This window comes from Staurois parvus, unplaced genomic scaffold, assembly GCF_062004578.1.
Source record: "Staurois parvus isolate SC_StPar_1 unplaced genomic scaffold, SC_StPar_1.0 ptg000090l, whole genome shotgun sequence".
NCBI classification, from domain to species: domain Eukaryota; kingdom Metazoa; phylum Chordata; class Amphibia; order Anura; family Ranidae; genus Staurois; species Staurois parvus.
In genome coordinates, this window is record NW_028317886.1 from 22,435,112 (window position 1) to 22,579,290 (window position 144,179).

A 144,179-nucleotide genomic window follows, 5' to 3' on the forward strand; every position below is an offset into this window, starting at 1 on the left:
TTGATCGCCCCTCATGTTAACCCCTTCCTGCCCAGTGCCATTATTACAGTGTCAGTGCTTTTTATTAGCACTGATCACTGTATTGGTGTCACTGGGGATATCAATGACACCAGGTCAGTTCCCCCCAGTGTCAGAATGCCCGCTGCAGTCCCGCTATAAGTAACTGATTGCCACCATTACTAGTAAAAATGAAAACATTTTAAAAGCCCAGTATATATACCGCCATTTTGAAATGCTATAACTTTCACATAAACCAATTAATTTACACGTATTGGGATTTTTTTTCAGCAAACATATGTAGCAGAAGACGTTTTGGCCTAAATTTATGACGGAATTAGATTTTTAAATTTTTTTTACTGGACATGTTTAATAGCAAAAAGTCAAAAATATAGCTTTTTCTTGCAGACGATCAAACACCACCGAAAGAAAGCACTATTTGTGGGAAAAAAGGATGTAAATTTAATTTGGGTGCATCAATGCATGACTGCGCAATTGTAAGTTAAAGTAACGCAGCGCCATAATGCAAAGAACGTCCTGGTCAGGAAGGGGGGGGGGGTAAATTCTCTGGAAGGCAAGTAGTTAAGGTGGTAATTAAACTCAGTGCCTTATCTGCATTAAATCAGCCACAAAACCTGTGTAATTAATGTGTTCAGATGAGGTGGCAACCCTACCTTTAAAAGGTTTGTGACCGGTGTGATTGGCTGTCATATTGGGCAGCACAGTGGCTAAATGGTTAGCACTTCTGCCTGGCAGTACTAGAGTTGTTGGTTCAAATCCCAACCACGGCACCACCTGCCTGGAGTTTGCATGTTCTCCCTGTGTGGGTTTCCTCCCACATCCCAAAGACATGCTGGTAGGTTAATTGGCTCCTGTCTAAATTGGCCCTAGTATGTGTATGTATGAATGTAAGTCAGGGACCTTAGATTGTACACCCCTTGAGGGTTAGGGACTGATGTAGATGTACAATATATATGTAAAGCGCTGCGTAAATTGACATCGCTATGTAAGTACCTGACATAAATAAATGGCAGTCACATGGTGGGAAAGGTCTTGATTGTAAGTAGGGATTGTGATCTTAACGTGAGGTGTTGGTAAATTTGTCTGGAGCGCACATGGCTTGTTTGTGTGTGGTTGTTAGATGTGCAAATGTGTGGCCTATAAGCATCAAGGCCCAGCCACCAAGAGGCCACGTATTTGCGTACAGGCAGTGCCAACAGGTTAATACAGGCTTGGTTTTGAGGGGATGAAATGTCAATTCTAATTCACGTCTCTTTATATTTTGTATTCTATGCAGTGGGCATGGCCACACGCTCTGGCATTACATTCTACTTTCCACAATAACGTGACCTCTGTCACTTTGCCATTCAGCCTCCTCATCGCCTTCAGACTTCGCTTATGTAAATGAAGGATCCAATCAGCGTTCAACACATCATATTCCGGCGCCGCCGTGCTCATTGCGTTCCACAGATGAAACGCAGCCTGGAGAGAACGGCTTGGCACTGGGCTGGTGGTCGGTGCTGTCAGCATGGCAGAGTCTGGCAGAAGGAGCAGGTCAGGGCCTAGTGCGGGACAGGCCGCCAGCAGGAGGGAGCTGATCTCCCGGTCTATACAGAGTGCGGAGCAGTGTCTGCGAGATCATGACTATGGCACAGCCTATGCTCACTTCTTACTGGTCCTCAGCCTGGCCCCGGACATGAAATCACACTTCAAGGTATCCGCAGTATTCATAGGATTTCTAGCATGATTGGATTGTGTGCCTGCGGTCCATGTGTCTGTATGTTAGTCCTCATTCACACTGACACTGTTCTGTATTGGTGTCCATGCGTCTGTATGTTAGTCCTCATTCACACTGACACTGTTCTGTATTTGTGTCCACGTGTCTGTATGTAAGTCCTCATTCACACTGACACTGTTCTGTATTGGTGTCCACGCGTCTGTATGTTAGTCCTCATTCACACTGACACTGTTCTGTATTGGTGTCCACGCGTCTGTATGTTAGTCCTCATTCACACTGACACTGTTCTGTATTGGTGTCCACGCGTCTGTATGTTAGTCCTCATTCACACTGAGACTGTTCTGTATTTGTGTCCACGCGTCTGTATGTTAGTCCTCATTCACACTGACACTGTTCTGTATTTTATCCATGTGTCTGTATGTAAGTCCTCATTCACACTGACACTGTTCTGTATTTTATCCATGTGTCTGTATGTAAGTCCTCATTCACACTGACACTGTTCTGTATTGGTGTCCATGTGTCTGTATGTTAGTCCTCATTCACACTGACACTGTTCTGTATTTGTGTCCACGTGTCTGTATGTAAGTCCTCATTCACACTGACACTGTTCTGTATTGGTGTCCACGCGTCTGTATGTTAGTCCTCATTCACACTGACACTGTTCTGTATTGGTGTCCACGCGTCTGTATGTTAGTCCTCATTCACACTGACACTGTGTTCTGTATTGGTGTCCACGCGTCTGTATGTTAGTCCTCATTCACACTGACACTGTTCTGTATTGGTGTACACGCGTCTGTATGCTAGTTCTCATTCACACTGACACTGTTCTGTATTGGTGTCCACGCGTCTGTATGTTAGTCCTCATTCACACTGACACTGTGTTCTGTATTGGTGTCCACGCGTCTGTATGTTAGTCCTCATTCACACTGACACTGTTCTGTATTGGTGTCCATGTGTCTGTATGTTAGTCCTCATTCACACTGACACTGTTCTGTATTGGTGTCCACGCGTCTGTATGTTAGTCCTCATTCACACTGACACTGTGTTCTGTATTTGTGTCCACGTGTCTGTATGTTAGTCCTCATTCACACTGACACTGTTCTGTATTGGTGTCCATGCGTCTGTATGTTAGTCCTCATTCACACTGACACTGTTCTGTATTTTATCCATGTGTCTGTATGTAAGTCCTCATTCACACTGACACTGTTCTGTATTGGTGTCCATGCGTCTGTATGTTAGTCCTCATTCACACTGACACTGTTCTGTATTTTATCCATGTGTCTGTATGTAAGTCCTCATTCACACTGACACTGTTCTGTATTGGTGTCCACGCGTCTGTATGTTAGTCCTCATTCACACTGACACTGTTCTGTATTGGTGTCCACGCGTCTGTATGTTAGTCCTCATTCACACTGACACTGTGTTCTGTATTGGTGTCCACGCGTCTGTATGTTAGTCCTCATTCACACTGACACTGTTCTGTATTGGTGTACACGCGTCTGTATGTTAGTCCTCATTCACACTGACACTGTTCTGTATTGGTGTCCATGCGTCTGTATGTTAGTCCTCATTCACACTGACACTGTTCTGTATTGGTGTCCACGCGTCTGTATGTTAGTCCTCATTCACACTGACACTGTTCTGTATTGGTGTCCACGCGTCTGTATGTTAGTCCTCATTCACACTGACACTGTTCTGTATTGGTGTCCACGCGTCTGTATGTTAGTCCTCATTCACACTGACACTGTGTTCTGTATTGGTGTCCACGCGTCTGTATGTTAGTCCTCATTCACACTGACACTGTTCTGTATTGGTGTCCATGCGTCTGTATGTTAGTCCTCATTCACACTGACACTGTTCTGTATTGGTGTCCATGTGTGTGTATGTTAGTCCTCATTCACACTGACACTGTTCTGTATTGGTGTCCACGTGTCTGTATGTTAGTCCTCATTCACACTGACACTGTTCTGTATTGGTGTCCACGCGTCTGTATGTTAGTCCTCATTCACACTGACACTGTTCTGTATTGGTGTACACGTGTCTGTATGTTAGTCCTCATTCACACTGACACTGTGTTCTGTATTGGTGTCCACGCGTCTGTATGTTAGTCCTCATTCACACTGACACTGTTCTGTATTGGTGTCCACGCGTCTGTATGTTAGTCCTCATTCACACTGACACTGTGTTCTGTATTGGTGTCCACGTGTCTGTATGTTAGTCCTCATTCACACTGACACTGTTCTGTATTGGTGTCCATGCGTCTGTATGTTAGTCCTCATTCACACTGACACTGTTCTGTATTTTATCCATGTGTCTGTATGTAAGTCCTCATTCACACTGACACTGTTCTGTATTGGTGTCCATGCGTCTGTATGTTAGTCCTCATTCACACTGACACTGTTCTGTATTGGTGTCCACGCGTCTGTATGTTAGTCCTCATTCACACTGACACTGTTCTGTATTGGTGTCCACGCGTCTGTATGTTAGTCCTCATTCACACTGACACTGTTCTGTATTGGTGTCCATGCGTCTGTATGTTAGTCCTCATTCACACTGACACTGTTCTGTATTGGTGTCCATGTGTGTGTATGTTAGTCCTCATTCACACTGACACTGTTCTGTATTGGTGTCCACGTGTCTGTATGTTAGTCCTCATTCACACTGACACTGTTCTGTATTGGTGTCCATGCGTCTGTATGTTAGTCCTCATTCACACTGACACTGTTCTGTATTGGTGTCCATGTGTGTGTATGTTAGTCCTCATTCACACTGACACTGTTCTGTATTGGTGTCCACGCGTCTGTATGTTAGTCCTCATTCACACTGACACTGTGTTCTGTATTGGTGTCCACGCGTCTGTATGTTAGTCCTCATTCACACTGACACTGTTCTGTATTGGTGTCCACGCGTCTGTATGTTAGTCCTCATTCACACTGACACTGTGTTCTGTATTGGTGTCCATGCGTCTGTATGTTAGTCCTCATTCACACTGACACTGTTCTGTATTGGTGTCCACGCGTCTGTATGTTAGTCCTCATTCACACTGACACTGTTCTGTATTGGTGTCCACGTGTCTGTATGTTAGTCCTCATTCACACTGACACTGTTCTGTATTGGTGTCCATGCGTCTGTATGTTAGTCCTCATTCACACTGACACTGTTCTGTATTTTATCCATGTGTCTGTATGTAAGTCCTCATTCACACTGACACTGTTCTGTATTGGTGTCCACGCGTCTGTATGTTAGTCCTCATTCACACTGACACTGTGTTCTGTATTGGTGTCCACGCGTCTGTATGTTAGTCCTCATTCACACTGACACTGTGTTCTGTATTGGTGTCCACGTGTCTGTATGTTAGTCCTCATTCACACTGACACTGTTCTGTATTGGTGTACACGTGTCTGTATGTTAGTCCTCATTCACACTGACCCTGTTCTGTATTGGTGTCCATGTGTCTGTATGTTAGTCCTCATTCACACTGACACTGTTCTGTATTGGTGTCCACGCGTCTGTATGTTAGTCCTCATTCACACTGACACTGTGTTCTGTATTGGTGTCCACGCGTCTGTATGTTAGTCCTCATTCACACTGACACTGTTCTGTATTGGTGTCCATGCGTCTGTATGTTAGTCCTCATTCACACTGACACTGTTCTGTATTGGTGTCCATGTGTGTGTATGTTAGTCCTCATTCACACTGACACTGTTCTGTATTGGTGTCCACGTGTCTGTATGTTAGTCCTCATTCACACTGACGCTGTGTTCTGTATTGGTGTCCACATGTTAGTCCTCATTCACACTGACACTGTTCTGTATTGGTGTCCATGCGTCTGTATGTTAGTCCTCATTCACACTGACACTGTTCTGTATTGGTGTCCATGCGTCTGTATGTTAGTCCTCATTCACACTGACACTGTTCTGTATTGGTGTCCATGTGTGTGTATGTTAGTCCTCATTCACACTGACACTGTTCTGTATTGGTGTCCATGTGTCTGTATGTAAGTCCTCATTCACACTGACACTGTTCTGTATTGGTGTCCATGCGTCTGTATGTTAGTCCTCATTCACACTGACACTGTGTTCTGTATTGGTGTCCACGCGTCTGTATGTTAGTCCTCATTCACACTGACACTGTGTTCTGTATTGGTGTCCACGTGTCTGTATGTTAGTCCTCATTCACACTGACACTGTTCTGTATTGGTGTCCACGTGTCTGTATGTTAGTCCTCATTCACACTGACACTGTTCTGTATTGGTGTCCACGTGTCTGTATGTTAGTCCTCATTCACACTGACTCTGTTCTGTATTGGTGTCCACGTGTCTGTATGTTAGTCCTCATTCACACTGACACTGTTCTGTATTGGTGTCCACGTGTCTGTATGTTAGTCCTCATTCACACTGACGCTGTGTTCTGTATTGGTGTCCACATGTTAGTCCTCATTCACACTGACACTGTTCTGTATTGGTGTCCATGCGTCTGTATGTTAGTCCTCATTCACACTGACACTGTTCTGTATTGGTGTCCACGCGTCTGTATGTTAGTCCTCATTCACACTGACACTGTTCTGTATTGGTGTCCATGTGTGTGTATGTTAGTCCTCATTCACACTGACACTGTTCTGTATTGGTGTCCATGTGTCTGTATGTAAGTCCTCATTCACACTGACACTGTTCTGTATTGGTGTCCATGCGTCTGTATGTTAGTCCTCATTCACACTGACACTGTGTTCTGTATTGGTGTCCACGTGTCTGTATGTTAGTCCTCATTCACACTGACACTGTGTTCTGTATTGGTGTCCACGTGTCTGTATGTTAGTCCTCATTCACACTGACACTGTTCTGTATTGGTGTCCACGTGTCTGTATGTTAGTCCTCATTCACACTGACACTGTTCTGTATTGGTGTCCACGTGTCTGTATGTTAGTCCTCATTCACACTGACTCTGTTCTGTATTGGTGTCCATGTGTCTGTATGTTAGTCCTCATTCACACTGACACTGTTCTGTATTGGTGTCCACGTGTCTGTATGTTAGTCCTCATTCACACTGACTCTGTTCTGTATTGGTGTCCACGTGTCTGTATGTTAGTCCTCATTCACACTGACACTCCTATGTCTTTATGTATTTGGAGGACAGGTCTAAACACAGATAAATACATGGCTGCATATAGAGAACATAGAATCCTCTGCCCCCGGAACTGAATAGAAATGGGAGTGATTGCGGCTAAGGCTGGCCATACTTTATCCAATTTTCTTACGTCATTTCCTTTAGATTTCCCTTCAACTATATAGTGCAAGGGGTCTGCCCTGTTGGCTAGGTTTGACCTCCTATTATATGATTTTGATAATTCTAAAGGAAAATTGTACAAGGAAATTGTATAATTAATGGCCAGGCTAAGGCTCCATACCTCCTGGGCGTTTACCTGCATGCATAAGGTTGCGGCATTTTAGCTGCAGGAGGACACAGGTGCACCATCGAGCCCTGCTGCCAGCAGCCTGGTAAACTCCAAGGCACGGTTCAGATCTCATAGTGGGAACAAGTGTTCCCACTCACAATTTTTTAAGCATGATTTATTTATTTATTACTTGTACTTACATTGAAGGAAATAAGTATTTGATCCCCTGCTGATTTTGAATGTTTGCCCACTCACAAAGAAATGATCAGTCTGAAAATCGAATGGTAGGTGTATTGTAACACTGAGAGACAGAATAGTAACAAAACATTCAAAAGAAATGAATGTCTAACAAATTATCCACTGATTTGCATGTTCATGAGGGAAATAAGTATTTGATCCCCTATCATTCAGCAGGATTTCTGGCTACCAGGTGTGTTTCATACAGGTAACAAGCTGAGATTAGAAGCAGTCTCTTAAAGGGAGTGCTGCTAATCTCATTTTGTTACCTGTATAAAAGACACCTGTCCACAGGAGCAATCAAACAATCAGATTCCAAACTCTCCACCATGGCAAAGACCAAAGAGCTGTCCAAGGATGTCAGGGACAAGATTGTAGACCAACACAAGGCTGAACTGGGCTACAAAACTATCACCAAGCAGCTTGGTGAGAAGGTGACAATTGGTTGGTGCAATCATTTGCAAATGGAAGAAACACAAAACAACTGTCAGTCTCCCTAGGTCTGGTGCACCATGTAAGATCTCACCTTGTGGAGTGTCAATGATCATGAGAACAGAACTACATGTGAGGATCTTGTCAATGATCTCCTGGCAGCTGGGACCACAGTCACCAAGAAAACAATTGGTAACACTACGCCGACAAGGATTGAAATCCTGCAGTGCCCGCAAGGTCCCTCTGCTCAAGAAAGCACATGTCCAGGCCTTTTGAAGTTTGCCACTGAACATGTGAATGATGCAGAGGAGGACTGGGTGAAAGTGTTGTGGTCAGATGGGACCAAAATCGAGCTCTTTGGCATCAACTCAACTTGCCGTGTTTGGAGGAGGAGGAATGCTGCCTATGACCCCAAGAACACCATCCCAACTGTCAAACATGGTGGTGGAAACATTCTGCTTTGGGGATGTTTTTTCCTAAGGGGACAAGACAACTGCACCGCATCAAAGGGACGATGGACGGGGCAATGTACCGTCAAATCTTAGGTGAGATACTTCTTTCCTCAGCCAGGGCATTGAAAATGGGTTGTGGATGGGTGTTCCAGCATGACAATGACCCAAAACACACGGCCAAGGCAACAAAGGAGTGGCTCAAGAAGAAGCACTTTAAGGTCCTGGAGTGGCCTAGCCAGTCTCCAGACCTTAATCCGATTGAAAATATGTGGAGGGAGCTGAAAGTTCGAGTTGCCAAACGTCAGCCACCAACCCTTAATGACTTGGAGAGGATCTGCCAAGAGGAGTGGGCCAAAATCCCTCCTGAGATGTGTGCAAACCTGGTGGCCAACTACAGGAAACGTCTGACCTCTGTGATTGCCAACAAGGGATTTGTCACCAAGTACCAAGTCATGTTTTGTGAAGGGGATCAACTACTTATTTCCCTCATGAACATGCAAATCAGTGCATAATTTGTTAGACATGCATTTCTTTTGAATTGTTTGTTGCTATTCTGTCTCTCAGTGTTACAACACACCTACCATTCGATTTTTAGACTGATCATTTCTTTGTGAGTGGGCAAACATTCAAAATCAGCAGGAGATCAACTACTTATTTCCTTCACTGTATATAGCGCTGTCAATTTACGCAGTGCTTTACATATATATTGTACATTCATATCAGTCCCTAACCCTCAAGGGGTGTACAATCTAAGGTCCCTAACTTACATTCATACATACACATACTAGGGCCAATTTAGACATAAGCTAATTAACCTACCACGTGTTTTTGCATGTAGCATGTAGAGCAGCCCATTAACCACTTGAGCTCTGGAAGGTTTTACCCTTTTTATGGCCAGGCCATCTTTTGTTATATAGCACCACTCTACTTTAACTGTTAATTGCTTGGTCATGCAACCCTGTACCTAAACAACATTTTATATAATTTTTTTTTTCCAAACAAATAGAGCTTTCTGTTTGTGGTATTTGGTCACCACTGGGTTTTTTTTAATTATATAAACAAAAAAAATTTCTAAAATTTAAAAAAAAAATGTTTTTACTTTCTGCTATAGAACCTACCCAATTAAAAAAAAAATCATAAATTTAGGCAAAAATATATTCTTCTACATTTCTTTGGTAAAAGACAATCTCAATAAGTGTATATTAATTTGTTCATGTGAAAGTTGTACAAACTATGTGATATATACTGGAACTTTTTTATTTATTTCTTTTTATACTGGTAATGGCAGTGATCAGCAGCTTATAGTTGGACTGTGATAGTGCGACGGGCAATCTGACACTAACTGACACTTTGGGAACTGAGACTGACATCACCAGTGACACTAATTCAGTGATAATACTATACACTGTCACTGTACGAATGACACTGGCTGGGAAGGAGTTAACATCTCTGGTTGATCACGCTATTAAGGCTGGCAATATATTATACAATTTTCTTGAGATTTTTGCTTTAGATTTACCAAAAACCATATAATAGGAGGTCAAACCCAAACAACACTTTCAATTGTATCCAATTAGGTAGGCCCTTGCACTACACAGTTGAAGGTAAATCTAAAGGAAATTGGACAGAAAATTGTATAGTGTATGGCCAGCCTAAGTGTCTGCCTAATAAGTGGTAATGTATTATGTGCTGCTTTTTACTAAATATCTCTTTGTTCCTTCTCCTTGCTTTGCAGGGGGAAGAAAAAAAGAGATAATTTCCTCTGTACAGAGCCCTGTGTTGGTTGTTAATACAGGGCTCTGGACTGTGATTGGATTTGCTGACAAAATGATTACACGCAGCAGGAGCCGGCAGGTGGGGACACGCATGTGTGGTGGTTTAAGTGAATGCTTCCCTATGCGCTACGTGCAAAAATGTGTGTAAATCACACTTAAAAATTGTGACCGTGCATTACGTTTATCACCCAAAAGAACCTCTTGTTCCTTTTTGGGCAATGAATTTTGTGATTTTTAAAGGCATGTTTTGCTGTGATTTTCATTAATGACTTTTTTTTTTTGTACATGTTATAATGTGATCACTATGATTGGTCATCACATGATCACATGATGCCCCAGGTTCAGGATAGCAGTCACAGGATCGCACCGTTGCGCGCCCTAGGGAGCGTACCAGTGCGCATGAGCAGGGCGCAATACAACTATGTCTCTTTTCCTGCACATGCTGCAAATGTACTGCTGCTAGTTGGCAAGTGGTTAATGTGCTGCAAATTATGAGTTCCTATGCCTTTATGTCCTCTACTTCTTCCTTTTTTTTTTTTTCTTCATTTTTTACAGGAAACCTTTCAGTATGCACTTTTCAAATGGGCTGAAGAGCTTTATACTTTAAATAGAAATCAAGATTTATTTAACTGTTATGAGCAAGCATTTGAGCTTTATCCAAATGATGATGTGATTTGTAACAGCATGGGCGAGCAACTCTTCAGGTGAGTATTCTACTTGGCTTTACAGAAACCTTTGGAAATGACCCGTTACACATTCCAATAATAACCAATGTTCCTGCTTAATGCTAACAATATTAGAATTGTGTTTTCAGTGTAGATTTTATGTTCTTCGTAAAGTTTATTTCACCAAATTCATCAAAATGTTTAAATCTTAAATGTTGTGTTGGGGAGGTGTAATGCATTGTGCATTTTGCACGTTGCATTTTTATGCAACTTACACCAAAGCACATGTATGGTTTGAACAGGGCACATAGACAATTGTTTTCTGTGGGCCCTTGCATTGAGCCTTTGTTGATCTATGTAAATCAAGGCAGCTCACTGAGCCTAAAATACTATGCATGGACACATAGGATAACACTATTTAGCTTCTGGGAGCTTAAAAAAATGCTAGTGTGCATGGAGCCTTAAATACAAAGAAAACTCCAATGCATTAACTTTCAGTTCTGATAGTTTTCAGAGCAGAGCTTTCAGGGCACAGATCAGTGACTTTGTATTAAAGAAGTAGTAGGGCCAAATAAGTTCTTTGTACTGCATTCCTGTGACCCGTATTCAGCCTACAGCGGGCTGCTGTTGGCTGATATCACTCTGGTCTAGATTCTGTAGGGATCCCAACTTTAATGTCGGGAGCCACCCAAAAGCCTGAGTGGCAGCTGGCTCAGCTTCTCAGCATGCCTCTGAGAGCCTGAGCCAGCCGTTCCTGCCCCCTCCACAGTCCAGTGCTCCAGTGATCACTTGAGGGGCAAAGCAGAGAGCCAGTGACTGACAGTCACTCTCTGCTCACTGAAGTCTGAGAACTGAGCAATCAGCGGTTTTTGATCGCTCAGTTCTCAGTGTAGAGGCGGTGGGGGAGAGATGCAGCATTGTATCGATGCTGCAGCCGCCTAGCTGAGTTTGTATGTATGTGTGTTTTTTTTTTTTTTCCCCCCCATATACTGCACTTCTCCTTTAAGGCCCCCACTCACACTAACCACCTCTGTAACCCTAGTCCTAACCCCAACACACTATCTCTGTAACCCTAGTCCTAACCCCAACACACTAACCATCTCTGTAACCCTAGTCCTAACCCCAACACACTAACCATCTCTGTAACCCTAGTCCTAACCCCAACACACTAACCATCTCTGTAACCCTAGTCCTAACCCCAACACACTAACCATCTCTGTAACCCTAGTCCTAACCCTAACACACTAACCATCTCTGTAACCCTAGTCTTAATCCCAACACACTAACCATCTCTGTAACCCTAACACACTAACCATCTCTGTAACCCTAGTCCTAATCCCAACACACTAACCATCTCTGTAACCCTAGTCCTAACCCCAACACACTAACCATCTCTGTAACCCTAGTCCTAATCCCAACACACTAACAATCTCTGTAACCCTAGTCCTAATCCCAACACACTAACCATCTCTGTAACCCTAGTCCTAATCCCAACACACTAACCATCTCTGTAACCCTAGTCCTAATCCCAACACACTAACCATCTCTGTAACCCTAGTCCTAATCCCAACACACTAACCATCTCTGTAACCCTAGTCCTAATCCCAACACACTAACCATCTCTGTAACCCTAGTCCTAACCCCAACACACTAACCATCTCTGTAACCCCAACACACTAACCACCTCTGTAACCCTAACACACTAACCATCACTGTAACCCTAGTCCTAACCCCAACACACTAACCACCTCTGTAACCCCAACACACTAACCACCTCTGTAACCCCAACACACTAACCACCTCTGTAACCCCAACACACTAACCACCTCTGTAACCCCAACACACTAACCATCACTGTAACCCCAACACACTAACCATCTCTGTAACCCTAGTCCTAACCCCAACACACTAACCATCTCTGTAACCCCAACACACTAACCACCTCTGTAACCCTAGTCCTAATCCCAACACACTAACCATCTCTGTAACCATAGTCCTAATCCCAACACACTAACCATCTCTGTAACCCTAGTCCTAACCCCAACACACTAACCATCTCTGTAACCCTAGTCCTAACCCCAACACACTAACCATCTCTGTAACCCTAGTCCTAACCCCAACACACTAACCATCTCTGTAACCATAGTCCTAATCCCAACACACTAACCATCTCTGTAACCCTAGTCCTAACCCCAACACACTAACCATCTCTGTAACCCCAACACACTAACCACCTCTGTAACCCTAGTCCTAACCCCAACACACTAACCATCTCTGTAACCCCAACACACTAACCACCTCTGTAACCCTAACACACTAACCATCACTGTAACCCTAGTCCTAACCCCAACACACTAACCATCTCTGTAACCCCAACACACTAACCATCTCTGTAACCCCAACACACTAACCACCTCTGTAACCCTAACACACTAACCACCTCTGTAACCCCAACACACTAACCACCTCTGTAACCCCAACACACTAACCATCACTGTAACCCCAACACACTAACCATCTCTGTAACCCTAGTCCTAACCCCAACACACTAACCATCTCTGTAACCCCAACACACTAACCACCTCTGTAACCCCAACACACTAACCACCTCTGTAACCCCAACACACTAACCATCACTGTAACCCTAGTCCTAACCCCAACACACTAACCATCTCTGTAACCCTAGTCCTAACCCCAACACACTAACCATCTCTGTAACCCTAGTCCTAACCCCAACACACTAACCATCTCTGTAACCCTAGTCCTAACCCCAACACACTAACCATCTCTGTAACCCTAGTCCTAACCCCAACACACTAACCATCTCTGTAACCCTAGTCCTAATCCCAACACACTAACCATCTCTGTAACCCTAGTCCTAATCCCAACACACTAACCATCTCTGTAACCATAGTCCTAATCCCAACACACTAACCATCTCTGTAACCTCAACACACTAACCATCTCTGTAACCCTAGTCCTAACCCCAACACACTAACCATCTCTGTAACCCCAACACACTAACCACCTCTGTAACCCTAGTCCTAACCCCAACACACTAACCATCTCTGTAACCCCAACACACTAACCACCTCTGTAACCCTAACACACTAACCATCACTGTAACCCTAGTCCTAACCCCAACACACTAACCATCTCTGTAACCCCAACACACTAACCACCTCTGTAACCCCAACACACTAACCACCTCTGTAACCCCAACACACTAACCACCTCTGTAACCCCAACACACTAACCATCACTGTAACCCCAACACACTAACCATCTCTGTAACTCTAGTCCTAACCCCAACACACTAACCATCTCTGTAACCCTAGTCCTAACACACTAACATAGTCTTTTTTCAGCCAGAGGCCCAGGCACCCTGGGGTGCCTTCTGTGTTCTTCAGGGGTGCTTTGGGAAAATGCTTATAAATTGCCCCAAATTTCCCAAAAGTTATAAACAAGACAGCAAGTGGATTAACCCTGCTTTTTGTTACACTAACCACGAGTTTTTATTGTGCAGAATTACAACCTTGGGCACTGTGAAGGTCAGCTGCTGGCATCCTAACAACCGATGATATAATTGGTTGATAAGGAGGATGTCAGTTGCCTGAATCCTTGGTTTTCCTCTCTCCCTCAGCACTGGGGTCACTTTAGCTGAGTGAGGGAGAAGAGGAACGTTGGAATACTAATCAGTACCAGTGTGCAAAGGTGCAATAGCTGTGAAAGAATAAACCACCTTTGGATGTGTGGATGTTGCTGCATTATGTAAAACCATGTGTTTAGTTCTTTACATTTTAGAATGGGGTGCCTCAAGATTGTGTGGCATTTTAAAGGGTACCTTGACTGGAAAAAGAAGGTTGAGAAACACTGCTCTAACACACTAAATGTCCCTGCAGCTCCAAGCTTAACACTCACACTAACCATCTCTGTAACTTTAGTCCCAACACTCAATCTAAACCTGCCTGTAACTGTAGTCCTAATCATAACACTCACTTGTCATTGCTGTGATCTGTTTGGTTTGCAAAGGTGCATGCAATTCGTGTTTCTTTGTTCTCTGTACAATATCAATAAGCATTATTAATGTTGTACATTTCGGATGCAGACTTGGTTTTCGAGATGAAGCAGCTGATTATTTCTACAAAGCCTTGAAGCTTAACCCAGACAGTGCTGATGCCAAAGAAAATTTCAATCGCGTAGCAAACTGGTTGGTGGAACGCTGGCATTTCATCATGCTTAATGACAAGAAGAGGAACCAGATGTATCAGAAAGCTATTGAGAAGGCCGTACAAGCCGGCTGCAGAACTGTGCTGGATATTGGCACTGGTACCGGAATTCTAAGGTTTCTCCAAAATATATTGGTATTTTATTGATTTGTGTCTAAAGAGGTTTGTAGGAAAATGTCTGTTTAAGTAGCCTTTTCATCCTTCGCACTGTCTCCATTTCATTGGGATAGGAAGCTTTAGATTCTTGGTCTTAGAAGAAAGTGCCTGTGACAGATTTTTACTTCTATGCAATAGATTTATGGTCATGCCCACAGAATAGGTTTTTTTGGCTCTGCTATTTAATAGTCAGCAGCAGAGGATAATGCTTTCTCCCCAAATTTCTGCCAAATCATAGAAATCCCCAGTGAGAAGCCTGTGCCTTTTAGGTCCCATCCTCTTCACTATGGCCACAGTTGTTAATATTGGCCTGGTCACAGTATTGAAACACAGCCTGCTTTGCAAACATGACAGCTGCTGTCAGCAAAAAGGGAACCTAACATGATACAACTATTAAAGTGTAACTCCACTTTTGTGAAGAAAAATATGTTCTCCTTGGGTGATCAATGTACATTGCAAGGATTTTAACAAACGTTGTTGCAGATTCCTACCTTTAGGGTCGGTTCACACCACATGCAGTCCAGTGCATTTTTGTTCTGCATCAAAAACACATTGATAGGTTATATGATTTCCAATGGTTTAGTTCACACTAGTGCGGTCAGTTTCAGTGCATTCCAGTTACAGAAAAAAAAAAAGCAGAAGATGCTGCATTTCTTCTGCACTAAACAGCACTGGAAAGTGGTAAAATGCATCAAAGCATACCGGAATGCACAAAAAGTACTGGAACACACATGTCCTTATTTAAGGTGAAGAAAAAGAGGGGGGAGGGGGAAATGCACCAGAATGCTTTAAAAAAACCACAAACAAAACATCCTGGAATGTGTCAAAATGCTCACGCAGAAATGAATCTGGAACGCATACAGACTGCATTTCTGTGGTGTCACTGTCACTAATGATGGTGCACTATTCCTCCCACTGTCACCAATCATGGGGCAATATTCCTCTCACTGTCACCAATCATGGGGCACTATTCCTCTCACTGTCACCAATGATGGGGCACTATTCCTCTCACTGTCACCAATGATGGGGCACTATTCCTCCCACTGTCACCAATGATGGGGCACTATTCCTCCCACTGACACCAATGATGGAGCACTATTCCACCCACTAACACCAATGATGGAACACTATTCCTCTCACTGTCACCAATGATGGGGCCCTATTCCTCCCACTGTCACCAATGATGGGGCCGTATTCCTCCCACTGTCACCAATGATGGGGCCGTATTCCTCCCACTGTCACCAATGATGGGGCCGTATTCCTCCCACTGTCACCAATGATGGGGCACTATTCCTCCCACTGTCACCAATGATGGGGCACTATTCCTCCCACTGTCACCAATCATGGGGCAATATTCCTCTCACTGTCACCAATCATGGGGCACTATTCCTCTCACTGACACCAATGATGGGGCACTATTCCTCCCACTGACACCAATGATGGAGCACTATTCCACCCACTAACACCAATGATGGAACACTATTCCTCTCACTGTCACCAATGATGGGGCCCTATTCCTCCCACTGTCACCAATGATGGGGCACTATTCCTCCCACTGTCACCAATGATGGGGCACTATTCCTCCCACTGTCACCAATGATGGGGCACTATTCCTCCCACTAATACCAATGATGGGGCACTATTCCTCCCACTGACACCGATGATGGGGCACTATTCCTCCCACTGACACCGATGATGGGGCACTATTCCTCCCACTAATACCAATGATGGGGCACTGTTCCTCCAACTAATACCAATGACTGGACACTATTCCTCCTTCCACTGACTACAAGCACTATGTCATTTTTTTTTTTTTTACTCCTACTGACATTGGGACATTTTCTACTTCCACTGACCAGTCCGGCCCTCCTAAAGTCTGGAGGACAGTAAACTGGCCCTTTGTTTAGAAAGTTTGGAGACTAATGCAGGCCATGGGTCTAATTCCGAACAAATTTTCTTTAAAAAAAATCACTTATTTTGTTTGTCTTGTAATCCGATGAGGCCACCATTGATTTTGAAATTTGACAAATGAAGACTTTAATTTTACCTCATGTTGCTGTAGAAAACAATTTTTGTAAGAATTTTCTTTTCTTTCCAGGTCACAGCTCATGCTCATTTCTTTTTCATTTGCATTTCTTGCATGATTCTCCCATCATTAATTAGATATTCATTTGTTTTTCAAAAAATTTCCAACATGCCTGATCACTCATATTCGATGGTCACTTGAAAATGATCTGTTAATGTGGCCCACTAATGATGCGAAAACCGAATTAAAATTCTTAGAAAAGATTTTCGAAAATTCTTTCAGAATTCCACCCATGTATGGCCGGCTTTATTTTCCCCTTTTGGGAGTATCTCACCAAAATGTTTGCTGCAGGGGATACCAAAAATCTGACGTGTGTCTTAGTGTAGACTTCTGGGGAAAATCGATAAGACAATCACTCAAGCAGGAAATTACATTTTCATAGGCGTGCACAGAACGGCTCTAGGTAGTCATATTGTATTGCATTTTACAGAAAATTACAGCACTGCAGATTGAAAAGGGAAGGTCGTTTTTAATAACATTCAATTACAATATGCCTTGAGTTACCCTTTAAAGTGGACATGTGATGACTTTTACAAGCTGTGCGTTCCTAGGGTAGCAGCTTTTTACTGTAACTTCCCTACACACAACCAATGTGCAGCCAAGTTCCTTTTCCTCCCCCCACTTGCTTTCTCCATTGCTTATTGCAGAATAGCAAGTAGGGTAAGATGATGCCATTTCAGTTTTAATTAATAAATTCTATTATATAGAATGTCTGACTAGACATTCTTGTCTTGCTACCATTGTGGACATAGACCATTCAACACAGGATCCAGGGTAAAGGGCTGTCATACTAATTGTATGTATTTTGTATGGTTTTCAGCTGGACTCCCAGCTGGAGTTTTGGTTTAAAAAAATTTCGGTCATCTGAATGTGATGTGTTTTCCTTGTATATCCCTGTCTTTTTTTTTTTTTTTCTGATTTAGCATGCTTGCAAAAAGAGCGGGTGCTCCTCATGTTTATGCCTGCGAGCTGTCTAGAACAATGTATAACCTGGCCCGTGAGGTGGTGGCAGCCAATCAAATGCAAGAGGAGATCAAGCTACTGCACATGAAGTCTCATGATATACAAGTCCCCGAACACATCCCTGAAAAGTATGTGATCGATACTGCTAGAGGAAGCAGCATGTTGTCTACAACAAGTACCCTCTGTGTTGCCACAAAGTAACCAATTAAATTTAGTCTTTTATTCATTAACTGTTGTTTTCAATGCAAGTTTGATCCCAATTGGTAATACAGGCAATTCCTAACTTCAGAACTTTGACAAATTAAAATGGAGCTCCAGGCTCTCCCAAAATAATTAAAAGTGAGCAGCTATAAATACTGTAGCTGGCTTAATATACTCACCTTGCACTTTATTAGGTACACCTTGCTAGTACCGGGTTGGACCCCATTTTGCCTTCAGAACTGCCTTAATTCTTTGTGGCATAGATTCAAAACCAGGTACCCCCTCCCCCAAAAAAAGTGCCAAATGTGGCAATGGAGGGGGTGAGGAGGCAAACCAGCAGAACTTCCCCTTTTTGGTGAAGGTTCGCTTTAAGATCCTCCTTCATAACTGGTGGACTTTTCATTTAAAATACTTGTTAAGCTTCCTGTTTCTTGTTCATAGAGGACGGCATGAATGTATATAGTAACTATAATATTTTTTCTGGTTTACAGAGGATGCAGGTGCGGAGAAGTCACATTATCAAAATATATTAGATTGTCTAATCCAGAGCTTAAAATTTCAAGTGCTGAGCTACTAGCCAGGCCTTAGAGTTACTCGCCACCAACAAACACACTCAGACACCTGTACACACACAGACATGTACATACACACACAGAAATATGCACACACACGCACAGAGACACATGTACATACAGACACATGTATACACACAGGCACGTATACACACAGATACATGTACAGACACATGTACATACACACACACATGTACGTACGTACGTACGTACGTACGTACGTACATACATGTACATGCACACAGACATGTACATGTACAATTGTACATGCATACACAAACACACACATGTACACGTACCCCCCCCCCCCCTAAAAAGTTGCAGTACTACGTTGTTCACCCACAGATCTGGGTACTGCACTCTAGGGGGAGGCAGAGAGCACAGCACACACTCCTGTCTTTGCTTTCACTGCGCTCAGCTATTGAGCAGTCTGACGGCGGCTCCCAGTGCCAATGACCAATCCGGCCTGAGCTCTGAGCCTGCTCAGCAAGATGGCCCTGGGGGACACACTCGCCCCCACCATAATTTCAAGCCCTGGTCTAATTGTTTAAAGCTTATCTTTAGACAAAACCTTTTGGAATTAATAGAGTATGGGTAAACCCTAAATCAGGTTATGAGTGCTGAGTCTTGTTAAGGAGATTTCCATTCACTCATTCTGGTTACCATACCCGGTTCCAGTTTGAGTGAAGTTGGGCTCTAATAAAGCTGTTAAAGGTGCATTGATGGTATGTGAAAACAACTAATCAAATGTGTGTGCTCTAAAGTCAGCTAAATGAATGGTTAATTCTAAATGCAATGATTCACCCATTAAAATGTTAGTAAAGTAAAAAATCAGCAAAACCGCTGACAGACAGGGTTTACTATAACAGAAGAGACCCTAGAGGTCTCTTTTGTCATATATATCCCCCCTGCCTGTCAGTGGGTAATGTGGTCTAAGCTGCACATGTGCAGGTAAGACCATATTTACAGCCCTCTGTGTGTGCTGTTGCATGCACATACGTGGGAGTGACGTCACCTTGGCCTGGTCATTCAAGATATGAAACCTAGAAGGAAGACCAGGTGAAGATGAGAGCACTGGGACCAAGGAGAGCCGTGACAGTATAGTGCTGGAGTGCTCCGTTTGCAGGGAAGTCTGCCATAATTTACTAGTATGTGGTGCATATTAGTACATTATGAGTTAAACCTCCAGGGAGGGGGGGGGATTTTTTAAAAATACCAGGAAGACTTTACTGCTGCTTTAAATGCTTTGTTTGAATAGCTATAAATGATTGCAAGGTAAACTATATCCTGTGTGGTACCTACTGCCATACGACATTAATTGCATAAACATTTTGGATTTGCCTAAAACTGAAATCTGTAAAAAATGCAGTAATGCCTCTAGCCAGTTAGCCATCATCTATTGGTCTAACTACCTTGAATTGTAGAAATATACAACTTGGTTCCTGAAAACTGTTTGTGATTAGTGCATCTTGACCCACTTTTAATGCAATTGTTAATGTCATTTAAACAATGTGAAGCTCAGTGCTTAGCAGAAACTGGTAATAAAACTTGCTGACCTTCTAAAGGAATTGCATAGCTTCCATTCTTTATGCTCTGACTTTAATTCTGGAACAAATTTGAAGCAAATAAAGTGAGAAATTCTGATTTGTTAATTTGCAATTGGATTAGAACATTTTGAATCCACATGACTGCTAGGCAGTTAGCATTTTCAGAAGGAGGTCAGCAATGGAAACCTTACTCTCATGTCAGATTCCATTTCTTATTGTTTTGTAGCCAAAATCCTTCTATTTTATGTAGTATCTCAGTTAAAAAAAAAAAAAAAAATTACTTCTGCTTTTCGACACGTCCAAGTCTTATAGTGATACTCTGAGCAGATGAAATCTGTTGGTTGTGGAGTTGCCCTCTTGTGTGTTTTGTTGTTTGTTTTTTTTTTTATTTTTTTTTTATGGATGCATAAGTTGTGCTTGTGCTGTTATTTACACTTTTGGTCTTCTTCAGGGTTTCACTTGTTGTCACAGAAACTGTGGATGCTGGTTTGTTTGGTGAAGGTATACTGGAAACTCTAATTCATGCCTGGAAAAACTTACTTTTAGAACCAAAGGTTAGCAAATTAAATATTACTTTCCCAAAGTGCTTCCAATAAAGGTGTTGGAGAGGTCTTATTATTACACTACTCCTTTCTTAGTATAATATCTTTTGTCTAAATTGATACGTTTTTTTTTTTGTTTTTTTTTTATTCCTCTCAGCACAAAACCTTGCACTGTAAGTCATATGGACAGGTCATACCTGCGGGTGCTGTTGTATTTGGAATGGCTGTGGAATGTCCAGAGATACGTAGACATCACAGGTGGGCATCACAGGTCACTTTTTTTATTATGTTTGAAAAACCATAAATACATCAGATGTATAGTGCACAAATGATATGAGTGACTGCACTCTTTTTACTTTTGCTGATAGTGGAAGTAAAACCAAATACCTATATATGTGTAGTTCTATTATTTATTCGGAAATGCCTCAGATGTGATGCAAACACTTTGAAAATCATTACTAGTTCTAGAACATATTTGTTGGTACATAAAGATGAACTCCAGCTAATCAGCTAAATAGGCAGATGAAATACATATATGAGAGCTGTTTTTACCTGCCAGCAAATTTGTGTTTCTGTTCATTCAGACCTGAGATTTACACAGTTCTGCCCAAACTCTTCACCTATCTGTACTGCAAATAATCCACCTAGATCTTTTCCTTCCACCCCCCCCCCCTCCCCCCCAGCCTGTGACTGGACAGTGAAAGGTAAAGCAGTTGAATGATGAGCTCGTCTCTCTGTCTCTTTTCTTCCTCATCCTATCAACATGTTCTCTGATAGTGCAACAAAGCACAACACAGTAGAGCTCAGTCTGCTGTACATGGTATTGCAAGAGGCTGATGCCAAATAAAATTCAGATACTTATACTGTCTGCTTTTAAGTATTTGAATCCAATGAGTGATTTGTTTTGTTACCTGCCTTGAGTTTAGCTGATGGAGAAAAATTTAGAAGTAATGAAGTAGCTTTCTAGAATTCACTGTATGATGCTTGCTTAAGCCTTGTGTGCTCCAGCCCAGAGAAAAAACTTCAGAAAACATGACCCTGACTTTATGCCTCCCGAAGGGCAGTGCTTTGCTAAGTAGTGAACATAGATAAGCCAAAAAGACCGGTTCCCTTTTATTGTTGAGAACAGAGGGGCAGTTATAACCTGCCACAAAAAAGCCTTCAGTGCAGCCATTATTATTGCACCTTGGTAATGGCCAGTGGTCTCAGGGTGGCATCAGGCAGGTGAAAAATGAGCTACACTCCCTACAGTGCTTGACCAGTGCAACAAGTGGGTGTTTGTAGTGACTGATAACGCCTTGCAATACCAAGATGAAGCAAGAATTGGCAGCATTCAAGCAATATTACTTTTCACTTTCCTATTTGTAAAATTAAATAAGTCAAGAATAGCCAGTGTTTTGATGCCTTATGTGGTACTTTCCCTAAGGCGACATATTGATGAAGGACTGTTGCAAGAGTGCTGCCAACCAAGGACAAGGGCCTCTGAGATGTCTATACTTCAGATTTTGGTGACTTGTAGCTTTTTTTTTTCAATTCAGTTATTGAAGTGAAATGCACAAAAAGTAAGATTTGTGTCTCTTCAATGGAGAAAATGAATTGGTCTTGTCAAGCACCTGCCATCGTTTGAGCAGTTATTGTTCATAATACGTCTCATGAAAAATGAGCAGGTATGCAAGGAAGTATTTAGAACTTTCTACTGAATAATAGGAATCCTCTTTTTATTATCTCCTAGGGTGTTTGTAAATGAGGTTGCTGGAGTGAAGCTCCAATTGCAGTTTTCCAGTCCTGTACATAGCAGTCATAAAAGTGATGATGTAGCAGAACCATATTCTACAGAAAAAATGAGCAGAGTGCCTGGAGGATATAAAGCACTGAGTCAATCCTTCCAGGCATTAACAGTGGACTTCAACAGCCTGCAGGTAATAGCCCCTAATAGCTGTTGGTTGCAAGATGATCAGGGTGTGCTGTCTATGTTTAGCTCTGTAGTAGCAAAAGTGGGTCAGTTTGTTGAATATGATCTGCTCATGGGTGCCTCAGCAGCAAATTGAGAAGTAAGTTTTGGTACAGTGGCATAGAGTGGGTAAGTGCACATGGGTGTAGTGGGCATCTGTTCAGTGGTAGCAAGTGGGCACAGGGCATATCAGTGCAGTGGTGATGAGTTGTAGTGTGCATCAGTGCAATGACAGCAAGGGGGAATAGTGCATGTTATTGGGAAGCGGGAATAGAAAGAGTGTTTGTTGCTGTGACAGTGAATTGTCAAAGTGCTTATTGGAGCTGTGGTGGAAAGTGGGCGTAGTGTACATCTTTTGTGGTGACAGTGAGTATGGAAATGCACATGGGTGAGGTTGCAAGGAGTAGACACAGTGCATGTCAATACAGTGGTGGGAAGTGGTTGAAATATGAGTGACTGGGAGGGTGGTTGGGTCAGGGAGCTTATTAAAGTCTGTTTACAACAGTTGATTGCATAGAAACTTAACCTCTAAAATTTAATAAAATGCAAAGTCCTTCCAAAGAGTTCTCTTCTGACATACTGTATGTGAGGCTGGAAAAAATTGAGTACTATTTTACTTCCTAGATTCTTCTTTTACAATAACTATAGGATAAAATATTATTAAATGCAAAGCAATGCAATTTAAAAATAAACAAAACAAAAAAAAAACCACGACTGAGGGGAAAATGTGGCATCGCTTGTAGAAATTGACCTATGTGTAAGTTAGTTTTCTTTCTTTCTTGTTCATTAAGGGACACAGGCATTCAGAGACGGTTGTGTTTACACCTGACTTCAAGATAATTAGGCAATTGCAAACAAAAAAATTGTGGCCAGCCAAGTAAAACCCCTCCTACTTGCAGCATATTTTACTTTTTTGTAGTATCCTATGAGAAAAATGGTCATCGTGTGTATTTTTTTTTTTTCTCTGCCCTGCCGAGAAAAGGCCACTTTTTTTTAAAATTCAAAACTCCTGATTCTCTGGAAGATTCTCATGATCAATGCCAGCCTGTGAGGCTGGGAAAGGTCCTTGACAGGAATCTCATCTTCTGATCACTGTTTTGGAACTTTGGCCAGTTTGGCTATGCTTGGAACACTGGATCTCTTGACCGGCAAGTCATCTGATCTGAATTCAGGTGGACAGTGCCACTGCCATCAGGGAGAAATCAGAAACCGCAGTGTGGCAAGAGTGGTAGAAAGGATCCTGTTGTGGGCAGAACTACACATTCTAGTCTTGTTTGCCTTTTTCATCTTCTGCATTGACAATTGGCAGGCAGACTTCCTTAGCTGGAAGCACCTGAATCTAGGGAAGTAGTCCCTACATCTGGAGGTGTTCCAGGACCTGTGTCACATGTGGGGAACATCAGATTTGGACCTTGTTACTTCCAGGTTAAAAAAAAAAAAAAAGTGGACAGGTTTGTTTCCAGGTACGAGGATCCTCTACTGGAAGCAGTGAATGCTCTGGAGGCTCGATGGGATCAATACACCCTGATCTTTGCCTTTTCTCCACTGAAACTCCTGCCTTGTCTGCTTCACAGGATTGAGTTGGAGGTCATTTTGATGACCCTCATAGCTCTAAACTGGCCTGAGTGGATACAGTAATCTGAATATACTCCTGGCAAATGCTGCTTAGGCTCTTCCAGCTCATCTGGATTTTTTTCTCTCAAGGACTAATTTACCATCATACTTCATAGCTGCTGGCTTTACCAGCATGACAGTTGAAGCCCAGATTCAGAGACTGGGTATCTCTGAATTGGCGATTCCCACAATGTTAAAAACTAGGACATCTACTTCCCGCAAGGTCTATCGGTGCACATGGAAGACGTACTTTTCTTTCTGTGAGACAAAGAACTTTCACCCCAGTAAATTCCTTGTTACAGATGGGCTTGGGCCAGCATTTAGCCATCAGAAGGTCAGGCCTCCTGTGCTTGCAAAGTTATTCAGAAACAGCTGGCTTCCCATTCCATGGTCAGGACAGAGTCTGTCCCTGTATGTTCTCCCAAGACTCTGGTATCTCAGTTTTCTCAGATCAATAACTGCCCTTTAAACCAGTCAGAGATATCCCCCTTTTCATTCTCTGCACAAGGTTGCATTTTTGCTGGCATTGCCTTGGCTATGCAAGTATCTGAACTGGCATCCTTTTTTTATGTAATAAAACCCTTTTAAGGTCTTAAATGAGAACAGAGGAAGTCCAATCTGCTGCACTCCAAACAATCCACTTTATTGAACCAAGATAAAACCAATACAGAGAGTGGAAAAACTGTGGGGGACTGGCAGGTAAACGTGTTTCACGCTAAAGACAGCGCTTATTCATTACCAAGACCTTTCAGGTCTTACACGGGCTCATGGTGTTATGGAGTCCAAATCCTTCTTTTCTTCCTTCCCAAGAGAGCTTCAACCTTTCACCTCAACCAGGGCATTTTTCTTCCATCTGTTTGTCCGGCTACAATTAATTTTCTTTATCGTACATCACGGGACACAGAACAGGCCATAAAGACTATGTGGGTAATATACCACCTGTAGGTGAATGGACACTGGCCAACCAATCATACAGGAAGTCCTCCCCCATATAACCCCTCCTACACAGGAAGTACTCAGTTTTCTCCCAGTGTTTGTTTCCCCTGGGAGGGTCGGCCAGTCAGGCAGGAGGGTTGTGTACGTGCTACATTCCCCTTGTTTTCAGTCGACTGCATTGGAGTGTTTTGCTTCACTTTTTAGGCAGGTCTATGGTGTATGCTGTGTTTTGATTGAATTCTTACACAGTTCTTGTAATGCTAGTGGAGATAATGCCATCCAGAAACCGGTGTGTGGGAGGCACAGCAGGAAAGGGTGCAAATGTACCTTCGCCGGGTCCTATGGAGCCTAGTCAAAGTTCTGCTGTGTTATCCTCTCCTGAAAGACCAGGGGCAACAGGTCAATCTGAGCCACTGTGTTTATCCGGCATTGTGGCTACTACCGGTGTGTCCGCTTTGGCGTATGTAACTAAGGAGGATCTTGCATCACCCTTAGCGGGGTTAGAAGACAAGATTGCTGGTATAATTGCATCGGTGGCTCGGGGGGGGGGGGGGGGTTTAAGAAGTTGAAAAGATCCCCATCTTTGGACCCACCAGACAGTGAACAAGAGTGGTTGGAACCTGAGGATTAAGATGAGGTAGAGGATCTTGAAGAGGGTCAGGCAATTGATTCTCTGACAGAGGAATCAGAGGTTATTAAGACCCTCACTTATATGGTCTGGTCAGGATTTAGGTTACCCCCAGTGGAGGCATCTGAGGTTTCTTTTTCCTCTTTGAGCTCATTAAAGCCGCCTCAAAGTATTCGGGCATTTTTGGTGCATTCTCTTTTGGAGTAAGTTATGTATGCTGTCTGGGACAGACAGGGTTTTTGTTCCACCTAAAAGATCCTCCCTTCTGTGTACTATGGAGGAGAAGTTTGTTAGAAAGTGGGGCATGCTGGAGGTAGACGCAGCTGTGTCTTCCCTGAATAAGCATTTAACTTGTCCTGTGGATAATGCCAAGGTGTTTAAGGATCCGGTGGATAAGAAATTAGAATCGCTCCTCAAGGCTTCTTTTTCATGGCAGAGGCTGCTGCTATCGGTATCTGTCAGAGTCTGACTGTGTTAAATGGGTGGTTAAAAGACCATCTATCTTGGAGGAGGATACAGCTGTGGATTTGGCAAATTTACCACAGACCTTGTGTTTTGCAGTTGATGCCCTTAAGGATTAAATTCAGCAGATTTCTTGAATGGCCCTTCTGTCGGTACACATGAGCTGTATCTTGTGGTTAAAGATTTGGGCGGTGGAACTACCATGCAAAAGATTGTTGGCGGTTTTCCCTTTCATGGAAAATGTTTGTTTGGGGAGGACCTATACAAGTATATCCAGAGGATGTCAGGGGAAAAAGTACGCTTTTTACCCTTTTAATAGAGAGTCCAAACGCCTGATCTTTAAGAGGTCAGGCACTTCAGTGTTTGGTGCTTCTTCTGGTAGGCAAACATTTCACCGCACACAGGGATCTGTGCCCAGTGAAAAATTCCAGGGCCAGAAGAAGCCCTGGGGGAAGAAGCCCACCAGGTAAGATTCTAAGTCCGCTTCATTATGGAGTGGTGCTTCCACTCGTGCAGGCGAGGGGGGAAGACTTTTGGTTTTTGCAGATATCTTGGAAGCGGTGATCCAGGACAAGTGGGTCATTGCTACAGTTGCTCAGGGGTACAAATTGGAATTTTGGGCAATTCTTCCTCCCCGTTTCTAAAGGTCCATTGTATCCACCAATCCATTGAGAAGGAATTTGTTTGTTGCAGGCACTCAACTACCTGTTGTCCCAGGGCATAATTGTGGAGGTTCCAGTGGACGAAAGGTTCCAGGGATTTTATTCAAACTTATTCACACTTGCTAGGCCGAATGGGGATGTAGGGCCTATTCTAGACCTAAAGGGGCTAAACTGTTTTCTAAAGATTCGATCATTTCGGATGCAGTCAGTCCGGTCAGTAGTCGCATCTTTACAAGAGGGAGACTTTCTAGCATCCATAGACATCAAGGACACATACCTACATGTGCCAATATTTCCAGCTCAGCAAAGGTTTCTGCGGTTTGCGATAGAAACTTGACATTTTCAGTTCGTGGCACTACCTTTTGGGCTAGCCACGGCTCCTTGAGTGTTTACAAAGATTCTGTCTCCAGTCTGGGACTGCTCAGAACTCAAGGAATATCGATTTTTGGGCTATCTGGACGATCTACTGCTCAGGGGTCAGTCTGGTCCAAGCCTGAGAAATATGGCTCTTATGATTCATACCCTGGAATGCTTGGGCTGGGTGCTCAAGTTCCAGAAGTCAACCCTGGAGTCAGTACAGAGTCTGGAGTCCAGGAAAGGGCCACGACCTGAGATATGAGGTTCAGAGTTTGAGGAGCAGGAAGTATCCTTCCATTCGTCTCTGCATGAGGTTAATGGGAAAGATGGTATCCTCATTCGAGGCAGTGCTCTATGTGCAGTTCCACTCAAAGCCTTTGCAGAGGAATATTCTGTCAGCATGGAACAAAAAGATTCCAGCACTGGATTGCTGCATTTCTTTGTCCCCACACGTGCTGAAGAGCTTGAATGGGTGGTTGGAAGCTCGGAATTTGGAAAAGGGAAGATCTTTCCCACTAGTGATTTGGAAGCTGGTAACAACTGATGCCAGCCTCTTGGGTTGGGGGACTGTTCTAGAAGAGATCCACAGTCCAGGGGACATTGTTGCTGCAGGAAAAGATCTTTTCCCATCAATATCCTGGAGCTTCGGGCAGTGCGGTTTGCCCTGAGATATTGGACAACCAGGCTTCAAGGTTGGCCAGTCAGGGTCCAGTCTGACAATGCTACAGCTTTAGCATACATCAACCACCAAGGCCGGTACCAAGAGCCGGAGGGCTCAGGAGGAGGTAAATCGCATTCTGGCTTGGGCTGAAGGGCATGTTCCAGTTCTGTTAGCAATATTCATTCCAGGGATAGAGAATTGGCAGGCGGACTATCTCAGTTGTCAGCGGTTGTTTCCGGGGGAATAGGCTCTGCATCCTGAGGTGTTTTCGGCAATCTGCCAGCGTTGGGGGTACCCGGACATAGATCTGTTGGCATCCAGGTCCAACAGCAAGGTGGACAGGTTTGTGTCCAGGATGTGGGACCCTCTTGAGATAGGGGTAGATGCTTTGATGATACCATGGGATCAGTTTTCCCGAATATATGTCTTTTCCCCCGCAGCTATTACGCAGGATTTAGGATAAGGTGACGCCGGTGATATTAGTAGCACCAGCCTGGCCCAGGAGGTGTTAGTACGGACATTGTCAGGCTAGCAGTGGGCAATCCATGGCCTCTGCCAGACCGGTAAGACCTGCTGTCTCAGGGACCTATATTGCACCCAGCTTTACAGTCGCTGAATTTGATGGCATGGCTGTTGACACCCAAATTTTGAAAGATAGGGGAGTGTCAGACTTGGTTATCCACACGATGTTGAATGCTAGGAAGCGGGTATCTACGAACATTTTATTATAGAACTTGAAAGGCATATATTTCTTGGTGTGAGGGTCGAAATTGGCACCCCTTGAAGTATTTGGGAGAATTTTGTCTTTTCTCCAATCAGGAGTAGAAAATAAATTGGTTGTTGATACTATTGGGGTCAGATTTCAGCCTTTAGCTGTTTTTTTCCAAAGGCCAATTGTTTCTTGCTCTGTGGTTTGTACTTTTTTACAGGGAGTGATGCGTACTATTCCTCCTGTTGAACAGCCCCTGTGTCCTTGGCACTTGAATTTGGTCTTTGGCAATTTTACAGAAACCACCATTTGAACCTATCGGGGGGATTCCATTAGTTCTGCTAACTTGAAAGGTTGTTTTTGGTGGCAATCACCTCTGCAAGAAGGGTATCAGAGTTGGCAGCTCTCTATCTTGTAGGGAACCATTTTTGGTTTTCCATCAGGATAAGGTGGTGTTATGGCCTCATCTGTCCTTTTTGTCATAGGTGGTTTCTAGTTTTCATCTCAATCAGCACATTATTCTGCCTTCATTCTTTCTTGGGCCTCAGTCGGCAAAAGAGAGATCTTTTCATGCCCTGGTTGTAGTTCAGGCAATAAGGGTCTTTTTGAGAATGACGGCGCTGATTAGAATGGCTGATTCTTTGTTTATTCGCAGGATAGGACAGGCGGCATCAAAATCAATTATTTCTAAGTGGATTCGACAGTTAATCATTCAAGCCTGTGGTTTGAAGAACAAGGTTCCGCTCTTTTTGGGTGAAAGCACACTTTACCAGGAGTGTGAGGGCATCTTGGGCTATCCACCACCAGGCATCAGTTGCTCAGGTTTTCAAGGCTGCTACATGGTCTTCGGTTCATACATTCACAAGGTTCTACCAGGTGGCTGTCAGGGCCACGGAGGAGTCAGTCTTTGGCCGCAGTGTTTTACATACAGCTAAATGGCTCCTTTTTGGGATGTTGGCAGTGGTTATTGTGATGTCACACACCCTTAAGGTTATTGCTTTGGGACATCCCACAAAATCAATATTATGGCCTGCTCTGTGTCCTGTGATGTACGATAAAGAAAATTTGTTTTTTTTTCTACATACTTACCTGTAAAATCCATTTCTTGGAGTACATCATGGGACACACAGGTCCCTCCCCTCATTCTGAATTTTTATTGCTTACTGCAAAAACTGAAGTACTTCCTATGTAGAAGGGGTTATATGGGGGGGGTCTTCCTGTTTTTTGATGGGTTATATGCCACCTATAGGTAAATGGACGCGGGCCGACCAAAGTAGTCATTATTATGGCCTGCTCTGTGTCCCGTGATGTACTCCAAGAAATGGATTTTACAGTAAGTATGTAGAAAAAAATCCAATTTTGTTCCGTTCATTGCTTGGATGTAGTTTGCACTGTGCTTGTCCATCTTACAGTCACTGCTGACTTTCCTGAGGGTAATCAAGGCTTCTGGTCTGAAGTATTGAATTCTAGGCACATGTTACTGGACCTGATGAGTGCTTCTTCTTTCTTTTTGGATCAAGCAACTCAGATATTCAAGGCTGCCAGTTAGCATGCAGGGACAGATGCCTGGATCTGGATGCACAGGGTCTTCAGCGGAGGTTGTGCACCCTACCCTGTGTACCTGTCAAACTCTGCTGTATGTGGCTGCCTACATGCATCCCACTATGAGAACAAAAACATAAATTTCTTATGCTATATGGGGCTGTGTGAATGAGCCCTAACAGTGTACACAAAAGTAAAAAGTAAATGCATAGTACCCAAAAAAAAAAAAATTTATATATCTATATACACTCTCATCAACCACTTTATTAGGTACATCTGTTCAATTGCTTGGTAACAAAAATTGCTAATCAGCCAATCACATGGCAGCAACTCCATGCATTTAGGCATCTAGATGTGAAGACGACTTGCTGAATTTTAAACGGAGCATCAGAATGGAGGAGAAAGGGAATTTAGGTGACTTTGAACGTAGCATGGTTGTTGGTGCCAGACAGGCTGTTCTGAGTATTTCAAAAACTGCTGATCTACTGGGATTTTCACACACAAACATCTCTAGGGTTTACAGAGAATGGTCTGAAAAAGAGAAAATATACAATGAGCAACAGTTGTGTGGACGAAAATGCTTTGATGTCAGAGGAGAAAGGGCAGAGTAGACTGGTTGCTGCAGTGTATATCACTGAGCACAATTATTTCATGTACTAAGTGATTTTTTGTGATTTGCTGCCAGGATTTGGAAAGCATTGCTTCTGGAAAGACCTGCCAAATCCCAGTTCAAATCCATGAACAAGGGCAGCTTGATTGTTTTATAACTTGGTTTTTCCTTCATTTGGATGAAGAGCACACTCTGTCAACTGAACCCAGTGAAGAAACTTGCTGGGAACAAGCAGTCTTCCCTATTCAGAACCTCTCTGGTAAGTGTGGTTGTGCTTGTTTTGCAGCCATATATTCAACAGTGACTTAGAGACTACTGAACCATTCAATACCTTCTCCTAAAGGAAACTGCAGTCTGCTGTTCCTACCATTCTCATACAGTGACACACTAGAGCTGATTTTGGATGGAAACTTATTAATCCAGTATATTTTAAATTGTAGGAGGTATAGAGGAAAGCATGACATTGATAAACATTCCTGGTGGGAATTAATATTTCTCATCCCACAAGACCATAGCACTAGCCATGAAACTACCAAATATTGTTTTCCAGTCTAAACTAATATTCCAAGAAAATGTTTTGGATGTAGTGGTGAATGATTAGAACTTAGATTGCAAGCTCTTATGAGCAGGGCCCTCCTAACCCTCTTGTATTTTATTGTATTGGAACTGTACTGCCTCCCTTTTTATATTGTAAAGTGTTGCACAAACTGTTGGTGCTATATAAATCCCGGACGTCGATGACAGGATTTCTGTTCGTTATTTTATCTTCACTGAAGGGAGTGGAAATCCCACTTTCTGCAATTATTAGTAGAATAGATAATGCTAGCGTGGGGAAACAAATGGGAATAAAAATGTGGACGTGGTCAGACTTTTCACTAATACAATTTAAAACTAGAACAGCCAAATTTTTTATATTGATTTTTTTTTTTTTAGTTTTAGATAGTGGGGAAGGATTAGAACTTCTGTCTGGTTTTATTGCAGTTGGAAAGTTCTTCAGTTCTTTCCTGCTTGGTAAAAAAAAAAGTCCCCAGGACAGGAAGTGAGGGGAAATCTCTCCTAACAGCAATACAGACAGAAATAAAAAAAGTTTTTTTTTTTATTTTGCTAAAATTATTTGTAAAATCAGTATTTAATATTCCTTTTGTTCTGTGTTTTTTTTTTTTTTTTTTTTTCCCATAGCTGATGGCTGCTTTGTGAACCCTGGGGATATAGTAATAGTTGATGTTTCCTGCCCTAACTGCTATTTAAGATTAGATCTAGTCTCTGTTTCTAGATGTGGCAAATTTGATCATAGCATGTCTTCTTGTAACATGCTATCTGGAAATGAGACTGAACTGTGTAATGCCTTGGCCAGCCTTCATACTAGCAACCAGGACATGCCGTGCATCCTGGATCCTATTGAGATTGCCATGCTAAACAACACTGCATATCATGAGAGCTTCAAGGTGGCTATCAATAAAGTTATATCTTCCCTGGCACCAGGAGACCATTGGGCTAGCATTGGTGCATCATCCCCTGAAGAACATTACTCTGATGCACTGTACGTCCTTGACGTATCTGAAGGATTTTCCATTTTACCCTTAATTGCTGCCCAACTAGGAAAAGTAAAATCGTACAGCTCAGTGGAAGAGGAACAGCACTGTGTTGCTCTGCAGAAACTGACAGAAAGGAATGGCATGGCTAAAGAAAGTCTAGAGTTCTGGTTGAACCAACTGGATACAGATGATGATGTCCTACGGAGGCCAAGGTCTGATAAGTTATGGAGCATCATTATTTTAGATGTGGTTGAGCCCTGTGGCCTGATCAGACAAGAGGTGATGGAAAAAGCAGCAATAGCAAGGTAACTGAACTTCTTTTTGTTTTTTGTTTTTTTTGTTTTTTTTAGTTCCCTAGTTAAATGGTGTAAGATAAAGATCCGTTGTGAGGTTTTGGATACTTTACAGGTCAATTTTGTTTAGATTTTTTTTTTTTTTTTTGACTTTTTTTTATAAAGTTAAACTACAGCAAGAAGACCCAAATGCTCCCTTTCTACAATAAAATGTGTAGTTCATATAGAAGTATTCCTTTCAATCATGACAGAAGCCCTTTTTATCAATGATGTTTTGGCTACAATATTTAGTGATCTCTCATTTTGGCAAGACTGACAGTTTTTTTTGCATGTGGCGAGCAGGATCAACCTCCAGTTTGTCCTTTGGGGACACTGGCAAATTTTTTTTTTTTTCCCAGCTTTGCTGAGTACATCTGCATGAAGTTCCAAGGAAGCATGAACATGTCTTGATGATTGAGCATTTTTATGGATTTAAGCCTGCCATAGATGGTTCGAACCTCAGCTGGTTCAGCAGGGATGGGCCAAGATTGGAACCATCTATGGGCATACTGATTGTTGTACAACCAGCCTGTCAAATTTTTCACGCGATTATTGCCAGTGGCTATAGCTGCTAGAGATAATCACTGTTTTATGCCAGTAGGTGTGGTTCCCCCCCCCCCCCATGCCAGGAGAACACAATGGCTCCACGTGAGGTATTCCCCCATCATACAGACTGTGTTGATGGGGAAATTGAGTGATTTTTCTGGGTTGCAGGAAAGAAAATGTAATTGTCTGTGGCCTGTCTAAAACTGCCTATCTAATCTCCAGTTTTTATCTAGTTGTGTGCAGATCTGATGACAAACCTCAGTTTAGAAAAGAGCTGACTAAATTTTAATGCTTTGATATAAGTCTACACTGCATTTGGCAATGAATTTAGTGAGAGCCATACTATATTCCAGTCGGCATGTGGACGATCAATCATAGATTGTAGTTACACCATATACAAATAAAAGCAGACCAGTGCCACTTTTCCTTGGACAACTGACTTGAGGCACAGTAAAAATGTTTGCAGCTGGAATCATCCAGGGAGCCTGGATCAACGAACACATTGTAATCAGAAAAACCCACACAAATACACCCTAGAAACACCAGAGTCCTTTGTGTGTAATAATGATCAATAGAAATAGATCATGATCATTATCAATAGTTCATGATGATTATAATGAACTATTTCTATTGACCATTATTACACACAAGGGTGTTTCTCTAGGGGGCTTTTGCGCTGTTTTTCTGATTACATTGTGTCAGCTTGTGGTTACTAACTGCTCTGCCGTGATCTGTGGCCCTTCTAGCATAACATGAGTAGTAGTAACTCTCATGATGGAAAAATTGTGTAGCATGGGACCAGCACTGAGGATATGGCTCTGGAATAGTGCAGCTGCACTGCTTTATTTGCTAGATATGTTTCTATTCCACGTTTTTTATATTTATTCTATTTTATTTTTTTTATTGTAGGTGCTTACTTCAGTCTGGAGGAAAGATATTCCCCCAAGCTGTGGCTATATATGGTATCTTGATAGAATCTCACACCTTACTACAGGAGTGTGCTGTCCAAGGTATAGAGCCTACACTCGGCTTCAGTATAGCACCGTCCATTAACCATTTTAAGGTTGGTCATTTTGTCTGTTTTTACATATTTTTCCTGGTTAATTGCAATGCTGGCTTTAGTGAAATAAGTCTGCATGCATACCATACTGTAACAGTTTCATTAGAATAAGCACATCTTCGCACTTGCAGACAAAGCTGCTTCTTGGTATTACAGCTTCTTTATAAATGCCTAAAACTTCACTTTACATTTATGAACTGAATATGCCTTAACATGAAAGCTCTTGGCTTTGGATTGGTGACCTTATTTTTAAAGGTTGGTTGCCTGAATATTTAGGGATTTAACACTGCTTTCCTTTTAGGCAATGTCTTACAGTTTGGTCACAGAACAAATTTGCTGTCAGTGAGGTTGGGTCTTTTGATCTACATACTTTTCCTGGGTTAGCGACTCTACTGAAGCCAATGCGCCTGAATGAGAGAGAGGTAGAGGGGGTTAGCAGTGGCTGTCCATGTTTTGTCTCTTCGCAAAGAAATTATACTAAATTTACCTGTAAATTGTCAGTCCATATAAAAGTGATATTTCAGTTATTTGACTAAACTGCACCTATCCACCGCAACCTAATCTCTTTTGTCTGTTCTCATCCAGAAGTGCAGTTTTTTGAGATGCTGGAACTAACCCTTTTAATCTGAGTTTGTTTTTTTTTTTTTTATTATTACAACAAAATCTAATGAGCCTTTTAGCTGTTTTTGTTTACAGTACTGCAGTCTGGTGTCTCATAATTCTGTACTTTGTAGCTTTTCGCCCACAGAGGATTCAGACTTGGAGAACTAGTGTTGCCAGCCATCCCAGTGAACACACACTTTTTTATTTCTTTAAGCTTCTATTCATGGACAATATGTAACTTAAGGATACTGGAAACAAAGTGAACTGGCTAGGAGAATGAAAATGAGAAGCATTGGGGGTAGGCTTTGTCCTGTAAGCTAAGTGATTTCTCAGTAAGGGAAAAGGTGTCCAGGGGTCCATCACCTTAGGATAGTAGCTAAAAACCGAGGATTAAAAGAGGCAGGTAAGGTTCTAGGACAGATGTGCCCTCAAAAGCTCACCAGTGTGCTATCACCTGAAGGTACCACCCTTTAAATGCTATGAGCTTTCTGCCTGTGGCCTGACCTGTATGATTAAGATAAGAAAACTTGCATCATTGTGACATATATATGGGTACATTTAAAGCTGAATTTTACATTGCCTGACGCCCAAGACATGTAGTTCCAGGTGCCGGGCAGGTGGCTTTTTTTTTAACCTTTAGCCCTGCTGCGGGCAAGCAGCAGGGCTCACCTGTCAAGTGGAAACATTCAGGCGACAGCGCTGCTGCCGATTGCTTCCACACAGTGCCAGCCTCTCCCCCCCCCACCCCCCCCCCCCCACGTGAGGTCTCCCGGGCTCTACTTGCCCATCTGCAGGACCGGTACCAGCTCACAGCCAGTGGCTGGGAGGAAAGGGAGCGGACATGTCACTTCCGGGTCCCCATTGAAAGATTTCCCGGCCATCGAATAATGTACACTGCATTACATTCAGGGGAGGCATCCAGGTTCTTTTAGACTCTGGATGTCTCAACAAAGAGAACCTGTTACCAAAAATCATAACATAGGGGACAAAGTCCCCTATGTTATGTATCAAATGTGATAATTTTTTTTTTTGTTTTACTTAATTTTTTTTCAATTTGTAAATAAATCAAAGTTACACCCAAGCACATAATATCCCCCCCCCCCCCAAAAAAAAAAATTGAGCCGCCCACATATACGCATGTACAAACATAAAAAGCATACACTGGGGCATCTCTGCATGAGAACGTCGATTGTGATATACATGCTGTATGTCACCGTGCACGCCAGAATGAGAGGAATAATTCTAGTATGAGACCTCCTTTGTACATTATACTGCTAACCTATAAAGGGGCTTTAAAAGTGTCTCCTATAGAAAATATAGGGTACTGAAGTTAGTCACCTTTTCACGAGTGCTTGCAAATTTAAGGTTTGACATGTTGGATATCTATTTACTCTGCGCAACCTCATCTTTTTATAGTTTACAAAAAAAAATAAGGTTATTTCTTGTTTTTTTTTTTTTGTGCGCTAAAATTAACTGATTTACTGAAATTTTGCAGTAATATCATGCAACATAAACTACCACTATTTTATTCTCTAGGGTCTCTGCTTTCAGAAAATATATCTGTTTGGGGTTTTATGTAATCTTCAGGTCTAAAATGATTTTTTAAACTTGCGTAAAAAAACACAAAAACGGCTCTGGCAGGAAAAAGGGATAAAGGATAAGCCCGACACTCCCCTTTCCTGAGTAGCACCCAATCAATGCTCGTTACACTGCAAGGTCTCTCTCCTCCCTGCCAGTCCCTGGGTGCAGGGCTGGAGACTGGCAGGGAGGGGAGGTGGAGATAAACAGCGCAGTGTTAAAATTATTACACATTGAAGTTGCCAAAAAGCCCCCTTTTTTTTTTTTTTTTTTTTTTTTTTTTTTTTTTAAAAGCCCCAGTCATTCCTAAAATCACCTCCGATTTTTAAATACGGTTTTGGTTAAAATGTATTCGTTTTTTTTTTATCTGGACAAGTAGATTGTCATGCAGGACAAGTAGATTGGGACCCCGATGTAGTCCCTGGACAAGTAGTTATTATTATAGATATTAACACACCATTTAATCAATCTAGGGACCTAGGGCTAGTTTAGAATAGAGTTGCTAGCTAAAGAGTGATACACATTTGAATTGCTCTTTAGAGAGCTTTTGACAAGTGCTGAGGAGGCTGTGGTTGGGCCGCGGTTTTACGACCCAGAATAGTTAGTGTAAATGAGGCCTAAAAATGTATTTTACAGAAAACACTTGAATCTGCTGTTGAGATTATTGTCCTGCAATCCTCTACGCAGCAACACTCATTGGCAGTGTTGGGGTTCTATTGCTTTGCCTAGTGCTGTCAGGCTTCACATTGAACATACAGAAGAACAATCTCTTCAGTGTGCTGCTGCGTCACAGCCCAATTATAGGCAGTTGGATCCTGGACTAGGCTACATTGCTTAAAAGGATAAGTTCACCTTTTGCTAAAATTAATAAATGCACATTTTTATTTATCTTTTTTTTTTTTTTTGCAGGTAAAAATGTTTAATTATTTTTTTGTTACAGAAGCCTGCATATCATTGCACCAGTAATCAGCAGAATGCTGGTGCCATGCAGGTCTCCTGTAGACCTGTCAGTATATCTGCTTGTCTGCACAGGATGTACGGGCAAGCATATATACTGACAGGAAGAATCAATGAACTACCACGGTGCTACACAGTGCTGTGGTAGTTTGAGAACTACAAGCCGACAGTCACTAAGGCTGTTGAGACTTGTAGTTTCTCATTCACAGTGGACTGCAAATGAGTGACATGGCTGGAGCTCTGCACAGCCGTATTTTAAAAAAAAATTTTGCGGAGGGAGGGGGGGGATCCCTCACCTGCTGTCAAAGCATGGGGGGGGGGGGGGGGTGTTGTAGAGGCTGGTCTTTTCATAACATGTTACACCCCCAATATCGGCGAAGTGAACTTATCTTTTAACTACCTGAACTGAATTACAAGTCCTTTGGCAGGTAAGGCCAGTCCAATATATGAATTTCTGCTATTTATTTTGCCCTTTGCCTTCATCGTTAAGATAGATCTGGTGCTGTATGTGCAGATTAGCACAATTGTATTTCAGTATACCACTGCAGCCTGAGTTTAGATATGTTATCTCTTGCAGGTACCTGTCCAGATGTTCCTGAATTTATCCACTCTGCCTTGTGTTTCTCTAAGTGATCCATTAGAACTGCTCAGGCTGGATCTTATGGACCCATGTTCAAACAGCTTCAGCTTCATTAATGAACTAAAGGTGTTGTATTATCTAAATGTTGCTGGCATTCCTTTATGACTTTTAGGAATGTTTACTAAAGTGCTGGCTGTATCCAAATTAACTGAAAACCATGAATTAGGTGTAGCTATTGCTCCTCAACATATAAGAGCTCCCTGTGATGAGGTGAGCACCATTCTCTTATGGCTTCCAGTGATCAGAAAGCAAGGCATTCCCAGGTAACACATTTTTCTGGTTTAAGGGATTTTGCATATTAGCAGCCTGCTTTGCTTCAGAAACTAACTTCTAAAAGTTAACATTCTTTTCATTTCTACTAGGTTTGAGTTCTGCCTGTGTTGTGAATTTTTGAAGGCTAAGTTCATCTTTTTAGTAAAAAATAATTTTGAAGGTAAAAAATAAATTTTGTACACTGGAGCCTGCAAAGCATTTGGTAGATAAAATACAACCTCCTTGCCCATACATGTCTCGAAATTCAGCCGAATTTCAATCCACATATTGCCGGCTTTAGCCTAGACAGCCCTCAGGCATACTTAGGACTTCTGAGCACTTGAGGTGTATCTGAACCCAAAACCAAAAATGGTTTTGCAGCTTATTAGTTCTTGGGGATGCAATAGTTTTTCTTTTTCAAGCTTCTTTTGCTTTGTTTCACCCGGTAATCAGACAAAAACCACACAATCCTGTTCCTGGGTGGCTAGATCATTTTCCTCCACTGTATCTATGGAGATAACCATGGTTGTCATAGACTGCACCCCAGGTATGGACTACAAACATGTCCATATCTCTTCATCTCCATTACATGGGGGCATGGCCATAGTAGTTTACAGAATACAACCCCTGGCAAAAAGTATGGAATCACCACTCTTGGAAACTGTTCATTCAATTGTTTAATTGCGTAGAAAAAAAAAACCAAACAATCTCAGACATCCCTCAAAACTATTTTCATTGCACATTCCAACCTTCTGGCTTTAAGAATCACTTAAAAAAAGAAAACTGTAGTCACTTGCAACTGTTTTTGCAGATCAAGCAGAGAAAAAAAATATGGAATCACTCAATTCTGAGGAAACTGTTTATGGAAACACCATGTACTTTGCAGTTCTAAAACAAACATCTGCATCAGCTTACATCTGCTAATTAGTCTGCAGTTAAGAGTGCTTGTACACCTTGGTGAGCTGTTGCTCAAAGCTGCTTGACATGAATCATGGCTCCAACATGAGAGATGTCAGTTGAAACAGAGGAGAGGATTATAAAACTTCTTCAAGAAGGTAAATCATCACAGAATGTTGGTTGTTCCCAGTCAGCTGTATCTAAAATTTGGACCAAGTACAAATTAAATGACCAAGGAAGACCTCAAAGCGTCAAGATAGAAAATTTAACTCAATATGCCTTGAAAACAGAAAATGCACAACAAAGCAAATGGGCAGAAACTGGAGTCAATGTCTGTGAACGAACTGTAAGACATTGCCTAAAGGAAATGGGATTTACATACAGAAAAGCCACACAAAAACCATCATTAACACCTAAACAGAAAAAAACAAGGTTACAGTGGGCTAAAAAAAAGCAATCATGGACTGTGGATGACTGGATGAAAGATATTCAGTGATGAATCAGGAATCTGCATTGGGCAGGGTGAAGATGCTGGAACTTTTGTTTGCTGTCATTCCAATGAAATGTATAAAGACAACTGCCTGAAGAAAACATGAAAACTTCCACAATCACTGATGATATGGGGTTGCATGTCAGGTAAAGGGTAGATGACAGTCATTAAATCTTCAATAAATGTACAAATTTATATTGAGATTTTGGACACTGTTCTGATTCCATCAATTGAAAGGATGTTTGGTGATGATGACATCATTTTTCAGAATGATAATGTATCTTTCCATTGGGCAAAAGCCATGAAAACTTTCCTTCAAGAAGGACATATAGGGGAGAGTGCAAAATCAGGCTCACTTCCACATAGAAACCAATCCGCTTCAAGGTTTGATTGCTCAAAGCTTAATTGAGCAACCTGAGGTTAGAAGCCGATTGGTTTCTATGCAGAAGTGCGCCTGATTTTGCACTCTACAGCTTTAGTAAATACCGTATTTTTCGCTCCATAAGACGCACCTAGGTTTTAGAGGCGGAAAACAAGAAAAAAAAATATTCTGAACCAATAGACTGCAGACACAGTACAGGAGATGACCAGAGACTGCGGACACAGTACAGGAGATGACCAGAGACTGCGGACACAGTACAGGAGATGACCAGAGACTGCGGACACAGTACAGGAGATGACCAGAGACTGCGGGCACAGTACAGGAGATGACCAGAGACTGCGGGCACAGTACAGGAGATGACCAGAGACTGCGGGCACAGTACAGGAGATGACCAGAGACTGCGGGCACAGTACAGGAGATGACCAGAGACTGCGGGCACAGTACAGGAGATGACCAGAGACTGCGGGCACAGTACAGGAGATGACCAGAGACTGCAGACGTACTATAGGAGATGACCAGAGACTGCGGGCACAGTACAGGAGATGACCAGAGACTGCGGACAGTATAGAGGATGAGCAAGAGACTGTGGACGTACTACAAGAAATGGCCAGAGACTGCAGACACAGTACAGGGGATGACCAAGAGACTGCGGACAGTACAGGGGATGGCCAGAGACTGCGGACGTACTACAAGAAATGACCAGAGACTGCGGACATAGTACAGGAGATGACCAGAGACTGCGGACATAGTACAGGAGATGACCAGAGACTGCGGACACAGTACAGGGGATGACCAGAGACTGCGGACACAGTACAGGGGATGACCAGAGACTGCGGGCACAGTACAGGCGATGACCAGAGACTGCGGGCACAGTACAGGCGATGACCAGAGACTGCGGGCACAGTACAGGCGATGACCAGAGACTGCGGGCACAGTACAGGAGATGACCAGAGACTGCGGACAGCACAGGGATGACCAGAGACTGCGGACACAGTACAGGAGATGACCAGAGACTGCGGACACAGTACAGGCGATGACCAGAGACTGCGGGCACAGTACAGGCGATGACCAGAGACTGCGGACATACTACATCATATAAAGTTCCCACCACCCAGAATATGAAATGATCTGACACCATACATCAAGGAAAAGGACTACAACTCCCAGCATGTAATTTTTAACTTACAGAAGGCAGGGGGCGCACTGAGCTCTGAGAACAGGCCACACCAGCAGACAGGACCAGACTGCAGAGCAGGGATCGCACTATGGACACATGCCAGGAAAGGGGAGGAGCTGTAAGGACAGGCCACACCTGCGGACCGGACTGCAGAGCACAGAGAGCAGTACACAGACATGCCAGGAGCAGGGAGGAGCTCCAAGGACAGCGCGGACCGGCAGAGCTGGGTTCGGCGGGGGACTGCCTACTATGAAGAGCTGCGGGGACAGCCCGCTGAGAGATGGGATAAGGTAGGGAGAACGTCAGTGACAGGCTGCAGTGGGAGGGGACAGCCGCTGGTACTAACAAGGCGGCGGTGACAGGTGGAGGACTGTTAGTATTCGCTCCATAAGACGCAGAGACATTTTCCCCCATATTTTCTGGGGAAAAAAGTGCGTCTTATGGAGCGAAAAATACGGTAAACCTCACAATATTAATGGCAGGCCTGCAAATAGTCCAGACCTCAATCCAATTGAAAATCTATGGTGGAAATGAAAGAAAATGGTCCATGACAAGGCTGCAACCTGCAAAGCTGATCTGGCAACTGCAATAAGAGAAAGTTGGAGCCGTATTGATGAAGAATACTGTTTGTCGATAGTTAAATTCATGCCTCAGAGATTTCAAGCTGTTATAAAAGCCAGAGGTGGTGCAACAAAGTACTAGTGGTGTACTGTAGTGTTTTTTTTTTTTCTCCTTTTTTCATGATTTCATAATATTTTCCTCCAAAATTTAGTGATTCCGTATTTTTTCCTCTGCTTGATCTGCAAAAACAGTTGCAACTGACTACAGTTTTTTCTTTTTTTTTTTAAATGTTTCTTAAAGTCAGATGGTTGGAATGTTAATTGAAAATGGTTTTGAGTCATGTCTGTGATTGTTTGTTTTTTTTTCTACACAATTGAACATTTTCCAAGAGTGGTGATTTCATACTTTTTTACCAGGGGTTGTATAACGAGGAAGAAAGGTATTCAGTGCAGCTCACACAGATTGACAAGGACACTGCATTGTTGATAAAAGCAAGAGTCATTTTCTCTACTTGCTGAAAATGTTCTTCGCTTAGAAAAAGAAAACGAATGCAGCCACCACATCTGGTAAGTGTAAGCCACAATAGATTGCATTTTTGTTTTTGGGTTTAATTATACTTTAAATTTTATAGCTAACAAAAAATGGTGCTTATGAGTTTACATTCCATGTAAATTAGATATGTTTGTCTCCCTACAGGTCAAAATCTGTAAATCAGGACAAGTTACAGCCATTCCCTTCTGGTATCATCTCCACCTTGATGAAGACATTAGCTTGGACACCTCCCATGTGACATCACATTGGAAACAAGCTGCATTTGTGCTGGACAGCCCTCTCCATGTGGGACAAGGAGAGGAGCTCCTGCTTGGAGTGCATTTCCAGAACAGTAACGTCAGCATGACTTTGAAACGGCTACAGCAATAACAATTTGCATATGACCCCCCCCCCCCCCCCATAACTGTGCTTGTATTATTATTGAAGATTTTATGGTAGAATGTATATACTTTCACTATCCAAATTTGTTCTGGCAAAAATGTGTTTTTCTTAGGATAATGCTAATTGTATATTTTAAATAATGGTTGCTAAAAAAAAAAAAAGTAAATATAATTAAGACCAGTTTGTGGTTTTTTTTTTATGTGTTAAAAAATGTTCTGGTTTGTTTGGATATTGGGACTTTGTACAGTAAAGTAGTGAATGAATGTCAATTTTTGATTTAGATGATATGAGTGACTAAATTTCAGTTCTTTTTGCACTGTTATTAAAGCCAAGGATGAATGTGCATAAGTGTGTGCTGTGCAGACCCTTGAGATCGGTACTTGGCCTGCCGTGCATTGCTCCAGGTACTGGCTTGGGATCCATTTTTGGGAATTCAGGAGAGTGGCCTCCCTTTTTAGCTAGCTTCATCAAGAGCAAGCTTTATTGCCTCATGTAAGTGTGATAAAGATGGTTTGTAAATCATTTCTAAATCCCAAAACAAACCTTTAACATATTGCAGCTTGCCAGTCTATGGATGTGTTGGTTTCTTTTTCTAAGGATTTTATTTATTATTTTTATTTAAACTGGTGATCTTGCCAGTAATACTCTCCCTTTCCCAGGCTGACAATGTTCCCTCACTCTACTGTATCTCTGTAGGAGAAGTGCTGTAATGCTGGGATGCTCTCCTGGTTTGAACTACAAACCGTTCTCCATTACATAGGGAGGAGAGGTTTTGGGGATCAGCTTGAAAAAGCTGACAACATTGTTTGAGATTTCAGTTTGGTAAATAGAAAGTTATAAGGAGCTGCAATAACTAAAGTAACAGTGAAGTGGCGAGCAAGTGACCAGATATGATTATTGCACCACATCCCTTAAAATTGCAAATAATCAATAGAGAAGATGGGACTTTCAGGGTGCATAGACATGAATACCACACATTAAAAGTTAGATAATTTTTATTTCATATTTTGGTAAAACACAAAGGAAAAAAAATATAAAAACAATTTAAATTCTAAGAATATCAACTGAGATTCAAACTTGGTTAGGCAAATGTAGTATACTCCCTACATGTTTTGCCCTCACGGGCTTCTTCAGGGGAGATTTTTTTGAGGAAATTTCTACCGCCAAGGCAGTCCTGGATGTGAATGCTCACAGAGCTAGAAGAAAATGACCTTAAAAATCTTAATTGGCCTACACAACCAAAACAGTTGTAGAGGACATAATGGGCATCAGATATCATCTGTTAAATATTGCAATTCAAGTAGCAAGGAAAATGTAGGGAAAAAGCATTTTAATTGAGGATCAATTTTCAATTCCACCACCAGATATCAGCAAAGGACAAAAGTCCAGATGATATTAGCTCCGTTCAGATCCAATACAGCCTCCAAGATACTCAGTGTGCACTGGTGATTAGCAGAATCTAATCACCAGTGCACACTGAGTATCTTGGACAATGCTATGTCCCGCAATTGAATATTATTAGTGGGTTTTTTTTCTCAATACAATTAAAATCGATGACATAAAACACTAATCAGGACCTCACAGCAAGAGAATAAATTAACACTCATAAGGGAATTGTATACTGAAGCCAGTGCTGGGACCTGATCATTTGACTGGATCTGAGTGGCTTCAGAATAGATGTAGTGGTGAAAATAATTATTTGATTCCCTGTAGATTTTGTAAGTTTACCCACTTACAAAGAAATGAAGGGTCTATCATTTTTATCCTAGCTGTATTTTAAATGATAGAGACAGAATATCAACCAAAAATACGATACAAATGTTATAAATTGAGTTGCAGTTCAGTGAGTAAAATAAGTATTTGATCACCAAGCAAAACATGACTTCGTACTTGGTGGAGAAACCCTCCTTGGCAAGCACAGAGGTTTCTTGTAGTTGGTTACCAGGTTTGCACACATTCTTTGTAAGTGGGGAAATGTACAAAATCTGCAGGGGATCAAATAGTTTTCCCTACTGTAAGTATAGACATCTTTTCTTTTACAGGGTCGATAGAATATTCTTAGGCTGGGGGTAGGAGTAGACTTAGGCTTTGTTAGAATTTGACTGGAATTACACTTTAAATACCCCTGGGGGAACACAAAGATATATTCACCAAATCCCAATACAGGACAGAGGTACACAGTTCACTCATAAAAATAGGTCATGTCCCACTCAAAATTTAAACCCTTTGGTATCCTAGTTTGTAGGTTAAATATCCAGTATACCGCTCTCCTGTAAAGAAGCCAGAACACATCTCACTCCGCTTCATGTACTTGCATAGCTGAAAAATCAACTCCATGACATTTATTGAAGCGTTTCGCTACATTAGTAGAAGGATGTTTCCCAATGTCATAGAGCTGATCTTCTGGTATTGTTGTGCCATCATAGGGGTTGATTTACTAAAACTGGAGAATACAAAACTGGGTGCAGCTATACATGGCAGCCAATCAGCTTCTAACTACAGCTTGTTCAATTAAGCTCTGACAAAAAAAACAAACTGGAAGTGGTTTGGTTCCTATGCAGAGCTGCACCATATTTTCCACTCTCCAGTTTTAGTAAATCAACCCCCATGAGCGAGGAGATGGCACATACAGTCCCTTTCATTCCCTCTTTTCTCTCCCACTTCAGCTCCAGGTTAACCTGCTTCATGATCAGGCCATTTTTTTTTATTCGGCACTGCGCAATTTTAACTGGTAATTGTATGGTCATGAAACACTGCACAACAAACAAAATGCATCTTTTTTCACACAAATAGAGCTTTCTTTTGGCGGTATTTGATCACCACTGGATTTTTTGGTTTTTGCAATCTAAACGAAAAAAGAATGAAAATTGAGAAACTAATATTTTTGAAAAAATCTAATTTCTCCATAATTATTGGCCAAAATGTACTCTGCTACATGTTTTTGATTAAAAAACCCAATAAGTGTATATTGATTGGTTTGTATGAAAGTTAAAGAGCCTACAAATTATGGTATATATACACTGGAATTTTATTTTTTTTTATACTAATAATGGTAGCGATCAGCGACTTATAATGGCACTGTAATAGTGCTATGCAGGGATGAAAAATTGACAAATCACTCCCTCTGTACAGAGCTCTGTGTTGCTTACCAACACAGAGCTCTGGGCTGTGATTGCACACAGCCGATCAGCAGTTCTCACCCATGAATCCGTGGCCGAGACTTGCTGACAGGCTTCGGCTTTGTACAATCACAGTGGGTGCAGGGTGGGGGCACATATGTGCACGTCCTAAACTCGGAAGTAGGCAGTGAGGTATGGGTATGCCGCTTCGCCTACAGCGGCCACCCTTCCGCAGTACATTGTGGGCAGTCGCCAAGTGGATATACAGCATATCTAGTCTTGCAGTTTATAAACGATTTAATATTAAATTCCTTTACACTGGAAGTGAAATTAAGGGTTTTACCTTTCACTGTATTACTATATGGCGGGCGGGAGGTGGTTAAACCCTAGAGATGGTTGTGCGTGAAAACCCCAGTAGATAAGCAGTTTTTTAAATACTCAGACCAGCCCGTCTGGAACCATGCCACATTCAAAGTAACATAAATCCCCTTTCTTCCCCATTTTGATGCTTGGTTTGAATTTCAGCAAGTCGTCTTCACCACGTCTAGATGCCTAAATGCATTGAGTTGCTGCCATGTGATTGACTAATTAGCAATTTGTGTAACCAAGCAATTGAACAGGTGTACCTAATAAAGTGGCTGGTGAGTGTATGATGCTAAATGATATTCAAAAATGTATTTGCTACTTGACATGGGATGTCGATAGCCATAAACCATCTTGCTCCCTGCACCCAACTGTTGGTCGGACCCTTCTTCAACAAGTGTGCTTTGTTTCTTCCTCTTTTCTTTCCCTTACTTCCCCTATATCTATTCTCACTCTTCCCTTTCTATTTTAACTCGCTTCCTCTTTCCCTTCCCTCGATTTGAACATCTTCCATCTATAGGTCCCTAAGGGACTCCATTGGTTACCATCAACAGAGATTTACTTTTCTTATTGAAACGTATTTTTCACATTGCCAGTTCCGGACTGAAAGGACTGCAGTTTGTATGGGATGGAGGGGGGATGAATGTATATCTTCTCTGTACTGACTTGTAATTTCTTATAAAAAAATTAAGAAACACTATTGGAAAACAAAACAAAAATGTATTTGCACTATATAAAGCAAACTCTGCTAATGCAGAAAATCTTCAAAGCAACAGATATGCAGATAGACAGATAGTGAGAATCTGCTAAGTAGCCAAATCATAGATCGCTGAATAACATGGCTTCTGAGCTGCAGATTGGAGATCTCATCTACACAGACTAGAGCAGAAGTTATGACAAGGACTTTATATTCTTTATATTTGTGCATGCTTCATGGGAATCCTAACAGGAGTACTGTACATGTAAATGTATCTACTGGGATGATCCAGTACTATAAACCTCCTGTGGTAAGAGTTATGTACAGTGATAAAGAAAAGAATTTTTGAAGAAAAATGTTTTTGCATAATGAATAAAGGAAAATATGAGGAAACCCTTCAAGATGACCTGTTGTAAGTGCAGGGATGTTGAAGGGTAATTCATGTAGCAGTTTAGGGTAGTTTTGTTAGGCGTTACTTATTCTAAAAGCTGGGTGGAATGAGCCGTGGTCTGTAGCACAAGTCCAGTCATGTCAATGTGATTAATGCTCCTGGCTTGCATAACGGCAGCTGCCACTGTAAGGAGAGCAGAACTTTTTTCACTTGGCACAGTGGTAACAGCCAGGCCACCAGGGAATGTTGGGAGGGGGGAAACTTTCATTCAGAAGATACTAGTCCATTCCTGAACAGTAATATTTTGAGTGCAATAACCATTCTCATAGTTGACCTAAGCTAGAACTTTGTGTTTTTACAGGAACGTGAGCGCTCCATACAGGGCTATTTACTCTTTAGCTTTTGCATTTGCATTTATTCTTCAATGCTGGTCATACACCAGCTCCAATTTTAAGAAATGGCAGTTTGAAAACCACCAAAGTATATGTGTTCCTTTTCTTTCACAGAAAACTGTAAAATGGGTAAACCTGCCACTTTCCTGCTGCCCAAGGAGCAATGCAGGAACACAGTCCTTTAGCCTGCAAGACTCAGGACAAAATGCCCCCCTCCCTCATCAGCTGCAAACTACCTCAGTAGCATAGGTTGTAGATCCTGCCATATTTGAACCCCCTATCCCCGGCTGAAGAACACAAGGTAGCCAACTTTTTGCCTTACCCTCTGCCTGGCCCTGCCAAGAAGTACAAGCAGAGTTGGAAATTGTGAAATGGGGATTGCACAGTATATTGTTTTTAAACCAGTAGACCATACTTATTGTAGCTATGTAGTTCTTGAGTGTGTCCATGTCAATATACACTCACCAGTCTCTTTATTAGGTACACCTGTTTAATTACTTGGTAACACAAATTGCTAATCAGCCAATCACATGGCAGCAACTCAATGCATTTAGACATGTAGACATGGTGAAGACGACTTGCTAAGTTCAAACCGAGCATCAGAATGGGGAAGAAAGGGGATTTAAGTGACTTTGAACATAGCATGGTTGTTGGTGCCAGATGGGCTGGTGTGATCTACTAGGATTTTCACACACAACCATTTCTAAGGTTTACAGAGTAGAGGTACGAAAAAGCGAAAATATCCAGTGAGTGGTAGTTGTGTGGATGAAAATGCCTTGTTGATGTCAGAGCAGAGCAGATTCTGAGCAGACTGGTTACTGCAACATTCAGATGGTAGGGTCAGAATTTGCTGTATAAAACATGAAAGCTAGGATCCATCCTGCCTTGTATCAATGGTTCAGGCTGGTAGTGGTGGTGTAATATTTTCGTGGCACTAGCAAGGTGTACCCAATAAAGTGAGTGTAACCCATGCAGGTCTATGCACACCAGCGCTTCTTTGTGTTCTGTGAACATTTTGTACTTTACAGTATGGAAGAAACACTTTTTCCTTCCATTTTGCACATTGTATATACAAGGAAAAAGATGAAACAAAAAAATTACTGAAAAAATCAACTAGTTGAGCAACATGTTACAACGTTAGACCAAAAAAAAAAATCCCCCAATTGTTATGGGGGGGGGGGGTTCATTGGCAAGGGCCCATCCTAACAAATAGGCTTTATTTGCATACAAATAAAGAAAATATAGATGGCGCGCTCTATCAAGACCTATTACCTGTATATAGTATAAAAACTGTATTTGCATTAAATCTCTAATAGCTGCATGATCTCTTATGTGTAACCATACATGATTGTAATGCCAATCAATACCCAAACATGTGTTAATAATAATGAATAAATTAATTAATTTATTCATTATTATCAACACGTTTGTGTATTGATTGGCATTACAATCATGTATGGTTACACATAAGAGATCATGCAGCTATTAGAGATTTAATGCAAATACAGTTTTTATACTATATACAGGTAATAGGTCTTGATAGAGCGCGCCATCTATATTTTCTTCATTTGTATGCACTGATAACTCACATTTATGAGGGTGAGCAAGATAGCCTGCAATCTTATTGATAGAAGCTGTTTATTATACACCTTATTGGCTCACAAGTAACTTTTTAATATTCAGGCTTTATTTGCACCTATGCACATGTATTATGATGCATGTAAAGGCAGCAAAGCCATAATGCATAGTATAGGTGAATTCAGGTGCATTCAAAAATTGGCATACCAATTCAATTTTAGTGCACTGAAGGACTATTGCGCAGAACACTAGAACACCGAAAGCACGGTTCATTGTGTTGAACGACAATAATATGCAATAGATTTAAATGGTGCTGGATTTCAGGATTGACCAACAATAATGCATGTACTTTGTGCATTGTAACTTGTTAAGAGCCCATTTAAAGTGACTGGACTGCCGTAAAGTGGAACTTCACCCAAAAGGGAAAGTTCCCACTTGTTTGTATCCTCCCCCCTCCACTGCCACATTTGGCACTTTTTGAGGGGGAGCAGGTACCTGGTTTTGACAGGTCCCGCTCCCACTTCTGGATCAGATCGTCACGGCATTTTGAGCTGGAAATTTGCCCACCCTCCTTCTTCCGAAGCCTTTTAGCATACTTCACAGGTCCCAGAAGACTGCGGGACCATTCACAAAGCGTAGTGCAGTAGAAAACCTGCTGTAAAGCCGCAAGGCTTCACTGCCAATTTCCCTTACTTAAGATGCTGGCACTTGCACCCGAAGCCAATTGCAGAATCAGCTTGGGTGAGGACATCGCTGGATCCCTGGACAGGTAAGTGTCCTTATATTAAAAGTTGGCAGCTACAGTATTTGTAGCTGCTGACTTGATTTTTTGTGGGGAGCTTGGAACTCCGCTTTAACACAACACGCATTAACACACCCATCTATGTGAATGGAGCCGGTAAATTAGACAACCATGCGACACCAAGCAAGCATCCAATAACTGGTCATGAAAGCAGCTATCAACGCTGTGTAACAGCATAGTTCTTGAACTGCCAGTGTAAATAGTGCCTGATGCTCCTTACATTTCTTTTTCTTAATAACCTTGTCTCAAAACATCCCCCAAACCGTCCTCTTCACTCCTCCCAAGACCTCCTGCTCACTAACTTCATCACCTCCTCCCATGCTGAATCTAGTGCTTCTCTAGAACTGCTCCCATCCTCAGGAAATCTCTACTCCAGTCTGGACAGCTTTCTCCCATTCTGTCCACCTGAAAACTCATCTCTTCAGGGAAGTCTATCTTGCCGTAACCTAAAAACTGAACTTTTACCTTCTCCATCAGCTCATCCTCACACAGGTGTTACCTTACTGAATTCACTTCTCCCTTTTAGATTGTAAGTTCACAAGCAAGGCCTCTTAATTTTCTTGTCTTGCATTATTATGTAGCCATACTGTGTCCCTTTCTATTGTATAGCATTGTGCAAACTGTTGGCAATATACAAATCCTGTATAAGAATAATAATAAGAATAATAATAATAATATGTACAGTTATTCTTTGTAGTATAGCTGTGTAACTAACAAAAGACGACCATTATTTGAAACAAAACAATAGATCTAAACAAAACATGTAGAACATTTCCATTTTTAATAAATGCTTTATTATTTTATATAGAAGACATTAAAGAAGGAGCACATTTTAGAAGACAGTAGTAACATTGTATAAATACAGCATAAAGCACAGCTGCAGAGTCCACTATAAAATGTGCTGTGTAAGGCATATAGTACATATAGAATGCAGGTGCAGCATAAATGGAGCAAAAATTGTTGACTTGTTACAGAAGGCAGCAACCACAATATTACATTTCACCAGCTGCTATAATTGGCAACAAAACACCGAAACATCTTTAAAGAGAAGATTAATGACTCAGACGTGACTCAACACAAACCAAAAAAAAAAAGACGCATTCAAGGTCAAATATATCTTTTCCAAGTCCTTAAAAAGTTACAGAAATCCATGGTTACGAGCATTTGTCAATCCCTATCTAAACCGTTCCCATGCAATAAATTCTGAAATCCATTTATTTCCATTTGTCAGGTGCGTGCTTTGAAATGTGTCACACAGCACTGATCAGCAGATGATGGAAAATCTGCCAGTCCGAATGGAAAAGCTACCAAAAAACCAAAAAGTAATTCCACACTAGAATCTAATACTTCAATATTAGATGGAATGTGATTTACATGTTATTATCCATTATATTGATTCACCCCTTCTTCAGCCTCCCATAATGGTGTCCCTCAGACTTCAATGTGAAATCCTCTCTCAAAAGACATTCACCAATTTGAGAAGATCTAAATAGGAACCTTATGTCAAAGCTCCATCAAAGTCCTCAATTTCCACCCAAAAAAATACTGTAATGTTTCTGCCAATATACAATAATACCTTCTCTGTACTATTTATGACTAAATTAGGGCATTATTTCTTAGGCTGAGTCACTAATGCTAACCATATACTAGTCAAAAAATCGCTCAAATGTGTTTTTGAAAAACTAACATATGGTCATGAAAGCAAGTGATATTGCCATCATGTAATGACTGATTTTTTAACGAGCCGATAGATCGTTCAATGTACATAAATTAATCAGTTTTTTGTTTGTTTTGTCACATTTGCGCAGTAGGAACAGTTTTATTTTTAACTGGCGAGAAACACAATAACCTTTAAAGTTATCATCTGTACGGTAGACATTTTCCAAACTTTTCCTTCAATTTTTTGGCTCAAAAATGTCAAAACAAATTTTCTATTTGTGCCCATTAACTGGATGAAAAATGAATGAACGTCCCAAAGGACAGGTTTTCGCACAATTTTTCGTCTCGTGTATGGGCATCATTAGGGCAAATAGTTGCAGCTACATTTTATACAACAGTAAAGCAAAGCGGGGACAATGCAACAATTCTATTTATGTGTAAAGACAGAGTAAGTGTCATAAGAAGGCATACGAGTACAGTGTTTCCCCAAACCGTGCCCACTTCCCACTTTCCCAGGTCCCATGGCCACATTTCCACCATTTTTTTCTTCATTTATCTCCTCTCTCCCTTCCCTTAAAGATCCCATAGTATATTCTTTTTGGAATTACTGACCAGAGGACAGAACTGGGAGACATGGGAATTAGGCATTAGGAATTGTGCTTGGATGTCTGCCAGGTTGGTAAGCAAGACATATTTTTCACATTAGAGGGAACTTCCAAAATAAATGGAAATCCTTATTTGTTGGGGACACCTCTATGTTGTTAAGCAGAAAACTTCATGATATGGGAAGTTACTGTTGTTTTTGGAAAAGCCATTCAAAAGTTGTGCAACCTTGCTAACAATGTCTATTTTATTTCATCACATATGCCATGTAGTAACGGGTAAGGAAAAGGGTGACTACCAGATTTACCTCCAGTGCATGCATCAAAAATACAATGCAAAAGACTGTGATGTAACCCAAAAGCAATTAATTATGGACCAACGTAGCTCAACGTAGTGAGGCATAAAAGGTCATTAGTTATTGTTTGCTTGTAGTTATACTTTATACCACTACTCTTAGCACCCCATTACATTTTTGCACTCTTGGTCTAAAGTACAGAAATAGGGAGTCTGATATTGGTCACCTTCTGAAAGTATTAGTTGCCTTGCTGCATCTGGTTACAGAGGTCAGAGAAAAGTCAGAGAAAAATCTAAACTCTTTATCCACATTCCAGATCAGTGATTCACACAGTATTAAAGCCAAACATCAGAATGACAGCTACATTATAGCTCTTTTAGTCAACAATGGCAGCCAATCACATATTTCCTTTGAAAATATTGGAACACTAGGTAGGTATTTTTATTAAATTGCTTCACCGGATTTATAGAAGGCGATTGGCCAATATTACAGCATCAATGCAAATTAAGGAATTGGGCGAATCTTCAGCTTTTTCTTGACAAATGTTTGGACTTAAAGCTATAGTTTAAATATGGCTTTTTGCATGGTTACATTGGTTAACCTTGAACCAGTGTAAGTATGCATATGCCATACCTCTGATGATTGTGGAGGCTGGAAACCACTGTAGTAGGCACCTCTACTACAGTGATTGCTGCTAGCTTTTGGGTCCTGTGCCGAGCGGTTGCAATGTTGCATAGTGAGCACAGGCGATTACTCGCTCAACATGGGAGCCATTCAGGGAATACTTTGCATTTTGTCAATGAATGGTGGAGTGACAGGCAGCCTCCTGTGTTTGCTATGTAGCAGGGTAGCTGCTCGGCACAGGATACAGAAGCTAGTGGAGATCACTGTAGTAGCAGTTCCTATATCAGAGATTTCTAGCTTTCACAGAGATCAGCCAGGTATGGCACATGATTACTTACTGGAACAATGTAACTATACAAAAAAAAATACCTAAAACTTCAGATTTCCTGTGACAAATATTATTTGTCCCTGCTGTATTTGACACACTAATGTGAATGTGACACTGAATCGTCTGCATTGGGTATATAGTAGACAGGTGATTACAGCTGATCTAATGTTTAGTTATGAGAGGCCTCCAACAATCTGGTCATCACATCTGAGAAAGGCAGTATAGCACATAGCTGGTAGAGCGCATACTGTACTCCTAAAATAGCTGCTAAGAAAATGCTAAGCCTCCATCCCCAGTACAGATTAGTGTCTTAAAGGCAACACCACACCAAGCATGGCACATTTTCTAATAAAAAACAGAAAATAGATTTTGGTTTCCTCTGTGGAGTTTACAGATCTTTGGAGAAACACTTTACTCTGTATCATAGATCACCATGTACAAATTCTTCCACCAAAAACTTGTATTCTATGCTGTATGAACAACGAACTGCCTCCCATATGTTTGGCCACTAGAAATGAAAAAATAGATTGAAAATGTGGTTTATATGGAAAATAGCAATAGTCTGTGCTCTTAGGTTAATGCTTCCGTCTGTATTATTTTCTTACAATTGTACAAGTTTTTAAATGACGGAAGCTGGTCCATATGATCTATACTGTCATCTAAACAGGTGTTCTTGAACAGACTCTGGATGGATAGATTTTAAAGCGGAACTAAAAACTCTCTCAATGAACATTAACTATTTTAATCCTTAAGCTGCTACCATTAGTAAATACTGTAGATAGGACGGTATATCATATTTACTTGTTTTACATTTTTTTTTTACATTTCTTCAGCCACTTACTGGTTTCTGGCCCAGGCCAAAATGACTCATAGATCCCAGGAGTCTGCATTGGCAATTTTGTTTTTTTTAACTAGAGGAGGAGGGGCTTTCTCAGTTAAGCACATCCATCCTGACTGTCCAAGCTAAGGGCAGATGGATTCCAGGAAGTAAATGCTACATGAATCATCTGCCCGTACTTAAGATGGCTGTGACTAGAAATGCTGTGGGGCGTTCAAAGTGATTTATCTACAAAATAAAGCATGGAAACATGAAAGGGTGAGTTTGTTTTAAACAATAACAATTAATAAAATAGTGTTTTCAGTTTGTGATGCTCTGATACTGTTTAGTTCTGCTTTAAAATGGTTCTTTTTTCTCTGTGTTGACTTTTGTTTCACCATTGTATGCATCCCTCAGGGGCTCTAATCAATGTTTATTGAAAACATGACTTCTGTAGAACAGTGCTGGAGACACAGAGGAACAGGTACATGAGTGCAGGAGGGTGTATCATACATCATAACACACAATGCAAATGTGACAAACTAACAAAGATCAACATTGCAGGCCTAGCCCAACCAAAACTTGCTCTTACATTTTGGCTATGGATGTTAAACTGAATGACCCACTGCTTCTTTTAATCTCTCAGGTACCATTAGACTAGCAAAATCTCTACAAGCAAGCTTCCAGGTCCTCCTAGCTGCTGAAGCAATTATAAGTACTTCTCAATCCTCTGTTGGATTTTTATTGTATTCTACGTTACAAATAATGCAGCAGTAGGAATGAGAATGGTTTTTGGAGGGGAGATGGCACACCGGGCTTAAAAATGATTGAGATTTGGCTGCTGTCATTTTTGAAACACAACAAAAGCCATTTTGTCCACAAGCATCCTCCTCCCATAACGGAGATGTGGGTGAAGTGGCCCATAATTTATCCAATGCAAATGGTCACATAGATTTCATGGACTAGAACAACTCCATAATGGTCCTTTTTCCCCCGAAGGATTAAATTATGGATAGAAATTTTAGTGCAATTAATCACTTAAAACATGGATTGCTTAATACACAAGTAACCAAACGTTTTTAACACAAAAGTAACAATATCTTTGATATAGTACACAACCAGGTTTCCTCTCAAGTAGTTGGAAGTGACCTATAAATAAAATATACTGGACAAGCTATGTCAGTAGTAATGTACAGAATTGTAAGCTTCATTTTCAAAATTCCTGCCTCTAACTACCTCTAGTATGTAGAACAGTGGAATATGGGCTGGAATTTGTTAAGAGCCCAATATGCTTTTCCCATATGACATTTCACAAACTCAAAGGTTTTGTTCAAACAGCCCTATCTCTACTGTAAGAGCTTTGTAAAAAGCAGAATATAGAAGAAAAAAAAAAAAAAGGAGAAAAGTATTTTCCTATACATGACCCTATCTGCTGTACACACAGCACCTGCATGAAAAGCTGCTTGCTTGTCTCTATTTTTTGGGCAGGATCAGTTTCACATATTTATCCTATGCAGGATATTTTAGTAAAGTACGGCAAAAACATGGCATTAAGCCCAATTTTGTTTGCATTGTTGGGTGGTTTACTCAAATTGATGAAACAGTGCCTTACTGTCCACAAACGGTTTCTGTTAATAGACTACCACTCAGGTAGATGGTATGGTAAAAACAGAAATATTCACAAATTCACCCACCGGAGATGACAAAGCTAGGCCTGGTGCCTGTTTCTGCCAGTAACATGTTCATATAAACAAAACTCCTGTTTCTTCCTGTACGTTATACAATGTTGTATCTTCCATTTTTTTAAAACCTAAAGTGTTACTAAACCCAGGACCCTGCATTCACTATATCTGGTCTCCCACAGTACACAGAACATGGAAATGCAATTATTTTAGTAAATATACACTGCTAAATACCTTTTTTTATCAGCACTATATAGCAGTCTTGTGTCTTCTATCAGAGTCCAGCTGAGAAGTGGTTAAAGCTTGTAGGAGGAGTTTTCATTCTGCTCTGACTGTCCTATGTGGCTGCATGACCCCTGACCCTCTGTCTGAACAGTGCTGATTGGCCCTAAGCCGATCACATGCACTCTCCCCCCCCAAAAAAAAACAAAACTCTAGCAATGCATACTAAACTGAACATGTGCAGAGTGACTCCTAGAGCTCTGTACTTCCAGCAAATGGATTGGGGACAATAGAAGCAGAGGATCATAGAAGTCAGGATCAAACAGCCTTTTTACACAATGCAGAGGATTATCACCTTAGGTTCCACAGTGAGTATAACAAGCATGCTTTACTGCATATACAGACTGATTTTACTGTTGTGGGTTTAGTAACATTTTAATATAAAACAGGATCACTATTAAAGAAGGCCAACCCTGTAAAAGAAGCCTATCTGTAATTTTTCAATGACCTTTCCAGGATCTAGGTCTTAAAAAGCCACCACTTTAATGCTCCTTTGGTGCTGCAGGTATTGGTCCTTTGTGGATGGCTCAAACACCTTTTTAAGCACTGCATGCAGGGGTTTCTTGTGCTTGTCTGCACATGTAATGATGTACAAGGTGGCAGAAAAAGCAGGTATTCACACAGCTGGGATTGTGGAGTACTTGCAGAAGCGAAGGAACAGTAAAGGGACGGTATTTCAAGACATAAGATGCCATAATAGTAAGCTTCTTTTACAAATGACTTCAGGAATGATCCATATAACAAAACTTTAAAGTGGAAGGTTACCCCCAGTGTTATTTAGTAAGCCAGACATTCAGAATATTTGTATGCTCTGGTGTAACAAAGGATAGCATTTAACCTGACAAATGTAGTTCAAAAAGGTATATTCTGGAAAAGTGTGCCATATTGTACATCGAGCTTCAAAACTCAACACTTAACCATGACTTAAAATTCAGACATTTATAGTGCATAACAATGGAGAACTAAAAGTTATATATAGTTGTGGCAGCAGAAACAAATGAGCTTTTCTGCTGCCATAAATAGCTTACTTCAAACAATATGTAACTATTGCTACATACAATAAAAAGCCACCAGAGGTTGCAGGGTCTTCATGTGGCTTATCGCTTCTATAGTAGCACAGTCACAAACACAGTGCCCAAAGACTTTATAATATTTTACTTGTAGTGGACGGATTTTTGCATTCCCCATAAAATACCTTTCTTGAAGTCTATTGACATATTATTTCACATTCAGGAACTCTGGGTTATACTGCCACCCATAGCAGGATCAGACATAGTCCCACCTCTAGTTATCCTGCCCACACAATAACAACAACCAGCACAAGCGGGGAGAGAGAGAGATCCTCAATAGACTTCAAGAAAGGGATTTTAACCTCCCGGCCTTTTAAGGGTTTCAGAAGCCGGGAGGTGGGGCGGGGTTTAGAGACATGTGACCGCCATGACACAACGCCACGGTGGTCACATGATCGAGAAAGGTCCCGATCGAAAGAGGAGATCGGGACCTTTCCGTGAGTATCGAACATGTGTGCTGGGAGCACACAGGGTGTGCGCTCTCAGCACATATGTCTTTTTTTAATAAAACACAAATGTGCGGCCGCTCGGCATCTAGGCCCTGATGCCAGGAGGCCGCACATTTGCTTTCGGCTGGCGCCAAGAGGTTAAGAAGTAATTGCCACAAAGAAAGCCACACTGTATCTGGCCTGCGCCATAAGAAAATTCTACACTATTTTGGTGCTGACATTTTATCTGCAAACTTTACATAACTAAATTCTGTTAAATTGAAATAAGACATGTACTGCCAAGCCATTCTAATTTACTCTGTTCAACTCACATATGGTGTAAATTCAGATTTTAAAACAATGATCAAATTCAAGTATTTCAGAGACTTGGGGGTATCCTGTAGCCAACAAATGCTTTCTAACGTGCTACTTTACCAGAAAAACGTGGATAATGCCGATGCCAAGGAAGTACCTTATCACTTTCAGAAATCTTAGGGTCTCTTCCATAAATAAGCATGTCGCCCTCTGCAGGAGAGAGCAGCAAACTACAGGCACAGGCAAAACTGAGCATTCCCAACACTCTTACCCTAGGTTCACATCTGTGTGGGTGGTGCCACTGCGGATCCGCATGAAAATCTGTGCAGCTGCAACACCCGCACAGAGAAATGCGGACCCGCGGGTGGGTGCCATTAGTTCTAATGGCACGCCGTCCACACTGGAAAACGCAACCGTACTGGGAAACGAGGTTCCTGTGTGGGCTGCGTTTTCAAAAGAAGTGCAGGGACTTCTTCCCTGCATGTCCCGGGGCACGGGAGTCCATTCAAATGAATGGGTTCTCGTGCCAGTGCAAAACACGGCCCGCATGGCCGCATATATGTGAACCGGGGGTTAGGCATCATTCACACCCTACACGCAGAAAAACTGGTGGAAAAACCCCGCAGATTTCACGTGCAGAGACATCAGTTTACATGCGTGTTTCAATGAGTTTTGTACATGTTGAAGATTCCTGCGCAGAAAATCTGCACGTGATACTATGGTTGTGGTGTGTACAGGGCACATAAAGAACTATTTATTTTTTGTGCCCTTGCAGAACGCATGCAGAACAACGAACGTCCCTGCACCATGGTGGGAACGAGGCCTTAAAGTGGAATGAAACCCACCAATGTAACAGTTTCCTAAAACAACTACATTCAAGGAATATCTTTAATGATAACTATCACAATTACAAAATGTGCTTTTGTAACCCGCTAAATGAACTGTCAGGCCCTCAAATGGCTGGTGTCATAGAGAATCACATGTGAAGCACCATGGCAACTGCAAATCAAACAGAGGCTATGAAGGCAGCTTCCTTGGCTGTAAAGCAGAACTATGCTTAAAGCAGAACTCAGGAGGGCTGAGTTCTGCTTTAAGCATAACTAAACCCAGGAACAAAAATGAAATATATTGCAGGTTACTAGTCCTTGGATATGGTGGCTGCATTTGTTTTTCTTTTAGCTATGAATATTTTTCAGTAGGTACAGAAAATACCTGCTGAACTTGCTTGGAATGTAGTGTCTTTTTCTGCAAGCCGACCTGGAAGAAAACACAATCCTATTTGTATAAACTACTAATCCAATTATCTCCCCTGTAACAGATGTGAATAAAGGCAAATATATTTAAAGTCACGCCTAGTTGGCAACCATGGCTCCAATCTTGCAGTGGAGTTTTACCCCCCCCCCCAGTTATTTGTAGGATCACCTGATGGAAAATGCCTGAAAAAAAACTAATGCAGCCACCTCATCTAAGTACTGGTAAGCTGCAAAAGTTAAATTTTTTTGTTTTAGGGTTTAGAAACAGATGAAAATACTGGCTTTCTAGCTGTAATTATTTTCTGAGTTTTTTTAGCTGTGAACCACAGGTTCCTCTTTCAATGTTAGTTTGCAATCATATTACTGTATTTGGATAAAAATATGCTGCAGACACGTGTAAAAGCTTTTTGTCTACCTATACAGAACACTAAGGCTTAGCACTTATGTAATATATCTGCAGCTCAATACATTATCCTTATCTGTCAATTTATTCACATTATGTTAAATGTTTAAAACATGTAATCCAGTTGGCACTGAGTGGATTTCATATATGTGTAATATTTCTGTAGATATATTATGCAGGATAATCAATATTAACGATCACTGAACATCAAATAAACTCCATTTTCCTGTATTAAACTATGGATGCTAAAAGACAGCTTCAAATGTTATATAGTATTCATTTATTGCAGGAGATGACCTTTATCTACATATACAGTAACCCTACAATAACACCAGTAAGTAGCAGAGGGCTGCCTTCTTCCATGGTTTACATTAGGTGAATGGTGAAGTCTGGCCATTCATATACATTGCTACTCATAGAGTACCTTTTGCGGTTCCAGATTTGGCAGTAGGTCATGCTGCTGTGAAATCTGCAATTGCAGTTCTTGGATGAGAGGAGTTTAAAGAGTGGCATCAGAGATGGAATTACCATTGAAAATTAAATATATACCTCTAACAAGGATAACGAGGGAGGAAAATATAACTGACTCCAGAAAGAAGAAAAGCTTTGGCAAATAACAGAATAAACAATGGTCAAAATTTGAAAATAGAAAGACAAGTAAATATCTATTATTGATTAAAAAGAAATAATATATATTGCTACACAAGCAATTTTATAACTTAAAATGACTAAAAATGACCTCTCTGTTTTAGTTTGTAGCTATGTAACAGCCCAAAAACAAATGCTGCTTCTCTGTAACCATAACACCACAAGGGAGGAACACCTCCAGAACTGTAAATTCTAACTCGTAAGATTGGCTCACTAAGTTTTCCAACGGTTTTTCTTTCATAAAAACACTAAGGCTGATTGTATGATTATAGCAAGCAGGCAGTAGTAAATAACCTAAATTTATATTTTAGTACTGTTATACTTAAAAACCATCTGAAGAAAGCCCACTTTCATTTGCATACTTGCATTTGTAGTAATGGTGATCACAGATATTGTAACAAAGTCCGACATCTTCCACTGTAGGGATGCACAACGGGAACAAAACACAAAACTAAACATAAAAGAGGTAATAAATCCAACAATTATGCCAAAGTGGCTGTTATCCAGACCTTCTATTCAAACAGCAGCAGAAGTCCATATGGGCACCAAAATCAAGTATTCAAGTCTTGTGAAAATTTGGCATGGTATCCTTTGCTGGAGAATTAAGAGTGAGATCGCTTGCTACTATCATGTGTTACCTCCACCTCATCAAGCTCAGGCACTGGCACATTTACCTCCTGCTCCGGAGAGTCTGTGCTGTAGAGCTCCTCAGGAATGGTGGCCGAGGTGGGTGTGGTTTGCGGTGTTATTGTCTGACCAAACCCTTGATAATGTCCAGATGGGGATGGTGGAACAGAAGGTTCTGCGGATATGGGATCCTGAGTAGATGAAGAAAGCAAGCTGGTGTGCTCGTTTTGCTCAAGGTCATCAGGAAAAAACATTTTTCTTGGTCTGCCCAAGACTGTTCTTCCTACAAAACAAAATACACATTCTTAGGTTTGAATAAACTCATGATGTGGATATCACATTTTGTGAAAGAGAGCCAACTTCCTCATATCCACTCCAGTAGTTTCCAAGGTCAAATACGAGGACACCATATGATCTATATAAGCAAGACCAGCAAAATCCAGCTGACCCATGAATTGAATGCCACCCTAGTTAGAAACCTCATAATTCCTGACAACTCTCACAAAGTCTACATCCTAAAGCCAGGACCACACAGAGCTAATATTTCAGTAGAACACATACTTCAGGATAGCAGCACACAAACCAAGCAGCTTGTAGGTTTCTTCAGGACAACAGCAAGAGATCACTGTGTGAGATCGACGAATGTAAAGTGGGCCTGTCATTAAAGTTGACATAGTAGTGCAAAAATGTGGCTATTGCTAGGGAGATTGGCTCACCTCCATCCTTCTCATGACTGTTCCAAACTTACAGTTGTGGCCAAAATTATTCAACCCCCACTGAAATTGAGTGTTTTGGCCAGTTTGACATTGCTTTTGATCATTCAGTCATCTTGCTTACATTTACATTAAAGAGGCACTTGTAGGTCAGACAAATATAACATAACAGTTATAATGAAATAACCACAAATGTCTTTTCTGTGCTCACAGCATTATCAGTTTTATTCAACCCCCAAGTGACATTCAATCTTAGTACTTAGTACAGCATCCTTTTACAGTTATAACAGCTTTTAAACGTGAAGCATAGCTTGACACAAGTGTCTTGCAGCGATCTACGGGTATCTTCGCCCATTCTTCATGGGCAAAGGCCTCCAGTTCAGTCACATTCTTAGGCTTGCGCACTGCAACTGCTTTCTTTAAGTCCCACCAGAGGTTCTCAATCGGATTTAAGTCTGGTGACTGCGATGGCCACTCCAAAATGTTCCAGCCTTTCCTCTGCAACCATGCTCTAGTGGACTTGGAGGTATGCTTGGGATCATTGTCCTGTTGAAAGGTCCAACGTCTCCCAAGCCTCAGGTGTGTGACGGACTGCATCACGTTTCCATCCAATATCTCCTGGTACTGAAGAGAATTCATGGTACCTTGCACACGCTGAAGCTTCCCTGTACCTGCAGAAGCAAAACAGCCCCAAAGCATGATTGACCCTCCACCATGCTTCACAGTAGGCAAGGTGTTCTTTTCATCATAGGCCTTGTTCTTCCTCCTCCAAACATAGCGTTGATCCATGGGCCCAAACAGTTCTAATTTTGTTTCATCAGTCCACAGAACACTATCCCACAACTTTTGTGGTTTGTCCACATGGCTTTTGGCATACTGCAGTCGACTCTTCTTATTCTTTGGAGACAGCAAGGGGGTACGCCTGGGAGTTCTGGCACGGAGGCCTTCATTACGCAGTGTGCGTCTTATTGTCTGGGCTGAAACTTCTGTACCCACATCTGACAAATCTTTTCTCAGTTCCTCAGCAGTCACACGGGGACTTCTCTCCACTCTACGCTTCAGGTAGCGCACAGCAGTCGAAGTCAGCATCTTCTTTCTGCCACGACCAGGTAGCGTTTCAACAGTGCCCTTTGCCTTGAATTTGCGAATGATGCTTCCTAAGGTGTCTCTTGGTATGTTTAACATCTTTGCAATCTTCTTATAGCCATTGCCCTTCCTGTGAAGAGAAATCACCTCTTCTCTTGTCTTCCTGGACCATTCTCTTGCCTTCACCATGTTTGTAACCACACCAGTAAATGTCTAGAAGGAGCTGAGTATCACAGTCATTTTAAAGCTGCCTAATTGGTGCTTATTATGCTTGATTGCTGCTCGGTGACATCCACAGGTGTTTTCAATACCTGATGGAAAGCACCTGTATGAACCTCTGTTCTTCAGAGTGGTAGTCTTTAAGGGGTTGAATAATTGTGGCAATGAAGAAACCACATAAGAACCATTTACTACTGTATTACATAAACAATTGATGTCATTTTAGTTGCATTTGGGTAGTTACAACGTCCTTGTAGGATTTGATTCTGAATACAATTCCAAATGTACACTATAGTCCCTAAACCCCTTTACAGCATTGGGGGTTGAATAATTTTGGCCACAACTGTATATCAGCTAAATATGGATCTTGAAATAAGTGCAAATGATACATTGTACTGATTCAGCTTAGTTATAAGCCTTATGATTGAGCTGCATCAGTGAAAAGCACCAAATTGTTTGTTCATGCATTTTTCTACAGTTTAAATGAATAAAGAAGCTCTGGAGAAACACATGAAGTCTTTGTCAGTTTTATCAGATCACATATGAACTGTTGTTCCTCGATTTCCAATGCATACATCCTCTACAGTTGCAAGAAAAAGTATGTGAACCCCTTGAGATTACGTGGCGTTTTGCATGAATTGGACATAAAATGTGCTCTGAACGTCATCTAAGTCACAACAATAGAAGAACACAGTCTGCTGAACATAATACTACACAAACATTACATGTTGCCATGGTTTAATTGCACATAACATGTAAACATTTACAGTGCAGGGAGGAAAAAGTATGTGAACCTTTGGACTTAATAACTGGTTGACCCTCCTTTGGCAGCAATAACCTCAATCAAACATTTCCTGTAGTTGCAGATCAGACCTGCACAACGATCTGGAGTCATTTTGGACCACTCCTCTTCACAAAACGGTTTCAGTGTAGCAATATTCTTGGGATTTCTGGTGTGAATCGCTCTCTTAGGGTCATGCCACAGCATTTCAATCGGGTTGAGGTCAGGACTCTGACTGGGCCACTCCAGAAGGCGTATTCTGTGCTGTTGAAGCCATTGTTTTGTTGAATTACTTGTATGCTTTGGGTCATTGTCCTGTTGCATCCCCCATCCTCTGCAGAGCTTCAGTTGGCGGACAGATGGTCGTACGTTTTCCTGCAAAATGTCTTGATAAACTCTGGAATTCATTTTCCCATCAATGACAACAATCCGTCCAGGCCCTGAGGCAGCAAAGCAGCCCCAAACCATGATGCTCCCTCCGCCATGTTTTACAGTGGGGATGAGGTTTTGATGTTGGTGTGCTGTGCCTTTTTTTCTCCACACATAGTGTTGTGTGTTCTTCCCAAACAACTCAATCTTGGTTTCATCTGTCCACAGTATATTTTGCCGGTAGTGCTGTGGAACATCCAGGTGCTCTTTTGCAAACTTCAAACGTGCTGCAATATTCTTTTTGGACAGCAATGGCTTCCTCCGTGGTGTCCTCCCATGTACTCCTTTCTTGTTTAATGTTTTCCTTATTGTAGATGTGTCAACAAAAATGTTAGCATGTGCCAGAGATTTCTGTAGGTCTTTAGCTGACACTCTGGGATTCTTCTTTACCTCATGCAGCATTCTGCGCTGTGCTCTTGCAGTCATTTTTACAGGACGACCACGCCTAGGGAGAGTAGCAACAGTGCTAAACTTTCTCCATTTGTAGACAGTCTGTCTTACCGTGGACACATGAACATCAAGGCTTTTGGAGATACTTTTGTAACCCTTTCCAGCTTCATGCAAGTCAACAATTCTTGATCGTAGGTCTTCTGAGAGCTCTTTTCTGTGAGGCATGGTTCACATCAGACAGTGCTTCTTGAAACCAGTAAACCCAAAACAAGTGTGTGTTTTTTTAAGGGCAGGACAGCTGCCAGCAACACATCCAATATCATCACACTGATTGGAGTCAAGGTTGGCTCACTCCTGGCTCCAATTAGCTATGGGAGAAGTCATTAAGCTAGGGCCTCACATACTTTTTCCTCCCTGCATTGTGAATGTTTACATGTTATGTGCAATTAAACCATGGCAACATCTAATGTTTGTGTAGTATTATGTTCAGCAGACTGTGTTCTTCTATTGTTGTGACTTAGATGACATTCAGAGCACATTTTATGCCCAATTCATGCAAAACTCCACGTAATCCCAAGGGGTTCACATACTTTTCTTGCAACTGTACATGTGGTGGTGCAGCTTTCTACATCAGCCACAACACAACTTACTGAAATGTGAAGAAGGTTTTGGACCTAAAGTCTGTACAAATCCTGCACAAGAATGAACTGATGATATTGATGATATATTTGTGCGGAGAAGTCCCTCTCCTCTAAGACAGCCTGAGACTGAAGCTGTGTCATGGCTCTAACATCAATTAGGTACTGTAATCCATCATTCATATATTGAAAGTCTGGGCTGGAAGAATCATATACTTCTCCACAAAACATTATTAATTTAAATACTACATGTTGCTTGCCAATAATTAAAAAGTGATTCTCCCTAGAAAACATTATTTTTCTAACTACCACAACATGCCGATAGTGGCAGCATAGAATCTATTGTTTTCAATTGCTCAGGAATTGTCCAATAACCAGGCAGTGAAGTAAATGGATTAGTAAGGCAAACAACTGTGCAGTACAACCTAGCAGGAAACAGAGAGAACATTATAATCAGCAAATAATGCTGCCCCCATGTACATGAAAAATTACAAACTATACATAGAAAAAAATACATCAATGCACACTGATAACATTTACAGGATCAAGTGCAGGTGAACACTGGAACAGGAAGGGAAGAAAAGACTCCCCAAAAGAATTCTTTAAGAATCATAATCTACAATATTGCATTTGGATTAATGTTTGCACAGATATTATTCAGTATATTAATTAAATTTTTCAAATTAAAATGTGGACAAGACCAGTGTTCTGCAGCAGCGTAGCACCGTTTTTAAAAGAAAATTTAATTTATGTGAATAAGGGGTATGTTTAATAAAAAGTGAATTTAACATTAACCAAACATTTGCTGCATTTGTATCTTCCTGATGTGTTGTGTATGTGTATTAACCTGAAGTAAATGTCAAAATCATAAATATGCCCCTTAGCTTCAACCCTTTCCACTGTCATCTGTACAGAAAGTGTGGAGAAAAATATAAATAAAGGCATGTGGGGGAAAAAAAAAGGATTTACACCCATCCTATTTGTTTGCAATATTTATATTTGCAATATTTGTCCTTGTATAATGAAGTGCCAACACAATTTTCCCATGATGTATAAAATAGCAGCAATTCCCTTACCAACATTGCGTACTTGCTCAGATATGTCTGCCCGTATATCCGATATATCCCACATGGCAAGAAATGAGTCAAAACATGAGCCTTCCTCTGCCTCCTGTACGTATGGTTTGTATGAAAAGCTGAAGTGATGGGCTATGGCAGCCAAGAACATTTCAACACAAATAATAAAATCCTGAAACAAAGAAGAAGCCATAAAAGGTGATTTGTCCTCACTAAAATCCCTATACATGTGTGTTTTCCCAAATTACAGGTTCAAGTCTTAATCAGGTTATAGGGAATTTCCAGGCATAGTGGGAGATTAACAAATAATTCCAGTTTGTGATCCACAGCAAGATATACAAAGTGATGTTGAACCATACCAAGCATGAAAACTAAAGCTTTAATTAGTAAGTTTACTTTATTTAATGTAGTCTTAAATTTTTTTTTTTTTTTACAATTTTTTAAAGCCAAAATTTAACCTTGACTGTGCTCACCCTGAATTGTGGGGAGGCAGGGTGTAGGATCACGTGTGCCATACCTAGAAGGTACCAGGAATTTCTTTGGACTATAATGATAGATGGAGATGCTGTAAAAGACTGGGAAAGAGAGTACTGAATGCTTATGGAGTTTCCTATGCAGTGCAACTTCTAACGGCTAGTGAGGCTGCCACCCATTTTTTGCAATTGGAAGGACCTTGGTGACGAACTTTTAGGTAGTATCAAAGTTTTACCTGCCAGAACTGGCTGTGACAGTAGGTTTTGAGAGGCTGTTGTATGTTTTGACACCTCTAGTTGCCTGCATTTTATATGGGTTTTTTCCCAAGGTGAAGTCTCCTTAAAGTGGAAGTAACTGCAACCAGGTAGCTCTTCACTGCAGAAGATACATACAATGTGTCTTCTAAAGTAAGACAAAAACGTACCTGCCTGTTTTGTATTCAAATACACTGTATCTAAGCACGGGAGTCATGTCATCCCTGCTGACTAATCAAGAGGCCAGACACCTGGTACCTAAAGGAAGATGTCAGCAGTCTGTGAGAGATCTAACGGTCCCATTACAGGAACAAAGATTAGTATACTACAGACTTTAGTTCTTCTTTAAGAATTATTCCATGCTCTCCTTTATTCTCCACTCTGAGAACAGAGAACAAAAAAAGTCCGACATTCTCTACCTGTAATCTGCTGTTTGTTCAGTTTCTCAGCATTATGTAATCATTTATCCTACCACCTTTTTCAAACACGGTTAGTCTCCCTGTGCCTTTTTGTCCATGTCCAGTTTGTTCTGTTAAAATGTGAAGCCCCTATGCTGACCAAAAATGGCTGGTGGAACACCACAAACCTGACTGTCATTTCTAGCACAGCACAGTGAACCATAACAAGCCGAGATAAATAAAAAGAAAAAAAAAAAAAATATATATTTTTTTTTTTCTATCTTGGGGCAACACAACCAAAATAAATATTAAATAATCTTATACATATTATATCATCAACATGTGATCAATAAAAAGTGTCCATTAAATTATAACTCACCCACCACTGTATCGTGCACCTAGTCTTTCTTTAGTTTCTTAAGAAAAAAAACATCCCTTATGATAAATGCATTCACCTGGTGCTTCAGTTATGTGCTCACCATCTCCTACTGACCTTAATATTAAACCAAGGTCAAACATGCACTTGTTGTGTAGAGAAAAACACTGGGTGATCTATTAGCGGCAACCTTATTTATTTCTATATAAGTTAGTTGATTAACTACAGATTGTTTTCCCTGGTGTTATACACAGGATATATTTATATGAACATGCACATACAGTGAGGAAAGTATTTTTTTGATCCCCTGCAAATTTTGTAAATTTGTCCATTTACAAAGAAATGAAGGGCATATAATTTTTATCATAGGTGCATTTTAAAATGATAGAGACAGAACATAAACCACAAATCCAGGAAAAAAAAAAAAAATCACGATACAAATGTTATAAATTCAGTTGCAGTTCAGCGAGTAAAATAAGTATTGAATCCCCTACCAATCAACAATAATTCTGGCTCCCGCAAACTGGCTATGTGCTCATGTGGTACACAGATTAGTCCTGTCAATTTAAGAAGGTGCTCCTAACGACAATTTATTATGTGTATAAAAGACACATGTCCATAGAATCTCTTCCTTCCATTCAAACCTCACCACCATGGGCAAGACCAAAGAGCTGTCAAAGGACATAAGGGACAAAACTGTAGACCTGCACAAGGCTGGAATGGGCTATAAGACCATCAGCAAGAAGCTTGGTGAGAAGGAGACAACTGTTGGAACGATTATTCACAATTGGAAGAAATACAAAATAACATGGATCTCCATGCACGATTTTGCCTCATGGTTAAGGATGATCATGAGAAAAGTGAGGGATCAGTCCAGAACTACATGGGAGGAGCTTGTGAATGATCTAAAGGCAGTTTGGACCACAGTCACCAAACAAACCATTGGTAACACAATACATTACTATGGATTGAAGTCCTGCAGCACCCACAAGGTCCCCCTCCTCAAGAAGGCACATGTACAGGCCCATCTGAAGTTTGCCAATGAACATCTAAATGATTCAGAGAAGGATTGGGAGAAAGTGCTGAGGTCAGATGAGACCAAAATTGAGCTCCATGGCATTAACTCGACTCACCATGTTTGGAGGAAGGAAAAGGCTGACCAAGACCCTTAGAACACCAGCCCTACAGTCAAGCACGGAGGTGGAAACATTATGCTTTCGGGCTGTTTCTCTGCTAAAAGGTACATGGTCAACTTTCCTACATTGAGGGGCTAATGGACAGGGCCATGTATTGTAAAATCTTGGATCAGAACCTTCTTCCCTTAACCAGAACACTGAAGATGGGTCGTGGATGGGTCTTCCAGCATGACAATGACCCAAAACAAACCACCAAGGCAACAAAAGGAGTGGCTCAAGAAGAAGCACACTAATATCATGGAATGGCCTAGCCAGTCTCCAGACTATAATCCTATAGAAAATTTATGGAGGGAGCTGAAACTTCGAGTTGCCAAGCGACAGCCAAAAAACCCTAAGGATTTAGTAGAAGATATGTAAAGAGGAGTGGACCAAAATCCCTCCTGAGATGTGTGCAAACCTGGTAACCAACTACAAGAAACGTCTTACCTCCTGCTTGCTAACAAGGGTTTCTCCACCAAGCACTAAGTCATGTTTTGCTTGGGTATCCATTACTTATTTTACTCACTGAACTGCAACTGAATTTATAACATTTGTATCATGTGCTTTTTCTGGATTTGCAGTTAATATTCTGTCTCTATCATTTAAAATACACCTACGATAAAAATTATAAACCCTTACATTCTTCGTAAGTGGGCAAACTTACAAAATCTGCAGGGGATCAAATAAATATTATCCCCACTGTATGTACACATGTAAGCTATACAAGCAGCATGTAGTAGAAATCAATCTGGCATTATTACACAACAAGGCTCCGATCAGGTGTGACTGATGGCTACAAAATACAACTGGATGCTACTTGTGTAGCATACTTCATAGGGAGCAATTTGTTCTGTTTAACAATCATTTAGGCTAAGGGATGTTTTTTGAGTTGCAGAGGTGAATTTTATAGCAAATAAAAAATTTGAAAAAAAAATGTGCGTAACAGTCAAAAAATATGTAAAAGCTGCAGAAAATAACAGCAGAAGGTGCCAAAAGCCACAAGTGAGTAATGAGGCCCTAGCTAAAAATGACTGCATTAGATGATGGTTGTACCTTGTGTAATGACCTAGTCACCTAAAGACTTGTTTTTCACCCAAACAATAATTAAATTTTTATATAGTATAGCCATAACAAATGACTAGAACCACAGCATCAAGCATCCATCTGATCTGATAGAACAATGAGGATTTGGTAAAATCCAACCCTTGGTTTTCAACCCAAAGAATGCACTGACAAAACCAGAGATGTACCTGCAGTCCTGTTGCCACGTCCTTGACAGACTTCCAATCCCATGTATGTTTATCAGAAATAATACCAACTTTAACCATGAGTGCAATCAATACTGCTTGCCTGATAAAAAAAAAATAAACAACGTATCACTTTATATGATGCAACAAATAGTATACACGACATACTGGCTCAGGTTTATTTTTTTAGAATTATTAACAGGTTATAAAACGTACAAATGTTAAACCTACTCTACAATAATTTTTTCACATAATTGTGGTAAAGGCTGGGAGACACTTGTCCACTTTGAAAAGAGGCTTGTAGACATCTAGTGATAATTCAACACTACACCTTCTCATCTTGACCACCTTGCTCAGGTTATTATACATTTAAAAGCCCTGTAATATGCCTGCTGCAAAGATAACAGCTCTGTGTTTACACAACAGGAAAGGTGTCATACAGTAGGGAAAATTATTATTTGCCCACTTACAAAGAAATGGTCTATAATTTTTATCATAGGTGTATTTTAAATGATAGAGACAGAGTATCAACCAAAAATCCAGAAACAACATCATACAAATGTTATAAATTGAGTTGTAGTTCAGTGAGTAAAATAAGTATTTTATCCCCAAGAAAAACATGACTTAGTACTTGGTGGAGAAACCCTTGTTGGCAAGCACAGAGGTAAGATGTTTCTTGTAGTTGGTTACCAGGTTTGCACACATCTCAGAAGGGATTTTGGTCCACTCTTCTTTACAGATCTTCTCCAAGTCCATAAGGTTTCTTGACTGTCGCTTGACAACCCGGAGTTTCAGCTCCCCCCATAAATTTTCTATAGGATAAAGGCTAGGGCACTCCATTACCTTAATATGCTTCTTCTTGAGTCAATCCTTTGTTGCTTTGGTGGTATGTTTTGGGTCACTGTCATGCTGGAAGACCCAGCTACAACCCATCTTCAGTGTTCTGGCTGACAGAAGACGGTTCTCATCCAAGATTTTACAATACATGGCCCCGTCCATTGCCCCCTCAATGCGGCAAAGTGGGCCTATACCTTTAGCAGAGAAACAGCCCGAAAGCATAATGTTTCCACCTCCGTGCTTGACTGTACGGCTGGTGTTCTTAGGATCATAGTCAGCATTTTTCCGCCTTCAAACATGGTGAGTTGAGTTAATGCCAAAGAGCTCAATTTTGATGTCATCTCCTCTGAATCATTTAGATGTTCACTGGCAAACTTCAGATGGGCCTGTACATGTGCTTTCTTGGGGAGGGGACCTTGTGGGCGCTGCAGTATTTCAATCCATGGCAGTCTATTGTGTTACCAATGGTTTGTTTGGTGACGATGGTCCCAACTGCCTTGAGATTATTCACAAGCTCCTGCCATATAGGTCTGAGCCGATCCCTCACTTTTCTCATGATCAGCTTTAACCCATGAGGTGAAATCTTACATGGAGCTTCAGACTGAGGGCGATTGATGGTATTTTGTATTTCTTCCGTTTGTGAATAATCGCTCAGTTGTCTCCTTTTCACCAAGTTTTTTGCTTATGGTTTTGTAGCCCACTCCAGCCTTGTGCAGGTTTACAATCTTGTACTGATGTCCTTTGACAGCTCTTTGGTCTTGCTCATGTTGGTGAGGTTTGAATGGAAGAAAGAGATTCTGTGTACAGGCGTCTTTTATACACATAAGTTGTCGTTCGGAGCATCTTCTTAAATTGACAGGACTAATTTGTGTACCACATGAGCACATAGCCAGTCTATGGGAGACAGAATTATTGTTGGTTGGTAGGGATCAAATACTTATTTTACTCACTGAACTGCAACTCAATTTACAACATTTGTATCATGTGTTTTGTCTGGATTTTGGGTTAATATTCCATCTCTAGCATTTAAAATACACCTATGATAAAAATTATAGACCCTTCATTTATTTGTAAGTGAGCAAACTTACAAAATCTGCAGGGGATCAAATAATTATTTTGCCACTGAATGCTGAGGCAATAGGTCATGTGATCTTGGGTATTTGGTCATATAGAACAAAGATTGAAAGGGTTTAAAATTTTGAGTTCAACTTTATATTTACACAAATATATGTTAAAAGAATAGAATTTGTATTAAAGTGCAAATAAAATAATCCACATGCAGACAAAAATGCAAATACACTTGTGTTATACCACCAAATGTCACTTGTATAGCAGAGAACTGCCTAATTTCTGGTGTTCACAATGAATATTCCTTAGGCATATTAAAGGCAATGTGGTCATATTTACACAAGTGTCAGTTTTTAATTTTCTAATTGTACAGGGCCAGAAATATCTTTATTACAGGAAGGGAAGAGTGCTATGCCTAACACTTAACCTGGATCAGACAACTACTTAATTGGCATACATTTAAGAACAAAATAAAACTTGTGGCTCCATTCACACAAATAATTCGACTTGCGACATAAAGTCGCATGACAAGTTAAAACTTATTTCAATGGCAACTCTTTCCAATCTATGCAACTAAAGTTGCAACTTCTTTAAAGAAGGTTCCTGCACTACTTTGATGTGACTTTTTTACGACTTGAATGCTATAGAGTGTAATAAGTTGCATTAAAGTTGCACTGGAAATCGCACAACTTTAGGGTAGCACTAGTGTGAACTGAGCCTTCTGTAGCTTTACAAGTCTTAATCAATAAATTCCTGACAAATGACAACATACAGTTAAGTCCATATATATTTGGACAAAGGCACAATTTTTATACTTTTGGCTCTGTATGCCACCAGAATAAATTAAAACAAAACAATTCAAATGAATTTGAAGTGCAAACTTTCAGCTTTAATTCAAGGGGTTGAACATAAATATCAAGTACAAATTTCAGGAACTGCAACCATTTTTATACACAATCCCTCCATTTTCAGGGGCTCAAATGTAATTGGACAAATGAATATAATCATAAATAAAATGTTCATTTTTAATATTTTGTTGAGAATCCTTTACTGGCAATGACTGCCTGAAGTCTGGAACCCTTGGACATTACTAAAGAATGGGTTTACTCCTTTCTGATGCTTTGCCAGGCTCTAACTGCAACTGTCTTCAGTTGTTCTTTGTTTGTGGGTCTTTTTGCCTTTAGTTTTGCCTTTAGCAAGTGAAATGCATGCTCAATTGGGTTGAGATCAGGTGATTGACTCGGCCATTGCAGAATATTCCACTTCTTTTCCTTCAAAAGCTCCTGGGTTTCTTTTGCAGTGTGTTTTGGATCATTGTCCATTTGTACTGTAATTGCCGTCCAATCAACTTTGCTGCCTTTGGCTGAATCTGGGCTGACAGTATATCTCTAAACACTGCAGAATTAATCCGGCTGCTTCTGTCTTCCATCACATCATCAATAAACATCAATGACCCAGTGCCACTGGAAGCCATGCATGCCCATGGCATCACACTGCCTCCACCATGTTTTACAGATGATGTTGTGTGCTGTGGATCATGGGCTGCTCCAAGCCTTAATCTTAGTTTCTTCCGTCCAAAGAATGCTTTTCCAGAACTGGTCTGGCTTTTTTAGATGTTTTTTGGCAAATTCTAATCTGGATTTTCTATTCTTCAGGCTTATGAATGGTTTGCGCCTTGTGGTGAACCCTCTGTATTTGCTCTCGTGAAGTCTTCTCTTGATTGTAGACTTTGACAATTAAATGCCCACCTCCTGGAGAGTGCCCTTCACTTGTCTGAATGTTGTGAATGGGTTTTTCTTTACCATAGAGAGGATCCTGCGATCATTCACCACGTTTGTCTTCCATGGACCTCCATGCCTTTTTATGTTGCGGTGTTCACCAGTGCGTTCTTTTCTCAGAATGTACCAAACTGTTGATTTGGCCACTCCTAATGTTGCTGCTATCGCTCTGATGGATTTGTTTAATTTTTGAAGCCTTACAATGGCTTGTTTCACTTGCATGGACAGCTCCTTTGAACGCATGATGTAGGTTCACAGCAATAGATCCCAAATACAAACACCACACTTAGAATCAACTCCAGACCTTTTACCTGTTTAATCGATGAAGAAATAACGGAGTAGCCCACACATGGCCATGAAACAGCTTTGGATTCAATTGTCCAATTACTTTTGGTCCCTTCAAAAAGGGGGGATGGCTACTCTTAAGAGCTGTAATTCCTAAACCCTTCCTCCAATTTGGATGTACATACCCTCAAATTAAACCTGAGAGTGTGCACTTTCAGCCCATATCCATATATAACTATAGCTTGAATATATTTTGGTAAATACCTGAAAAAATCTAAAATTGTGCCTGTGTCCAAATATATATGGACCTAACTGTATAGCAGTATAATTTGTTTTCATTAAAAATCTGACCTTGAGCACCACGCACGCAATGTTGCCTAGTCTGAGACAATCTGTTTAAGGTAGGCAGGAGGAAGTATTCATTTCGTTTCCCCCCCACTGATAAGACTGGACCTTTTTAGCTAGTCTCAAGGTGAAAGCTTGCAGCAGGGGTCAATTGTCTCAGCCATGTGTGAACACAGCCAAGAACTGCATGACAGTTACATGACAGTTGGGTTGTTTTATTATAGGCAAACAGGCTATTCACTTTGCAAAAGAATTTTCCCTAGAACTTAGTGAATATAGTAACATTTCTCCTTGCAAATAATACCCAATCATGTGCAAAAAAAATAAAAAAAAAACCTCCAGCAATTTGGCTTGTACATGATTGGATGATGGAAAGCAGCATAGCTTCGCCTCATTCAGTAGGCATTCGTTTTCTCTGTCCTCCCAACCCCCTTATTTTTAGCTGGTAATCCAGCCAGTAAATATAGATATTGTTTAATTCCTTTAACAGACCAAGCTGTCCAGCAAAAATGGTAGTTTTAAATGACATACCATTTAACAGTGACAGGATTAATTAATTTATGTAAAACTTTCATCCCAAAAGGAAAAAAACTGTTGCTGTAACTGCTCTAAAAAATGTCAGTATTCACTTTTTGTCAAGTCTGTCAAGTCCATCTAAATCTGCATCTAGCACTACCCTCTCCACAGGCTGAAAATGCTGCTGTATGAAAGTTGTCTCTGTTGCCCCATCATGCAGAGTGGAGACACCCTAGGGCTGAAAGTGTGTTACAGGCTGGATCACTGGGTAAAAATAAAGGAAAAAAAGGTTAAGAAAAGAAAATGAGTGCAGCCACTACATTTGAGGATTGATAAGCTGCAGTATATCACATTTTTGTTTTTGGGTTTGATAGCACTTTAAATATGTATCTAAAAGATACCCATTTCCATAGTCACTAGTATCTAAATGGGGTAGAAGAATCAGGCAATACAGGCAAACAGAAAGTATGAAGCAGTGTATGTTCCCTCATGGACAGTAATAGCATCTTTATGAAATCAATAAAGACATTTTAGCTAATGAAAAGACAACAACTTTAACCAACATGGATGTTGGTGTCGCATTTACAACAGTTATAGCCCAACAGGAGCACCAGGGGCATGCGCTTCTACTGCCAGCACTAGAGTGCATTGCAGATTAAGAGTTAGGAATTCAATAAAGCTAAGGGTCAGGATGCTATATTTCTTTCAGGATCAACAAGTATTTTTTGTACTTGCATAATACTTAGCTTACAAAAAAAAAAACACCTAACAGAGCCACCACACTTAAGAAACGGTAAGATGCAGTATATATTACATTTTAACCTCTTGCCGTCCGCCTGCTGTTTATAAACGGCAGGGCAGTGGCAGTACAGGAGCACCCGCCTTTTCTAGCTGTGCGCGCTCCCTGGGACACAGTGAAACACCGATTGTCGGACGGGACCTCTGTACGAGGTACCGATCATGTGATCACTGATTGGCGAATCAGTGATCACATGTAAAGTAGTAAGCAAGATGTCACTTGTGACATCATTGCTTACTGCGTGTGAAATCTGTGAATGATCACAGAGGTCACATGGTACAAGGCTAGTCACAACAGCCTTGTACCATGTGACAAGCTGTGACCAATCACAGCTCACTCAGTATTTCTCAATGACTGCAAGAATGCAGACAGAGAGAAAGAGAAATGATTTTACATCCTCTATGGGTGTAAAAGCAATCCGTGTAAAAAAAAAAATCTTCATCACCCCCCCCCCCCCCCAAGTAGTACAGTGCCACCATGGTGACACTGTACTGCTAGGGTGACAGTATATAAAAAAATAAAAAAAAATAAAAAATAATATAAAAAAAATAAAATAAAAATGTAAAAAAAAATGTTTAAAAATTATAATTTTTGGTTATAAACTAATTTGGATTTTTTTTTTACTAAAAAAATAACGGAATAAATTTTGGCCAAGATTTATGATGAAATATTATTTATTAGCAAAATTTTATAAAAAAAAACAACACTATTTTTCTAAATTTTTGGACTTTTTCATTTACATAGTAAAAAAAATAAAAATCCCAGTGGTGAATAAATACCACCAAAATAAAGCTTTATCTGTCTCAAAAAAATGGTAAAAAATTCATATGGGTACAGTATGACCGCACAATTGTCATTCAAAGTGTGATAGCGCTGAAAGCTGAAAATTGCCCTGGACAGGAAGGGGGTAAAAGTGTCCGGACAGGAAGTGGTTAAAGGATAAGTTCACCTTTGGAACATGTTCCACCCATTTTTAGGCTGGATGTTCCAGCATCTGCAGCCTCCTCCTAACCCCAAAAATCTCTCCACCCTGGGACAGCGGGCAAGGGATCCTCTCCTCGTACCCACGGTCAACTGGCCACTGTCGGTGAACTTGGCCTTTAATTCTAGGGTTAAAATACACTTCAACTGCTTTGTGGTACATGGCTGAAAAAAGTCTAGAAAACATTGACTTGAGCATTTCAAAAGGCAGATTTGTAGTATGAAACTAAACATAAAGCAGAAAGGAAAGAAAATTATGGGTTTTTTGCATATTTTTATATGTTAATCTTCTATTTCCTAGCAGGACATGTTGTCAGGAAATTATGGGAAGTCTGTTTTACTAGTTAGTACCAGACAAATCCACCTAAGGGACTCACCAGAATGACACAAACACGACCAGTTTTACACACAGAAATTTGCCCACTGGCTGGATTGGGTTCAGCTCTTCTTTCAGTACTATATAGAACAGGACAAGACAATACATAGCAAACTGGAAAAGAAATTTAACAAAAATTAACACAAAAATGCAATAGAAAATCAGGATATAAAGCTACAGATACAGCATTCCTATACAGTGAGGAACAGAAGTATTTGAACACCCTGCGACTTTGCAAGTTCTCCCACTTAGAAATCATGGAGGGGTCTGAAATTTACATTGTAAAGTGCATTCCCACTCTGAGAGACAGAATTAAAAAAAAAAAAAAAAAATCAGGAAATCACATTGTATGATTTTTAAAGAATTTATTTCTCTTGCACTGCTGAACATAAGTATTGAACACCTGAGAAAATCAGTGTTAATATTTGGTACAGAAGCCTTTGCTTGCAATTACAGAGGTCAAACGTTTCCTGTAGTTCTTGACCAGGTTTGCATACACTGCAACAGGGATTTTGGCCCACTCCTCCACACAGATCTCCTCTAGATCTGTCAGGTTTTGGGGCTGTCGCAGAGCAACACAGAGTTTCAGCTCCCTCCAAAGATGTTCTATTGGATTTAGGTCTGGAGACTGGCTAGGCCACTCCAGAACCTTGATATGCTTCTTACGGAGCCACTCCTTGGTTATCCTGGCTGTGTGCTTCGGGTCGTTGTCATGTTGGAAGACCCAGCCACGACCCATCTTCAATGCTCTGACTGAGGGAAGGAGGTTGTTGCTCAAAATCTCACAATAAATGGCCCCATTCATCCTCTCCTTAATACAGTGCAGTTATCCTGTCCCCTTCAAAGAAAAGCGCCCCCAAAGCATGATGTTACCACCCCCATGCTTCACAGTAGGGATGGTGTTCTTGGGATGCAACTCATCCTTATTTTTCCTCCAAACACGACGAGTGAAGTTTAGACCAAAAAGTTCTACTTTGGTCTCATCTGACCACATGACTTTCTCCCATGCCTCCTCTGGATCATCCAGATGGTCATTGGCAAACTTCAGACGGGCCTGGACATGTGATGACTTGAGCAGGGGAACCTTCCGTGCAATGCATGATTTGAAACCATGACGGCGTAGTGTTCTACCGACAGTGACCTTTGAAACTGTGGTCCCAGCTCTCTTCATGTCATTGACCAGCTCCTCCCTTGTAGTTCTGGGCTGATTCCTCACCTTTCCTATCATCAGTGATACCCCACGAGGTGAGATCTTGCATGGAGCCCCAGTCCAAGGGAGACTGACAGTCTTCTTTAGCCTCTTCCATTTTCTAACAATTGCTCCAACAGTTGATCTATTTTCACCAAGCTGCTTGGCAATTGCCCTGTAGCCTTGTGGAGGTCCACAATTTTGTCTCTGGTGTCTTTTGACAGCTCTTTGATCTTGCCCATGGTAGTAGTTGGCGTCTGACTGACTGTGGGGTTGACAGGTGTCTTTAAAGAGCTCAGACAGGTGCTACTAAGTTAGATTAATGAGTGGAGTAGAGGTGGACTTTTTAAAGGCACAGTAACAGGTCTTTGAGAGCCAGAATTCTTGCTGTTTCTTAGGTGTTCAAATACTTCTGTTCAGCAATGCAAGACAAATTCTTTAAAAATCATACAATGTGATTTCCTGAATTTGTTTTTTAATTTCTGTCTCTCAGAGTGGGAATGCCCCTACAATGTGAATTTCAGACCCCTCCATGATTTCTAAGTGGGAGAACTTGCAAAATCGCAGGATGTTCAAATACTTCTGTTCCTCACTGTGCCACTGTCACATGCATGACATCACTATGGAGATCTCAGAGCCAAGATAATCATGTACTTGAACATATTCCTGGTATGTAGTATTGCTCCTGTGTTGTCGGGTGCAATATATAATTCCAGCTATTTTCAAAATGGTGAGGTTAAGGACATCCAATCTAATTCAGCTCTGCATTTATTAATACGTCATTAAATATATTGTTATATAAATGCAAGCAGTGAATTTAACCTGCCATTAGCATGCTGCACTCTCTGTACAACAAAGCTCAGACTAGAGATGGGAAGGCCTAGGAGAAAAATAAAAAACTATTTTCCGTTTTTTTTCCAAAGCCATTTTTGTTTTTTTTTTCCCGAAAAATTGGAAAAAAAAAAAAAAAAAAAAAAAAAAAAAAAAAGAAGTGTGGAGTATGTTCTTTTATAATGATAAATATTATATCTATACCATGGTATTCAAACTATAGAACGTTAACACCTTGATTAAAGATTCTGAGACTTTATGTAATATTCTCTCAGCTGAAGACAAGCAAATCTTGGAATACAATTCAAGAAACACTGTACTTCTCAATGCAGTTTTCAAACAAAATTAGTATATCTTTATATTCTTTAAAACAGGGGTCCTCAAACTTTTTAAACCGGGGGGCCAGTTCACAGACCTTCACACTGTTGGAGACAATGGTTTGAAAAGAATATGAACACATTTCTATGCACACTGCACATATCTTACTTGTAGGGCAAAAAAAAAAAAAACAGGAAAAAAACAATACAATATTTCAAATGCACTGTACACTGTAACGCACTGGACACCGCAATGCACTGTACTCTAATGCACTGGACACTGCAATACACTGTAATGCACTGGACACCGCAATGCACTGTACTCTAATGCACTGGACACTGCAATACACTGTAATGCACTGGACACCGCAATGCACTGTACTCTAATGCACTGGACACTGCAATACACTGTAATGCACTGGACACCGCAATGCACTGTACTCTTAACGCAGTGGACACTGAAATACACTGTACACTAACACACTGGACACCGCAATGCACTGGACTCTAACGCACTGGACACCAAAATGCACTGGATACTGTAATACACTGTACACTAACACACTAGAAAACCTCAATGCACTGTACACTAAAATACACTGTACACTAACGTACTGGACACCGCAATGCACTGTAAACTGTAAGACAATGAACTCCAAAATGCACTGTACACTGTAACGCACTGGACACCACCATGCACTGTACTCTGTAATGCACTGTACACTGTAACACACTGGACACCGCAAGGCACTGGACACCGTTAACATGCTGTACTCTGCAATGCACTGTACACTGATACACTGGACACCACAATACACTGTACCTGGTGCCTGGTGTGCTCTCCTCCACTCCTGTTGCTCCTCTGGCTGCAGCAGGTAAAATCTGGGGCTTCCAGGCTGCATCTCACTAAGTCCTCGCGCCCAAGGCCCCAGCGAGTAGCCTAGCTATTTCCCGGCCGGCACTAGTTTTGCCGTGGGCCTTAGTTTGAGGACCCCTGCTTTAAAACATCCTATTCATGTTCTCCACAATCACAGCATAATAAATACCTATAGTTTGGTCAGTAAATAGTTCTTTTTCATTAAAATGGTGAGACCATCATCTAGAGCAGTGTTTCTCAACCAGTGGTCCATGAGAGGTCACCAGGTGTTCCACAATAATCTGCCCATCCTTTACAAGCAGAAGATGGATAGAGTGCATCCCCATATAGTTGACAGTCAAACTGCAGAGCCAGAGTGGAAAACAACTTGCAACACTGTCCTGTGTTGATCCCAGCCAGTCCTTCTCTCCTGTCTGTCCCAGAAGACTCTGTGTAACATCACTCAGGAGAGAAGAGAGAGGAGGGCGGTGGGGATTAGCATTCCAGATACAATCCAGAAGCTTTCCTAAACTACTCTGCATGAGGAAGTTCGCTACAGACACCAGTATTATGCCCTCCAGTACTGTTTCCTCCTGTACTATGCTCTGCTCTACTGGCCCACTTATACCGCTCCCTTCCTACCCCCCTATACTGTTCTCTCCTGCCCCCCCCCCCTGTACTATTCCTTCTTGCCCCCCCACCTCCCCCCCCCCTATACAGTTCTCTCCTTGCCCCCCTGTACTATGCCCTTTTGGATCCCCTGTGTTCTGGCCTGCTGACCTCCTGTACACTGCTTATCTGAAGTATGACCCAGAATTGAGCATCTGTGCAAAAAAGCAAGCACACGTTTCACATTAAGGAGGTACATTTTAATATTTATCCTATTGTTTAATGCTGTAAGAAGAATTGTTGTTATATCGACATCTAGCTGATCACATCAATATTCCGTGAGCTGTACATATGAATATTATTTCAGGGGTTCCCAGCAATTGCAGACTTTATGTCAGGGGTTCCTCAAAAAGGTAAAAAGGGCAATTTCTGCTGAGAACAAAGCTGCAATTTGCAGTGTAAAAAAATGTTCAATTTGTAAAACTACTCCACACTAAAATGTTTACATTTTTCCAAAAAACTTCCTTTTTATAAAAAAAAATAAAATTTTTTTTTTCCCCATGGCTTCAAATATTCTGGAAATTTTACATCTCTAGCTCAGATTTGGGGACGGAGAAGCAGCATACAGAACTAACCAGTTTTGCTGCAGTACTCATTCAATGATAGGAGAAAAGATCAGAGTGACAGATGAGCTCATCAGTCTGCTGTTTCTCCTTTACTGTCCAATCACAGGCTGGGGGAGGCACAAATGCTGTAAGGGATATTTAACTACAGAAAAAGCAGATCTCCTGCCCTGCCAGACAGAGTTGGCAAGTCTCTATGAGGCAGACCTGTTAAAATCATAGGGCTGGATGGACAGAAAATTAAAAATCCTTTGTACAACTCCCTTACATGTAATTCATCTGTGTATTTAGTGGTTTTCCTGTAATTTTGCTTTATTATCCAAGCATGTTACTTCTGACCTAATAATGTAAAATAATGCAAAGTAAATAGCACAGGACCCAGTTCCCTCAGCTAGCCTTTTATGGAGCAATGAATAGTGATTTTACATTTTATCTACACATCACCAACAACAAAATGGCCAAACGATTGAAGAAAATTCTACTACAACTCAAAAAGCCATTTCTAGGCATAAATATGACTCACCACTTGCGACGCATTGTTGATTATAACCAAGTATGTCCATACATTTTTTAAGTTAAAGTCGCCTTCCCCATAGACGCCAGCCAACTGACAAATCCTGAAACATACAGAAGAGTAAAGAACTTTATCTCAATATCACATATTATTTTACATCTAAGCAATGCAACAGAACTCAAATCCCCCTGGCCTCAACATCAGAAACTAAATGGAACCAGGTTATCTGTGCTCTCCAGAAAAAGTATATCCATTGCCTGAGGCTGCCAAAGTGTTTGCTTGTTTTGGTGCGCTAAAGAACATACTAGAATTGATCATGCATTCTGTGAGCACAAAAAGGGAGAACAGACTGCTGTATTTTGCTACCTAAATCCAAAATCAGCAGCATTTTACTCAAAGCAATAGCCAGGGAGAGTAAGTATGGGGAGGAAAGTACTTGATGATGCTAGACATCCTCTAGCCAGATGAGGTAAGCTCTATCTGACTTGCTGCAGGCTCTAATGCACACTGCGTGAAGCTCCTAATTGGACAATGAAAGAGCAGCAGCCTGAATGATTAGGTTAATTCTCTGCTCACACTGCTCTCTCCTTGTCAGTTTTGTCCTTGTCAGCACATCTGCAAAAGGAATTCCTGATTGGGAGACTAGAGGGAAAGGCAAAGCTAAGAGCAAAATGGCTGCTGTAGTGTGTCTTTTATATTGGTCTCAAGTTTAGCTTTCAATTTATAGAATAGATCTGCTTTACTATGCCTGGTGTAGCTAATCCCTTAAAGTAAATCATAAGCACGTAAATGCTTCTCAACAGCTCACAGCATCATTCAGTGAACCCCCCCAAGAAATCAATTTGGCATACTTACAACGCAATTATAGTGGTGACGGGCCGAACCACTGTATACTGCAGCACACCCAATTTGCATCTAAACAGTAACACCCTGAAAGAGAATTCACACACCAGTCAGCTAGTTAGAAAAGGAACACTTTTTAATCAGTGTATAGCATCAAGTCAATTAAACTCCTGGGATATTGATCTGGTCAGTTAAGTAGCAGAGGGGGTTGTTAATTTCATTAACACCAAAGCAGCTGAAACTGATTAACAACAGGTGCACTAGATGGGCAACAATGAGACGACCCCAAAACAGTAATGGTTTTAAAGGTGGAGGCCACTGACATTTTATTCTCTACTCATCTTTTCTGTTTTCATTAGTTTTGCATTTGGCTAGGGTCAGTGTCACTACTGGTAGCATTAGGCAATACTTGGAGCCTCCAGAGGTTGCTCAGGCAGCACAGCTTCTCTATGATGGCACATCAATTAGTGCCATTGCCAAAAGGTTTGCTGTGTCTCCCAACACAGCCTCAAGAGTATGGAGGAGATTCCAGGAGATGGGCAGTTACTCTAAGAGAGCTGAACAGGGCTGTAGAAGGTCCTTACCTTAACCCATCAGCAGGACCGGTATCTGCTCCTTTGTGCAAGGGGGAACAGGATGAGCACTGCCAGAGCCATACAAAATGACCTCCAGTAGGCCACTGGTGTGAATGTCTCTGACCAAACAATCAGAAACAGACTTCATGAGGGTGGCCTGAGGGCCCGAAGTCCTCTAGTGGGCTCTAGGCTCACTGCCCAGCACCATAGAGCTCAATTGGCATTTGCCATTGAAAACCAGAATTGGCAGGTCTGCCACTCGCACCCTGTGCTTTTCACAGATGAGATCAGGTTCACCCTGAGCACATGTGACAGATGTGAAAGGGTCTGGAGAAGCCGTGGAGAACATTATGCTGCTTGTAACATTAAACGTTTTGGTGGTGGGTCAGTGATGGTCTGGGGAGGCATATTAATGGAAGGACACACAGACCTCTACAGGCTAGACAATAGCACCCTGACTGCCATTAGGTATCAGGATGAAATCCTTGGACCCACTGTCAGCCCCTATGCTGGTGGAGTGGGTCCTGGGTTCCTCCTGGTGCATGACAATGCCTGGCCTCATGTGGCGAGAGTATGCAGGCTGTTCCTGGAGGAATTGATATCATTGAATTGCCCCTACGCTCGCCTGACTTAAATTCAGTAGAACAGCTCTGGGATATCACGTTTCGGTCCATCTGACGCCGCCAGGTTGCACCTCAGACTATCCAGGAGCTCCGTGATGTCCTAGTCCAGATCAGGGAGGATATAGCCCAGGACACCATCTATCGTCTCAGAAGCATGCCCTGACATTGTCAGACATGCATACAAGCACATGGGGGCTATAAAAACTACTGAGTACCATTTTGAGTTGCTGTAATGAAATTTCAGCAAAATGAACTAGCCTACTGCATCATTTTTTCACTTTGATGTTGGTGGTGTCTTAATTCAGTCCTCTGTAAGTTTATCATTTTCATTTCCATCAAACGATGGGGCATCCTTACACATCCTAACACATTACTCAGTTCATATCAGTATAGATATCCAGCATGATATTTTTCCCCATTGAGATCTGATGTGTTTTCAAAGTGTTCCTTTAATTTTTTTGAGCAGTGTATATATATTTATTACACACACACGTTGTCTTAAATTAATGTGGAAGGATGATTTATATAATTAAGATACAGATAATCTGTTGTCTTATCTCATGAAGAAGATGGATGAGTGTATATTTATAAATGTATTTTCCCGCAGCAACTAGTCCAACAGTTCTTTTCCAGAAGATGCATTTAATCAGTTCAGCGACAATCCATAAAACAGACAAGGCAGATGACAGGGTACCCAGAATACTCATGCAATCATCAGAAACCCTCATAGGACCCACTTTCTCCTGTCACACTTTCTCCTGCCCCAACTTCTTCTGAACCAACTCAACCAAAAAAAACCTTCCCTAATATACACCTTTGCCCACTGACCAAAGTGTCAAGTAATCTGATTGGTAGGTTTTGTGAGCATGTTTGATCGTATGTGTCTAGATCTAGAACAGCTGTATGCATAGATTTTAATTAAAACTGCAATCTTCAACATCCTTGTACAAAGGTGGACAGGACACCCATGTTAAAATACTCTTCACCATAAACAAGTACGCTATGAATATTTAAGACCTTTCCAAATCTAATAAGACAAATTTGCATTTTAAAATGCTGGTAGATTTGCAAATAACCCACTCTGAAAACTCCCCCTGACTCTCCACATATTTATCCAAAAACAGGTTAACCCAACATAAGAAAGGTCAGTTGATTACCTCGTGCATAAATTAACATAGAAAGGAGTCCTTGAATATCCTTCTGGTCAATATCATGCATACACACATATATATACACACACACACACAGTATATATTTACAATATCCTACAACACACACACACTCAGTGTATAAATACTGTATCTTTGTTTTGTTTGCTGTTGGGTGCAGAAAACATATAGATCTGAGCGGATGTTTGCCCACCTGCAGGCTTCTGGCACGTCATAGGTCCAAGAAGGCTGCAGGGCCATTCAAAGTGGATTGCACTTGCACCATGGGAAGCCAGCTGTGAAGCTGAAGGAGTAACATACATCTTCCCTTCAGTAAACATGCCAGCGCTGGGGGCCTAAAGACCGGTGAATAAAGAACTGGCCCGGATGAGGACAGCACTGGATCCCTGAACAGGAAAAATCCTTTTTAAAAGGTTGTTGTGCCTATTATTGCTGTTTGAAACAGACTAAAATCAATAAAACATATCATTATAAAAGGCTGTAGTGTAAAATACTGTATGTAACTCAGCACTTCATAAGAAAACCACTAAGATCTGAGTGCTCCAGTGGCCATGTAGATGATCCATAGACAAAAAAAGAAAAAAAAAGTAGAATAATTTCTGAGGATACACGTAATTTTGAAGTGCTGAGATTCCAATCCAGCCTCTTAACTCTAAGCTTTGATTTGACTTTCTACAGAATGGAAAACAGAATTCACACTTTTTTTAAAAAGTGATCCAGTTGTCTTCAAACAATATTACTGCCTTGTGACCTGAATATGGCAGGTGTTTTGCTTCTGTGGCTCACAGAATTTCTTTTCAAATATGAACATGACAAAGGCAATGCATGCAACAGCCTAAAACAATCTGCATGTGTTTCTGATAGCAATTTATCTGGTTTGATTACTTACTCTCCCATAGGCCACGGAGGACAGCAGCACAGTGGAGGTAGATGTCTTTGCTGATCTTTAGCTTCAAGAACCAATGCTAAATTCGGACATCGATTTGTTAAATAGTTCAAGAGGAAGATCATGAAGTTATAGATGACATAGGCTTCATAGCATTCTCTACAGGTATCCACATATATTGCAATGTCAGGATACTTAAGAGCAACCCACTGTTGTATCATTGGTAGATAAATGACAGAGAGGAGGAATAAAAGCATATTCATTATTTGTAAACATTTACATTGCTGAAATACAAGCCTATTTATTACACATTTCAACAGAAAGTCATGTGATCAGACTGGGAAGTTTACATGAATACAATTGAATTACTTATCACTTGCCTGATGTCTCAGGCTCCTTTCACACGGGCGGACCGATCGTACCCTCCATTATCCTCTATGGAGAAGAAGATGTAAACAGACCTGTGTCCATCTACCCCCGCCTACATCTGATCCGATGCAATCTGCTGTAAACAGACAGATGGGGATCAGTCTCCGTACCCCTTCTGTCTAGCGGATAAGATAGAACAGGCGGTCCGTTTACATCTGACTGCCCATAGAGAAAAGTGGGATGCGTCTGTGTCCGCTTCGCATAAGACTAGCCATCCGCCTGCTCAGCAGGGATCAGTGAACAGATTCCCCGATAAGCAAGCAGACTCCTTGTAGAGTCTACCCTATTTGGAAGGGGCATAGGGGTTTGAAAAGATGGGTAGATGTGTCATTAAGAGCAGCGATTTGTGAAATATCTGCATTGATCAATAATTTCATGTGTCATGACCACTTAATAAAATTCTAATTCAGTCAGCAAATGGATGCATCAAATAATCCAAATGCTATGCTGAAGATTTCATGCTTGTCCACTCCCAGCTGCAGGCTACCCAAGAAGTCTGTCCTCTGCTCAACATGCAAACATTGTAGAAACATGGAAGTTGCACATCAAGACAAAAGCTGATATGGAGGTTTATTATTCGTCTGGTGCAAAATGACAAAATCACCTGAACCTCCACCCTCTACGATTAAGCAATGAGCCTAATCATAGGGTCTCAATATTGGCTTTAATCTTGAAATGCGGCTTCCCTTTTCTCTAAAATGTTTGCAAATGCATGCAGCACATATGTGATGTCGACTTTGTTCCCTTTTCTTCACAGTAAAAGGAATGACTGGCCACAGATTACCTCAAATAACTGAAAGTGCTATTTACTACATCTCTACATGGCCTGTCTTGAACAATGCCTGAACTGGAAGCATCGCTTACCCTTACCAGGTTGTAAATAGTCAACTCTTAGATTGTAAGCTCCAAGGAGCAGGGCCTGCCTATCCCTCTTGTATTGAACTGTATTGTTGCTGTATTGTCTCCCGTTATATTGTAAAGCGCTGAGCAAACTGTTGGCGCTATATAAATCCTGTATAATAATAATAATAATAATAACTGTATTAAAACTTGCCCACTTATTCCTAACAGAACTTATTGACATATATAAGACGTCATATCTATCTACAATAGCAGTTCTGGAAGATAGGTTTCTGCATGCCTCGCTTTTGCTAATATAGGCTGGTATGCATTTCAGTTGAGTGTCCATTATCTGGTCTTTTTTTGCTTAGTTCAGCTGACGCATTGCATAAAGTTTACTAAATCCTTGGGGAGTAGTAGATGTCACACTTCACACGTACTTAGATTCAGAGCCAAGTTAAAAGCCTTAAGATGTTTATTTACTATAAGCATACTAATTCGGCCTGGGTAGAACCACAGGCAAAGAGCCCAAGAAAACTCATTGGAAAAAGTGTAAAAAAAAAAAAGCCCACATCTATGAAACAAGAGAAAAAAAAATTATAGAATTTTGGCCAATGCACATTCAAATGAACAAAACTGAATATTATTAATTTAAAGGAATGTTTGGTACTTGCTGATAACAAAATACTTGAACAAAATGAAACAATACTTACACTGTCTACACTGTAAATGGGCACCATCCATAGAATTCTGACAAAGAGAAAAACAAGAAAACTAAGAAGAATACAACTATGTTTAAAACTGGTTTGCAACCTAGGACAAAAACTACAAAGTACCTTATAATTGGTTTCTGCAATTCAGGCTGAGTATAATGAACTAAATGCTGTAAGATTCCCCAAAGAGAGATTGGTATGGTCATAAGTACGAAAATACCAGCAATAAACCAAGCCTTGGTGTGAACTCCAACCTGGAACAGAGCAAAGTAAACATTTATGATTTAGAATGAAAATGAAATCAATGTCCTTAGTTTATACTAACAAACGTGAAGTAAACTTAACTTTAGTCTTTACCACTTGGTCTAGTTACAAAAAGTGCTTGCTCATACTTTACTCTCTACCTTGTTCATTTACAAGAGGTGATTGCCTGTTCTGTTTCAGAGAAGATGTATGTGCTGAGGGTAACAGGCAATTCCAGACTAAAAACAGCTATTTATCTGTTAACTCTATTTCCAGGAATCTTCCAGGAGAGCTTACGAGACAGAGGGTCCACCCACCTAAACAGGAAGAACATGACCTACATACTATAAAATGCCTGGTCAAGCCCTCAGTCCCTCAGTTATAAGCAATTACTGAAGACCTCAGAAACCTTACTACACCCCAAGAGAATAATCCAAATTAAGCAAATATAACAGGACAAGAAATAAGGGACGGAATTACCATTGTCCTGGAAGATTCCTGGAAATAAGGTTAATAGGTATAGAACACCATTTTCCCAAGTCATCTTCCAGGACAGCTTACGAGAGGACTTGCTAGAAATACCTGTTGGGGGGGGGGGGGGGCGGGGGGTTTAAGAACAGCCTGGAGTACCTTCCTCCTGAAAGCTTAATGACAGATGGAAAGGAGGTCCAGACCGTAGTGATGAACAAATGTCTGAAAACTAGTCCAAATGTCAGCTTTGCAGATCTGCTCAGAGATGTGGCTTCCTTTTCTGCCCAAGACTTGGCCATAGCCCTTGTGGAATGAGCCTGTATTCCTGTTGGTGGCATAAGAGAGCAAGCTCAGTTAGCTTCCTTTATAGCTCTCCACATCCATCTTGCAATCACATTTTTTGAGGCCCTAGCTGCCTTTCTAGGTCTGGAAAATAGCATGAACATACTGGTTGTTGTCCTCCAAACTCTAGTACTTTCAATGTAACCCAGTAAACATCTCTCGACATCTATCTTGTTGAACTAAGACTCCTTTGTGTTTGAAGGAGTCCCACAAAAAGAGGGGCTTTTGACTTCTCTGCGACCTGTAAAGGACCGATGCAACCTTTGGTAGAAAGAGACAAAATATCTGGCAGGATAGTACAGTATGGTTCAAAAATTAAAAAGGCCTGTATTTCATTGACTTATGGCCAAGACCAGAGAAACCAAGAGCACTGTTTTTATTGTCAACATTCTTAAACAGTATTCTTTTCTAGGGGTTTGAAAGGTTCTACATTTTGTATCTTTAACTGCAACAGTATCAGGAACCTCTTTACTAAAGGTTCTTCCACCAACCACATTTATAAAAAGTTGGAAAGAATGGCTACTTGTGCCCTAAGGGTACCATTTGCCAAACTGAGATCTGCTCCATCCTGGAGAAACTAAAGTACCACTGGACCGATTGAACCCTCCAGTCATTTGTTAGATCTCCTCCAAAACAAGAAATTGCTTCCATACATTTTTATAAATGATGTATGTGTAATGCTTCCTGCTGTCTATAATTGCATTTATCACTCTGCAAGACAAATTATTTTTTTTTCAAGATGTCCCTTTTGGAAACCAAGCAGTGAGTGATAATCTGTCTACTGACTGGTGTGTTGCAGAATCTGGTGTATATGGTCCATGGTTCTGCTATGCTCAGCCTGCATAGATTCATAAACCATGTCCTTTTTGGCCAAAAAGGAGTCATAGAAATGATCTTCAACTTGGATATTTTTATCTTCTGTATTTTTCTCGGGACCAAGGGGAATGGTGAAAAAGCATACATCAGACTGCTGTTACAGGGATGCACTAGGGCATCTATTCCCAGGCTCCTTAGGTCTCTCTGCAAGGAGAAATAGTTGTCCACTTTTTGTTTTCTGTGGAAGCAAAAAGATCCACCTCCACCCCATTTGCTCGTGATCTGTGTGAAAACTTCTTGGTTTAAAATCCATTCCATATGCATTATACGCTTCCAGAGAGGAAGTCTGCCAGAAAATGTTATTCCCCTTTCAGGTGAATTGCCGTAATAGACAAAAAATATTTTCCTCAGCCCAATCGATCTTGTTGTGACCAGAGATGGCCTTCCTGTAGATTCTCTAAGAGCAACCCCCATTTGACTGATTATTTCACTAATTTCAGAATGGCAAACACTTTGTCCAGGGATTCCTGTTTCTATCCCAAATCAAGTGGTCAAGATTTTGGAGTGTTCTCGTGTGTAGGTGCTCCCACTGTACCCCAGGGATTGCAGCCGTCATTAGGCCTAAGAGCCTCATAATCTTTCAGGTAGATGAAGTTGAACTTAGGAGCAGGTTGCAGGCATCCGGTGTCAGTTTCTGTTATTTGTTCACTGTGAGGAAGACTTTGTCTTCATTGAATCTATAGCATAGCCTAAAAAGATCACCCTTTGCACAGGGAGTGGATGCGATTTTTCCAGGTTGATTGGCCTGCCTATGCTTTGCAAAATCTGAGTTTTGGTGTGTCTGCTGAAAAGTAGCAGATTGTCCAAGTAAGGGATAATTTCTATTACTTTTGACCTTAAATCTTGAAGTGCCTCCACCAACACCTAGGTGAAGTTCCGGGGGGTGGATGCTAACCTCAAAGGAAGGGCATTGAATTACTGTTCACTTTGGACCCTTTACTGAAAACCTGAGGAGCTCCTTGAACGACTCTCTGATAGTGATGTGAATGTATGCTTCCTCTAGTCTAGTGTACTCTTGTATACTCCTGGTGACAACAAGTCCTTTGTGAAGTATATCGACTCCATTCTAAATTTCTTGTGTCTCACCACCTTGTTTAATCGTTTTAGATTCAAAGTGAAGCAAAATTTCTCCAAAGGTTTTCTTCTTAAGAAAATGTGAGAAAAGAATCCCTTGTTCCTCTCTCCTGCCAGGATAAGACAGATCAGTCTTTGTTGCAGCAACCTTGGCAATCTTCTTCCCACTTGGCTTCCTGAATCATTGGGATTTATCAGTGGGTTTGGAAGGGTTGAAAAGGAAACACCTTTTCTTGTAAGACCAGGATTTTTTCTGCTCTTGTCTTGTCGCATCCTTCTGATAAGTTTGAAGGGGCAAATATTCTTCTTGTTCTGCGGTTTCTTGGGGACTGAAAACCTTATTACCTGTCTGTTGCACTTTCCAGATATGAAAATTCTGTCCCAAATAGATCACCTGCAAAAGGGAACCCACAGAATTTTGATTTGGAAGCTGGGTCACATGACCATGTTTTAAGCCAGATAGCCCTCAGGGCTGAGTTGACAAGAGCTGTGGTCTTTGCCATGAATTTGATTGATTTTGTGGAAGCATCTGCTATATAGACCACAGCCTTATTTAGAACTGGTAAGGATTTGAATATTTACCCCACAGGGGTCCCTTCTTCTAGATGTGAATGCAGCTGCCTGAGCCGTAAGTCTAATGTCCAGGCCACACAGGTGGTGGTTAGTGCCAGCCTGAAATTAACAGTGCTTGCCTCCCATGCCCTCTTCGAGTATCCTTCAGATTTTTTATCTACTGGGTCTTTCAGGGTGTCCGCATCCTCAAATGATAGATCTGTCTTCTTTGACACTTTGGAGAGAGATACCTGGGACACTTGTCCCACAAGTTAGCATCTTCCTTCTTAAAGGAGAATCTTCTTTTAAATTAGAAGGGAAAAAAACATCAGTTTTTCCAGCTTCTTCTATTGCCTTAAAATGGTTTAAGGTGGAATGCACCAGGAAAGTTTGTTTCGACTTCCTCTTTTTCCTCAAATCCTCGCATGCCATGAATAGCCTTTAGCAATTCCTCAGTTTCTTCTGTGGGTAAATAATATTTTTGTGTCCTACATTCTTTATTCTCTTTGAGCTCCCCCTCCTTTGCTTTTGAATCCAAAGATAAACTAGCGTAATATTCCAATGCTGCCACAGAGCCCTGTTCTTCACTGACTACCTTGGCCACCTGCACAGCTACCACTGACACCTCACTAGAGGTACTAGGGAGTGGGTTCTGCATAGAGAACTCTAGCAGGAGGGAAAAGAGGAAATGAAAGGACTGTATGTGCCATCTCCTCTCTTATGGAGGTTTATTTACTAAAAATAGAGTACAAAATCTGGTGCAGCTCTGCGTAGAAACCAATCAGCTTCCAGATTATATTGCTAAAGCTTAATTGAACAAGCTGAAGTTAGATGTTGATTGGCTACAATGCACAGCTGCACCAGATTCTGAGTGCACCAGCTTTAGGAAATCTCTCCCATACTGTCCATAAAACCTTAAAAGAGACCTGTAGCTTCATTTGTTTTATTAGTCTGTGCAATCCTGGCATAGTGGTTTCTTTCAGGAAGCAGAAAGTTTACTCTTGCTTGATCTATTTCTTCCCAGATTTTGGCCTACAAAATAGGGCAATCCTCCATCAGACATATGCAGATCATACAATTAAAAAAAAAAAAAAAAAAAAAAAGAAGACATATGCAGAACCCCATTTTTTTTTCTTAAAGCACTAGATCAATGCTTTTTTTTTATCCAATGCTTTACATTGCAGAGGAGAGATGTGGGGTCTTATTGACCCCATTTCTCTCCATAAAGAGGACCTGTCACAAATTATTTCTATTACAAGGGATGCATGCATCGCTTGTGATAAGAAAAGTGATTCAAATTTTTTTCAAAGGAAAACAGTGCAAAAAAACAAAAAAAAAACATTAAATCATTTTTTTTTTTTAAGGTTTAAAGGTGCCCCCGTTCCCCTGTGCTCGCATATAGTGGTGAACGCATAAATAGGCCATGCCCACATATGTAAATTGTGTTCAAACCACACGTGAGGTGTCGCCACGAACGTCGGAGCAAGAACAATAATTCTCGCACTAGATCTCCTCTGTAATTTTACACAGCTAACCTGTAGAAATTTTTAAAGCATCACCCATGGAGATTTTTAAGTACCGCAGTTTCAAGCCATTCCACAAGCGTGCACAATTTTAAAGCGTGACATGTTGAGTATCTGTTTACTCGCCATAACATTCTCTTTCATATTTTACAAAACAATTGGGGTATATATTTTTTTAATCAAAGTGTATTTTTTTCCAAAAAATATATATTCATTTTTAAAAACTGGGCATTTCGGTTTTCGGCCAAGTGCATTTTGAATTTTCGGTTTTGGCACCAGAATTTTCATTTCGGTGCACCACTACCCCAAAAATCACAAAGGTGCAACCCCTAAACCCTAAAGAAAAAAAATAGCGTGCGACCTCTCCACACCATTTAATACAGTAAATACTGCCCATCACCTCAGTACAAAGGACCCTACTCTGCGCCATCTCCCCTGATTGGGAAGTAGAAAAACACAGGGCCAAGCTCCTTAACTTTTCCTACCTTGGGAACTGGCCTGTGTGCTCTGCCAGTTCTGCCACCTCCATCATGCAAGCAGACTTTTTGCATTGTAAGGCTCAGCTGACTCAAACTGCTAATGCTTTACCTCCCTGGTCCTCGTCCGTCTGTGAGGGTTCCCAGTATAATGCTGTGGATTTAAACACTCGCCATAAACGGTTTATCTGCCACTAGCCAGGAATCCTGGCCACATCCTCTCAGCCCTGGCTTTAAAATGTGCCCCCCCCCCACTATCTTGGATGCGGGTCAGCACAAGTGTCCAGCTCCCATCAGTACACTTCTGCCAGAAATGGTGTCCCTTGCCAGGACTCTCTTGGCTGCCCAATCCTGAAAGCCGCCAATGGATGGATACAATATGGCCAGGTAGCCCTTAGAAAAGAGGCACACACAAGATAGAGCCCCCCCAGAGTGGTCTCGCCCGCACAGTCCAGTTGCTCCCCCCCCAGTTCCTGGAAGGAACCGCAGACAAATTATGGGTGTACCAGGAAAGGCTGTACCTGGGAGGCCCCTGCCACTGGCATGACAGCCTGCAAGAAAAAAAAAAAAAACAAGTAAGGTGATCCTGTCTGGCTTGAGGAAACACATTAAACTGAGGGTTTGACCAGCTTTTTTATTTTTAATGTGTGGATCATGTGTTTCCTGTTTAGGTGGATGGAGCCTCTCCCTTGTACACTGTCCTGGAAGTTGACTTTGAAAAAATATTTAAAGTTTTTCCTTTTTTTTGTGCATTTTAATATTTTACTGTATGTTCTTAATTAAGTCATCATGTGGGGATCTAGGTTCAATTTTTCATTGCTTCCTCTGCCTCTTTTTTTTTTTTAATTATCTTTCCTTTATAGTCAAGCCAGGAATAAAACTTTTCGTTTAAGTGATACACTCACACAATGAACATTGAGGGCTAGCCAGTTCACTTATATTGGGAACCTTGGACACTTAAATGCTATAGAACACAATCTGACTACAAAAAGAAATTACAGCTTGTATGTTACAGCACTCTAATCTGACCATGAAAAATGTACGCCAGTGTATGATATTGGGACACATTCAAAAAAGCCTTTAACCACTTCCAGTCCAAGCCAATTCCAACATTCCTCTCCTACATGTAAAAAACATATTTTAATCACTTTTATTGCTATCAAAAGGAATATAAACATCCCTTGTGATAGCATGGGCCATGACAGGTCCTCTTTTTGGAGAGATCTGGAGTCTATTAGACCCCAGATCATTCTCCTCTGGCCTCCAAAGCATCAGATCAAACCGAGATTGGTGTGATCTGTAGTTTGTTCAAGCCGCTAATGGCTTGCTTATGTGAGACCAAAATCGGAGGTAACGAAATCCTCTACTACTGCCACTGTAAGGACCAGTCACTATGGCAGCCACAGATTCTTAAAGATCTCTCACCAATTCCCAGCACACGGCAGGGGGTGGATTAAAAAGCTGCTTTTGGACTGCCCACTGCCATGACCCAACAAACAACAGCCAGACGGACCTGCTGGGAAACTATTCTCTTGGTTCCCCAACAATTTCCACCCACCTCTACTAAAAAACCCTTTGCCCATGCAGCTGTCAGTGTGATGGTTGCAGTGGACAGGGAGGGAATGCACTGGGAAAGGAGTGCCTAGAGTCACATACCTGTCTGTGAGCACACAAACACAAACACTTTCGGCACAGTGGACAACAGAATTCTAAAGGAGGTCTACAACCTCCACAGATTGTGTAATAAGCACACTTATCCTGTAACATTTTTCCTAGTTAAAGGCAATTGTTGGCAAATACAAAGAGAACAAAAAGGGTGCATCATCAGAGCAAAGCTAGCCAATGTCACATCTCTTCCGAAATACACCTATGACTGTGCACACACCCTTAAACCTCCCTGAAGGGTGAAGGACCAATGCAACAACATCCAGGAGTAACACATCAACAATAACTGTATAGTATAGTAATGAATGTAGTGTAGCAGAAAGTTCTCACATAGTTTGAGGAACACATACATCTCTCTCACCTCACAAAATCCCATACAATTGTACACTGCGATGATGTTCCTCAATATTTCATCAGGAAAACTCCTTTATAACCATAAATAATTCTATGCACAAATGAACATTAATTATTAAGTCCAACTACAGTGCTAATACAAAAGTACTCTTGTGCTGTAAATATACACTCCCCGGCCACTTTATTAGGTACACCTGTACAACTGCTTGGTAACACAAATTGCTGATCATCCAATTATATGGCAGCAACTAAATGCATTTAGGCATCTAAACGTGGTGAAGACAACTTTCTGAAGTTCAAACTGAGCATCAGAATGAGGAAGAACGTGGATTTAAGTGACTTTGAACATGGTATTGTTGTTGGTGCCAGGCAGGCTGGTCTGAGTATTTCAAAAACTGCTGATTTACTGGGATTTTCAATCACAACCATCTCTAGGGAAATTGAAACTCATCAGACCAGGAAACGTTTTTCCAATCTTCAATTGTCCAATTTTGGTGAGCCTGTGTCCGTTTCCTGTTCTTAGCTGACAGGAGTGTCGCCCAGTGTGGTCTTCTGCTGTTGTGCATTCAGTATTGGTATTCTGCATATCTTGGTTGTAATGAGTGGTTATTTGAGTTACTGTTGTCTTTCTATCACCTCAAATTAGTCTGCCCATTCTCCTCTGACATCAACAAGGCATTTTCGCCCACACAACTACTGCTCACTGGATATTTTCTTTTGCGGACCATTCTCTGAAAACCCGAGATGGTTGTGCATGAAAATCCCAGTAGATCAGCAGTTTTTGAAATACTCAGACCAGCCCATCTGCCACCAACAACCATGCCATGTTCAAAGTCACTTAAATTCCCTTTCTTCCCCACTCTGATGCTCGGTTTGAACTTCAGCAAGTCATCTTCACCACGTCTACCTGCCTAAATGCATTGAGTTGCTGCCATGTGATTGGCTGATTAGCAATTTGTGTTACCAAGCAGTTGAACAGGTGTACCTAATAAAGTGGCCAGTAAGTGTGCTCTACCTCAGTGCTCAAAATACGCTAACCTCTGGGACTGACCCATAAAGTCTCTTTTATAGGTCTATTGTGCGCTTTCCCATTTAAGGGGTCTCAACAGTGCTGGTTCCTTCCTCATATCCTCCATTATTTGGTAATGGTATGCACTCTCTTTAAGCCCTGGTTCACACTGATGCAAATTGTGATGCGATTTGATCATTCAAATTGCATGACAAATCGCATCCAATGATAGGCAATGGAACTGTTCTAATTGGTGCGACTCTGACTTCATCGGAGTCGCACCAATTAGAAAAGTAGTTCCTGCACTACTTAAAGTGAAGTTGCACAATTTCAAAGTCGAATTCAGTGTGAACCTAACTAATGTTAACTAAAGCTCCTACGTTCTCCAGCAAAACATCCATCAGACTCAGACATCAAAGTAAAGAAATAGGTTTTATAGTGCTTTCTGCATATATATACCTTTTATGAAAATAAATTAAAAACACTCACTTGGTTCTATGTACTATATGTGTGCACTACAATTTAACAGCATGCATATCCCCTTAAGAAATAGAAGGATGATGAGCAGCACGGCTTAGCCGTAACAAAACGAGAAAGAAAAATAACGCAGCCACCGCATTAAGGGATTGGTAATCTGCAATATATTAATTTTTGGGTTTAATATTGCTTTAACCCATTTCCACACAGCCCTGACATCCCTTTAACTGGGCTAAAATACCTAGGGGATGAGAAGGGCTGCCTGATCATATGATCGCTGTTACAGTGGTCACATGATTGGAAGCTAATCCCAGCGGCTCCTGATCATTACCAAAGACTGGGAGTTGTCTCTGACAGCTCGGTCTCTGTGCTGGGAGCATGCAGTGCACACATTCTCAGCACAGAAACCTGCCCATGGATGCATGTGTGCAGCATGTGAGATAGGTAGTAAGAGGTTAAGCTTTACATAGACTTCAACCACTTGCTACCTGCCCACAGAACATTTACTGGTATGTCGCATGTGCACTAGCGTGCCTCCTGGGGTATGCAAAAGCGCAAACCCATGAACGCTGTGTTCTGCAGACACAGTGGATCACGGTGCTCAGTATCCGGCTGCTTTGAGTGGCTGGGGTATTATGTAATCGCTATGACCAATGATGATAATCACATGATATTTATGTAAGCAAATTGTCATGAATGGGTTTCTATTCATGACAGCTTGATTACTTTTATGATGCTGTGATTGGGCCACAGCTATCACATGGTACCTGGATACCTGTACCATGTAACTAGCTGTAGCAATCACAGCATGTCAACAGTAACTATGCTGTCATGAATGAAATCCATTCATGACAGGTAAAACTATTGTGCATAACAGTGAACTTCATCATTATAAGCAATAACAGTGTAAACATAAAATCCGTGATACACCCTAGAGTAGTATGAAGACACTATGGTGACACAGAACTACTCTGATGAAAGTATGTAAAAAGAAAAAATTAAAAAAAGAAGAAACCAAAGTTCTTTTGATGACACTGTACTGCACTGGTGACAGTATGTAAAAACAAATTGAGAAAAAAGAATAAAATAAAAAAAAACTTTAATTTTTTAATTTTCAAAAAAATTTTGACAAAAAAATACAATTTCAAAAACCTGGTCATGCCTCTTACCAAACTTTGGACTGTCTACTTTCCAAAAAGGGGTCATTTGGGGGGATTTGTACTGTCCTGGCATGTTAGGGCCCCAATAAATGACATCAGAATTGATCAATTTTTAAATCCATAAATTGTAGACTCCCTAACTTTCCCGAAAACGAAATAATATACACTGATTTGGGCTATTTTTTACCAAAGAAATGTAGCGGAATATATTGTGGCCTAACTTTACAAAGAAAGATTATTTATTTTGCAAAATTGTATAACCAAAACTAAGAAAAACGAGTTTTAATTTTCTGTATTTTTTCATATACTGTATATATATATATATATATAAAATAAATAAAAAGTGGTGAATAAATACCACCAAAAGCAAGCTCTATTTTTGTGAAAAAAATGATGTCATTCGGGTACAATGTTGCATGACCGCACAATTGCCAATTACAGTAGCACAGTGCTGAGTAGCTATAAATGCCCCGGTCATGAAGGGGGTACAACGTTCCGGAGATCAGGTGGTTTACCTTCATCCAGTGTGTGTGTGTGACATTGTATAGGTCAGGCTCACCTGCATTTTCTGTAACTCCCAAACACATATTGGAATGGCCACCAGAAGTCCCACAACGTACAGCACAACCACCAGCGGGCGGATCCATCTTCTCCAGTTCCCACAGGTACAGGGCATATTGAACGATGGGCAGATCCTGTGTTCTATCAGATGAAGCTACTTGTGGATGCCCTGGGGGTTACAGCATGTTCTGGCCATGTGGAGAGAGCAGCAGGGTGGGTGATGCTGTGGACACACGATGGTGTGACTCTAGAGATCTGACATAGGTACCACCAGCCTAGATCTCAGCCCCTGCCCAGGTAACCTGCATTTCACACACACAGTGCATCAGGGGTGTGCCCTCCACCTACATTCATCACATGCCTGATCACCTGTGCATGAGGCACAACTCAGGTATGAGCACAGGGCACCTAGCACCACCCCTCCGCCTCCCCTACACCAACACCGGCTGTCACCACCATCCCCTGCAACAAAACAATACACTTCCGGCTTCTGGAACACAGCCCGCCCACATTACTTCGCTAACTCCGGAGCGCGCCATGCCATTGGCTCAGCCTCGGATCAGTCAGCTATCATTACCGCCTCTTGCAATAAACAGCCTAGATTGGCTGACAGAAGAGGGTGGGTATTGTTGGGCTGAGGTAATGACCTCGTGATTATGTCACATGATGAGGAGTGGATAACGATGGGAAGGAATGACGTAGTCACATGACGTGCATGGGGCTAACGTTGCTTCCTGTCAGGGAGGGGCTTTGCTCTCCTGCTATAGTAAACCTCGGCTAACAGAGATATGAGGGTTGTCATGACTGACCACCTGCGAGAAGTGCTGGCTGTCTGCTAGAATACAGACAGGTCTCCGTATATCAGTGTTTTTTCTGGGACAGAAGCAGACAGCTGAAGTTTGAGCATGTGTAAGCTGTAGAAGAAAAATGAGTAGCATTGCAGCTTACCAGTCCTTTCATTTCAAGTCTGCTTGTTTTGTTTCCTTTATTACAACCTGGTAATCCTACCATTACCACACTTCCTGTATCCGGGTGACAACCATACAACATTGCACAGTATAGTTGTCACCCTAGGACACCACTTTCTTCATATTGGCTTGGGGGTGGTCCAGGAAAAAGGAAGAAACCGATGACAGTCCAGAAGCAGAAGTTATCAGCGCACAGGGTTTCTAGCTTTCTCTCACCACCTTGCTTTAACCTTCAGAATGCTTACCCACCGTGTCACAACGGCGTGCATTGTGCGTCACAGGGCAGTTCCATCATGTCTCTATGCATTTGGATTGGTTGCGTGCCAAATGCGGAATACTGTTTCTTTTTTAGCTACAGCATGTGCACAGCCCTGGGTAGCTATTACTCAAGTTTGGGTGGGCAGTCGGGGCAGTCAAATCACAGCTCAATTATCTGCTTTTACCACCCCCAGTTGCCCATGTGAACTAGTACTTAGGAGTTTGCAAGAGCCCAGCATTCCACACAAAAGGATGTAAGTAGGAACTCTGATGTAAAGGGGAACGCTGCAGACTAAAGTGTGCGTGAGGGGGGGGGAGGGCGGGTGTGGTGTCCCCCTGGCACTGTTAGTGGGAATCCTGCTGACTCTGATGTAAGCGGGAACTCTTGTGTAAAGGGGGGGGGCTTTGGTGACCAGAGACCCCCCTTACAGCAGAGTTCCCCTTTACATCAGGGTCCACAGTGTTCCCTATTACATCAGATTCCTCAGATTTCCCCCTTACAGTGTTAGTGGGAACCCTGCAGACCCTTATGTAAAGGGGAACTCTGTGGACTCTGATGTAAGGGAGAACTTTGTGGACTGTATTGTAAAGGGGAAGTCTGTGGAGTCTGATGTAAGGGGAACTCTGTGGACTGTAATGTAAATGGCAACACTGTGCACTCTTCTGTAAAGGGAGAGTTCCCCTTATATCAGAGTTTCCCTTTACATCACATTCTCCATATCAGCAATGAGCTGAGTACCACTTCTTGTTCTGTATGCATGGACATTGTGGAGTCCTATTATTTGGCATGCTGAGAATGATTCCAGTACCTGTGTTTATTCTGTACTGTTTCTATGGATCAATATGTTCATCATGAACAGAACTATACTAGTGCCCCCTTAGTATAGTGTCCTCAATAACGCAGTGTTAGCAGGATCAGCCTCATTCGCTGCCAGCACTAGCGTTTAGACCAGGGGTGGGCAAACTTTTTGACTTGAGGGCCGCAATGGGTTCATATAATGGACCCGGGGGCCGGACCAAGAGTAGATGAATGATGTGTATGTGTCATCCATAGTAAGTATAGTAATATTCCCCCATAGTAAGCATAGTAATTAATCCCCCATATAGTAATTAATCCCCCATATAGTAATTAATCCCCCATAGTAATTCACCCCCCATAGTAATTCATCCCCCATATAGTAATTCATCCCCCATAGTAATGCATCCCCCATATAGTAATTCATCCCCCATATAGTAATTCATCCCCCATATAGTAATTCATCCCCCATAGTAATTCATCCCCCCTATAGTAATTCATCCCCCATAGTAACTCATCTCCCATAGTAACTCATCCCCCATAGTAATTCATCCCCCATAGTAATTCATCCCCCATAGTAATTCATCTTCCATAGTAATTCATCCCCCATATAGTAATTCACCCCCCCCTATAGTAATTCATCCCCCCTATAGTAATTCATCCCCCATATAGTAATTCACCCCCATATAGTAATTCACCCCCCCTATAGTAATACACCCCCCCTATAGTAATTCACCCCCCCTATAGTAATTCACCCCCCTATAGTAATTCATCTCCCCTATAGTAATTCATCCCCCATATAGTAATTCATCCCCCATAGTAATTCATCCCCCATAGTAATTCATCCCCCATATAGTAATTCATCCCCCATATTAAGTCCCCAAGTCCCCCCTGTGTCAATTCACTTACCTTTGCTCCACGCGTTCCTCTCGCCCTTTCCCGCGCCGTTCCGGTGTAGCATGAAAATCTGTCTCCTATGAGGATCTGTCCCCCTCGACGTATCTGCGCATGTGCCAGTTTCAGGCATTAGCAGCCGATCGGCGATCTCCGGCACATGCGCAGATACATCGAGGGGAACAGATCCTCATAGGAGACAGATTTTCATGCTACACCGGTCTTCAGGGCGGACTGTGAGAGGAGCCTAGCTCCGCGGGCCGGATTAAAAGGTCCGCCGGGCCGTAGTTTGCCCATTGCTGGTTTAGACCCTCAGCTGTTTTTCACTGTGATTTGTATGAATTGATTGTGGGCCAAAGCAATTTCTATGCACAACAATACATTGCTGCCTACCCAAATTTAGCTCTTGCTAAACAATTTGCATGGAAAACTATCATGGTTTCTGAATTGAAAAAGTTTTTGGGCCTAACCCTCAACATGAGGATCACAAAAAAGAATGAATTGCGGTCATATTGGTCCACAGACCCGATCTGTCATATGCCCATGTTCTCTGCTGCCATGGCCAGGTATAGATATAAGGCAAAAATGCACTTGGTGCATTTCAGTGATAACACTGATGACGCTCATGAAATAAAAAAGAACATTATATGGGACTTTTCGCTCCCACTGGGGAGCCAGAGAATTCAGCCGGCGAATTCCAGAGGTCGGAATGGCTCCAATCATCTCTATGGTCTAAGAAACCAGAAGCAACAAGCATTTCATCATTTCGGTTTTGCCAGATAAACAGCGCCATTTTCAAATTTGGAAACATCTGATTACAACAATCTTGGTGTGATCAGATGCTTTTAGGGCAGAGGAGAGATCTAGAGTCTAAGCCTGGGTTCATATCTGTGCGGTGCGGTATATCGCATGTGATTCACACAGGAACCACACCGCATTCCTGTGCAAATCACATTCGATTTGTGTGCAGTGCGATTAAAGCCATACATTTTGTACAGGCTAGATCAGGGGTGGGCAAACTTTTTGACTTGAGGGTCGCAATGGGTTCATATATTGGACCCGGGGGCCGGACCAAGAGTAGATGAATGATGTGTATGTGTCATCCATAGTAAGTATAGTAATATTCCCCCATAGTAAGCATAGTAATTCATCCCCTATAGTAATTCATCCCCCATAGTAATTCATCCCACATAGTAATTCATCCCCCCTATAGTAATTCATCCCCCATATAGTAATTCATCCCCCCATAGTAATTAATTCCCCATATTAATTCATCCCCCATAGTACTATTCCCCCCCAAGTAGTAAGCCAAGTCCCCCCTGTGTCAATTTACTTACCTTTGCTCCGCGCGTTCCTCTTGCCGTGTTCCCGCGCCGTTTCGGTCTTCAGGGCGGACTGTGAGAGGAGCCTAGCTCCCCTCACGTTCGTCACGCTGCCCCGCCTACACACATCCTGACAGCCAATGTATCCCGCGCCGTTCCGGTCTTCAGGGCGGACTGTGAGAGGAGCCTAGCTCCCCTCATGTTCGTCACGCTGCCCCGCCTACACACATCCTGACAGCCAATGTATCACGCTCCACAGGCCCGGATTAAAAGGTCCGCCGGGCCGTAGTTTGCCCATTGCTGGGCTAGATAATGGCACCCTGGCTGCCAGTATGTATTGGGATAAAATCCTTGGACCGATTGTCAGACGCTACGCTGGTGCAGTGGGTCCTGGGTTCCTTCTGGTGGACGACAATGCTTGGCCTCGTGGCGAGAGTATGCAGGCAATTCCTGGAGGATGAAGGAATTGATGCCATAGAATGGCCCCCACACTCACCTGACCTAAATCCAATAAAACATGTTTCAGTCCATCCGAATCTGCCAGGTTACACCTCAGACTGTCCAGGAGCTCAGTGATGCTCTGGTCCATCGTCTCATTAGCAGCATGCCCTGACATTGTCAGGCATGCATACAAGCATGTGGGGGCCATACAAAGTACCATTTTGAGTTGCTGCAATGAAATTTCAGCAAAATGGACTAGCCTGCTGCATCATTTTTTCTCTTTGATTTTCGGGGTGTCTTTGAATTCAGTCCTCTGAAGGTTGATCATTTTCATTTCCATCAAATGATAGGGCATCCTTACGTTCCTAACACATTACCCAGTCCGCATCAGTATGGATATCCAGCATGATATTTTCCCCCATTAAGATCTGATGTGTTTTCAAAGTGTTCCTTTAATTTATCTGAGCAGTGTATATACGTATTGGGATTTTTTTTTATACTAAAGACATGTAGCAGAATACATTTTGACCTAAATTTATGACTCAGTTTGAGTTTATTGGCTATTTTTTGTAACAATAGAAAAAATTGTTTTTTCAATCTTTTTTTGTTTATATTGCAAAAAATAAAAAACCCAGTGGTGATCAAATACCACTAAATGAAAGCATGAAAAAAGGATATCAATTTTGTTTGTGTACAACGTTGCATGACCACGCAATTACCAGTTGAAATAATGCAGTGCAGAATAACAAAAAATGGCCTGGTCATGACAGGAGTAAAGCCTTCCCGAGCTGAAGTGATTAATCTACTTCTCTTGTTTTGTATGCTGGATGTAAGGCCCCTTTCAAATGGGGCAGAGTCTGCTTTGCTCAGCTAAAGGATCTGTCTGCTGATCCTTCCATGAACAGAGCAGATGGATGGCAGGTCCATGTCCACTCAGTTTATACAGAGTGTACACGGACCCAACCAGCTCTGTTCTATGGGCTGTCGGCTGTAAATGGATGTTGTCTGTTTACACCTGACTGCCCTCCAATCCAATCCGCCTAGACAGGATAGGAAGGATCAGATCAGATTGGAGGTAGGCAGTTGTAAACAAACAGGTTCATTTACATCTGCCGGTCAATAATGATACATGGACCATTTGATCAGGTCCGCCTAAAAAACTGAGAGGCAGACCTGGTCGAATCACCCGTGTGAAAGGGGCTATAGTTCTTCTATCTTTACTTATTATTGATATATATATATATATATATATATATATATATATTATTATAAATATGTATGAATACTGCACAGGACCACTTCTCTTATTCTGTGTGTAATTATCATCACCTGTTCTGATTTTGTCTGAACACTGCACAACATCACTTCTTGTATTTTGTTTTCTGGGTGCAAACCTTAACCCTTTCCCCGATGTCCCTTTACCCTCTTCAGTACCAGACACTTTCACCCTCTTGAAGTCTAGGCCAATGTTCATCTTTCAGCGTTGTCGCAATTTGAATGACAATTAGTCATACAACACTGTACCCAAATTAAATTTTTATAATTTTTTTTTTTTTAAATAATTTTTTAAAAACAAATAGAGCTTTCATTTGGTGGTATTTACTCACCACTTGTTTTATTTTTTTGCTATATAAAGTATAAAATACTGAACATTTTGAAAAAAAACTAATTTTTTTTAGTTTTTGTTATAAAATCTTTCTTCATAAATTTTGGCCAAACTGTATACTGCTGCAGTTCTTTGATAAAAATAAACAAAATTAGTGTATATTATTTAGTCAGTGTGAAAGTTATAGAGTTTACAAACTATGTTATATAGATTTGAAAATTGATCAATCCTGATGTACTGACTGCCTATCTCATTTCTTAATGCCCTAACATGCCAGGACAGTACAAATACCCCCCAAATGACCCCTTTTTGGAAAGTAGATAGTCTGATGTAGTTAGTAAGAGGCATAGTGAGTTTAAGTTTAATTTTTTTTGCCCAAATTCTTTGGAATATGTAGAAAGTAAATGTTTTTTTTTCGTAAAGCTGTCATTTTAAAAAGTTAAAGTGTTACTAAAGCCCTGACGATGTATTCACTCTATCTGGTCTCCCACAGTAGACAGAACATGGAAATGCAATTATTTTAGTAAATATATACTGCTAAATACCTTTTCTCATCAGCACTATATAGCAGTGTTGTGATTTCTATCAGTATCCAGCAGAGCACTCTTTAAAGCTTGTAGGAGGAGTTTTAATTCTTACTCGATTGTCCTATGAGGCTACATGACCCCTGGCCCTCTGTCTGGACAGTGCCAATTGGCCCTGTGCTGATCACATGCACTCTCCCAAGAAAAAAAAACTCCATAGCAATACAAACCAAACTGAGCATGTGCAGCTTGCCCCCAAGGCTCTGTTCTATTAGCAGATGGATTGAGGACTGTGGAAGAAAGGGAGGATCACAAAAGACAGGATCAAACATCCTTTTTACAAAGTGCAGAGTATTAACACCTAGGTTCCACAGTGAGTATAACAAGCATGCTTTACTACACATACTGACTGGTTTTACTGTTTTGGGTTTAGTAACACTTTAAATCTCACACATACAGTAGTATATGCATACTTACAATTACACTGATGGTTCAGGTCAATACACAAGGTGAGTGCATAAGTGTGTCGGAGGAGGATATAACACTGGGGGTCACAAGAAATCACCGGACGTATATATATTGAGGAGAGGTGGCACATTATCACCTGGAGCACTGAGTCTTAAAAGGACGGTTGATTAAAAAGTATTCATTTATATTGGGACATTGTTAATATATAAACGCACAGTGAATATGTTTCAGAAAACGCATGGTTATTATGGACATTATTATTATTATACAGTATTTATATAGCGCCAAAAGGTTTGCTCAGCGCTGTACATAATAGTGGGGGACAGTACATGAGACAATACAGTAACAAAACAATACACGAGGGGTTCGAGGGCCCTGCTCTTTTGAGCTTACAATCTAGGAGGGAGGGGATAGTGGTACAGGAGGAGGTGGCTGTGGGGGATGGAGTGGTAGGAGGAGTGGAGGAGATCGGCTGTTAAGTGAGGGTGGGGTAGGCTTCCCTGAAGAGATGGGTTTTCAGGGTGCGCCTAAAGGTGAGGAGGGTAGGTGACAGTCTGATGGATTGGGGTAGTGAGTTCCAGAGGATGGGGGAAGTCCTGCAGTCGGGCGTGGGAGGAGGAGACCAGGGAGCTAGAAAGTAGGAGGTCTTGTGAGGAGTGAAGAGTACGGGTTGGGTGGTATTTGGGTATCAGGTCGGTGAGGTAGTTTGGGGCAGCGTTATAAATGGCTTTGTATGTCAATGTTAGTATTTTGAATTTAATGCGTTGGGCAATTGGAAGCCAGTGGAGGGAATGACAGAAGGGGGTGGCAGATGCAGAGCGGTTGGTAAGGTGGATGAGTCTGGCCGGTATGGGATGGAGCATGTTTAGATGCTTATTATAAGATGATATGATTTAGCACATATACGGTGTTTTATAATTGTCACAGAGCACGATTTTTGTATATTTATTATTTGATTATTTAGTATTGCGCTGCATTTTTTGTATATGTCTTTACTGCAGCTGGCACCAGGCGGTGTCCTTTGGAATTTTACCACCAGGGAGCAGCAGGTAGAGGAGGGCTACTTTGCAGTGATCGGAGACCAGAACACGGTTGGGTAGTTAGACATCCTGGGTCAGCAATGAAGAAGACAAGGCAAAAGTCTAGAGAATAGTCAGGCAATCCAGGCCAGAACTATAGATAACAGCTGTCATGCTGCATTACTTACTCTCGATCCTGCACTCTGTGTTACATACTACTGACCTCTGCACTCTGCCTTACATACTCCTGACCCCCGCACTGTGCGGTACATATACCTTGCCCCAAAACTCTTCATTACATACTACTGACCTCTGCGGTACATATTCTTGATCCCTGCACTTTGCATTACATTTGCGTGACGTTTTCATTGTGCACTGCATACTACTGACACCTGCACTCTGTTATATACTACTGACCTCTGAACTCTGCGTTACTTTCTCCTGACTTTTGCACTCTGCTTTACTTACTCATGACACCTGCACTGCATTATTCTCTACTGACCACTGTGCTCTGTGGTATTTACCCATGACTCCTGCGCTCTATTTACTTACTTTTGACCCATATATTCTGTGTGACTTACTAGTGACCTATGAACTCTGCATTACATATTGCAGATCTCTGCACTCTATGTTACTTACTACTGACCCCTTGAACTCTACAAACCTTCCTTACTTTTTAATGGGACCTTGCTATGTTATCTGTCTAAAAAAGATGTTGTAACCTGGTGAACCTTGGTATTGTTATTGAGGTATGGTGGTGGCATGTGGGAATTGCCTGTATTCCAACTGAGGCTGCATTCACACTTGAGCGTTTTGTAGCTTGAAACTTAAAAAATCAGTTGTTCTCTATGGTGCCTGTTCTCGTGATCAGGTGTTACAGGTACCATAGAGAACAACTGATTTTTTTTAAGTTTAAGCTTTTTTGGAGCTTCGAGCTTTAAGCTACAAAATGCTCAAGTGTGAATGCAGCCTAAATTGTTTGCTGAGTTAATGAGTGAGTTAGCACCCCCTTGTGGGGTATATATAGAGCTATGTCTGGAGACGTGTAAAGCTACACTATATTGCCAAAAGTATTGGGATACCCCTCCAAATTTATTTATTTTTATTTATTTCAGATATTTATATAACGCCATCAATTTACGCAGTGCTTTACATATATAAATTGTGCATTCACATCAGTCCCTAACCTTCAAGGGGTGCACAATCTAAGGTCCTGAAGTTACATTCATACATACACATACTAGGACCAATTTAGACTGGATCCAATTAACCTACCAGCATGTCTTTGTAGTGTGGGAGGAATCTGGAATACCCAGAGGAAACCTACACAGGCACAGGGAGAACATGCAAACTCCAGGCAGGTGCTGCCGTGGTTAAGATCTGAACCAACAACCCTAAAACTGCCAGGCAGAAGTGCTAACCATTCATTGGATTCAGGTGTTTCAATCACCTCCATGGCCACAGGTGTATAAAATCGAGCACCTAGGCATGCAGACTGCTTCTACAAACATTTGTGAAAGAATGGGTTGCTCTTTGGAGCTCAGTGAATTCAAGCGTGGTACCATGATAGGTTGCCACCTGTCCATCTGTGACACTTCCTTGCTACTAAATATTCCACGGTCACCTGTTAGTGGTATTATAAAAAAGTGGAAGCAACTGGGAACAACAGCAACTCAGCCATGAAGTGGTGGGTCACGTAAAATGACAGAGCGGGGTCAGTGCATGCTGAAGAGCACAGTGCACAGAATTCGCCAACTGTCTGCAGAGTCAATAGTTAAAGACCTCCAAACTTCGTGTGACCTTCAGATTAGCATAACATCAGTGCATAGAGAGCTTCATGGAATGGGTTTCCATGGCTGAAGAGCTGCAGCCAAGCTTTACATCACCAAGTGAAATGTAAAGTGTTGGATGCAGTGGTGTAAAGCATGCCAACACTGGACTCCAGAGAAGTGGAGACGTGTTCTCTAGAGTGACAAATCACGCTTCTCTGTCTGGCAATCTCATGGACGTGTCTGGGTTTGGTAGTTGGCCCCTTAGTTTCAGTAAAGGAACTCTTAAGACGTCAGCATACCAGAACATTTTGGAAAAGTTAATGATACCAAATTTGTTGGAACAGTTTGGGTATGGCCCTATGATGTTCCAATATGACATCAGTGTACAAAGCAAGGTCCATAAAGACATAGATGAGTGAGTTTGGGGTGGAGGAACTTGACTGGCCTGCACAGAGTCCTGACCTCAACCCAATAGAACACCTTTGGGATGAATTAGAACGGAGACTGCGAGCCAGGCTTTCTCGTCCGACATCAGTCCCTGGTTAAACATTCCCATAGACACACTCCTAAACCTTGTGAACAGCCTTCCCAGACAGCTGAAAAGAGTGGGCCAACTCAATATTGAACCCTACGGACTGGGATGCCATTAAAGTTCATGTGCGTGTAAAGGCAGGCATCCCAATACTTGTGGGATGGTAGTCATATTAGAATAAGATGTGATTTGTGGCTCTGCTATCTCTATTGTTGACAGCTTATAGCGGGAGGACCCCCTAGTATTCCTATGCATGCTCTGTTTACTGTGAGCTTGGGTAAAACCTGGTGGAAAAAATGGCAATATATGAATCTTTGTTCTTAATATATATGGCTGACCTGTGTACAAATCCTTGCACCTTATATGTAAGTCTAACTGCACAATGGCATCAATATGGCGTTTTTTTAAAATTTGTAAACCATATGTAGTTGGATATAATATTGTAAGCTCATATATTGCAACTTTCTACTTTCTCCCATGAAGAAGAGTTTATTGAAGTGCATTGGATCATCTACACGGTTGTTGTTATACAACACACAATATCTCTTGTTTATCAGTAAGGGCATGTGGAAAATAGAATGTTGAGGCATATGTAACATTTATATCAGAGTTTAGCACTGTTTGTCAGCGCAATCAGTTTTGATTATGTTTTATGGAAGTTTGTACAATGAACTTAGATGAATTTTTATACCATTACAGGGTTTGGATTCTAGAGTGCTCTGAAAGTCCTTCTACATTTGTGTTCTAGATAATTGCTGTTATCTTGTCTCAGTCCAAAGGCTAGGAAGGAAGTCAATGAACACTTTCCACGGCCTTCCACACTGGTGGTCCAGACCAGGTCCCTGGGAATCTTCATTCCAGTGGGCCATAAGATAGAGATCCTACCTATGTGTAGGGCAGATAAACTGAACACAAATCCATCCCTATGACAGGCGTCTGTATCACTGGCCACCACTGCTCCCTTTACCAAACTGGCTGCTCTTCCTTCTTTATGCAGTGTTGCTCTCTATGGGTTCTTTCACTGTCACCACAGTGGTACACTTCATTCCTCAGTAATATTCACTGTAGAAATACACACTTAGTTCTTCCATATAGTGACCAGACCAGACATTGTTAAATAATGAAATGTGTTTACTGTGGTTATCGCTATTAGACTTCAGTAGCAGATTTCATTTCAGATGTACACCGGCTGATACAGGACTTCTTCAATAAATGGTAGAACATACTTTCAGAAGGTACATCAATTTATGGCTTTGGCTGTGACAATGGTGTATCTCCTAGATTGTAAGCTCGAAAGAGTAGGGCCCGCTAACCCCTCATGTGCTGTTTGTTGTTGCTGTACTGTTTCATGTATTGTCCCCCCCCTCTATTGTACAGCGCTGAGCAAACCCTTTGGCGCTATATAAACTCAATGTAATAATAATAATAATATACATTTGGCTGTGACACTTCCCATGATATCAGCTTTTCAGCCTCTCCTTATCCCATACACAGGTCCGTTGGAAACAATGAATTTTCTCAACAGTGACTACATTGTTGCAAGTGTGGCCTTCCTCTTGCCTCTCATGGAAAGAGCCCCTGGACAAAGCTTTCTCTTTTCTATATATCATCTAACAGGATATCAGGCTGACTCACCACCATCCACAGCTGTAATGCAATGCTGGACTAAAATACCAAGAACAAGTCACAAACACCACACAGAAACGATTTAACCAGCATTTACACCATTATTCTAAGCATGTGAGAGACCCACTACCAAATGAACACCTGTCATGGCACATCATAGCATTCACTCAGCATCCAAAGAAATAACAGAATCCAACTGCAGTATTCTTGCACTGTCAAAAGCTCCACTTTTAATATCACACAACACTAGGAGGATATTTCTTATAGTCATCACAATCTGCATAATAACACAAACAAATAATAATGTGAGCATCACAGCATGAAATAGACACATCTTTTGACAGCATCACAGCATAGAATTACTACATTACCAAAGCTACGGGAAGACGGGAAGGAACAGATCCCATCGGAACCATAATGCAGAGGGGGTCATGGAGAAGCCTTAAACATGACCAATTCAATAAGCCCATATAGCCTTGGTAAACATCCCAGCGTCAGAGTGTCACCTGTCACATAGGAAGGCTCCTCATTTGACCGCGTTCAGGCCTCTCATTATATACCCTGTTAATTCTTCTGGCAACTTTCCCGAAATGGGCAGGTGCCACGCCCACTCCAGGAGGAGTTAGCAGAAAGGTTCCGTTAGTCACACCCAGCCACTTTACTGGCAAACATCTTATCTCGTGATATCACACGTTTGCCACAAATCAGCTTCTTATCTACCCTTAACTTTCTAAGATTTCTAAGTCTTATCTAATTTAAGCAGTCTAATGTAACATTTCTAGATGTCACAAACACGTTCAATCTCACAAACACTTCTTATCTGCTTTAAGCAGTCTAATGTCTTTTGACAGTCCAAGGCCAAAACATTTAATAGGCATTACAACAGCTAACCCCACAGTAGCTAAACATTAACCCATGAAGTACAGTGCTGTAGGGCCAGGGAGACTGTAAGGGACTGCCCAGCGGTACCACTAGCACTCCACTGGTCAGACGTCAAGGTAATCCCTGAAAATGTTGTTAACAAAATGTTGGAATGTGGCTGGGGCATTGCACAGCCCAAATGGCATGACCAGATATTCGAAATGCCCAAACTGGGTACGGAACACCGTCTTCCACTCATCCCCTAGCATTCCACTGGTCAGACGTCCCCAGCGCACGGAATCTAAGCCCCAGAGTACTTGTTCACCAGGGCCCCTGATGGTGGGGATGGACTTGGAGTACCCTGAGACCAGGTCGTGGCTACTGAGTACACCTGTCAGTGGTAGCAGTATTCGCCAGGGGCTCCCACGGGGAAGAGCCTGATATGAGGAGGTCGGGTGACCCCGTTGGGATGGATGGATGGCTGAGCAAGTGCGAGGTCAGACAGGCCGGGTCGGTAACTGTGGGGACGGTGCGGTACAAAGCAACGGGCAGAGAGTAGTCGGGTCACACGCCAGGTCAGCAACAGAAGGTCAGATCTAATAGGGGGCATCCAGGAGAGAGGTCAGGCAAAGCAAGGGTCTGGGCAGGAGAATACAACAAGGTCAGGTACAATCCGGGTCAGCAACTCACAATACACAGGTTCGCAGATACAGGATACAGGGAAAGACCAGAAGGCACTGAATGACAGCCCAGGGCCGTTTAAATATCACGCCCTGCGCTGTCATTGGTGCCAAGCGCGCGCCTGTGGCCTCTACTGCGCATGCGCGGACTCGAATGCTGCGGCCGGCCAGGATCTAGTGCCCACGTCCCTGCACAGGGCGGCGCACTGCGCCTGCGCCGGAACCAGCGCCGCGGCGATCCCCGACATTGCCCCCCCCCTACGGGCAACCTCCGGATGCCCACCCGATCTCTCCACCACGGGTGATCACGAAGAAACTCCCGGACAAGTCTAGGTGCATGAACATTTTGGGCTGGTTCCCAGGAATTGTCTTCCGGGCCATAGCCCTTCCATTTAATTAGGAATTGGGTCTGGCCCCCCCTCCTTCGGCACTTCAGGATCGCTTCCACCTCAAATTCTTCTTGTTCTTCAAAAGTTACGGCCTCCAGAGGTTTGGACTCTCGATCTGGAAATGAATCTGGAACCATTGGCTTTAGCAAGGATACGTGGAATACTGGATGAATCTTGAATGTTTCAGGAAGGATAAGCTCATATGCCACCTCGTTGATCATTCGCTTCACACAAAAAGGCCCTACAAACTTTGGTCCTAATTTCTTCGATGGACATAGCATTTTCAAGTTTGTTGTTGCCAACCACACCTCATCCCCAGGCTGCAGCACCAGGTCCCCTCTTCGTCTTTTGTTAAACGCCTTCTTGTAGTCCTCCTGGGCCCAAGCGATAGCTTCCTGCAATACTTTATTGTTGGAGGAGAAGAAAGCTAGTGCATCTTGTGTTGCCAGAACTGGGTATTCAGGAACCAAATCAGGGAGAAAGACAGGGTGAAATCCGTAGTTTGAAAAAAACGGAGATTGCCCTGTTGCTGAATGGTTTGCGTTATTGTACACAAATTCTGCCAAGGGTAAGAGTGGTAGCCAATTATCCTGTAGGAAGGATGTGTAGCAACGCAGGTATTGTTCCAGGGTCTGGTTGGTCCTCTCGGTCTGTCCATTGGTCTGAGGGTGGAATGCAGAGGAGAGGGATAATTTGATATCCAAAGCCTTGCACAGTGCCCTCCAAAATTTGGACGTGAATTGGACCCCTCGATCCGAGACAATGTCTTCTGGGACTCCATGTAGTCTTACAACTTCCTGGATAAAAAATTGCGCAGTCTCGGATGCCGACGGAGTCTTCTTCAATGGTAAGAAGTGGGCCATTTTTAACAATCAATCAATGACCACAAAGATCGCGGTGTGGTCTTGGGACGGTGGGAGCTCGACTATAAAGTCCATCGCAATCCTTTGCCAAGGTCGTTCGGGGATTGGCAAAGGCCGCAGCAGTCCCCAAGCCTTGTTCCTTGATGGCTTGTTCTTCTGACAGATGGTGCAGGAGTTTGCAGTCCTTGGCCATGTTCGGCCACCAAAAAGAACGTTGAAGAAGCTCCAGGGTCTTTGCTGGGCCAAAGTGTCCTGCCATCAGATGGTCATGACAATGTCCCAAGACAAGGGTTCGGACCTCTTCAGGTACCATGATCAATCCTTCCTTCCATAGGAGTCCCCCCTTGTTCTGGAGGGACACCCCAGATGGGGTTGACGTGGCCGTGGATGCATCCATTAGTTTGGACCAAAGGTCTGTCTGGAGTGCCAAGAAATTTCCTGAGGACAGAATAGTATCGGGTACCGGTTCTTCTTTGGAGTCCTCAAACATGCGTGATAATGCATCGGGTTTCGTATTTTTGGACCCAGGTCTGTAAGTGATATGAAATGTGAATCTGGAGAAAAACAGTGCCCATCTTGCCTGCCGCGGGCGTAACCGTTTGGCAGTCCTCAGGTACTCGAGATTTTTATGATCAGTGAAGATCAAGATGGGGTGTGAGGCTCCTTCCAGCAAGTACCTCCATTCTTCCAGTGCTGTTTTGATGGCTAACAACTCCCGATCGCCGATATCGTAGTTCTTCTCGGCTGGGGTAAGCTTCCTCGAGAAGAACGCTATCGGATGGAGTAATTCTTTGGTGCCTTTTCGCTGGGACAGGATGGAACCCACCGCATTCTCAGATGCATCTACCTCCAGTATGTAGGGCAGGGAAGCGTCTGGATGGCCCAGAATGGGTGCCGTGGTAAATAGTTTTTTCAAGGCCTCAAAGGCTTCCTGAGCCTCCGGCGTCCACTTGAAATGGGTTCCAAGTTTGGTTAGCTGAGTTATGGGGGAGACCAGACCCGAGAAGTTCCTAATGAATTTTCGATAAAAATTTGCAAAACCGATAAAGCGCTGGATGCCCTTTTTGTCCGTGGGCACAGGCCAATCCAAAATCACAGAGACCTTTTGAAGATCCATCGCGACCCCCGCGGTGGAGATAATCAGACCCAGAAACGTAATGCTAGACTGCTCGAAACTGCACTTATCTGCTTTGGCGTATAACCCATGCTGACGCAACCACCCCAACACCTTTGCCACATGTATTCTGTGATCCTTCAGAGAGGATGAGAAGATCAGTATATCGTCTAGGTAAACAATTACAAAAATGTCAAGGTAATCCCTGAAAATGTTGTTTACAAAATGTTGGAATGTGGCTGGGGCATTGCACAGCCCAAATGGCATGACCAGATATTCGAAATGCCCAAAGTGGGTACGGAACACCGTCTTCCACTCATCCCCTAGCATTCCACTTGTCAGACGTCCCCAGCGCACGGAATCTAAGCCCTTAGAGTACTTGTTCACCAGGGCCCCTGATGGTGGGGATGGACTTGGAGTACCCTGAGACCAGGTCGTGGCTACTGAGTACACCTGTCAGTGGTAGCAGTATTCGCCAGGGGCTCCCACGGGGAAGAGCCTGATATGAGGAGGTCGGGTGACCCCGTTGGGATGGATGGATGGCTGAGCAAGTGCGAGGTCAGACAGGCCGGGTCGGTAACTGTGGGGATGGTGCGGTACAAAGCAGCGGGCAGAGAGTAGTCGGGTCACACGCCAGGTCAGCAACAGAAGGTCAGATCTAATAGGGGGCATCCAGGAGAGAGGTCAGGCAAAGCAAGGGTCTGGGCAGGAGAATACAACAAGGTCAGGTACAATCCGGGTCAGCAACTCACAATACACAGGTTCGCAGATACAGGGAAAGACCAGAAGGCACTGAATGACAGCCCAGGGTCGTTTAAATATCGCGCCCTGCGCAGTCATTGGTGCCAAGCACGCGCCTGCGGCCTCTACTGCGCATGCGCAGACTCGAACGCCGTGGCCGGCCAGGACATAGTGCCCGCGTCCCTGCACAGGGCGACACACTGGGCCTGCGCCGGTACCAACGCCACGGCGATCCCCAACAGAGACTGTGCTCCTGCCTAAACACACTGATCAAATGCTAATTTTCCAGGATGCCCGTTCAACAGAAGCCGACCACTCGCTGATCGAATGTCGTCTGTTTTCTATTGAATTATATTGGCCGATATTTGGCCCCTGTATACCAGCCTTTTAGATCTCCATCTCTCCAAGGTTGCTAACCCCTGCTTAAAGCTTCTGAGAATTTTTTTCTTATGGTTTAACTTTGTTTGGTTAGAACATTTTTCATTTTTTTTCTTGCTTAACTCCCAATCATTTCTGCACACTATTGCCAAGTCTTCCAGCTTTGTGAATATTTTTAAAAAAAGACCATGTTTAATTTTTTAAGGTCTATTAAATTCAGAAAAAAATAACAGCAATTGTCTATTTAGGAGTCACTGCATACATAATAAATAATTAAAATACATACATTGTACATTAACGCTTTTACCTTCTAAAGGATTTGTAATTCTGATCAACCATTTTTGTGAGTTTCTTTCATTAGTCAGGAGGATGACTTTACTATTATCACCTGTTTCAGCTTCACAGCTTCCTATGTCACTTACCTGCTCACTGAACTGACAGAATATACAGACATTTTGGCACAAGAATTACAAGTTACCACTTGTGACCAGCAGAGGGCAACATTGTCACACAAACCAGGTTAGAGATTAGTTTTCTTGACTAACAACAAAAGGAAAAAAATATTTTGTTTTAAACTTGAGCCTTCTATTCATTCAGTTTCATATCATCATATACCAGTACAACTGAATTATACATAGAAATATAGATAGGAAGATAGATAGGTAGCAGACAAATAACCATTTTAATTTTTTTTTTTAACCATAAGGCTTCATGCACACAGGACGCAAAAAAAACTCTCCTAGAAGCCTTTCTCCTAAACAGGGGCAGACTGACCATTCGGGCTCCAGGGCACTGCCCGAGGGCCCAGGGTCAGTAGGGGGCCCCATGAGATGCCCCTGGTACCTTTTCGTAGGTTTTTCTGGGTGTGTTTTGAGTGTGGGCGAGGACACAGGGGCCCCATGATCCCCTGTTTCCGGGGGCCCCATTAGTTCTCAGCCCACCCCTGCTCCTGAATTAACGTTCAAGCGCTAAATGCGCCTACTGCCAAAACGCTGCTGCTCCTTGATGCACTTGCCCTGTGTTTTTTCCTGCTTTTAATAGTTCTTACCAATGAAAGCTCCTAAAAGTCTGTGTGAGCATGGACACAAAGGATAACATGGAGGGCCATTTATAAGGAGTCAAAAAAAACACCTGATTCCCCTAAAAGATGCCCATACCTGACAGGGCCCCCCCCCCCCCCCCCACTGCCAGAGAAAATATCAAAATTATATTTATGGTAAAAAGACACCAAAAACGTTATTAATGCACACGATCCCAACAAAATTCCTGTTAAATTTAATGATAAAATTGTACTAAGTTAATAAATAAAGCTGTGTGTGTAATTGAGGTCTTGGGGCTCATTCACATGGGTGCTGTGGCCTGTAGCATGTGAATCAGTGGTTTGTTTTTGTAGCTGGAACCACTTGGAGCTGTTTGCAAGCAACCTATGTTACGCTATGGAAATGCTGCAGGTCCTAATTTGACAGGCATATAGGTGCAGGTGTACAGCCCTGAATACAGACAGTGAGCATTCAGTGCCACTTCCCCACACCTACACACCTGTCAGATTAAAATCTGTGTTCATACAGCTGCTGCGTCCCCATAGTGTAACAGGTGGCTCCAGCCACATGAACAACCCACTCATTCATGCTGTACAGGCCAGAGGACCTGTGTGAATGGGGCATTTTTGACTTTATTTTCCTCAGCTCATTAATTTCAATGGGCTGCGGGAACATGCAAAAAGTTGTATAAGGAAAGAGAGGTTTGTAGCAGTGAACAGAAAGGGATCAGCAGTCTGAGGGACAGGAGAGAAACAAAGTTGCAGTCAAATGTAAACAGAAGGAAACCTGAAAGTGTAAACCTGTGGAGCAGAGCAGGAGCGCAGCTAACATTCACAACACAGAGCCTCTGTGTGTATAGCATGACAGAAGGCTGCAGATGAGCTTGTCAGCTGCTCAGGCCCCCCGCTGCAGCTGATGGGGCCGAGCCCCCTACAGGAGGGCTGGGGGTACCCCCTTATCAGCGGACCTGTGTGGAAGAGCAGGTAAAGCAAGTTTGTTTAATTCAGATTTTATCTTACACATTTTCCATAACAAACATATCAAAATTAAAAAAGACCCAGAAAACAATCAATTTAGCTATTAAGAAAATAGCATCAACAGGTCATCGGTTCATTGTTAACCAGTGTTCCAAAAGTTCCAAGAATTCCTAATTAAAAAAAAAAAAAAAAATAGAAAGGATACAGAATACTATCATTCTATTATTATTCCATTATTATTATTATTATTATTCCAGGGCAACCAATACACTACATCATCAACAGTACGGTATATAAAATAATTTTTCAAATTAGGCCAACCCACTCCACGGACACTCTCAGTTTGTAATGTAGACTTAAAGTGGAGCATGGAGCATCTATACATTTTCTCTATAATTTTTTCAAACTTCCATAAGGCATTTCGTTGAGCATACGTATATTTTTCAAACGCTACGTATTTATCCATTTCCTGAATTCAGTCCCCAAGGGTTGGAGGGTTGGGTGAGACCGAAAGAGAAGCTATTAACCTGTGGGCCATAAAGAGTGATCTTACAATGGCCAAAGCCTGATCATGTTCCAGGTTGTTAGAATTTATATATCCAAAGAGGCATAGAACGGGATCTGTAAAAAACACAGTATCGTATACAGAATGTATCAGATCTACCACATCTTGCCAATACCGATGTAGTTTTGGACATCTCCAAAACAAATGAATAAAAGAACCAGGAGATTGAGAATACCTTGCGCATTCAGAATTTTTTTCCCTACCTACCGTGTGCTACAGCTCCGGGGTATGGTAAGCCCTATACAGGACAAAAAGTTGAGTAACTCTGTGAGTTGGAGATAAAAAAAACAAAATGAACATTCTTCATTATTTGTAAATGTATGAGTTAGCGAGCGCACCAAGTAAAGCTGCTGATGCACAAAAAGGAACCACAAAACCTTTCTAAAAGTATAACATAAAAATGGGGTGTGCAGCGCTATACAAATAAACCACACTGTCACAAGTATGACAAAATATGACAAAAAAGTCCTATAAACTGAATAATATACAGTCCAAGGTGATGTGATATGAGTCCAAAAAGGTATATTCCAGTAATGGAGTATGAATGACTTCAATCCAAATGGGTATATTCCAACATCCTAAAATGACAGTGTAGAAAAATTGCCCACTCACCGGAAGTGCAATTTAATGTGCACATAGAAATTCCATGAAGCCGGAAGTCCCGTGAAGGTACAGCCTGATGATGAAGGTGCCCTCTGATGGTAAATGGGGTGACGGCTGCCAGAGATGATGGTCTGGACCTATATCCCAAATTCTCCTGCCTGGATGGACTCCTAAAATGTTGGGCTGAGATGTGAAGGCTCAGTGCCAGGTGATAGAGATGGAAATACTCATGGTGTAGTATTATGAAATGTATTTATTGGGTAAAGATCATTATAATAAAATAATACACGTACAGGTTTATAGTACCTATACAGATATGAAATGAGCTCTTAGAATACACTGACCAGTGGATAAAAAATGGTGGACACCGGACCTTTCTGATCCGGTGGCGTAACGTCAAGGCGTGCAGAGACTCCTCCTAGACGCGCTTCGTGTAATAACACGTCTCCTGTAGGGGTGATGCCATGCATGCCTGACGTCTCCTTGCTCCTATTTATAGGGAAAAAATTGCGGCAAAAAGTGTCCTGGCGCCGTTTTGCCGTTTTTTGGCCTATTGCGCATGCGCGGGCGCCATTTTGCCGGCTATTCGGCCTAATGCGCATGCGCGGGTGCCATGTTGTCAGTGATACTGAAATCATCTGAAAATGGTCGGCGCGCGGCACACTGCGCATGCGCGAGAGTTCCGGCGGCCATTTTATTGGTTTGAGAACATGCCGCAGACCTTCAAACTGCGCATGCGCAAGCCAGAAGATCGTGGCTAATGCCTTCAGATCAGTCTAGGTAGTGTCATACTGAGCAGATGGCCAGTATATACCCAACCTAGCAATGGTAAATCGTGATTATCTATACAAGTCTGCTGCTGGTGTACTAATATTTAGAAATATGCATATGAAAACCGCAAAAATGCATATATAAAAATGCATATATAAAAGCTGTATATACAAAAAGGTGCATATAGAAAAAAATGCATATAAAAAAAGGAAGCATATAAAAAGGAAGCATATAAAAAAGGAAGAAAGAGGAGGGGAGGAAGCTAAGTAAGTAATCGCCATTAAATTGGAGATCTGAGCTGAGCCCGGATGATTAGCAGGCATACGGTCTCCCCTCACGTAAATGGACAGATATGTGAGTCGGAAAACTATCCTATAACCATATGATATATAGTATATTGTCCTAATTAGAAATGCTGTCTTCATACAAATATATATACACTCATAATAATAATACTAAATAGGTCATATAAAAAACCATATAAAAGATATAGCACATAATGATAATACGTGAATATTGCCATAATCATGTAGATATAATAATAGTAATAATATTGCTATAATCAAATCCCTAAAATATTTAAAACACTAAATAAATCATATAAGCATCAATTCGGTATGTATCCCTTTCACAAAAATTGGGTCCCACAACATATGTACGTGCAGTGTGTCAGAAAGAGGTCCTGTCTCATAGTGCGGGTTATGTGTATAATGTCAAATCAGCTATTATCTATATAGCAGTTGATGTCCACTTCAACGTTATGTCCTAAAGGAACCATGGATTTCATTTCGAAAATCCATTTAGTTTCTAGACGTGAGACTTGTCTTGATTTATTAATGTCGCGCCAGTGGTGTTGTGCAATATCGATCCCTATAAATTTAAGGGAAGAGGGATCTTTATGATGAAATTCCTTATAATGTTTTGAAAGTGAATGTTCGCGGAACCCTCTTTTAATATTGTATACATGGTCGCGGAACCGGTCACGTAGTCTTCTGGTCGTCCTGCCAATATACTGTTTCCGGCAGGGACATTCCAGAAGATATACCGCGTGGCGGGTGTTACATGAAATAAAGTTGGAAATGGTGTAATTTTTGCCTGTTGTGGTCGAGGTGAAGGATTCGATTTTCTTTTTTGACATTCTACTATGTTTACAGATCTGACACTTTCTGCACGGAAAAAAGCCTTTCAGATTACTAAATAAGCTCGAACGGGATGGGGGGTCAATTATGTTAGGTGCAATCGTATTGCGTAGATGGTACTCTCCTGAAAACTACTTCTGGATTGGTTGGTAAGGCCCCAGCTAGGATGGGATCCGCTCTGAGTACCTCCCAATTTTTCTTTATTATATTGCGTATAGTTTTATGTTGAATGGAGTATGGGGTAATAAACGGGCAGAACATACTCCTTTTCAAGGTTGGTGGTCCTGAGAGCATATCCTGTCTGTTCATACGGGCAACACTGTCAATCTCTGCGTCTAAAGTGTCTGCTGTATAGCCCTTATCCAGAAACCTCTGTCTTAAAATCTGTGCTTTATTGTGATAAGTATTGATCTCAGTGCAGTTACGCCTAATTCTCATAAATTGGCTTCTAGGAATACCTGTCAGCCAACGTGGATGGTGGCAGCTGTCAGTAGGGATGTATCCATTCCTGTCCGATGGTTTAAAGTACGCTTCAGTGATACAGTAGCCTCCCTTGTTGATAATTGAAATATCTAGAAAGTTAACTCTGTCTGTACTGTATTCGTAGGTGAGATGGATATTCAGATTATTGTAATTCAATGTGCCAAAGAAATTTACCAAGGCAGTCTCTTCTCCCTGCCATAATAGGAGAATGTCATCTATATACCTCTTATAAAAGAGCAGTTCTGGCCATTGCCTGGAATAGATGTTATCTTCCTCCCACCTGGCCATGAACAGGTTGGCCAGGCTGGGGGCAAACTTGGCCCCCATTGCAACGCCTCTGGTTTGTAGATAGAAAGTGTTATTAAACCAGAAGTAGTTATTACTCATTGCAAAGTTTAATAGGTCCAGGATGAAGGTTTTATGGGTCATGGAGACATTCTCTGCTAAACCCAGGTAATAGTCTGCTGCCATCATTCCATCATTATGATTGATGTTACTATATAAACGAAGTTACGTCAGCAGTAACAAGGAAAGTTATAAGCTCGAGGTCCCAATTAAGTATACTTATTTCATTTAATATCTGTTTGGTATCTTTGATGTAAGATGGGGTAGATGAAACCAGAGGTTGCAAAAAGTAGTCGATATACTCCCCGACATTAGAACATAGCGAGCCAATTCCGCTGATTATTGGCCTACCCGGAGGATGTATAGGGTCTTTGTGTACTTTAGGAAGGTAGTAAAAAACTGGAAGTCTAGGTGCCTTAGGGCATAAATAATCTCTTTCTTTATTATTAATGACATGATGGTCAAATCCCCGTTTAATGAGGATCTTCAGAGACTTTTTGTATGGAATGAGCGGATTTTTTGGGAGTATGGTATAAGTGTCCTTGTCGCCAAGGATCTTTAAGGCCTCAGTAATATAATCTGTTTTATTCAAGACCACTACACCTCCTCCTTTGTCTGCGGGCCTGATAACAAGATCTTTGTTATTTAGTAGAGATTTAAGGCCTATATCTAGATCCTTAGGGTTGCGTGGTTGTTTTATTCTAATCGCTTCAATATCCTTGATAACTAGTTCCTTAAAAATGTTGATGTATGATTGTTTGTATGGTGGGGGGTTGAATAAAGATGCGTTTCTGAGGTTGGAATGATGGGAGTTATTGGTTAAATTGCTGGATCCTATGGGTTTATTCATAAAGTGTCTTTTAATTGACAATTTCCTTGTGAACTTGTGGATGTCCACATAGGTTTGAAACTTATTAAGTCTTGATTTGGGTGCATACTTTAGACCCTTGTCTAAAACCTTAAGTTCCTGTGTTGTTAAAGCGGTACCGCTTAGGTTGTATATGCCCTTGCCTGTTACATCCTCCTTTTCTTTGGGTCTGCTAATCCTCTTTCCTCCTCTACATCCTCTGTACTTGCACTTCTTTTTCTTGTGCATCCCCCTCCTAAAAAATGTGGACGTGGTTGTGAATCCATATTATGATTGCTATTCTGATGGTTATAGTTATTTGGGCCATTGTGATGATTATGATCCTTGCTATGGTAGTTATAATTCCCTTGGTTATGGGTATTGGGATAAGTTACTCTTCTCTGTGGGGAGTGATAAGGTTGTCCATTATGATGGGAGCTAGGATGTCGAGGACCTTGAGTTTTCCTAGGTGTACTGTGGTGGTAATTTTGATTCTTAGGTGTACTATGATAGTAATTTTGTCAATTAAAAGACACTTTATGAATAAACCCATAGGATCCAGCAATTTAACCAATAACTCCCATCATTCCAACCTCAGAAACGCATCTTTATTCAACCCCCCACCATACAAACAATCATACATCAACATTTTTAAGGAACTAGTTATCAAGGATATTGAAGCGATTAGAATAAAACAACCACGCAACCCTAAGGATCTAGATATAGGCCTTAAATCTCTACTAAATAACAAAGATCTTGTTATCAGGCCCGCAGACAAAGGAGGAGGTGTAGTGGTCTTGAATAAAACAGATTATATTACTGAGGCCTTAAAGATCCTTGGCGACAAGGACACTTATACCATACTCCCAAAAAATCCGCTCATTCCATACAAAAAGTCTCTGAAGATCCTCATTAGAGATGAGCGAATCGAACTTGGCGAAGTGGAATTCGTTTCGAATATTAGGAAAAATTCGATTCGCGCCGAATCCGAAAATTAGCAAACTTCGGATGCACGAATCGAATTTTCCCCGATCGGCCGATTTTCATCCCTTCTACAGCCGGCAAAAAGTGTCCCTGCAGAGAGCTCCGCTATTTCTGACAGTTCTCTGACAGTTCCTTCACATTTACAGCGGTTGAAACATTGTATCTATTTGTTTCCATTTAGGATACAGATGTTTTTATTCGGAAACAAATAGATACAATGTTTCAACCGCTGTAAATGTGAAGGAACTGTCAGAGAACTGTCAGAAATAGCGGAGCTCTCTGCAGATACACTTTTTGCTGGAATGGAATTCTTCTTATTTTCATCCTACTTCTTCTTCTTCTTCTTCTTCTTCTTCCTCATCCTCTTCTTCTTCATCCTCATCCTCTTCTTCTTCATCCTCATCCTCTTCCTCTTCTTCTTTTTCTTCTTCATCCTCATCCTCTTCTTCATCCTCATTCTCTTCTTCTTCCTCCTCATCCTCTTCTTCTTCATCCTCATCCTCTTCTTCTTCATCATCCTCATCCTCTTCTTCTTCTTCTTCTTCATCCTCCTCCTCCTCCTCCTCCTCTTCTTCTTCTTCTTCTTCCTCACCATCATCCTCTTCTTCTTCTTCTTCTTCTTCTTCTTCATCCTCATCCTCATCCTCTTCTTCTTCTTCTTATTCTTCATCCTCATCCTCTTCTTCTTCTTCTTCTTCTTCATCCTCATCCTCTTCTTCTTCTTCATCCTCATCCTCTTCTTCTTCTTTTTCTTCTTCATCCTCATCCTCATCTTCTTCTTCTTCTTCTTCTTCTTCATCATCCTCATCTTCTTCTTCTTCTTCTTCTTCATCCTCATCCTCTTCTTCTTCTTCATCATCCTCATCCTCTTCTTCTTCTTCTTCTTCATCCTCATCCTCTTCTTCATCCTCATCTTCTTCTTCTTCTTCATCCTCATCCTCTTCTTCTTCTTCTTCTTCATCCTCATCCTCTTCTTCTTCTTCTTCATCCTCATCCTCTTCTTCTTCTTCTTCTTCATCCTCATCCTCTTCTTCTTCTTCTTCTTCTTCTTCATCCTCATCCTCTTCTTCTTCTTCTTCATCCTCATCCTCTTCTTCTTCCTCATCCTCATCCTCTTCTTCTTCTTCATCCTCATCCTCTTCTTCTTCATCCTCATCCTCTTCTTCTTCTTCTTCATCCTCATCCTCTTCTTCTTCTTCTTCATCCTCATCTTCTTCTTCATCCTCATCCTCATCTTCTTCTTCATCCTCATCCTCTTCTTCATCCTCATCCTCTTCTTCTTCATCCTCATCCTCTTCTTCTTCTTCTTCTTCTTCTTCATCCTCATCCTCTTCTTCTTCTTCTTCTTCTTCATTCTCTTCTTCTTCTTCTTCTTCTTCCTCATCCTCTTCTTCTTCTTCATCCTCATCCTCATCCTCTTCTTCTTCTTCTTCATCCTCATCCTCTTCTTCTTCATCATCCTCATCTTCTTCTTCTTCATCCTCATCCTCTTCTTCTTCATCCTCATCCTCTTCTTCTTCTTCTTCATCCTCATCCTCTTCTTCTTCTTCCTCATCCTCATCCTCTTCTTCTTCTTCATCCTCATCCTCTTCTTCTTCTTCTTCATCCTCTTCTTCATCCTCATCCTCTTCTTCTTCTTCTTCTTCTTCCTCATCCTCTTCTTCTTCTTCTTCATCCTCATCCTCTTCTTCTTCTTCTTCTTCTTCTTCTTCCTCATCCTCATCCTCTTCTTCTTCTTCTTCTTCTTCTTCTTCATCCTCATCCTCTTCTTCTTCTTCTTCTTCTTCATCATCCTCATCTTCTTCTTCTTCTTCTTCTTCTTCTTCATCCTCATCCTCTTCTTCTTCTTCTTCTTCTTCTTCATCCCCATCCTCTTCTTCTTCTTCTTCCTCATCCTCATCCTCTTCTTCTTCTTCATCATCCTCATCCTCATCCTCTTCTTCTTCTTCTTCTTCTTCATCCTCATCTTCTTCTTCTTCTTCATCCTCATCCTCTTCTTCTTCAATTGAAGCTGCTTCTGCTCCGCCACTCTGCCATTGGACTCTTGATAGTCGTCTCCCCACACTGCTGCTGGGGGGACTTTTTAACATAGACCTCTGTATCGCCTTCAATTTAAGCTGCTTACGCTTCGCCACTCTGCCATGGGCCCCTGTACCGCCTCCTCTTGCTGCTGCCAGGCCCGTAATCTGTCATGGGCCCCTGTACCGCCTCCTCATGCTGCTGCCAGGTCCAGAGTGTGTCATGGGTCCCTGTACGGCCTCCCATTGCTGCTGTCTCCATCGCCACACTCTGCCATGTGCCACTTTCAGGTCTCCTCACACTGCTGGTGGGTTCCATTTTGTCATAGGGTGCTGTATGGCCTCCCATTGCTGCTGCCTCCACCGCCACACTGTGGCTCCACACTCTGGTTTTGGCCCCGTGACTGCCCAAATGAGTGAAGTGTGCGGTGATTCTAAGATCGACGGCACTCATCTGCATGTCATACTGACTGTCAGTATTATTTCTCTTCCCCAGCAGACTCCAAGGGCATTTAAATTAAAGGTACAGTGTTCTGCACTAATATAAAGGCTCTCTGAAGCCTAGAAACCCTTTTAATAAGTTAAATTCGCAGCGAATAAATTCGCATCGAATCGAATTTATTCCGCAAATTCGGCGAATCAGCCGAATCGAATTTTTGAATAATTCGCTCATCTCTAATCCTCATTAAACGGGGATTTGACCATCATGTCATTAATAATAAAGAAAGAGATTATTTATGCCCTAAGGCACCTAGACTTCCAGTTTTTTACTACCTTCCTAAAGTACACAAAGACCCTATACATCCTCTGGGTAGGCCAATAATCAGCGGAATTGGCTCGCTATGTTCTAAAGTCGGGGAGTATATCGACTACTTTTTGCAACCTCTGGTTTCATCTACCCCATCTTACATCAAAGATACCAAACAGATATTAAATGAAATAAGTATACTTAATTGGGACCCCGAGCTTATAACTTTCCTTGTTACTGCTGACGTAACTTCGTTATATAGTAACATCAATCATAATGATGGAATGATGGCAGCAGACTATTACCTGGGTTTAGCAGAGAATGTCTCCATGACCCATAAAACCTTCATCCTGGACCTATTAAACTTTGCAATGAGTAATAACTACTTCTGGTTTAATAACACTTTCTATCTACAAACCAGAGGCGTTGCAATGGGGGCTAAGTTTGCCCCCAGCCTGGCCAACCTGTTCATGGCCAGGTGGGAGGAAGATAACATCTATTCCAGGCAATGGCCAGAACTGCTCTTTTATAAGAGGTATATAGATGACATTCTCCTATTATGGCAGGGAGAAGAGACTGCCTTGGTAAATTTCTTTGGCACATTGAATTACAATAATCTGAATATCCATCTCACCTACGAATACAGTACAGACAGAGTTAACTTTCTAGATATTTCAATTATCAACAAGGGAGGCTACTGTATCACTGAAGCGTACTTTAAACCATCGGACAGGAATGGATACATCCCTACTGACAGCTGCCACCATCCACGTTGGCTGACAGGTATACCTAGAAGCCAATTTATGAGAATTAGGCGTAACTGCACTGAGATCAATACTTATCCAGAAACCTCTGTCTTAAAATCTGTGCTTTATTGTGATAAGGGCTATACAGCAGACACTTTAGACGCAGAGATTGACAGTGTTGCCCGTATGAACAGACAGGATATGCTCTCAGGACCACCAACCTTGAAAAGGAGTATGTTCTGCCCGTTTATTACCCCATACTCCATTCAACATAAAACTATACGCAATATAATAAAGAAAAATTGGGAGGTACTCAGAGCGGATCCCATCCTAGCTGGGGCCTTACCAACCAATCCAGAAGTATTTTTCAGGAGAGTACCATCTTTACGCAATACGATTGCACCTAACATAATTGACCCCCCATCCCGTTCGAGCTTATTTAGTAATCTGAAAGGCTTTTTTCCGTGCAGAAAGTGTCAGATCTGTAAACATAGTAGAATGTCAAAAAAGAAAATCGAATCCTTCACCTCGACCACAACAGGCAAAAATTACACCATTTCCAACTTTATTTCATGTAACACCCGCCACGCGGTATATCTTTTGGAATGTCCCTGCCGGAAACAGTATATTGGCAGGACGACCAGAAGACTACGTGACCGGTTCCGCGACCATGTATACAATATTAAAAGAGGGTTCCGCGAACATTCACTTTCAAAACATTATAAGGAATTTCATCATAAAGATCCCTCTTCCCTTAAATTTATAGGGATCGATATTGCACAACACCACTGGCGCGGCATTAATAAATCAAGACAAGTCTCACGTCTAGAAACTAAATGGATTTTCGAAATGAAATCCATGGTTCCTTTAGGACATAACGTTGAAGTGGACATCAACTGCTATATAGATAATAGCTGATTTGACATTATACACATAACCCGCACTATGAGACAGGACCTCTTTCTGACACACTGCACGTACATATGTTGTGGGACCCAATTTTTGTGAAAGGGACACATACCGAATTGATGCTTATATGATTTATTTAGTGTTTTAAATATTTTAGGGATTTGATTATAGCAATATTATTACTATTATTATATCTACATGATTATGGCAATATTCACGTATTATCATTATGTGCTATATCTTTTATATGGTTTTTTATATGACCTATTTAGTATTATTATTATGAGTGTATATATATTTGTATGAAGACAGCATTTCTAATTAGGACAATATACTATATATCATATGGTTATAGGATAGTTTTCCGACTCACATATCTGTCCATTTACGTGAGGGGAGACCGTATGCCTGCTAATCATCCGGGCTCAGCTCAGATCTCCAATTTAATGGCGATTACTTACTTAGCTTCCTCCCCTCCTCTTTCTTCCTTTTTTATATGCTTCCTTTTTATATGCTTCCTTTTTTTATATGCACTTTTTTTCTATATGCACCTTTTTGTATATACAGCTTTTATATATGCATTTTTATATATGCATTTTTGCGGTTTTCATATGCATATTTCTAAATATTAGTACACCAGCAGCAGACTTGTATAGATAATCACGATTTACCATTGCTAGGTTGGGTATATACTGGCCATCTGCTCAGTATGACACTACCTAGACTGATCTGAAGGCATTAGCCACGATCTTCTGGCTTGCGCATGCGCAGTTTGAAGGTCTGCTGCATGTTCTCAAACCAATAAAATGGCCGCCGGAACTCTCGCGCATGCGCAGTGTGCCGCGCGCCGACCATTTTCAGATGATTTCAGTATCACTGACAACATGGCACCCGCGCATGCGCATTAGGCCGAATAGCCGGCAAAATGGCGCCCGCGCATGCGCAATAGGCCAAAAAACAGCAAAACGGCGCCAGGACACTTTTTGGCGCAATTTTTTCCCTATAAATAGGAGCAAGGAGACGTCAGGCATGCATGGCATCACCCCTACAGGAGACGTGTTATTACACGAAGCGCGTCTAGGAGGAGTCTCTGCACGCCTTGACGTTACGCCACCGGATCAGAAAGGTCCGGTGTCCACCATTTTTTATCCACTGGTCAGTGTATTCTAAGAGCTCATTTCATATCTGTATAGGTACTATAAACCTGTACGTGTATTATTTTATTATAATGATCTTTACCCAATAAATACATTTCATAATACTACACCATGAGTATTTCCATCTCTATCACCTGGCACTGAGCCTTCACATCTCAGCCCAACATTTTAGGAGTCCATCCAGGCAGGAGAATTTGGGATATAGGTCCAGACCATCATCTCTGGCAGCCGTCACCCCATTTACCATCAGAGGGCACCTTGATCATCAGGCTGTACCTTCACGGGACTTCCGGCTTCATGGAATTTCTATGTGCACATTAAATTGCACTTCCGGTGAGTGGGCAATTTTTCTACACCGTCATTTTAGGATGTTGGAATATACCCATTTGGATTGAAGTCATTCATACTCCATTACTGGAATATACCTTTTTGGACTCATATCACATCACCTTGGACTGTATATTATTCAGTTTATAGGACTTTTTTGTCATATTTTGTCATACTTGTGACAGTGTGGTTTATTTGTATAGCGCTGCACACCCCATTTTTATGTTATTCTTCATTATTTGATCCCATATATCCCCTAAAGCCTCGTCAATATCCATCTCCCATTTCCACCTACACAGAATAAGAAATTTACAAAGCAGGTCAGGTAACAATCACATATAAATTTTAGAAATAAGGCCCTTTGTAACAGGGAGCGAGATCTAGGAGTAGCCATCTCACAAGACTGGAATGCTATTTGGGAGTCCATAGTCACCTGCTTGAGGAATGCAATTGCACTAGAGAACTCATACAAAGTACATATGTGCTGGTATCTTACACCAGCTCATATCTCTAAATTTGTACCTGGCCAGTTGCCTCTCATGTGGACAAGAGGGCACTTTGGCCCACATCTGGAGTAACTGCCTGAGAGTACACAGCAGGGGCGGACTGACAACTCATGGGGCCCCTGTGTCCTTGCCCAAACTCAAAAAAGCCTATGAAAAAGGTACCAAGGGCATCTCATGGGGCCCCCTACTGACCCCAGGCCCTTGGGCAGTGCCCGAGTTTCCAGATGGTCAGTCCGCCCTGGTACGCAGGCTCTGGATCAGAGTGTATTCCTTGATAGGCTCACTTCTCTACTATAACTTGCAAAAAGACCCAGTTGAGGCACTATTACTTAAACCCAGGGGTGGGCTGACAACTCATGGGGCCCCCGGACAATAGTGGATCATGGGGCCCCTGTGTCCTTGCCCAAACTCCAAAAAGCCTATGAAAAGGGTACCAGGGGCATCTCATGGGGCCCCCTACCGACCCCAGGCCCTCGGATAGTGCCCGAGTTTCCAAATGGTCAGGCCGCCCTTGCTTAAACCCATACAAGCAGTTCGTAAAAAACATGCTAAATTGATCACATTCTTGTTTATCACTACTAAGCAAACCATTGCTCACTCTTGAAAATCACCCATCCTCAGCTTCCAGGAAGTCAAACATCACCTGACTGGCTTCATGGTCAATGAAAAATTGACAGCTATACTGTCACGTACCTGGATAGTGAGCCTGACGTGAAAAGGCAGGCCTCCCGTACAGCTCCAGCTCGAGGACTACTGATAGTGGGACAGCGGCCACAGGAGCACAGTGAGGTATGAGTGCCTGTGATCAGTCCAGTAGTTAGTGTTCCAGCAGTAGCTGGCAGGCAGATGAAGCAGCAGGGCTGACTGATGGCAGAGAGCAGGATATGGGTGCAGCCGTGCTGGATGGATGGATTGCTTGGGAGCAAGGTGGAGGATGCAAGGTCAGATGAGTTGGGTTGGTAGCAGTCGGGCAGATCAGGCATAGACGGCAGGAGCTAGAGAAGTCGAGTCACAGGCCAGGTCAACAACAGAGAATCAATCGGACAAGAGCAGGCGACAGAAGAGTAATTCAAGACAAGCCAGAGGTCAGGGCAGGTAACAGACAAGCGGAGGTCAAGGACAAGCTGGTTCAGTATCAGGAGTCAAGCACAGGGATCAGGATACACATGCCGTGGCTAAAGACCAAACAGCAAGGAGACATTAACTGCAGTCAGTTTAAATAGTCCTTTTCGCGCAAGCATTAGTGACAGGCGTGCGCCTAGATGTGTGCAACTGCGCACGCCTATGCCCGAGTACATGCACATCTGTCTGACCCGTCATTGTTCTACACATGCTCCCCCCCTCTTTTTTTTCCCTGTATCCTTGATTCTTGTTTTATTTTTATTGTATTTTACTGTGTGTTTCATGTTTGTTAAATTATTGAACCAGAAATAAGGCCCTTTGTATTATTAGCTTGAACTACGCTATCCAGAATGGGAACGGACATAAAGGAAGCATTGGAATATTTCTGTGGGATCCAACAGGGTGCATTATGTAAATAATACATTAATTGTGGCATCCATATTATTTTCAAGAGATAGCATGGCCCGACACAGAGATTGGCAGTTTATACCAAAATTTAATCTGAGATCTAAATTTCTGAAGTAGTGGTGACAAATATAGGGAATTATATTCCTTAGGATGGATAGAGATAATTACCCCTAAATACTTAATCTTTACATCCACCTTAAGATGTGACCCTGTGGGAGTGAGAGGGTCCCAGAGAGGATCCAATGTGAGTAGTATAGATTTGTTCCAATTGATTGTAAGGCCAGAAAAAGTACCAAACTTCTCTATAATGGACAATGCAGTAACCAATGATCCCTGAGTATCAGCCACATACAGCAGCATATCAACTGCATACAAAGCTATTTTTTCCTGATGTTTATTTCTACATAAACCTCTCACCTCTACCGTTTGTCTCAACAAGGCTGCAAACGGCACTATGACTACTGAAAACAAAAGGGGTTACAATGGGCACCCTTGTCTAGTGCCACGAGACAGAGAAAAAGAATCAGACAAACTCCCATTGACCCTTATTAAGGCCTTTAGCAGCGTATATAGAAGGCTGACCCAGTTGCAAAAAGTATCCCCAAATTCAAATCGCTTCAGCACCTCCCACATATAGCACCACTCTATACTGTCGAACACCTTATTGGCATCTATAGACAACAAAGCTATACTTATCGAGTTACAAACAGGAGTTTGAATATTCAAAAATGTAAGTCATATATTAACAGCAGTTGAGGAATTGGGCATAAACCCTGTTTGTTCTGGACGGATAATCGATGTAATAACTTTAACCTATTGGCAAAAATTTTAGCTAGTATTTTATTATCCGTATTAAGCAATGAGATTGTTTTATAGGAGTCTGGACATAGTAAGTCTTTCCCTTTCTTAGGTAGGATGACAATGATATCCTCTTTCATAGACATAGGGAGACATCCATCCCTAAGAACACCAATAAAATTCCATAACAAGAGGGGTAAAAGTATCTTGCCATATTGATTATTGACCTCATTAGGAAGGAAGCTATCTAAACTGGGGGCTTTTCCTTTTGGGAGGGATGCCACAGCATTTTCCAGTTCCTCTAGAGTTATAGGGGCATCTTGCAGATATCTGTCTACTTGGGACAGGGTGGAAAACTGAATATTATGTAGAAATTGAGAAAGGTCTGCGCTGGTGTAAATGGACTTAGAACTATGAAGTTCCTGATAAAAAGATTTAAAGACCGCTAAGATATTTTCCATCCCAGTGTCCCAGTTACCGATTTTATGGCAGTTATATAAGGGGAATTTTCTTGTGAACGAGCAATAGCAGCCAAAGGTGTGCCTGCCTTTTCCCCCTCTGCCCAAGCCAGGCATTTATTTAAAAATTGCTTGTCCTGCACTTTTTTCTCCATGAGAAGTTTAGGCTGGCACCGTGCCTGTGTCCAAGATGAAAGATTTTCAGATGGTGGATACTGTACATATGCAGCCTCAGCTACAACCACCCGCTTGTTCAGTTTATTTACCTCCTGTCTGCACTTATTTTTAACCATGCTAATTTCTTTAGTAAGGGGGCCTCTAAGACAGGCCTTAATAGTATCTCAAAAAGTCATAGCAAAATCTGTATTTAAATTAATATCTAAAAAATGCAGTTAAGTTCCTTTGTGTAAAATCATGAGTAGTAATCACACTGTTCAAAAGGTAAAAAGTTTTGGGCATAAAATTTGCTAATCTTACATAATTTTGGGGTGCTGAAAATGAAAAGGACCCTAAAAAATGTTGATTGGCTCTAGTTTCCATGATATATTCACCCATCTAATGACGTAAGCCATTCAAAATTATGATGCAACTTCAGCTGCATATTGCGCAATTGATACTGGTGACCAATAGAAAATTGCATGTATACTGAGATGATGCAATATTAGCCTTTAATTGCATCACTTCACTGCATAAAAGCTGCAGTATCTGTAGCTGATTGTAGTTCGACAGCGTCTTTACATTTCGTTTTATGCTTATATAGGCTACTCAGTAATGCCTCGAACTTGTGTGAATAAAGCAGATAATTTCTGCTATATCTGCGGTGAAATAACTTTTATCTCACAAAAAAGGAGGATAACAGGAATGATTAAGAAAGCCTACAACTTGTATTTTGGCTGCAAGATAGGAGACCAGGACAAGAGCTGGGCACCACATATATGCTGCAATTCTTGTGGGACGGCACTGGAGCAATGGTTGAATGGAAAAAAGGCATCTATGCCTTTCACTGTGCCAATGATTTGGAGAGAGCCAACAGATCATGTTAGTAATTGTTACTTTTGTATGGTGCCTCCAATTGTAAAAGGGCTAAATAAGAAGAAAAAGTTATCTGTGCGCTATCCAAATATTCCATCGGCAATACGTCCAGTTCCTCATGGAGACGGGCTACCAATTCCTAAAGCACCAGAATCCTTCGTGGTTGAGTCAAGTGAGGAAGAACCTGAAGCGTGTAGTCACGTGCAGTTGTAAGAGATAGCCCTTTCCTCGAATACAAGAGAAAAGCCAAGAGAAGCAAAACCGACACAAACTGAAGACAAAACTAGTGAGAATCCTAAGTATTAAAATGATTCAACTTAGCTTATGGCTATAATTTTTCTTGGTAATCCTATGCAATATATTATGCCATTTAGGCTTTGTTATGTAGTCAATATCACTTGCTTTATATTTGTGGAAAGACATATATCTATATAATTATTGTGCATTATGTAGTCATTACGCCTATAGTAGAAAACTTTCCGTTTACAGAAAAACTAGAGCCAATTGACAAATTTCATTGTTATATTTGAACTCAGAATGTGAAATTTATTAAGAAATGGATCCTTTTGTTTCCAAAACTGGCAAAAAATAAAAATTTGTTGAACAGTGTCATCTGAAGATATGGATTTAATTTCCACACAGCTGGTTTGGTCCCAACAAAACCCCCCAGGGTGGCTAGCAGGGGGCAATGATCCGACATGCCCCTATCCAGAATATCAATAGAAATAATATACCTGAATATCTCATAAGAACCCAGCATCACTTTGATGCAGGATAGAGAATTATGGGTCTTTGAATAACAGGTATATTGCACTTCCACCAGATACAGCTTATGCCAGAGGTCATACAGACTCAATTCACCACATAGCTTACCCAAGGGAGTTCAGCATTCTACATTAACCTGCCTAGTTGGGGAAAATCTATCCCATATAGCATTAAAGACCATTGTTGAAATCACCCATTAGCAAAAATGGGAGGGGTAAAATATCGGATAAAGACTTCATAAACAGCCGAATTACTTCACATGAATATGTGGGTGGGATATGTACATTAGCTATCTCAAAGCGCTTATGAAAAAGTCTGCAACACAAAAAGACTTATCTCCCGTATATATCTATCTCCAGCCATTCACAATACACAGTACACCAGAACAGACACGCCCCTGTCACAGGTGGAATATAGAATGATAAGCCATATTTGCACCGCGGCGTGTCAAAAATTAAGCTGCTTCTGGGTTGGTGTGAGTCTCCTGCAAACAGACAACATCAGGTTTTATATTTGTGAGAGTATCAAAAATTGACTTTCAAGGGGCTATTAGCTCCTCTTGCATGCTATGAAACAACCCTCACTACTACTAGAGGAGAGGCCTGTCACGGTTGCCCTAGAATACCTGAACCCACATGCCATATAGGAAGGCTAGGTCTTATACATGTATAGATTTAATATTGAACTGTTGAACACTTAGAAAAAAATTGGACCTAAAAAAAGAAAAAGTAAAACAAACAAAAGGCCAAAAAATTAAATTCTTAATGCAAAGATTGGTCCATCTGACACTGTCCAGTCCAAATGCCAGAATATATGTTATCTTAAAAAAACCCCCAAAACAATAACTACATAGCTGGCTGATTTGATGTGGATGTAGGAATCCTCCCTTCCATTCCATTGTATTCTGACAGAGGAGACGCTCACCCGTCTCCTCGCTATCAAAATACATGGAACAAAACTCAGCCAGTTCAGTAGTTCAAATTGTTCAATGGTTCAATCAACAAATAGCCAGCTCTAATGCTTCTAACAGAGCTACAGATAGCAGTAAAAAGTGGTTGGGGTTCTAACTGTTTTCTACTCAATCACTCTATACAGAAAAATGTTTTATCTTAACATTCACTTTATCTTTTAATGGCCCTTGGGTTTGCAGCACTCCTCTAGATAGCTAGGGGGAGCTAGTTAGCAGCCTGGGCAATAGTCAGCTGGGTCAAATATAGGTCAGGGCTGAGAGGCTCTGCAGATCAGTTCCTTGATACCTCCCCCTGCTCTAAAATCTTGGAGAAGACTCTAGAAGCAGTGGGCAGGGGTGAGCAGGGGCTGGTCTGCATACTCAAAGGACTCTAGCCAATCCCCAAGCAGGAGGCTTGGCATGGGACCAGAGCAGCCCTTAGGTATGATTGAGCCTTTTCAGCAGCAAAAGAGTTGGCGTGGAAGATGTGAGGAAGGCTGAGATGCAGGAGCCTGGGAGGGTGCCCAGTGGAATGGAGCCTACCTACAGGTAGGAACCTGGACAGGTGGATCACTCAGCCTCACTAGTCCGCGGAGGGATTACTACCTGTTGAGCCAGGAATGAAGCCAGCCCAGCAGAAAGCCTAAAGGCATCCACCTACCTAAACCAGCTCAGAGGAAAGAGACTGAGTGAATAATCCTACACCCCCTGGGTCAGTTAAGGGGAAAAAAAGCACTCTGGTGGGCAACCTGATTTGCTCCTTACCCGGGACCAATAGTGGCAACTATTGGATCCCCTTTCCCAGGGATTCCCTCAGGCAGTTGGGTGAAGAGGAGGATTCATCTGGGATCTGAGGAGGTACACCAGAAGGGCTGAGGAGTTCTTCAAGGAGAGACTGTTTGTCTATGGACTTGTACATAGTTGCTATGAGATTTCTCATGTTCACAGTTCCTTGGCATCCCATACACCCCTTAACCCATCCAAATTCAATCCCCCTAATAAAACACAAAAAAAACAAGCTCAAGGACTGTTTACTGTCTGTGGAGTGCAAGTCTGTGGAAAATGCGTATTGCCTGACTGTGCAGAACTATAGGAGGACCCAAATCTTCAGCAGCTCCTAAGTGGGTAGTGCTGCCGTTTTTTTTTTTTTTTTTACACAGTTTTCACAAAACAGCCACTCTAAAAGAGCAATCAGATGCTGAATAGCATACCGAGTCAATGCTGAGAAACTATCTGACTGGGAAGTATTTATTCTTTTTTTGATTAGTTTTCTGGAGTTAATAGACATGATTTAATGTGAGTATGCCCTGAGAGATATCCATAACAAAACCTGTTTATAGTGTTGAATTTCTGCATATGAAATGCTTTCATCAATCTAACTGTACTAAACTGTTCTAAGCAAAAACCTGTGACATCACACGTTTGACCCCACCTCCTTGTGACATCCTTGACCCAGCATGCTCGGGTTGATGAAGGCACATGGGGCGGGGTCACATACATGTGTCCCCGCCCCCTTACATATTTAAGAACTGTCAAGCCAGCGGAGCAGGCAGATGGGCGGGAGCCAGCGTTGGGAGCGGAGCCTTCTATTTTTTTTTTCTTTTATCGGGTAGCGGCGGCAGGCATCGTGATTGATGTTGAATCTACTTCAGGGAACATTCTTTTATTTTTCTTCTTTTAATAAAGGACTTGTCAAAGACTGTCTCCTGTCTTTTTTCACATTATACTTTTTTTTTGTGAATGGGTAGCGGTAACATGTACCCCATACTCATTCACATGAGGGGGGGATCTGGGGACCCCCTTCCTAAAGGGGGCTTCCAGATTCCGATAAACCCCCCGCCCGCAGACCCGCAGCCCAGGGTTGTGGGGAAGAGGCCCTTGTCCCCATCAATATGGGAACAAGGTGCTTTGGGGAGGGGAGCCCCCCTACCTCAAAGAACCGCCTCATGTTGAGGGTATGTGGCCTGGTATGGTTCAGGAGGGGGGGGGCGCTCGCTCGTTCCCCCCCTTTCCTGACCTGCCAGGCTCAGGCTGCATGCTCGAATAAGGCTCTGCTATGGATTTTGGGGGGGACCCCCACGCCACAATTTAAAAAAAAACATCCATCCATACCTGAAGGGCTTGGTATGGATGGAGGGGGGACCTCAAGATGTTTTTTTAATTATTTAATTGCTGGCAATTTTTTTGTTTACATTCATCTGTCAGAGGGGAACCCCACTGACAGCTGAAACATTAACGCATTTTTTTCACTATTAAAATACCGCATCACTTGATCAAATAACTCATGTGGTGTTTTAGTAGCGTTTTTTGGTGAATTCAAACTTTTTTTTTTTTAAATTCTATGCGGTATCCTACCGCATACTTGGATGCGGTAAGATACTGCTTAGTGAATAGTGCCAGTGAACCTCTCACCGGGCCCCCTACTGACACAGGCCCCTTGGGCAATGCCCGAATTCCTGAATTTTCAGTCCGCCCCTGGTCACAAAAAATGGATCCATTTCTGACCATGTAAATAAAGGTTATATTTTATCAATACTTGAACATAAGCAATAAAGGTTGTTTCACAGCTTAATAGCTGTCAGTCCTCTGAGCCAAGGTATGTGATATCTGGGCCCCTCCTCAATTAGCTTTTCTAGCATGGAAGAGATCTTGGGGTAGTTATAAATATATAAGGTGTGAAGCTCTGTCTGGGTTTGGACCCATGATCAGTTTGTTCTTCTCTTTACAGATTGTTCTTTCCACTGTTTTTTTCTTGCTGCACTCATCTTTGTTAAGCCTTTCCTTGCACCTGCTGTCCTGACCTTGCAAGCCTAGCTCTGATTTCCCAGCAGCCTCCTGTGTAATTTTCTTACAAATCATTTTTATTATTTTCCTGTTATTGTCTGTGTTTCATTGTTTCACCATGTCTTTTTAATTCCTGTCTTAATGGATCACAGTCTTCACTGTGTTTTCAGTCTTCGGACTCACACATTGCGCGCGCGCCCTACACGCGCAGTCATTTGCTGCTGCGTTTGTCAATCACCAGATCCCGGCTGGTGATTTCCGAGGATCTCCAATGGGGAGGAGGACTGTTTTGTTTACTAACAGTTCTCCTCCCTGTCAGCTCCAAAGCAGCTCCAGCATCCAAAGCAGTGTGCTTACAGTGAAGCACACAGACACCGCCCCCTAGTAAAACACTCCCTGCACACAGTTAACCCGTTGATTACCCCTCATGTTAACCCCTTCCTGCCCAGTGCCATTAGTACAGTGTCAGTGCTTTTGTTTAGCACTGATCACTGTATTGGTGTCACTGGGGAAGTCAGTTCACCCCAGTGTCAGAATGTCCGCCGCAGTCCCGCAGTCCCGCTAAAGTTGCTGATCGCCGCTATTACTAGTAGAAAAAAAATTAAAAATTCCAGTATTTATACCGCCATTTGCAAACGCTATAACTTTCACGTAAGCCAATTAATTTACACGTATTGGGATTTTTTTTAGCAAAGACATGTATACATTTTGGCCTAAATGTATGACGAAATTTAATTTTTTAAATCTTTTTACTGGATATGTTGTATAGCAAAAATATTGTTTTTTTTTTCTCAAAATTGTCGGTCGTTTTTTTTTTTTTACAGCGCAAAAAATAAAAAAACGTACAGGCAATCAAATACCTCTGAAAGAAAACTCAATTTGTGGGAAAAAAGGACAGAAATTTCCTTTTGGTGCAGCATTGCAGGACCGTGCAATCGTCAGTTAAAATAACTCAAAAAATGGCCTGGTCAGGATGGGGGTAAATCCTCAGGAGGGCAAGTGGTTAAAAATGAAAAGGTAAAAAATGGTGTAAATTAAATATTTACAGAGTCCAGTCAGCAAGCAAGATGGTACAGTGGCTCTCATAAAACTTGACAGGTCTTCCTTCTTTTGATGGTACACAAGAGCTGTCAACTGCAGGGCAATCCCTCTTTTCTTGTCCATGAGGGGGTGTTGACAGAAAAGACCTGACCAATTAAGGGGCTGGGGAATGGCCATCGTATGCCACTGGGTTTAACATCATGCCCTAGATCCAGTTTTCTGTAGGTATTAATATATTTGAATACCTACATGTCAGGCTCCATTCACACTAGGGCAGTTCAAATAGCGGATGGAATAACCACTATTCTGCCCAAATTTTGAAAATTAATCAAAATTCAACTGGGCCCTGCTTAACTTGGCCAAATTTCGATCAGTGTATGACCAGCTAAGGCTCATGACATTTCTCCCCAGCTAACATAGAACATGCGAAATGCTGGGGAGCTAATTTATATAATAACAAAGAAATTTATGACATAGAAATCATGTTTTACAGGTAACAATTCTAATTGTTACCCCCCCCCCACCCGATGCCTATTGTAAACTGTGATTTTCGGTCTTTCGGTTTTTTTCGCTTTCGTTTATTGCATGACTTAGTACTGTGTATCAGGATGCTATGGTTTTTGGGGTAAGCGGCGTCATGCATGACGTGGCGGTCTGGGGATTCATCCTCTGCACATCACATCAGGCATCATACCGCTGAGCGAATGTATTTATTTCTGAATGTATTTATTGTATGCTTGAACTGTATTGCTATGTGGTGCGCTGCGTCGCAGTACAGGGTGAGATGTACCCCGATTACACGAATCATGTTGTTTTTGATGCTTCTGTAATAAAAGTATCTTTTCAATCAAACAATTCTAATGCATCACATATCCAAATCATGTTTTACAGGTAACAATTCTAATGCATCACATATCCAAGTCCATGGCATTTATACTTTTTTTTCCTTGTAGTAAGTGTCAAGGTTTGGTAGGTTTAATATGGTATAACAACTAAACAATAACCAGATAGTGTTAAATACAGCCACAGATAATATAACTATAGTTAGGGATTGTTAACAGTTTATAACATTAGAATTTACAGTGTATGACAATTTAAGTTAACAACTAAGAAACAGTTTTGTTAAACATTACAGAAAATTGACTTTTGTAATTGCAGAGCGATGTGAAGAACTTTATATGAAATCAAACTTAACGGCACTCTTGAGAACTGCTAATGGATGTGTTTATGCTTTCCTTGCGAAACAGGACACTTGTGTATGGATTTTAAGACCTAATTGGAGAGAACAAAGATATTTATACCCAGGGGATTTTGGTAATCCAAAACTGTACATATTTGTCTGAGTTAAGAAAATCAGTTCTGAATGCTGACATTTCTTCTAAATAAAATATCTGCTCTCTTTAGGACTGTCATTCTGTGTTGTTTTTTAACAAGTTCAAAATACTTGCTCATAAATACAACGGGGTAGTTTGGCATGTAGTCTTTCTAGAGAAATATGAGGCTATAAAATTATTTTACTTTACATTTGCTGAAGAATTTATGTGAACCGTATGAATAAGAATCCTACATATGATCTATTAATAAAGCTGCCAAGAAAAATATCTATGGGAGTGAATCAACTTTGGATGTCATCCCTATCTTGACCGGAACCAGGTCATTCACCCCTTCTTATTGCCAGGAAATGTTCCCATGATTGGAATACTGCTGGTAATATGTGGTAAATGACAAGGGATTGAGGGAAACCTAAGAAGGTAAATGTTTCTGGATTCAGTGCTATTTATTTTTTTCCATAATACATTTTTTTTAGTTTTACAAATATAGTTAGAACAACAAAAAAACAAAAATAGGACAGTGAAAAGCTACACAATATCACAGTATAGGTGCTACGTTAAAGCTTAACAAAGAGAAAAAAGGAAATATTGAATAATTCCTAACAGTCCTACTAGCTCCACGAAATAATCATTTTAGAGTATCTAAAAAAAAGGTTAAACATAATAATATCTTAGGTTACAGTTCTGAACCAGTCGGACCAGGGTTTCCAAGCTTTGTCAAATTTGGTAATTCTATCGTTTAGGTAAACTAAAGATTTCTCATAGATGAAGTGGGTCTGGACTAGCTCAATGACTTCTTTTAGAGAAGGGGCTAATTCTTTTTTTCCAGTGTCTAGTAATGATACGTCTTGATGCTAGAACAGTGGTTCTCAACCTTCCTAATGCCGTGACCCTTTAATACAGTTTCTCATGTTGTGGTGACCCCAACCATAAAATTATTTACCCAGTAAATATAATTCATGAGTGTCGTTTTACCTCCAATACTACTGCTTTCAACACAGTAGCTGCTTTTAACAGAGTAGCTGTTTTCAACACAGCAGCTGCTTTCTACACAGTAGCTGCTCTTTACACATCGGAAATATGTGTTTTCTGATGGTCTTAGGGGACCCCTGTGAAAGGGTCGTTCGACCCCCAAAGGGGTCGCGACCCACAGGTTCTCAACCTGTGCTTCTGTGCACCACTGTGCTAGAAGAATATGTGTCACAAAGAGTTGATAATGGATGGGATATGTATCTATATTTATATTCAAAATGGCTAGGGTAGGATCTGGTTGTTTTAATATCCCAGTAATTTCCAATATCATGTGGAAAACGTTATACCAATAGCTTCTAAAAATGTCCATAATATATGTAATAGAGTACCAATTTGAGCGCAGTTTCTCCAGCATTGAAGGCTATGCTGTTCTGAGAATTTAGCCATTTGGTAAGGAGTTAGATACCATCTTGTGGAAATTTTGTGCATTAACTCCCAAAGGTTAACACATCTAGTAGCTGAAAACACATTCCAGAATGCACATTCCCACTGCTGATTCAGTGCTATTTATTGATAGGCCCCATGATGTATTTTGGATTGTTACAACATTTACTAAAGGCAAAAAGGTTGTTCACTTTACATGGTAAATTACACTTTGCAGGGAAATTTTTCCTAGTGCTTAATGAATTAAATTAAGCTCTGCTGATGCCCATCATCCAATCTTGTGCCTGCAAAAATTGCTGTTTTTTCAGTTTTCCTTGCACATGATTGGGTATCCTTTGAAATTTACCAAATTCACTATTTCTGGGGAAAATTCCTTTGCAAAGTGCAGTTACCTGGCAAAGTAAACAGCCTAGTTGCCTTTAGAAAAATCAACTTCTGTGTTAGGTTATATGCAGAGTTATAGTAGTATTAAACTCAAAAGCAAACATTTTTTATATTGCAGCTTACCAATTCTTAGATGTGGAGGCTGGATTCGTTTTCTTTTTTAGGCTTTCTTTTTTTATTTTTCACCTGTGACCTAGCCAGTAAGTCTGTTGTTTTCAACAGAACAAGCTACCCTGCATATGTAGACATAAGAGGGATGAGACAAACCATTTACCACTGACAGGGGTGCTTACAATGATCAGCTTTTATTTATTTCTGCAAAAACTCTATCCCAAAAGGGGACAAAAGCTGTTGCTGTAACTGCATAAAAGGTGTTAGTAGATTTTGTCTTTGGTTTGTTTGGTGTATCTAAATCCCCTCAGACCTCCTAAGTCCCCTCAGACTGACAGTGCTGCCATTCAAAAGGTGTCTCTGTTGCTTCTTCCTCCAGAGTGGAGGCACTCTAATACAAGAAGCATTTTACTGACCAGATCACCAGGTGAAAAGAGAGGGACAAAAGCCTACAAAAAGAAAACTAATGTAGTCAAAACATCTAATGATTGGTAAGCTGCAATACATTACATTTGTGGTTTTGCATTTAATACCATTTTAGGAATGAGAAATAAGGGATTATTACAGCTGGTTTTGTAGCAGAGTAAAAGGAGGTGGCAGTTTACTATAGACAGTAAGCTGATGGACAACAAGACACATACACTGCATTAAATAAGCCAAACAATAAGCAGCTCCTTCTTATACTAAG

At 41.6% G+C, this 144,179-nt stretch overlaps 2 protein-coding genes across 4 annotated transcripts; one reads left to right on the top strand and one right to left on the bottom strand.

The window, feature by feature from the left end:
* Positions 1 to 1,402: 1,402 nt before the first annotated feature.
* PRMT9 (protein arginine methyltransferase 9) lies at positions 1,403 to 43,238 on the top strand. 3 transcript variants are annotated; one of them, XM_089670479.1, is made up of 13 exons: positions 1,576 to 1,711; positions 9,983 to 10,101; positions 10,578 to 10,726; positions 14,796 to 15,032; positions 18,082 to 18,249; positions 20,893 to 20,995; positions 21,141 to 21,241; positions 22,716 to 22,902; positions 31,191 to 31,374; positions 32,295 to 32,955; positions 34,438 to 34,591; positions 38,304 to 38,432; positions 42,822 to 43,238. In XM_089670479.1, exons 2-13 carry the CDS (start codon positions 10,075 to 10,077, stop codon positions 43,044 to 43,046), a joined length of 2,325 nt encoding a protein of 774 aa, XP_089526605.1. In that variant the 5' UTR covers positions 1,576 to 1,711; positions 9,983 to 10,074; the 3' UTR covers positions 43,047 to 43,238. The 3 variants fall into 3 exon arrangements, with proteins under 3 accessions (XP_089526604.1, XP_089526603.1, XP_089526605.1); XM_089670477.1 differs by lacking the exon at positions 9,983 to 10,101 and having other exon boundaries at positions 1,414 to 1,711; XM_089670478.1 differs by lacking the exons at positions 9,983 to 10,101; positions 38,304 to 38,432 and having other exon boundaries at positions 1,403 to 1,711.
* A 7,933-nt stretch (positions 43,239 to 51,171) lies between these two features.
* Positions 51,172 to 99,955, bottom strand: TMEM184C (transmembrane protein 184C). Its single transcript, XM_089670480.1, has 10 exons — positions 99,474 to 99,955; positions 88,816 to 88,946; positions 88,693 to 88,729; positions 86,714 to 86,919; positions 83,470 to 83,544; positions 82,624 to 82,717; positions 77,677 to 77,789; positions 70,694 to 70,793; positions 66,767 to 66,938; positions 51,172 to 61,717 (listed from the first exon to the last, which is right to left on the bottom strand). The coding sequence occupies exons 1-10, from the start codon at positions 99,588 to 99,590 to the stop codon at positions 61,410 to 61,412; spliced, it is 1,353 nt and encodes a 450-aa protein (XP_089526606.1). The 5' UTR covers positions 99,591 to 99,955; the 3' UTR covers positions 51,172 to 61,409.
* Between the last annotated feature and the right edge of the window lie 44,224 nt (positions 99,956 to 144,179).

What these genes read in the sequence shown, in the direction of transcription:
- PRMT9 (XM_089670477.1), top strand. Translation starts at nt 1,526, where the DNA reads ATGGCAGAGTCTGGCAGAAGGAGCAGGTCAGGGCCTAGTGCGGGACAG. An exon ending in ACTGGTACCGGAATTCTAAG is followed by an intron (nt 15,033 to 18,081) that starts GTTTCTCCAAAA and finishes TTTCTGATTTAG; the next exon opens with CATGCTTGCAAAAAGAGCGG. An exon ending in GAGATACGTAGACATCACAG is followed by an intron (nt 21,242 to 22,715) that starts GTGGGCATCACA and finishes ATTATCTCCTAG; the next exon opens with GGTGTTTGTAAATGAGGTTG.
- TMEM184C (XM_089670480.1), bottom strand. Translation starts at nt 99,590, where the DNA reads ATGCCCTGTACCTGTGGGAACTGGAGAAGATGGATCCGCCCGCTGGTG. An exon ending in CCTCCGTGGCCTATGGGAGA is followed by an intron (nt 83,545 to 86,713) that starts GTAAGTAATCAA and finishes ATTCTCTTTCAG; the next exon opens with GGTGTTACTGTTTAGATGCA. An exon ending in GTCGTGTTTGTGTCATTCTG is followed by an intron (nt 70,794 to 77,676) that starts GTGAGTCCCTTA and finishes TTTTTTTATCAG; the next exon opens with GCAAGCAGTATTGATTGCAC.